The 113,211-nt window shown below is 53.8% G+C and overlaps 8 protein-coding genes across 8 annotated transcripts; 5 read left to right on the top strand and 3 right to left on the bottom strand.

Annotated features, from left to right (window-relative positions):
• Nucleotides 1-1,246: 1,246 nt before the first annotated feature.
• Nucleotides 1,247-12,356, top strand: ENTPD1 (ectonucleoside triphosphate diphosphohydrolase 1; the record flags this gene model as incomplete). The annotated part of the gene is made up of 10 exons (XM_082486425.1): nt 1,247-1,277; nt 5,532-5,665; nt 6,071-6,188; nt 7,419-7,569; nt 8,460-8,619; nt 9,272-9,508; nt 10,041-10,301; nt 11,383-11,502; nt 11,690-11,827; nt 11,947-12,356. 10 exons carry the CDS (start codon nt 1,247-1,249, stop codon nt 12,151-12,153), a joined length of 1,557 nt encoding a protein of 518 aa, XP_082342551.1. The 3' UTR covers nt 12,154-12,356.
• Nucleotides 12,357-20,689: 8,333 nt separating this feature from the next.
• CPN1 (carboxypeptidase N subunit 1) lies at nt 20,690-32,445 on the top strand (the record flags this gene model as incomplete). The annotated part of the gene is made up of 9 exons (XM_082486674.1): nt 20,690-20,912; nt 23,896-24,092; nt 24,746-24,901; nt 25,220-25,402; nt 26,938-27,049; nt 27,770-27,909; nt 28,227-28,326; nt 30,246-30,364; nt 32,273-32,445. 9 exons carry the CDS (start codon nt 20,690-20,692, stop codon nt 32,402-32,404), a joined length of 1,362 nt encoding a protein of 453 aa, XP_082342800.1. The 3' UTR covers nt 32,405-32,445.
• Nucleotides 32,446-45,651: 13,206 nt separating this feature from the next.
• On the top strand, nt 45,652-72,862 carry DNMBP (dynamin binding protein). Its single transcript, XM_082486236.1, has 16 exons — nt 45,652-45,802; nt 48,172-48,294; nt 48,841-50,769; nt 63,714-63,901; nt 64,514-64,613; nt 65,140-65,287; nt 65,798-65,815; nt 66,489-66,688; nt 68,153-68,283; nt 68,519-68,623; nt 68,831-68,959; nt 69,435-69,767; nt 70,231-70,413; nt 70,492-70,690; nt 70,788-71,242; nt 71,617-72,862. Exons 1-16 carry the CDS (start codon nt 45,658-45,660, stop codon nt 71,800-71,802), a joined length of 4,572 nt encoding a protein of 1,523 aa, XP_082342362.1. The 5' UTR covers nt 45,652-45,657; the 3' UTR covers nt 71,803-72,862.
• A 1,281-nt stretch (nt 72,863-74,143) lies between these two features.
• ABCC2 (ATP binding cassette subfamily C member 2) lies at nt 74,144-91,824 on the bottom strand (the record flags this gene model as incomplete). Its single annotated transcript, XM_082486748.1, has 32 exons — nt 74,144-74,273; nt 74,704-74,898; nt 75,260-75,426; nt 75,665-75,823; nt 76,100-76,243; nt 76,338-76,439; nt 76,837-76,963; nt 77,593-77,792; nt 77,895-78,050; nt 79,036-79,190; nt 79,666-79,885; nt 80,139-80,244; nt 80,684-80,816; nt 81,683-81,869; nt 82,170-82,337; nt 82,441-82,617; nt 82,758-82,884; nt 83,081-83,143; nt 83,234-83,322; nt 83,627-83,773; nt 84,118-84,255; nt 84,707-84,772; nt 85,257-85,511; nt 85,993-86,170; nt 86,723-86,904; nt 87,535-87,766; nt 88,006-88,061; nt 88,374-88,496; nt 88,907-89,041; nt 90,469-90,594; nt 91,062-91,235; nt 91,783-91,824. 32 exons carry the CDS (start codon nt 91,822-91,824, stop codon nt 74,144-74,146), a joined length of 4,659 nt encoding a protein of 1,552 aa, XP_082342874.1.
• A 3,371-nt stretch (nt 91,825-95,195) lies between these two features.
• Nucleotides 95,196-100,358, bottom strand: CUTC (cutC copper transporter). The gene is made up of 9 exons (XM_082486617.1): nt 100,337-100,358; nt 99,953-100,024; nt 99,812-99,871; nt 99,198-99,407; nt 97,881-97,916; nt 97,339-97,472; nt 96,720-96,747; nt 96,220-96,325; nt 95,196-95,624 (listed from the first exon to the last, which is right to left on the bottom strand). The coding sequence occupies exons 2-9, from the start codon at nt 100,020-100,022 to the stop codon at nt 95,513-95,515; spliced, it is 756 nt and encodes a 251-aa protein (XP_082342743.1). The 5' UTR covers nt 100,023-100,024; nt 100,337-100,358; the 3' UTR covers nt 95,196-95,512.
• A 112-nt stretch (nt 100,359-100,470) lies between these two features.
• COX15 (cytochrome c oxidase assembly homolog COX15) lies at nt 100,471-104,754 on the top strand (the record flags this gene model as incomplete). The annotated part of the gene is made up of 8 exons (XM_082486521.1): nt 100,471-100,751; nt 101,166-101,288; nt 101,516-101,702; nt 101,923-102,090; nt 102,623-102,704; nt 103,033-103,187; nt 104,090-104,203; nt 104,490-104,754. The coding sequence occupies 8 exons, from the start codon at nt 100,471-100,473 to the stop codon at nt 104,619-104,621; spliced, it is 1,242 nt and encodes a 413-aa protein (XP_082342647.1). The 3' UTR covers nt 104,622-104,754.
• Nucleotides 104,755-105,102: 348 nt separating this feature from the next.
• Nucleotides 105,103-106,118, top strand: ATP6V0E2 (ATPase H+ transporting V0 subunit e2; the record flags this gene model as incomplete). Its single annotated transcript, XM_082486522.1, has 4 exons — nt 105,103-105,206; nt 105,288-105,335; nt 105,594-105,744; nt 106,009-106,118. 3 exons carry the CDS (start codon nt 105,103-105,105, stop codon nt 105,685-105,687), a joined length of 246 nt encoding a protein of 81 aa, XP_082342648.1. The 3' UTR covers nt 105,688-105,744; nt 106,009-106,118.
• Nucleotides 106,119-107,447: 1,329 nt separating this feature from the next.
• Nucleotides 107,448-112,785, bottom strand: ENTPD7 (ectonucleoside triphosphate diphosphohydrolase 7; the record flags this gene model as incomplete). The annotated part of the gene is made up of 12 exons (XM_082486423.1): nt 107,448-108,721; nt 108,874-109,035; nt 109,122-109,207; nt 109,312-109,636; nt 110,401-110,567; nt 110,651-110,799; nt 111,178-111,234; nt 111,308-111,411; nt 111,799-111,952; nt 112,050-112,255; nt 112,347-112,462; nt 112,603-112,785. 12 exons carry the CDS (start codon nt 112,783-112,785, stop codon nt 108,493-108,495), a joined length of 1,938 nt encoding a protein of 645 aa, XP_082342549.1. The 3' UTR covers nt 107,448-108,492.
• Nucleotides 112,786-113,211: the final 426 nt, after the last annotated feature.

Below are 113,211 nucleotides of genomic sequence, written 5' to 3'. Positions count from 1 at the left end.
CAGCAGTTCTCTGTCCTTCTTGAATGAGGGAGCCCAGAACTGGACACAGTGCTCCAGATGCAGCCTCACCAGGGCAGAGTGGAGGTGGAGGACAACCTCCCTTGAGCTGCTTGCCACACTCTTTGTGATGCAACCCAGGATGCCATTGGCCTTCTTGTCCACAAGGGCACGTTGCTGGCTCATGGCTGTCCTGTTGTCCACCAGGTGCCATTCCACAGAACTGCTTTCCAGCAGGTCAGATGTTTGGTTGTGGTGAGTCTGAAGACAGGAGTGCCTCTTAGGTAGTGTGCCTCAAAACCTGATGCAAGTTTAGCAACCTCCCCGAGTGTGCAATTCAGCCTGACAAACTTCATCACTACCAAAAATCTCGTTTTCCTTCAGTGGGAGGTTAATGTGCGTCCCCCCTATCCACCTTGAACAGCAGCACTGACTGCTGCTCCCATCCCCTTTCCCTGCAATCACTGCTGGCAGAGCTTCATAGACACGACTTCTTGCAGTGAACAAATGTGCACAGGCTGCATTGCCAGAGCCTCTGTCTACCGTGCTCTCTGCTGACGTGGATGATGTTCACCTGCAAGCACTTGCCCCGAGGGACGCTCCTTCTGCCCACGCTGCCCACCCTGTGCCACAGAGCCGCTCACAGGCGCTGGATGCATTCAGACTGCTGAGGGACTCAGGCACCCTTTAGCCGTGGGCTCCTGCGCTCTTTCAGCTGGCAGGCAGGCAAGTCATTGCTCCTTGCTTTAAAAATACGGTGGCATCTGACTCATTTCAATCCATACTGTTCCCAGTTTCTCAGTCTTCAAGTATGCCTGTTTCCCTTTGTGATGGGGCTTAATTCAGTGGCTTCTCAGCACTGCGCTCCATCTCTCTGATGTGTTTAGGTTCAGGAGCTCCACAGACTGTATTTCCATTTGCTAGGGTACATGATTGCACGAGCATCCAGCAGCCCTCCCCCAAAGACTGGACATGTGCTTAGGAAACTAGTTATTGGAGAGACTCCCAACAGACTGCAGCAGCAACGTGGGTGATGAGCAGCAGAGGTAGCTGCCAGCTGATGGGCAGGATTCGTAAGGCGCTGTCTTATTCTCTGTCGTCACTCCAAGCCTCGTAGGCAGCAGGCAATGTGTCTTGGAACTCCCTTTGCTTACAGCATGCCGCAGGGCTAGTTTAATTAAATGTGATCAAATGCGGGTTTGCTGGGATTGTGTAGGAGAGGCGCTGGGTTGACTTAGCACTGGCCGTGATGGTCGAGGATCGTGCGTCTGAAGTGGTACGTGAGGTTGAGTGATGGCCTTGCAGAGCAGCCTCTTGTGATCCCTCTGTAACAGGCTGAGAGTGAGCATCCAAAGGAAAGAGCAAACAGCAACTTTAGCTGTTGTGCTAAGCCAAAGCTCAAAACAGTATTTCTATTTATTGGAGATGATGGGTCACAGTGATTTGAACTGAGCATGGCTTTGGACTATGTACAGCATCTCTCCTCTTCTACTTGACAATCCTAATTTCAGTCCTTAAGCCAGCCTTAGCCTCTCCTTATTGCATCTCTAAAAGCAGCTGGTTGCCTGATTCCTTTTAACGTTTGTTGCTAAGTCTTGTTTGGCGAGAAGGGAGTTGGGAGGTGGGCAGCCCTGGCTATGAGTGACATCTCCTGGCATGCAGAGCTGCCAGTGATTTAGTGTGATGTCGGCTGGAGGAGCAGTTTCCTATTTGTCTGGAGGCTCTGGAAGACACTGGGGACAATCCTGCTTCCTTGCCTTCACACAGAGCTGCCTCCCACGCTGGTGTGGTCCTTCCTGGGTTATTCACCGAGAGCAACAGGGTTTCTGCAGCAAAGCGGCTGTTAGCTGGAGTGGCTGCCAACGTCATTCTCAGTTGATAGCTAACTCAGAGAAAGAAAGGATGTTAGATCTGTTTATGTTCTGGGACCTCCACCAATCACTGGATGGAACTAGTGGTAGCCCCTACAAAAAAAAAAAAACAAACCAAAAAAACAAAGAGACCAAAATTAGAAACAGAGAGAGATGCCTGAGCAGCCGGGCTGTGCTCCAGCATCTGGAGAGTGCTTAATGCCTGCGCAGCCAGGCAGGGCTCCAGCACCACGCCGCACTGAGCTTTGAGTGGGGAAGAAGAAAAGCAGCGTCATTTCTATGCCTACTTACGGCCTTACCTGATATTTCTATCACGGCTTACAGTGGCAAGTTTGGGAGAAAGAGCAGAGATCTGTATCTGTTTGGGATCTGGCTGGGCACAGACACAGAAGATCATGCCTGCTTAATATTTAGGTGAGGAAAACTGCTAGTGGAAGAAAAGTCCTGGGGCCCGGCAATCAGAGACAGTAGGTGTCAAGTACTGCCCCGCTTGGTGGAGGCTGAAGAGTGTTTGCGCGGCATTCAGCGACGTGAACATGGGGTGCAAAGGAGCTGGAGGAGTCTAGGGAATAAGTTAAATCTTTAGCCACTGCAGGACCTGCAATTATGCCTAGAGCTGACAGAAGTAACCAAGTGTGCGGAAAAGGGAACTTGTTCACATACCTCACCTTTCTGAGCAAATGGCAGGTGAGTTTTATTTTCATTACATTGAATTATTTATTTGTGGATTTGCAATGTTGTGGTTTAGGTTTGGGTTTTTTTTTTTTTAAATAATCAAGTATTCAAGTCTGTACGCTTTGAGTGCTATTTGGAAGGTTACTGCTTTGCTAGGCTACCTTCTGGATTATGCTTATCAGTTTGTACCTTTTCTTGTATGAAAAATTCAACAAAATGCTGCTTGGTAGCATTAGAATTCACACAGATGGATACTCTGGTATGGGATACAGCAATGAAATCACATATCTGCAAGGCCCAGAGTCCTGAAAAGTGCGCATGATACTGAGCTAAAATTTGGGCTAAAGTCATGTTCAAGGTTAAGGAAATAATGTGCCTTGGAAAAAAATTACTCATCTCAGGTTGCAGGTGGGATGCAGACAATTATCGTTATGCCTCTGCCTACAGACAAGGGATTTCTACAGCTGTTTATTGGTATGGCCCATTACAGTGAGAAAATCGTTCCTGCTTTGCTGCTAATGCTGCTACTTTCAGAGTGTGGCTGCTGACAAGATACAGCAGACCGACAACACCCATCGTAACAGGAAGTTTGAAAGTCTTAGAAATGATGCAAAGTCACCCATCCTTCGTTCCTGTGGCAGTAAACACCCAACAAAACCATTTAGTGGCAAGATCTCAGAGTGCAGGTGGCGATAATTACGTGGATGTGCTGTGCAACTGTCAGCAGCAGTTTCAGTTTTCAAGCATGCTAGCTTCATACCTATACTGTGCAGCTGTTTTTACATTGTAGTATCTGGTTCTATTCCTTTTTCTAGTGTTAAAATAATTTTTGTTCAGCAGACATGCTCAGTGCTACCATAGCCTGAGCGAACTGCTCTCTCCAATAAGAAGAAGAGTCTCCCAGCTCTCATGCTCTGCTCTTTCTAATCACTTCAGGCCATGAGTTCTGGGGCCTTTTTGAATAAAGCTGTATAAAATGCATTCTTACCTCCTACTGTCTGGTATGTGCACTAGACTATTTTTTTAAGCTGCATTCTTGGAGATATTGGCAAGCATGCTGTGCCTCTAACAGGCACTCACAAAATGCGAGCATAACAAGCTTCCAAATTTCACAGTTAGCCTCAGCAGATTTACACATGAGCGCGATGAGAGGGAGCACAGAGCTCCAGGTCAGCGCAAGGCTTCCAATGGACCTGCCTGCAGGGAGATCTTCAAAACAAGTTGTCTCGGCACATTTAGGTTCCATTATCTCTAGGTAAGTGGGAGGACGTTATTTGTCTACAGTTAGAGGTTTCCAGAGGTGCGTTGCTTCTTTTCACTTGGGCTAACTTCTGAAAATAACTCCAGGATTTGAGGTAATTTGTAAAGTTGGGTAGCACTTTATATAGTTCTGGCACCTGGGACCACCTTTCATGTGAAACCAGAATGGTTAGAAGATGACCCTGTTCAGAACTTGAATGCTTTTCATATTTGCACACATGACGTGGGATGCCAGGATGGATTTGGAGTGTTGACCCTGTATGACCTGAGGGCTGGGGAATGACCTCTGGAACTCCAGTTCTGTCATGCAGATGCAGAGTAGGTTCAGTCACCTCACCTTCTCAGAGCGTGAAGATAGCCCATGTGGTTGTCTGCACAGGGGTTACTCTGGATGACCCGTAATGTACTTCTAAATATCTCCTAGAGTATTTGTGCATAAGGAGGAGAAAAATTAGTACCTGTGTGAGCAGTCAGACAATCAGTGCTTTTGGATATGGAGCATCTGTGTGGGTAGAAATGGACTTCATGTCGTAGTGGGAGCAGGTGTGTCTCCTAGAGTGCCAAAGCTATGTGTTAGTTGTAAGTGTTGAGTTTACAGCTAGATTATAAATCTGGGAAAATATTTTTGCTGATACCCTTTCTAGAGCTTCATACTGTAAGATGGTATTTTGTTAAAAAATACCAAAACTGGCTGAGCCTAAGTTGGGAATTCAGATTTCTACCATGGGCTATATGCAGGAGAATCCAAAGAAGGAAAATATAAAATAGCATCATGCTAACCACTAACAAATGCAGGTATATGTATATTGGTTCTGAAAGCTCAAATGCCATATTCGTTGTGAATTATTTCTGTCAGCCGTAAGTGGCTTTTTTTACAGAATTCTACTGCTAACCATGTATTTCAAGCCACAAGAATCTTAATTTCTTAGATGGGTCACACCAAATATATCAGTAACGGTTAAGGAATCAGATTGGTGCAAGTTTTGCAAAGTGTGTGATTTTCAACCATATTATGCCAATTCTGCAAATACAGGCTAATCATAATTTACTGGTCTTGGCATCAAAAATCTCTATGGATTTCCTAAATACCCTGTGGAGTGCAGATGATATTTTCTAGATAGCATTGCCAAGGTGCAGGACAGCATTGCTTGAACTGACTGCCACATACTGAAATGTTAGTGTTAGACTTCCTAGATGCGTTACCAGTGAGGAGGATGTCGTAAATGGTTATAAACATTGTAAAAAAACTGAAGCACAAAGTATACTAGGACAAAATGTGCCAGGGGTTAAAGCTTTGGGTTCCACAAGGTTACGCTGTTTATATATTAGCAGTCCATTCTTTCAGCTTCTCAGGGATTATTAAGCCAAATGCAGACTTATAGAAGAAGTTGGTGTTTGCCCCATACAGATGCTTTTGCTCAGTCACCTGCAGGTATCTCAAGGACAGGCTAACTACAAGCTGCGTCTTGAAGTCCTCCTTCATCACCACCTGGCACAGGGCAGCCCACGGAGACATGGCATGGCCCATGACAGCAGAACTGCAGGACACCAGGGCTGAGCTCTGCCTCTAAGAAATGCCGCATGAGGACATTGAGCAGGAGATGGGAACAGTGATGGGCAAAGGCAGATGCTTCACAGTGGAAAGGGATTGCAGGAATGTGCCTGAAGACCTTTGGGGTGTGAGGTAAGATGGGCTACTGGCATACTAACATCCTTTTTCTGCTCTAGTCACAGGTACCAAACCAAAGATGTCCCGGACAAGACAGATTCTACTCATCCTGGGTTTCCTCTTTACTTTGGCTGTAATTGCTTTAATTGCTGTAGCAGTGACCCAAAACCAGCCACTTCCGAAGAATATTAAGGTATTATGAGCTGGGACTCTTATAGGAAAACAAGCCAAGCTGGGGGCGTAGGCGTGCATAGTCCTCCAGGACACGTTGCTGCCCTTGCTGGGTCTGGTTAACCTCTCTTTCTGGCTCCATGCACCTCAGCATCTCGATTTACATCTTCACGGTAAAAACAGATACGGCTTCACAGGGGACCACCTCCTATAAGTAATCAGTCCCAATTTTGCTGCTTCTCTGCTTTTGTATCCTTTGATGGAAACTTTGCACTGAAGCACTACTGAGAAGAAGAGTAGTGACACAGCACGTCCCCACAGCTGCCAGACAGGCTGTTCGTTTCTGGTCCCCCCGCATGTGGAGACCAGCGCACGCTGTGTCTGGTTCGGTGCCTCAGGTGCAATGACGGCTCTGTTTTGCCCACAGTATGGGATTGTGCTGGATGCGGGGTCGTCCCACACTAACCTGTATGTGTACGAGTGGCCAGCAGAGAAGGAGAACGACACTGGGGTGGTGCAGCAGGTGGAGGTGTGTAAAGTCGAAGGTAAGAGGAGAAAAGGGAGCGGTGGAAGGGGCACGGGATGAAGAAGAGATAATGCAACCGAAGGGTGGGGGAGGAGAAACCTGGAGGAAGAGGCCAATAGTGAAAACAGTGTTACATCTGTGAGCTAATGTATATCCCACCGCTTCCCCCGGGGAGCTGTATGTGCCTGACCTTCCTGGGAGGAAAGCTGGATCCGCTTTTTCCTTTGTTTTTAGGATGCTTGGAAGTAAGTACTTTCTGGAAAGAACTACACCAAAGAATGTACTTAAATAAATAAAACGTCTGCACGCACCCTCGCTGAAGTGCCGATGAATGTCAGGCAGCGAGAGGGGAGGGCACGGTTTGCTCTTTTTCAAGGTTTCTGTGCAAGCTGGGCACTGGCCTTGCAGGCCAGGGTTGTTCAGCTTATACATGTCACGGTTTATTTTTCATTCTGTTTAATCGCTGTGTAGATATTGTATGGTTTAGGGAAGGCACAAATGAAGCCCGAGCATGCACATGACAAGGAACAGAGTAGACCACTGTGGATTGCGGCACTCTGTGGGGAGGAGAGGTGTTGGCAGCGCCTGCCTGGGGTGTTTTCAGGCCCATCTGCAGCGCAGGGGAGAGCCACGCTGTTATCGAGCTGCTGCGATGGCTGCTCGGCGCTGCAGCGTGCCGTGCCAGGAGCAGCACGCTGAGCATGCGGCAACCTGGAGCAAACCTGGAGCAGGCTTCACTGCTGCCCGCGCGGGCGCTGGTCCTGGGGCAGTCCGTTCACCAGGGGACAATGGATTTTTCTTTGGGTTAGTACGAAAGGGGATAGCTGCAAAAGACTCAGTGCCGTAGGGTGAGCGTACAATACACAAACAAATGACAGCATCTTCCCCTGGAGGACCCAGCATAGTAAAGGATTTTCAGGTGCAGATCCAGGGTGCCCCTAGGCAGAAGCAGAGATGAGTCTGCAGATGTTCAGGACATACTAAGCAAATGATCTGTCCCACTGCATCCCTCAGCAGTAGTTCATAACCTGCTTTGCAGAGAGCGGGTGGCAGATGCTGGGCACTGTGGCCATCCCTGCGTGCATCAGGCCTAGTTGGTGCTGGAGGATTTCTAAAACTCCTTAGGAATGGGGTGGTTGAATCTGATGTTGCTGCCTGTGATAGTGATACGATTTAACAGGACTGCTCATGACAGCACTCTGGTGTTATGCTTGGAGTTCGAGCAATGAAGTGTCCCTATCTCTTGCAGGCCCTGGGATCTCAGGTTACTCCCATGACACGGAGAAGGCAGGTCCCTCTCTGGCACAGTGCCTAGAACAAGCTAAAGAGGCGATTCCCTCAAAGCAGCACCAAGAGACACCCGTCTACCTCGGAGCAACCGCCGGCATGCGGCTTCTCAGGTACTGCAGGGCTTGTCCCCTTGTCCTGCACCACTGCTCCTGGGACCACCATGGGTGCTCACTGGGGGCCTCTTGTGCCAAGTCTTTGGAAATGCTGCCAGTTCACACTGCCCAGATACCCTCTCCTGCCACTGGCCTCTCTGAGCCCTGAGTCTCCTGCTTGCCCAGCAGGTCCATTTCCACTCACTCCAACCTTCCATCATCTCCAGCACCCACATGCAGCACAGAGGCACCAGGAGGGTAGCAGTGGCCAAGCTGGTGCTCAGGGGATGCTCAGACATCCCCCATACCAAGGGGATGCTCAGACATTCCCCACAGTCTGGTATTAAGCCTGACCCAGGATTTTTGAACCCAACCATGTTGCGACTCCCCACATACCTTGACTCAGCCCGACACCATCAGAGCTAAGGTAACTTTATAATCGTACCCTCCTATAATTCCAATTTGTGATTTTCATGGGGGTGCCCCAGACCTCTTGCCTGGCTGGGACAGGGAGCTGATCTTATGTATGTATTGCCTGGGAAATCTCCCTGGAGATACCAGAGAGCATCGATTTCTTCTGTAATGGTGATGGCGAAGAGTGAGAGGAATCTCTACGGTGCAATCCCTACCAGGGCATGTGCTTCAGGAGAACAAGAGAACTCTGGTCTCTGCTTCAGGTCCCACTCTCAGCTGCAGGGTCTGTAAGTGTCAGAGCTGGTGGCAGCTGTGCTGTCAAGGTGTGACGGAGAGGGACATGGCCAGTTAGAGCTGGATGTACCCATATGAATGACTGTTCTATTATAGTTAATGCTTGGAGGGGAGTCGCAGCCTGCCTACGCAGAATAAAGCCCATAGGCTGTAGAGAGCTGTCAGCCAGAGTCACTCCATTCTTTCTTCCATTCATCTAGCTTGGAGAATAAAAATGCAGCTGACAAAGTCTTGTCCTCAGTAGAGAAGACGCTACGCTCAGCTCCCTTCAACTTCCAGGGTGCCAGAATCATCAGTGGACAGGAAGAAGGAGCCTATGGATGGATCACCATTAACTACCTGCTGGGTAATTTCAAGCAGGTACTGTATCAATGTCAAGTCCATATTTGAATCACCGGCTTGCAGCTCTTTGTAAATCATGCCTTGCAGGAGGGTGTCACAGGCACTATCTTCCCTCGTAAGCCATTTACCGGAGATCAGGAAGCTGCACATCTTGCCTCAGCAATTACTATGAGTACATCCTGATACCAATAAGTATCAGCGTGTACCACTGCAGTCAGGCTTAAAGCATTGAAATAAAACGCCACCATCTTCAATAACTTTGCTTCTTGGGTACAGCATCGTCCTCACTTCCTGATCTAAAATATTTCTGTGCCTGCAAAGTTTGACAGTGATTCTTTACTATTGAGCTTATAAGTCAGCTGGGAGCTGAAACAGTAAGTTGACTGTTTTTTCTCATAACAATTGTAATAGATTTTGTATTCTTAGTCCTCCTGCAAACACTCAGGCATGATCCATCTTCTGCTTTTCCAAGCCTGCATCTTTCTTATGTCTTGTTCCAGCTCTCATCTCGTGCCCCGCTCCAGGTCTTCCTGCCTTTCCTGTGTTCTGTGCTTCTGCTTCTCTCCTCACAGCTCTTTCTCTTTTTGTTTTTTGTTTTTTGTTTTTTTCCTCTCAAATAAATCTTCTCCGTGCCTGATGTATCTATTTTACTTTGAATTATTTTTTAAAGTCTGGATGGACAAAATTTCTACATTCCCTGAAATCCCTGAGTGAGACATCAGGAGCACTAGACCTCGGAGGAGCCTCAACACAGATTACCTTTGTGCCAAATGAACCCTCTCCAGAGTCCCCAGAGAACCTGCTCCACTTCCGTCTTTATGGCAAGAATTACCTAGTGTACACACACAGCTTTCTCTGCTATGGGAAGGACCAGGCTCTGCAACAGAAACTGGCCGGGGACCTACAGGCGAGTACATCTGTAATTGCAGGTGGAGATCCTGGACCCTACCAGCTTTGACATACTGGTGCTGTAAAAGTTGCTGTGTCCCAGCTAAATGTCTCATCCCTTAGTCTGAGTTTGGGAAATGTCATTATCCTCCATAAAGACTGGGCAGATGCCCAAAGAGATGACAGTCAACATTTTCAAAAGTGCTACCAATTTGAGGTGCCTTGGGAATGGGATAGCAGGCGTGCTGTGCTAAACTGAAGTACTGGGGGGAGGAGGGGGGAGGAGGTGGTGATGATGTTTCACTACCTCTAAGAATCCCAAATCAACAGCAGCTTCACAAAATGTGGCTGAAAGTAATTTGCTCAGAGTCCTACAGGGAGGCTGTTGCGGTACCCACATCTCTCAAATCACACCCAATGCCTTAAACCATCCTCATCACTTTGTGATGTCACTTTGTGACAAGTGCCTTGTGGTCACCCTTCTTTGTGGCTCTTTCCCAGGGTGTTACTCGAGAGTGAAGCGTAACAGCTTGCATTGATTTTACTTTCAGACCGTGGAGAACAGCAGCCTTCTTGATCCGTGCTTTCACCAGGGGTATCAGAGGACTATAAATATAAGTGACCTCTTCAAAAACCCTTGTACGTCAGCCAAGAAAAAGCAATTCCCTTTCAGCCAGCTGTACATACAGGGAGAGGGAGATTATCAAAAGTGCCGAAGAAGCATCCAGCAACTCTTTAACAAAACCAATTGTCCTTACTCCAGTTGCTCCTTCAATGGGATATACCTACCTCCATTACAAGGGGATTTTGGGGTAAGTCCTCACATTCTTCAACTCTCTATAAACCAGGATATTGGAAGAGCGGAAAATCAGAGTAATGCTCGAGTATATTCTCCACGGTTGGGGCAGGAGATCATTTACAAATGGCTTTATGGACACGTAACTACAAAAGTAGTGCTGCACTTGCTGTGAGGAAAGTACACGGAAGAGCTGCTGCAGTAAATACGGACCTACCAGTACTGCACTGTTCCCATTCTAACCCGTGTCCTGGAGGCATCTCCTTGGGGTGCTCCATTTACTGATTCATTTTTTTTAAGCAGTCCTTCCTGATGGCCAGCACTAGAGGTAGGAGAACCTGCTGCAGGCCGCGCATGATACGCTGCTCCCACAAACCTTGTCTCCTGTGGTCAGTGGCGGTGCCAGGTCTGAAATTCATCCAGAAGTGTGTGAACACTACTGAAACCAATCAGTCAGGTCACCTGTCTGCTTCCTAGACGTGATGAGGAGACAGTGCACGTTCTGAACACACGTCATGTGTGACACCACACTGAACATCAGTCCTAGACCTGCAAGACTCCAGTAGCTGTGAGGTTCTCTGAGGGAACTGTTAATACTCCTTTGCCCTGTTCATAAACTTCTCCCTACCTACCAGCAATTGCCTATGGTCAAAGATGGGCTGTCTGGACTTTGGATTATGTGCTGGGGCTCTGTACAGTCCTTGCAGACCATCACCTCTGCTGATTGTGGTGATATTGGATGCACCTTCATCTCATTCATTTGCCAAAACGAGATCACAGATGTGATGGCACCCAGCGAACTCTGCTTGCCATCTCTGGCACCAGTGCGGAGAGGAGAGGGATTTACTGAAGTTCTTCAGGGTACCATGGTCAGTGAAGCTTCTACCTCCACATTCCTTTTGAGGTCATTAGTCCTCATCAGCTCTGAGGGGTGTGTCTCAAAACAACATCGCTTTTGAAAATATACCTACTTTTGTGTGTGTGGTGTTGCTTTTTATATTTCTCCATCTGTAAATAAAAGCATTTTCTTTTGTGGGATTTCCACTGTCCTGCTTGTGCAGAGGCCCAGTTGGGTTAAAATATTCTTTCTCCTTCAGGCTTTTTCTGCTTTCTACTTTGTGATGAACTTTTTGAACCTGACTGGTGAACAAAGCCCCGTTGCCCTGGACAAAGTGACCAGCGCCATTGAGAGCTTCTGTGCCCGGCCTTGGCATGAGGTGAGCAGTGGGCCTGGGGCTGCTGGGTGGCAAGAGCTGCTGGTATTTTTCTGTAGGATAAATGGTTGGGGGTAACTTCCAAGGCAAGTGGGAGAAGATCTCTCCGGCAACTGCAGTGGATGCTCAGGCACAGGCTGGAGCAGCGGGAAGCTGTGTTTAACAGCCTGGTGCCTTCCTCCTCCCCTAGGTGAAGCCAGCGTATCACCAAATAAAAGAAAAGTACCTGAGCGAATATTGCTTCTCTGGAGCCTACATCCTCTCTCTCCTGGAAAATGGCTACGAATTCACTGAAAAGAACTGGCAAAGGATCCACTTCCTTGGAAAGGTATGTTTTTCATGGTGGAGAGGGCTCTGCCTAGGTAACTAATTGCAACCTCTGCTGTGCAGCCTGACCCTTTGTGCCGGTACCTCCCAGCGTTAAATTCTGGTCCTCTCCCGTTTCAGATTGGCAGCAGCGATGCGGGCTGGACCCTGGGCTACATGCTGAACCTGACCAACATGATCCCTGCAGAGGAGCCCGCTGTGCCCCCTCTCTCCCACGGCAGCTACGTGGGGCTGATGGTGCTGTGCTCCCTCGTGCTGGGGGCCGTGCTCCTGTTTGCCTGGCTTCTCTTCCACAAGCCCAAGTGCCTGCAGAAGGGGATTGTTTAGGAAGAGCCTTGTGGGGAGAGAGGCCGTGTCGCCCCGGCCGCTCAGGGCTGGGAGACCTGTACTGCAGAGCGCCTCTCGCTGAAGCTACTGACTGTGTACAACAAGGGCATTTATTTCTTCTGACTCACACTTGCACTGACAGACGTTGGGACATCAGGCTCGCCACCCCTCTCTGCCAAGGACAGACAAGCGGGTGTCCCCTCCTTGAATGGGTCGTACTTTCATTCAGTGAAACTTTGCTGCTTGTTGGGGTTTTTTGCCTTGTGCACAGCATTATAAAGAGAAAAGCGGCAGCAATCTTTGGGAGCCGGTGCTCCTGCAAGGGTAATCTCAGGGTCACGCATCCCACTGAGCTCTTGGGAGCGATCGCGCACAGGGTGATCCTGCTCCTCCTCCGCTGAAGCCGTTCCCAAGAGCCCTTCCCGCACCAGCGCACCTCCGCTTGCCTCCCCGCGCCCTGAGCCCTCGCAGCCCTGCAGCCGGCTACGGCCACCTGCACCTGGCTGGCCCCCGAAGGCTGGCCGGGCTCCCAAATGCCACTCTGGGAAAAGAAGGGATGAGGATGAAGAAACTGAGCGCGCGGGTGGTCATCAGCCCTTAGCTGGGCTCCGGTGGCTGCCTGCTCCTTTCGCAGGTGGCCAGAAGCCTCTTTCCCACGTCTTCCTGATGTTGTTGCTGGACCAAAGCTGGCTCACTCTTACACTGAGCCATTCCTGTGTCCCTAGGGTACGTAAAGACACGAGTTCCCAGCCAGGAATTGCTGATTTTTGTAGGAACAGTTCATACTGGCTGAGGATCCTTGACCAGTAGCGAGTGGTTATGCCTACAGGGACTCTGGTGTGATATACACCCACTAAAGCAATCCAGTGTCACTGTGCTGATCATACAGCAGCCTCCAATCTAGGGAAAATGTTTATTAGGTCATGTTCCTTTATAAATAGACAGCTGGCAGCAGTTAACCAGCATGAGCATGCACAGATTAAACCACTCTTTCCACCAGCAAAATCAGTGAAAATTTCCCTTTCCTTTCCTCATGGCTTAGGCTTATCCCGTGGCCATAAGACCCAGGGCTTGCGAGTGCGTGTACTGCAGCTCATCTTCTAGCACACAGCTAGGGCAATGCCACTCATCAGGTTTATGAATCACTTTCTTCCGTTTTCCGGTTCTTGGTCCAAAAAAAAGAGAGAGGTAAGTCAGAAATCCAATTTTATAGAAACACTCGGAAACCACTGGTGCCTGTCTACCTCCCACCAAATCTCAGAAATCTCTTCTCCTAACAACCTGTAAGTGCTGGAGGCCCAAAGAAAGTAGATACTGTGGACAGAAAGGCATGGCAAACACACAGCTTCACCTGAGCAAAGCTGTAGAAGGCACGGAGGGGATCAGGACGTGCAAACCCAATAAAGCCTTCTCCTTTAGGCAAGCACAGACACAGAGCTCGAGGTTTTCATGTTCTCCCAGCCTGTCCCTCTGCACAGTGCAGGCTGGAAAATGTCCCCCAGTTATATCTGCTTCATGCCTGGAAGTAGGAGCCGTGACATATTGAAGGACCGAGAGGTAAGGGAAAAATCTGCCCCATCTTGTGGTAAGATCTTTGGGCAGTTTGTTGTTCTTCCAAAAAATCTGTGTCTTATTTTTGCTCTGAATTAGCTGGCTTCAGCTTCTGTTGGATCTTGTTCTGCCCATTTCAGAAAGACTGAGTAACACTTTGCTATCAAAATCCCTTTTTCCTTGTTGGTGCTTGCAAGTCGTCATTGTATCATATTAAATAGATTGATCTTCAATCTGTAAAGTGCTCTGTGCTGACATCACTTGTAGCTCTTGACTCCACTTCTTTGAAAATTTTTACATCTTTCTGAAATTTGGACACCAAAGTTTTCAGTGGCGAGTGATAGTAGAGTCACTAATAGTGTATATAAATGTAATACCCTCTGGTTTTGATCTATGCTCTATGTTCCCCGTTCATATATCTCGGGGCCAGGTCTGCTCACTGAAGAGAAAGTTTTGGGGTTGTTTTGTCCAGTTGGGCTAGTGCAACTTGGCTTTTTTTTTCCAGTCATTGCATTCCAGAATGGCCGCTGTCTCACACTGTACATCACTGTCTCTTAACAAGAGCTGCTTTGCCTTCCATATGACTCCACTGAAACATGTACTATTCAAGGAATATTCCCCCAAGTAGGTGATCCAGATCAACCCACAGATGACACTTCCCTGTGCTCTTTGTCCATTGGCCAGTTTTTATTTTATCTGCAAATACATTGAGATGTTGGAATTCATCTAGAGATGGAGTCTTCCTTCTGTTGTTTTCAGCAAAGATAGGTAGATGAGAGATTAACAGTAGTTTTTGGCCACGGCTGGAAGGCAGGCAGGAGGAGTGTGTGATCAGAGCTGCTTCAGCTCCCCAAATGGCCCCACTCACAACACACCCCACTGTGTGCCACCTCCATTGCATATGGAGCCTTCGTAACAGAGCCGGTGCCCTGGAGAAGCTCCCTGCATGAGCTGGTGCATCCTTCCTCCCCATGAACAGTGTGGAAACATGGAGAATGGTAATTCCTCTTCTGAGACTTACTCAGGGATCTGGCAGCTGCTTTGTTGCGTCCGTGGTGCTGGAATTGGCAGATCCATTTGGGACATTTCAGAAATTGATGGAGAAACTCCATGTGGAAGCTGGTGTGGAGAGAAAGCCTGTGCCGGTCTGCTCTTCTGGTCCCTGCTAAGGGTTTATGCCAAAGGAAAAGGTCAAATGCAGAACCTGGAAGAAGAGCTTTAGCAATGTTTTCTGTCTTTATTTCTAGTCCCATAGTATTAGCGTTATTAGCTCTTGATTCTGGTGTAAGGTGCTCAGCTGGTGTCTTTGCTTACTCCCTCCTGCCTTCCTTCTCTTGTTTTTTGGTTTGGGTTTTGTGTTTTTTAAAGCTGTAAATGTGACTTGAGTGCAACCTAAAGGCCCCAAACTAAGATAAATACAAAATAAGTTACATTATTTTTAAACCTTATGACTTTTAGACCACATTTATAAGTCAGTCTCTCCAGAACTAGAATTTCGAAGGTGACCCCAGATGTGCCATTTAAAAAATTACTTGAGCGGGCTGAGGCTCCAGGAATTGGGTTGACTGAAGGCATGCTATCAGGATGAGACGCTTGCATATCACTGGTTGTACTTGAACCTTCCCAGAAAAGCTTATGATTTTTTGTCCCCATTTCTCCTGTTATTGCAAGACTTTAGCCATGGAGGCTACTCAAAATCCTTGGTCAAAGAGTTCAAGTTTAATGAACATTCATTTCTTTGCTTCCACTCTGACCCAGCAGTATTCAGCTCAAATGTGTGTTCCAGGGCCACCCGATGTGTGCGTGAAGACCGTTAACGATAGTGGGGGGAATTCCCAAATATGCCAGTAGTAATATGGTATCACTTCTCTTGTTAATGCAGTTGATCTGCCTCATTGATAACTACCTGTGCCTTACTTCTAATTTGATAGCTTCTGGCTTTAATTTCCAGCCACTGGCTCCTGTACAGTTTTGCTCTTCTGGGTTAAAGCATCTTTTAACACCACAGGTTCTTGTCTTGCAAATACTTATTCACTGGTCAGCTCTGCTGGGCTGCCAAGACTTCAGACCTTGGTCCCTCCCATTTTGCCACAGGAGGCCCTGAGATGTGCTGCAGCAATGGGGAATGTGTGTCTCTGGTTTGGGTTCAAGTGTTGAGCGGTCCATTTTCGGGAAGGTTCCTTGCAGGGGGAGCGATAGCTTTGCAGTGTGCAGGCGCAGTCTGGTCTCTCTGGTACTGATGACTTCCACGAGCTCTCTTGTGTTCACCCAAGTGTCAGGTCTGAGGCAAAACTGTCAGCGAGGCTGAGATTTTCGGGGGTCAGAAGAGAAAGCCTGGGTGCCTTGCAGCACGCTCACCTCCTGCAGAAAACCAGTCCCCACCACAGGCTCTAAGTACCCTTCGTTCTCCTCCCCGCTACAGCCAGCTCTCCTCTGGGTGGGGGCTGCAGCTGGTTTCCCTGGCCCTACAGCAAAGCACAGTGTAGCCTCCACTTGGAAGAAAGCTCTCAGAAGTGGGGCCATCACCTCTGCGGTGAGAGGCCGATTTGCAATGTTGGTGCTGGCCGGGGCTCCCCAGCTTCTCCAAGAGCAGCTTTCAGCCGGATGCGTGCCTCCTCATCCGTCCCAATTCTTCCCATGCTCTGTGCGAGGGGGGGACATGCAGGCTCTGCGGGGCTGCCGGCTGCATCACGGGGCTCAACAGCCTGTCCAGGAGGGGCTGGGGGACACACACCAAGGACAACAGTCCCTGCTGCCTCAGCCATACGCTTTCTTTTTGCGGTTCAGCCCTGATGAAATGGATCTTTGTTTTGATGCACGCACAAATCTCTGTATGCTTATCACAATAAAGACTTCTGAACTGATGCCAGAAAAGTTTTCGCACTGTGTTCCAGAAGATGGGAACTCGCCAATTGTGGAATCGAGCTTCTGGCACTACACATGGAAAAGTCTCAAGATGGGATTTCCTCTCTTGCCAGTTCCCTGCTGTTCTCCTTGGTCAGATCCGAAGTTCCCAGTGAATGGGCAGCATCCCCTCCTGGCAAGGAAAGGCACTGTGGTCCTTCCCAGGCTCCAGGCACCTCAGACGGGTGGCCTAGTTCCCGGGAAGGCTGCTGGTGCCCAAACCCCATCTTTCCTTGCTTTAGCTTCACCCTGACCTCCCCAAAATATCTTGTTCTCCCCCGCCGCCCACTGGATGGCTGCAGTCCTCTGTCCTCGTTTTCCTTTTCCCTCCCCAAGGCAGCACCACTGGCATCATGCTGGTGCTACAACTCCCCCCCCCCCCCGCTCCCCCAAAAACAGGTGAAGTACAGGGGAACCTGTGCCCCTCGTTTTCAGGGCCACGCGGCTGTGTGCCTCTGCGTGCAGCCACAGCTGTAGCTCCGCCAAGGCAAACATGCTTGTCACAGTTCATCATTTTTCTTCCAGCACGCACTCTTCCTAGTTTGCTCATTCTTATGGCTCTTAGCTTAAACTTTCCTCAAATTTTCCAATCTTCCACTGGTAACAATATGGCCAGAATTAAAACAAATGCACCAGGTGGAATCTTTCCACGCCCGGCTCTGGAGGGATCGGCTCCTTGCTGCCTGTGACCCTCAGCCACGGAGCGATGGAGGGGGGGGGACGGGGCTCCCATTCGCATTCCTCTCACTCTCGCTGCTGTGGCACGCCACGTTCCTGCTCGCCCTCTTTCCCCCACTGCCTCAAGGTCTCTCCATCTTTGAACATCTGGGGGGAAATGGTGGATGATCCATCCCAGATGTATTAGCTGCATTTTCCAAATTAAGTCTTTGTTTACTTCCTGCACTGTTTCTAAGAGCTGTGTCCTCTATTGTTTGTTTCTGCTTTCATCAGTGTTTTTTAGCATGTCCTAACTTATTATTGGCTTAAAGCTTCATTAGCATGTTGTTTTCCTAGAATGTAATAAGAGCCATGCTCGGTCAGATCAGGCAGGCAGCACATTGGCACTCGGCTCCAGCCGAGCAGTGGGTAAGGATTTCGATGGACAGTCAGGGAAAGGGCATGATCCTTCTCTTCTAGCCGTCGGGGGCATAGGAAATCTGTGATCAAGTGATTGCTCTGGATCTGCATAATTAATAGCTGTAGATGCCCCTGTGCTCTATGAATTCATCCTATCCTCTTTTGGACCCATTTAACTTTCAGCTTTGCTGAGGCAGTTTCATTGTGCCTTGAGTGCAAAACTATTTCCTTTTGTTTGATTTAAACCTGCTGCCTGATAACGGACTGCCTCCGTCCCTATGCTACAGATAACACTGACTAATTCTCCAGACCTCATAGTGCGTGAGATGCGTTCTCCACCCACCCCGGATTTTGCTTATGGCTCCTTTTTAGGATCTAACGATCTGGCATTTTATTTTTTTTTTCTGTTGTTTCTCACATCAGTGTTGCTTGTCTCCATAGGAAAGTGAGTGCTTTACTTATGCGTCCCTTGGCAGCACTGCAGCTCCAATTCTGCCTCTGCGGTCGCAGGCCACTGGGAACAGCCTGGGAAGGGAAAGGGTAGGGGGGGGACAGACCAAACATGGGGTTTGTGCTATTTTACTATAGCCCTGCCTAGCGCTCTCTGGCTGCCAAGTGACACCGGCTAGCGCTGGAAACCTGCCCACCTCCTTCACATCGCCTTGGTTGCTGAAAGCTGGGGAGAGAGCAGCTCCACAGGAACCCAGCAGCCCTGGGAGCGGTGATGTGAAGGAGGCGAGGGCATTTCCCACCGCTGTGTGAGCCGCCAGCTCCACAAAATATCACCAGACATGGCTTGCTGTAGGGACTCGAGCTGCCCTGCCATACCTATGCTCACCATGCCCATGCTCATCATGCCCTGCCACTGCCTCAGCTACTTTTCCTTGGTTTCCTTCAAGTGCTGGTTGAAGCTGGCACCTCCAGCACTGTTTCTTGTTACCTGATTAAAGATGGGCGCAATGCCATTCCCACTCCTGAATGTGTGTTGCTCTGACACTGACTGACAAGCGGGGATGTGGTGGGATGGAGCTTAACTGGGAGAAGGTATTCATGTGGTTACTGCTGTCTGTATATAATTTTTTTTTCTGGTCATGTCTTCTAAAGATATTTGTTCAAAAACAGGACTTTTACAACCCTTTTTTTCTTTTTTTTTTTTTTTAAAGGGCCATAATTGAGAGGAGGACTCTGTGCAGATGGGGCAGGAGATCAAGAAGACCCAGGGACAAGGAGAGAAAGGACGGGTATGGTGGGGCTGGAGCAGAAAAAAGTTGGAAGTAGGAAAGTCTGAGTAAGCCAACCCAGGAGCAGACAGGCTGCGTGCTTTGCCCACCAGCCTGCATTTTGTGTTAGAGGCTATAGACAGAGGCTCCTTCATTTTACCACTGCTCTTCCTGTGAAACTGAGGCAGAAAGGCAGTCAGCAACCCAAATGGATGTGGAGGACAGGTAGGAAAGCAGTGGTGCTGGGCAGCACAGGTAGAGGATGCTTTGCTGGGGGAAGAGGCAGCTAGAGCAGCCCTTGTGACGGGTTAGAGCAATGCAGCGTGGATCCACCTCAAGGTTGAAGGGGAGGGAGATGGTCAGCATGGCTCTGAGTGTCCCAAGAAGCTGATGGCAGGAGTAGCTCCTTTCCAGGGTGGCCTGGACAGAGGAGTATAGCACACTTGTTAGCAAAGGGAGACTTTCTCCTGACATGTCCAGGTGTGATGGTAAATCTTTTGGCTGTTTGTTACTCATGTTTGGGCTCTGTGTCAGGGATGTCCTAATAAAGAATCTCTGTCAGAGCCATGAAGCTGCTGGAGTTTTAGCCCCACGGTGTAAGGCTACAAAGCAAGGCTGCCTCCCACAACTGTGCCCGTCCGTGGGCAGAGCACGGGGACCCTGAAGTGACTGCTGCCCACTGGGGCAAAGGGGTGTGTGGCAGAGGGGTGAAGAGGAACCAGCTTCCCCCAAATCCAGAAACGCTTTGCAGCTGTTTATTAGCAGACAGCAAGGCATCTCCATCTGCCTTTAGGCTGTCGAGCTCTCTTCTGCTGCCAGTTGCCCGGTGCCTGTTGGAGATGATTATCGTGCCCACTTCCAGCGCACAGCAGGGTGACACCAGACCTCCAGACAGAGCTCTCCTTGCTGGTACCTGCTCAGCAGACAACCCCTACATCAGACTCCACGTTGCCCTCGTCCTCTCCCGGCGACTTCCCAGCGGGGGAAGGCAGCTGTGGGGAAGGCGATGCGGTCCCTCTCTCCGTTTATCCCGGGAGCAGCGGGGCCGCCGGGTGAGCATGGGCCGGGGAAGAGGGGCCGGCAGTCCCGCAGAGCCTGCGGCCGCGTCTCCCTCTGCTTCCCCAGGAGATGGGGCCGGAGAGCAGCCGCGGCTCCGAGCTGGCGGCCGGGACCCGGGGGCGGGGGCGGGGGGACGGGACCGGCGGGAGCTGCCCGTGCCGGGCGGGCAGGGGTCGGGCAGGGCTGCGGCAGCCGTGCGGGCACCGGGGTCCGCCGCGGCGCAATCCCCCCGCCCCGCTCGGCCCTTGCCTCAACGGAAGGGCTCGGCCGACGGGCATCCCCCCCCCCTTCCTCGCCCGCCGCCCCCCTCTCCTCTCCCCCGCCCCGCCGCTCGCCGTGCGCTTTGGCAGCCCCGACGCCCTCCGCAGCCAGTTTTCCAGCCCTGCGCTTCTTCTGCAGTGACAGCCCGTGGCTGCGGGGGCCTGTTTACTGTCCGGTTAATAAGTGAGCTGAAGTGGAGGGGGGGGGACAAACTTCGACGGCGGAGAGCGGGCTCGCCGGCGGCCGCGGCGGGCGGGCGGGGGGAGCATTCCTGCGCCGCGGGGGCCCCCCGACGCGCCCCGCTCCCGCCGGCCCCCCCGCCTCCCCGCCGCCCCCCGCCCGCAGGTGCCGGGGGCTGGCACTCGGAAACTGGAAAGAGCTGGTTGGAGTTTGCACTTTAAGCTCCCGACGGGGAGGGAGCCGGGGGCTCGGAGTCGGTGTGGGCGCCCCAGCGCCGCGGGAGGATGGCCGGGTGGCTGCGGTCCCTCGTGGGAGCCCTGCTCCTGCTCGACGTGGCGGCCGCCCTCAGCTTTCTCCACCATCGCTACGAGGAGATGGTGCAGGCCCTGTTCCGCGTGCAGAGCCAGTGCCCCTACGTCACCCGCATCTACAGCATCGGCCGCAGCGTCGAGGGCCGACACCTCTACGTGCTGGAGTTCAGCGACTACCCGGGCATCCACGAGCCCCGTAAGTATGGGGGAACGGGGATGGCAGTTCGGAGAGGATGGGCTTCGTTGCTGCGCTCCCTGCCATGCAGCACCATCAGGGCACAGGGCAGGGTATCTCCCTTTCCAGGCAGGACTCCCGGCGATGCCTGGGTGTCAGGTGGTGGCCGGCTCCAGCTTGGACCCCTCAGCCAACCCAGGGACGTGCACGCAAAACCCGCGTGTGTGCACTGTGCTTGCGTGGGCTGCAGCGTGGCCCAGGCGCGTACTTTGGACGGAGCTCTGATTTTTCAGCATGGGCTAACACAAGAACCCCGGGCGAGTCCATCCCAGCACCCCACCTGCCCTGCCACCCTCTCCCTCCCAAAACACAGCATTGCGCTGGCAGGGAGAGGCTGAGCCCACCCTCCACCCTTTGCTGCTGGATAGCGGCAGGAGGGAAGAGTTCAGCCTTTCTTTCTCCAGACCCCAAAGCAAGGGGGACAGCCAGCGAGGGACTCCAGCAGAGCAGGCGTTGGGCTTCCACAGCCCCACCGGTGCCACAGGCTGTGCAGCCCCTGTGACAGGCAGGTCTCAGGGATCTCTACCTGCTGCCACGTGGCCCTGCAGAGCCTTGGCAGCAATGGCCCCTTGAGCTGCTGCCTGTGCGGCATGGAGAGGCCGCTGAGCCAGACTTTGCTGGCAGCCAGGTGCCCCTGGGGGGATGAGGGGACCAGACGGCTCTCCGGATGGGGGTGTGCACGCAGAGCTCCCTCGCTTCCCTGCCTTGTGCTTCTGGGCCACAGATGCGGACAGGGCTCTGCCTACTTTTTGCAGGTTCTTTTTGCCTTTTCAAATCCTGGCTTGCTCGCTGGTGTGGTTAAACGCAGGGGCTGACAAGTCCAGGCAGCCCGGTTATGTGGCAAACTGCCAGCAGCGCTGCAGGGGTGAGCGGGACCCATACCTGCACGCACACCCCCCAAGCAGAGCAGCCCCCCAAACCCCACTGTACCCACTGCTCCCCTCCTGCGGCCCAGAGCATCGCCTTCAAAGGTGCGGGGAGACGGGACGGGAGGCTTCCCACCTTGACCTCCTATATGCCAACCCCATTTGGTACAGGGAAACCTGCCCAGTGCTGAGGACACCTCAGGCACCTCCGCAGCACATCGGGGGCTGATTCAAAGAAAGGAGCGAGCAAAGGGCACTGGCAATGCGCCAGTGGATTTTTTACCTGCAAAACTACAGGAGAGCAGCTGGAAGGGCCACAGGAGGTGACTGAGATCTCACCTGCCCCAGGCTGGCAGAGTGGACCTGTGGCCCTGCTTGTAGCATAGGCCACCCTCAGGCTGCCACTTTCAGCGTGTAGCACGAGGGCTTTGGGAATCTGTGGGCCCCGTTGAAGGCCATGGACAATAACTCCAAAAAGCAAGCCTAGAGTTAGTGGGCTTACGTGCGGTAATTAGGGCTTGTGTGGCCACGTGGATAATGTTTAGGGGTCTGCATATTGAAAAAGGCTGACAAGTCCTGCCGCAGACTCGAACAAAGCAGAGAAGGAGAACCCCTGCTGAGGCCTTATTTTTTTAAATAAAGGCTGCATCTATCCCCAGGTCATTCTTATAGTTTTTATAACCTAATTAAATCAGTTCTCATGTCTCCTGAAATCTAACCAGGTCAAAACACATTGCCCACCTGTGTGGCACATTGTGTCCTGTGCGGAGGCACAGCAATCAAAAGATTTGGAAAAGCAAAATCTTTGCCAAAATTTGATATTTTTTTTTTTTTTTAGAATCTGTCTTCAGCATGTCCAGAAACGGTGTATCCTCCCCATGCAGTAAAAGTGCGGGGGATTTTGGAAGCAGCAGATGTCAGGTGCATGGGGCTGCAGTGCCTTTGCCCCAGGGATCCTGACAGACACCGTGCACGGCAGCGGGGCTGCACGCTGCCACTGGGAGTCTCACCACTGCTGGTGGCTGGAAAACTCATGGAGCAATGGGATTCTCAAGCTCTTGCCAGCCAACGTTTGTAATGACACCCTGTTTTTCCCTGACACTTTTGTGTGAGTCAGCCTTCCTTTTTAACCCAATTTCCCTGGTATTCCTCATCCTACCAGTGCTGACTCCAGCTTGCAAGAAGACATTAATTTTTCCACAAGTACCTGCTTTAAAAGCCTCTCTGGGAAAGCGTAACCCATCCCTCACATGTGCTGCCTCTCCTTCAGCAAACCAAGTCCTGCTCTGGGCACTGTCTGCCTGCAGTCCCTAAATCTGTATTTTGAGACCTCATTTTAGAAAAGTCAGTGGCAAGAGACCTTTCTGCTCGTAACGAAGCTGCTCAAGGGACAGTTTGATCTGTATTCAATTCAGTCACTGAGGGTTTCTCTAGGCTCTTGTTCCTGTCCCTTGAGGACGAGGAAGCCACTAAACCTTTTCCTTGGAGGCAGGTGAAGGGGAGGGAGAGGAGAAACTGCTGATGCCTCCCACCAGCACAGGAGTCAGGGGCTGACAGGCAGCAGCCAGAGGCGACTGTGTCCCTCCAGTGAAAAAGCACAGCTCGCCCCAAATCAGGGATTGATTTTATCATGCAGAATAGTGAAAAGCTCCTTAAAGCGTGCAGAGCCAGGAATGTGCCATGCTGGTGAGAGACACTGAGAGCAAACTGTGAAGGGCAGAGGTGGGAGAAACTCCCACTGCAGAGCTGGGAGGCCCCGGCACCCTGGGATTCAGGGCGGCAGCAATCCTGCCGGTGCTCCCTGGTCCCTCTGTGCTGCCTCTCCCCAGCCTGAGACCAAACCACCTGCAAATATATCTTGTGCGCTCCAAATGCAAGCAGCAACCGGGTGGAGAGCCCGAGCTGCTGCCAGGGATACTGTGGCAAAACAGAGGGGAGCCCGTTTTCCAAGGGAAGTGGCCATTTCAGACCATTTACTGGGGGTCCTTTGCACTTGCCTGGGCTCCCTGCAATAGGAATTGGCTCTTCCCCCTGTCCCAGACCTGGCTGATGGTGTCGCTCTCTGTTGCTCTTTCCAGTGGAGCCGGAGTTCAAGTATGTCGGGAACATGCACGGCAACGAGGTGCTGGGCCGTGAGCTGCTGCTGCAGCTCTCCGAGTTCCTGTGTGAGGAGTACCGCCGGGGCAACGAACGGATCACCCGCCTCATCCACGACACGCGCATCCACATCATGCCCTCCATGAACCCCGACGGGTACGAAGTGGCTGCCAAGCAGGTACCAGGCAGCGATCGCCTCCTCCAGCCGGGTAGGGGCAGAAAGCCCTTCGAATCCCTGCGGGATCCCCTTCACTGCACCTATGGGGAGGGGACATCCTTTCTCTCCATTCCCTGCCAAACCCAGTCCCCTCAACTGGCATGATTGCTCCTCACCTCCTGTGCCAAGGACTCGTGCTGTGTGTCCTGCCCCAGGTGGCTCTGGCAGGTGATGGAGAAAGCTTCCTACACCTGCCTTGCCCTCCCAAGAAGTTGTTTGTCATGAAAGGGTCACTGCAAACCTCCTGCCCCAGGCTGGGGAAGTGGCAGCTGAATGCTACTGTCATGAGCAGACAGGGACATGAGAGATGGGGCAGAGGGAAGCCCTCTGGTCGCCCCCCAAACCTCACCCATTCCTTTGTACCACTAGATCTCGGGGAGATATTTTATTGATGGCTCTTTCAGTTGAGGCAAATTGTTTATTTGGCTTGTGCCTTTCTCTGTGACCCTGGAAAATGAAGATATTGTTACTGACTTTCCCTGTCAGTACCAATACTCCTTATTCTCCTGCCAGCAATAACACACGTGTTGCAACGGCCGGTCCCTGCCACCCCGACACCCAGCCTGCCTGCGCCCACCCTGTACTCACCCCCGTGATGCACCTTTGCCCCACAGGGCCCAGACGGCAACGGGTACTTGACGGGGAGGAACAACGCCAATGGAGTGGACTTGAACCGCAACTTCCCTGACCTCAACACATTCATGTATTACAGCGGGGAAATCAGTGGGCCAAATCACCACATCCCACTGCCCGACAACTGGAAAAGCCAGGTACTGGTCTGGGATGCTGTGAGGGCTACAGCATCCTCTAAGTGGGTCCCAGCACCCAAGCAAATGTGCTGTCCTTTGGCTTGCATGGTGCTTGTCTCCTTCCCTGTGCCTCCTGCATGCTGAGAAACGATGTTGTCCTGCCCTGTATCACAGCTTGCACCTCCGCCAGGAGAGGCCAGCATCCTGCAAGGGCTGAAGCAGGCACACTGCGGGGCAGGGTCTGAGGTGACTGATCACACCACAGCCTGGCATGGAGCAGCAGCCGACCCAGAGGTGGCTGAGCTCTTCTCCTTGTCCCCATCCCTCATCACCTCACAGGTGGAACCGGAGACGTTGGCTGTGATCCAGTGGCTCAGCAGCTACAACTTTGTGCTCTCGGCCAATCTGCACGGTGGAGCAGTGGTGGCAAATTACCCCTATGACAAGTCCCAGGACCAGCGGTTCAGGAGCCACCGGCGCACGGTCAACACACCTACCCCTGACGATAAGTTGTTTCAGAAGGTGAGTATGGCCCCGGTGGGCGAGGGCATTCCCGCAGCCCTGGCAAGGCGCAGCGTGCGAGAGCTGGCTGGGAGTCTCTGGGTCACTGCCTCACGCAGGAGCCGAGCCAAGAAACGTGTTGGAAATAACTGTTAGCAGACTACGGCATTTCTGCCAATCACCGGCTCGTGAGCCACGTCAGAGCAGTCCCACTGCGAGCCAGTCCCACCAAACGGACAGGCCAGTCTTAACCCTCAGGAGCCTCTTCCTCATCCGTGCCTTGCTTGGGTTCCCCATAACCCCAGTACCACCAGTGTCTTCAGTAAGACCCTGCTTTTCCAAAGCTGGAGCCTGGCCACCAGCTTTGCTGCACCATCGTAGCATGTATATGGTTTTTTTTCCTAGAGAGGTGGCAGGGTCTGACTGGGGGTCTGGTGAGAGCAGGATAAGGGAGGCGGGTGCCCAGCAGGGGCTTGCGGATGGCAAAGAATAAGGAATACAATGAAAAGAGCACCAGAAGCATAGGCAGACATTGGGGAATATATCAGTATGTGCTGCTGATCCTGCTAGCACTAGCTGAAGCCTGTGGTTTTTTCCCCATTGTTAAAATGTCCCAGAAAACAGTGCCTTCAGTCACTGCTTCCATTAGAAAATAGCCGGCAAAAGAAAAAGCAAGGCTGTGTTAGAACAGTTAATGAGAAAAATAAGTCTGAGCTGGAGTTCAGCCTTCTCTGGAAGCAGAGGCTGTGCAGGGGCTTGCCAGGACCTGCTGGGATTAGGGCTGCGCTCGGACCCAGATGTAGAGAGGCTGCAGTCTGGGGCGTGGGCTAATGATACCCACATAGCCTCAGAAGTCAGAAATGCAGTGAAGTAACTGTTTTCCTGCTGACAGAATAAGATTACGCCAGCATCTGAACCATAATACAAGTGTATAGAGTTTGCATTAGAAAATGCAAACAATGGTCTCTCTTAAACTGTCTTACACAAAGGCTTTGGATGCTGTGTCCCAGTTTCAGCCCTGCCTTCATGTCTAAAAATAAAGCGGTGATCTTAATAAGGGCAATAAACAAGCCGTTGCCAGAACCAGAAGTTGCCCAAACTCTCTCCTAATACAAATTTCCCTGATATATATGGTATTTACATCAGGACTGATACTGGTTGCTTTTCTTCGCATGTCTGCTCCCCCTGTTAGTGCCATTTGCCATGTGGGGACCAGCACCGATGGGGCTGGGTGCCCCTGCGTGGGCCCGCTGCCCTCCGCTCCCCCTCATCTCAGCGGGAGCAGGGAAGGAGCTGCCTGTGCCATCAGCGAGCCTCCAGCTTGCCAGATTTCTGCTCTTCCTCCTCCGCCTTTATCTGCCTACGTTTCGTAGAGGTCCTGGCCACCTCGTGTTGTATTTCATGGCAGTAAAATGCAGGAGCTGTCTCCTGTCTGACTTCCCTCCCACGCTCCCCAGCCAAGCCTGTGCAGGAGGGGGATGTGTTGCCCAAAGCCGGGCAGGGTCCCCAGCCGCGCCATGCTGGAGCGGTGACTGATGGCTGCTCGCTCTCTCTAGCTGGCCAAGACCTACTCATACGCCCACGGCTGGATGCACCGTGGCTGGAACTGTGGAGATTACTTTGCCGATGGCATCACGAATGGGGCGTCCTGGTACTCACTCAGCAAAGGTAAGGGCTGGGCAGGTGAGCACCACCTGCAGCAAGGTGTTGAGCTGAAGAGATGTAAAGGGATAGACAAGAAACCTCAGGACAGGATGGGCTGGGGGAGGGCTGTGGCAATAGCACTGTTACTAGACATCATTCTGGTGTCTGCAACTCAGACTGGGAAGTGGCTTGGGAAGACTGGATGTGGTTTGGGAAAGAGCCACAGAAGTAGCTGAGGTCTGCAGAGACCTGCTGTGTGCTGCTGGACGAAGGAAGCATTAATCTGTTAGTGTATTTGAAAATCCTACGGCATAACCCCATCAAGACTCAAAACTGTGACCAAAGGGAAGACGTTTCTTACAGCTGGTGGCTCCTGAAAAATCTGATTTAAAAAGGCATAATGAAGAAACTGAAAATCAGCAAATTAGGCTAGAAAAAAGACTGGAGAACAACTGGAAAGGGACGTACATCCCCTGTGGTACCAAACCTTCCTGACTTTCTGAAGGCAGAGTGGTGAATGATCTGTCTGAAGGAGGGAGTCAGGCAGCCACAAGGGGAAGGGGCTGTACGGGGGAGAAGGCTCTAGTCATGCTGTCATGGAGGGGGGAGAACGCACCTGCAGAGCAAGGAGGGAGAGCAGGACAGTTGTGGTAGAAGATAGGCACGGGCCAGGATGCCTGAGACATAGGAGTGGGGAGGGAAAGGGGCCTCACATTCCCCTGGTCATGGGCTCTTCTCTTCCAGGCATGCAGGACTTCAATTACCTCTACACCAACTGCTTTGAAATCACTCTGGAGTTGAGTTGCAATAAGTTCCCCCCGGAGGAGGACCTGGAACGGCAGTGGATGGCCAACCGGGAGGCCCTTGTTGCTTTCATTGAAGAAGTAAGGAGGAAGTCCTGGGACCTACACTCTTCTCCTGCAGGCCCCCATGGGCCCCAGCCCTAGTGGTAGGGGACCAACAGGACCTGGGAGCACGGGGATGGAAAGGAGGTGTTCATGGAGTTCGCTGGGTGCTCTAGTTGGTAAGCTTTGGGAAGGCTGTTGTGTCCTAAACTGGCTCTGCTGGGGAGAACCAGGAAATCCAAAGGTATGGAGAAAGATGGGGTTGTCCCCAGAGCTCTGCCCTCCTCCAGTGCTCAGCAGTACCCTCTTGAGCAAAGGAGGGTCCTTGACCCAGCAGTCTATCTCCCTCCCTGCAGGTTCACCAGGGCATCAAAGGGATGGTGTCAGACGAGAACAACAACGGCATTGCAGGAGCAGTGATTTCTGTCCAGGGAATCAGCCATGACATCACCTCTGGTGAGTTGCTGGTCCCTTTGCACGCTGTCCCTTTTGGATACAGCCCCTCAGAGGCTATCTGAATATGTGGGAGGAGGTTAGCAGGTGAGACTATAATATGTGTGGCCAGCATGGTTTGCTTCCAAAAAACACTAGCTGTGAGAAATGTGCCTGTGCGTGCTGGACCAGGGAGGGCTTAAGAAAGCTTAGGAAAGAAAGAGGCAAGAACTGGAACGCAAACCTTATTGTGAAGGACTTCAGAAAGTCATCTCTGATTTTATCTGAGAGAAAGGAGAAAATGCATTAGTGTATAACCAAAGAGAAGATTGAGGGAATAATCTATTCAAGGATCTAAGTATCTACACAGAGCTGAAAAAGTTGATAGTGAAGGACACAATGGCAGAAGCAGATGAAAGGCTGAAAGTTCAAGCCAGACAAATTTAGACTGAGAAAGAAGTGCCACTTTAGTTTATCCAAGTTGTGGTGGTTTCTCCTTTGCTGGCCAATTTTAACCTTCTTTTGATAAACACCCTTCTCCAACTGGACCAGACGTTACAGACTGGCTGCAGAAAATAGCCAATATTCCCGTTCTCCAGAGGTTGGACTATGAAATCATCAAAATTCCTTCTGGCTGTAGGTCTGCGACTCAGTGACACTCTAATATTTGGCACTTATTACGTCAACCTGCATAGGAAAGGGGAGCGTGCAAGAGATCACGGAGTCATGGAGCTGCTGGCTGCAAGAACCTCCTGCTTTTACCAGGATTGTCCCCAACATTGGCTCTGATCAGCCATCGCTCCCTCCAGCCAATTCTCACTGACCCCCAAGGATGGAGATTTTACAGCCTCTCTGCTGTCCTGTGCCAGGGCTGCATCACCTTCACGGTGAAGCTGTCCTCCCTGATCCACCCTGAAGCTCCCAAACAGCCCTCTGTGACCACTGCCCCTGGTTGTATTGCCTGGCACTGCTCAGAGGAGTTTGGCTCCATCACCATTGTAGCTGCCCTTCAAGTCACTGCCGGCTGTCAGCACATCCCCCTCCACCTCCTCCCAGCCAGGCTGAGCCTGCCCAACTCCCCCAGCTCTCTGTTTGGGACCTGAGCTCTTCAGGTGGTTCTCTGACATCCCTCGTGACCTGGGGGCACCGAAACTGGGCACAGTATCCAAGTGCAGCCTCCCTGGGACTGAATAGAGACAGATAATCCCCTTTGACCTACCAGCCACCCTCCCTCTTTTCCCTTGGAAGCCCCTGACTCATGTGTGTCTCACTCATACCAATTAACCCCACTTGAGCCAAAGTGACACAGGTTGCCTGTAACGATTACTCAAATTTGCAATATCCATCCAGTTCCATGGATGAGAATACGCTCAAATTGTCTAAGTAATCCATAATGTGCTGCTGCCTCACTGCTGGCCATCCCCTGTCCCTAACCACACCAGTACACAGTCCATCAAAGTGCTCCTGGGGTTTCCTTCAGGGAGAATCAGGCAGGGGAGCAGCTGAGCTGATGAGCAATTAAAACCCTGCTGATAACCCAAACATGGCAAAATTGTATATGACAGTAATCAGATTGTGTTATGCATAAGGAGTCAGACTGGAGCTGTGATTGCCCTTAGGTCTGCTGTCATCTGACTGGTGTGCGCTCAGATTTGTAGCCTCCCTGCACAGGCACAGCCAACTCTGCTGTACCGTCCCCTTTCGTTTGATGTTTACTTGAAGACTGACCTCTGCTCTGTGGCACTAATGAGACATCACATGCAGTCTGCCAGGGTGAATCCAGCCTCACAGTTGCCAGCAGATCTGGAAGGAAGGCCAAAAACTGTCTGGGTTTTGAAGGCTACACATTCTGGAGGAAGTACACTCAGCAAGAGCTACTGGAATAGCTTTTGCTCTGCTCCCTGTGCATTCTGAGTGCTTTCTCTTCCCATCTTGTGTTCCAGGTGATATGGGGGATTATTTCCGGCTGCTGCTGCCTGGCACTTACACTGTCACAGCCTCTGCAGAAGGGTACCAGCCCCAGACGGTGACAACAACAGTGGGCCCAGCTGCACCTTCATTGGTGAGTCAGGCTGCATAGTCACCAGGGTGTCTCGAAATGTCTTCACCCCAGAGAGAATGAAATGCAGCGGGGGATGTCTAGTGAGCAGTAGAGAAAGGAGATGGGACACAGAGCATTGCCAGTGGCTACAGGCTGTCTGCTTTGGCAGACATGGGACTCCCCACAGCTCACAGAGAGGAACAGGGTGAAGGCAGTGCCATGTGCCTTTCGATTCCTTACTGAGGGCTTGCAGCTGCACTGGGCTGCCGTGCCAGCTCCTGTGTGTCCCTCTGCCTCTTGGCCATGGGCAGAGCCCCTGGCTGGCTGGGGCTGCTGCTCTTTAGCTCTCCATCCTCCCCACTCTGCAGGATGTGATAATGCAGACGCAGCATCTGTTCCCTGAGGCTCCGTTATCCCTCTGGCTGTGTGGCTTTCAGTGCTATGCTATCATCTCCATCCTGCATGGAACCAAACACATTATCAAACTCATAGCAAGAGGCTGAGGTCTGCCCTTCCTTCTGCCAAGAGCACCCAAGACAGATGGGGACTGGGTGCCAGCAAAGAACAGGCAAGCACCTTTGGGAAATGAAGTTAAACCAGGTGCTCTTGACAGCACTGTGGCCCCTTACAGTGCCCTTCCGGGGGCAGGGTGGACAACTAGAAATTGGTTATAAAAACAGTGGGTGGTGATCCCTGCCCCTGCTGTCGCCTTGTGAACATAGTAGTACTGCAGATGCAGCCTACTCTGAGGACTGGCAAGAACTCCCCGGCTGTGGCATCCTGGCACATAATTTGTTTCACTGCCTATACGCTGGTCAGGCTCTGCTGTAAATACACTGCGGTGGTTCTCCCACCCTCTGTCTCTTCATCCCACCCTAGCCAGCCTCTGAAGTTCTTCCAGAGCTGCCCTTTTCTCAGGATTAGAAACCTTCTAATTTTCATCCTAAATTTATTTATGGTCAGTTTATCCCTATTTGTTCTTATGCCAACATTGTGCTTTAAATAGCCCCTCTTCTTCCCTGGTATTTATTCCCTGATGTATTTATAGACAGCTGTCAAGCCCAGTCCTGGCCTTTGTTTTGCTACGTTAAGCACCCAGCTCTTTGGCTTTCCTTTCTAAAATAGATTTTTCTTTTACCACGTTACCGTAGAAGACTGATTTTCTTCCCTTATGGCCTGATTTTTGCAGATGTCCCCTCACAGCAGCCCTCCTGCCACTATTTCCCTCCGCCCCTGCAGCACCTCCCCTGCCCACCATTCACCCCATTCCTCCCCAAGGAAGCCCACACAGCCCCATTCCAGTGTCACCTTTCTGTATGGCCTCCCCATTCCCTGTTTATCTGCTGCTGGGTCCTGCATGCTCCTTGTCCCCTTCTCCCTCTCGTAACTGCTTGCATGGCTGTAATGGATGGAGGTTTCTTTCCTGGAATTTTTTTGCCTGGGTCTACTAGAGGCACTAATTGCTGAAAGACTGATTAAGCAAGATTCAGCTAATGAGATGCAATTGAAAAAGGACTGCCTGTCCTAAAGTATTCTGTGTATTAAATATTAACAGAGATGCAAAGCAATACTATTTCTCTACTCTCTGGTAAGAAAAGATGAAGAAAGAGCAGTTTAGTCCCCTGCCTTTCCCAGCTCATCTTCCCAACCATCCTAGGACATCGCATTGCCACAGGAGCAACTCCCTGCGTAAGATATGTAGCTGATTGTTGGTACAACATTTTCCGCAGGGGAAAAAAAAAAAATAGTGTTTCTGGTTGATTTAAGCATTGAGTTCCCATTGTGTCGTAACACTGGCTGAGGCCCCTTATTGCTTGTCTTGGCCCAAGAGTTGGCGTCGAAGGCTGGTGGCAGAGGCAGGTCCTGCAGACCCCTGAGCCAGCAGAGCACGCACACGGTGTTACACAGTTATTTCTGTTCTTTCTCCAGGTGCATTTCCAGCTCAAACAAGATGTGGTGAGGAAGCCCCCGGAGCGGAAAGCCTCAGGCACACGCGCAAACAACAAAGGCCTTCAGAAGAAGGTAGTGCCAAGAGCCACCCGCCGGGGGACCCAAAGATGAGGACAGCTCACTTGGCTGAGAGCTGGGGGAAGCCGTTTATACAAGGCCTGGCTGATAACTCCAGCCAGTGAACTTTCCAACAGTCCAGCATGAAACTAGCCCAAATTATTAGGTTATTAAACAAGGAAGTATTTAATCCCTGAGCAAATCCTGAAGTCATTCACAACAAAATGTGCCTGAGCTGCCGTTCCCCAGGCTGCTGAGCTCTTCTGCACTCCATCCCAGAGAGCTCTGCTCCCTTTACTCCTGGACTCGGTTCCTCCAGCCCACGTGAGATGCCCAGACACTGGTGCATAGCAGGGAGAATGAATCCAGCCCCTGGTCTTTGACTGCTGCACTCACAAGCTGGGCACGTGAATCCTGGCACTAGTCCTCTGAGTGCGAGTGCCGTGCTTCTCTCTCAGGTAAGGATGGTTGCTGCCTGTAGACCCTGAAGTTAGGGGGAGGTCAGTTTTAACGCTGCCAGTGATGTGACCAGCTGTGAACACAGTTTGTCCCACATGTAACACAGCTGTCGCTGGTTTGGCAGCACCACAAATAGGAATGCAGCACTGGGAGGTGGTGGTCCAGGGTCGTCATCTGGCTAGTGATGTCACATTTATCTTGCTGTGCAGATGGGAGCTGGTTTGGATTATTTGTAGTCAGACAGGCTGAAGCGATACACACTGGCAAAAGCAAAGGATTATCCTGTCTCCTTATGTCTTCAGATCCAAACCAGATGGCTCACCAAAGGGTTTGCTCTAGCCAACACAAACTATTAGTCTGAGCAGAGGAGCAACTACATGTGGGCTGACAACCGGTGATGCGTAGGAGTGCAAGACAGGTGATTTGATATTCCTTTGAGACAAATTCCCTGAACCTTGGTCCTGTCAATCTGCAAGAGGGAAGCGGGGATGCTTGATGCCAGCAGCGTGCTGTGCAGATACAGCATGAGCCACGTGAGTTGTAATTGGGTTAGAGAAGACATGATCCATAGTTCAGTGAGGTGGGGTAGTCCAGGCTGAGCCTTAAAATGCTGCTTAGGCTGTCTGGGCAGGTTTGGAGTGGAAGTAAGAAACAAAGCTGGTTATTCCCGTGGTAAAAATGTCTTAGGCTGGCAAAACATTTCTAGCGTTCTTCATAAAAAATAAGTAGCTCCCGAGGAATAAACAGTCCCATCCATGTGCCCCAGCGCATGGTGGGGCTGGTTATCCCAGCCTCCCCCACAGAGCCCTCTGTTGCACTGGCTCTCTCCATGTCTCAAGCCTGTCTAAAAAGTGTCCCCCAGACATCCCCTTGCTCCTCTTTTGCAAACATTTCTTCGTCTCTTGTGAGCAACCTCTACCACCCTACTGCATAGGCAATATTCTTCACTTCATCCATCACCGTCACCTCCTCCTCTGTCTCTCCTACAAGATGCTAGTGGCATTTTCAGCCCTAGCAGCACACACACTCTTGTAGCTCTGCCTGCTAACAGAAGCTGTTTGTCTGTCGTGCCTGTTCCTGGAAAAGCAGAGCAAACTGTCCCTCAGAGGGTATCTATTCAGGCTATTGCAAAAATGTGCAGAAATTGTACTGCATTTAACCATGGCTGTGATTTCATTACAGTGATTTCTGTCTGCAGTCTGGTGTGAGCTGGAGACACTGACCAGTTCCACATTCACAACCAAAGCTGAATTCACATTCTCTATTTTTTTTATCTTTTGGTGGTATAAAGAAGTGAAAAAGGATGGTGAGGTTAAGCAAGATGTTCAAACTCCTGTGCGGTTTAACATCTCTTCCCCTGGCCAAGCCCAGTAGCATTACTCCAGACGCTGGACCCTCCTGTTTGAAGCCATGTGTCGGTGCACATTCACCCAAAAGATTTTCTGGTGGACGTGCAGGCAGGATGAAGGAGGCCAGCCTGCATCCCACAGCCTGGCCCCATGTAGCATACAGAGGGGTCAGCTGTCACCACGTCTGACCCATGTGCTGGAAGATACTGCTGCCCCCGACCACAGCACTATCTCAGCTGGCTGAGGATATGTATGAAGCTGAGAGCAAGGGAAGGGCTCCCAAGGAGCAGCCTTCAGTCGGTCCCTGGACAGGGTGATGCTCAGCCTGCACCGAGCTGCCCAACACCACCCACACCCCAGCAGCGTCACGGGTCGCCTTGCTGAGCTTTGCTGGCTGCAGGGTGCTCTCATGTTGCCCTCTTGTGGTCCTAGAAAATGTAGGATCATCTCAATTCCTCTTACTTTCCAGGGCAGAGTCAGAGGAGAGGGATTTCTCCTCTGGAACAGGACGGCCCAGGAGGCCACATCACTCACCCTCGCAGGCTGCTGTGGGGTTGGCAGCGCAGCAGCAAAATTAGAGTTTCGGTCGCAAGCTTTTTCCCCCACAAGAGGGCTCCTATGAGATACAACCCTCTGGAGGACTCTCTCTGGGCTGGGATTTGTCCAGCTCATTCTCCTCCCAGCTCTGAATATTTTTGTGTTGAACAGTTTGGTAAAGCTCCACTTGGCCATGGCCGAGGTCTCCACGTGAAAACATGGTTACAAAATGTTTCCGAGGCAGCACTCTCTTAAGCACGCCTCTCAAAGGCTTGCCATGAACTTAGCCCCCAGTGTTGCAAGAAGCGTGGGCTAAAAACGGCACTAAACCTTTGAACATAACATCTGCAGCGCAGTGGTTTCATGTTCTTTTGAGGATCCAGTCAAGACAAAAGCAGTTGACAGGTTTGTGTCAGAAGACAGAGACAACAGTCGATCCCCCCCATCCTCTCTGGGCCACTCATGATTTTGTAGACTTCTTCCTCCACCCCATGTCTTTCTTCCAACCTGGAGAGTCCCAGCCTACATGGTTGCTCACTGAACAGTCTGTTCCCATACCTCTGAGCATCCTTATTGCCTGCCTCCAAACCTTCTTCCATTCTCATTTACCTGTTCTGAGATGAGGGGACCAGAACTGTATGCAGACACTGGAGAAACATGTAAACAAAGTGGAAGCCAGGCCCAGAAGAATGAACCAAAACTCTTACAAGCAAGACTGTAAGGATCTTGGGATAAGCAGGAACCCCAATGGGGAGGGCGGATGAGACTCTGTGCATGCGATGCATGCTGGTTTCTGTGGCTGGCATGAAGGAGGTAGAAAAAGGGAAAATACAAATAGCTGAACTCAAAGAAGAGTGGAGGAGCTTTGCTGGGGATGTCAGCAGAGGTGGGTTGGTCATGGCGGTGACCTGAAAGGCTACAGGAGGGATCTGAATGATGAAAAAAGCTCAAAACCTGTCTCGGCAGGCAAGAACAGCAGAACTTTTGGGCTTGGAGGACAACATCTAAAACCCTGTGGCAGGGGCGAGCACCCATTCTTCAGCTCCAGCAATGGCATACAAGCAACCATACCTGCAGGGAAGAGAGCCCCCAGCTCCCTGTGCAGCTTCAGGCCCTCTGCCAATGGCACAGTGCCGTGCCGGCAGTGGGGGTCCCCCCCTCGGGAGAGCAGATGAGGAGTCAGCACCCAGCCTGTGCCCATACCAACACGATTGCAACAGCGGTGTGTGCGATGCACTCTGCACACCCCGCTCCTGGCTGGTGGCAAGCCAAGCTGGGATCTGGGTGGTTGCTATGGAGAAGTGTAGTTAAATGCACAAAACAAGTGCCAAAGAGCCATAACTGCTCTGGGGGCAGAGAGACTCAGGGCTTTACAGCATGTTGCTGAGGGATGGTATCCCTTGGGGCATGGAGGCTTTTTTTGGCCTGCTGGGAAAACCAGTGCGGGACCTACTGCGCTTGGCGTGCTGGACCCCTACGTGATGCACGAACTGGCCCTCCCTGTCACGTGGGGTGTTTTTAATTTGTTTTTCTCCATCTTGATGCTCTGGCATGATCCCATGGTGCATCTAAGCAGCCAAAGCCAGCTCCCAGCAGCAAAAGTGAGATCGCACCAGATGGACAGTGTAGACCCACTCGTCAGCTGCTGCCAAAGCTGAGGCCCGCCAGGCAGTGAGAGACTCCCGGGAGAAGGCAACAGCGGGGAAGGGGAGCCCCGGCACTGCTCGTGTCTGTGAGGCAGCAGCGCTTTGCAAGGAAGAAGTCAAAGCGGGTTCGCACAGGCAGCCCCACGCCGGGCTGCGGGGTGCCCTGCACGGCACCCCGCTGCTGTGCCCAGCCTGGCGGCCACGGGGATGGCTGCACCCCACATCCCCCCGCCTGGCGCCCCGTGTTGGGAGTCCCCGTGTGCCGCCGTGGGGGACTGCCTCGCAGTCTGGGGCCGAGCGGTGCTGCCACGAGGGTCCCCAGGCTGCGGGCCAGGCCCCGCGCAGCAGCGCCGGCCCGTCCCGCCGGCCCTGGCCGCGGCCTCCCGGCGGCACCACGCCGGGCTGTGCGGCGGGGCGGGCCGCGGGGCCGGGCGGGGCCCTGCGAGGCCGGGCGGGCGCTGGGGGCCGGGCCGGCCGGGGCCCGGGCGGGGCCGGGCGGCCGCAGGGGGGCGGAGGCGGGAGCGGGACCCGCAGGGCCGGAGCGGCCGCGGCGCCCGGAGCGGGGCCGGGAGAAGGTAGGGACCCGCCGGAGCGGCCGGGGGGGGAGCCGGGCGCTCCCTGCCCGCCGCCGCTCGGCCTAACCGCTGCCCCGCCGCCCGCCTCCCCCCCGCCCTGCGCGCCTCCGCGGCCGCCCGGCCCGCGCCTCCGCTGGGCCCCCGGCGCGGCCCGGGCCCCCGCCTCTGCCGCGGCCCCCGCCTCAGCCCGCCGCCTCCCGCCCCGCCCGGCGCCTCCTGCCCTCGCACCCCGTACCCGCACCCTCTTCCCCGCGTCGCCCCGCCGAGGCCAAGGCCCGGCCTGCCCCAGGGGCTGCCCTGGGCCGCGCTGGCCGGCGCGGGTGCCCCTGGCTGGGGATGGTGCTAGCGGGGGTGGGTGCTGCTAGCTCGGGGGGTGCGCTCCCCTCGCACCAGCAGCCGGGCTGCAGCAGCGTGTGTCCATTCAGGGGCTCGCTGTGCCCCAGGCAGCTCCATCCCACCGTGCCCCAGGAGCACTTCGGGCACCTTGGCAGTGTGGAGCAACTGTGGGGTACAGCAGAAAGCACCCGTCTACTCCCCGCATTGCGTCTGTTGGGATTTTGGTCTCTTAAGCCGTGTCTGTGCAGCCCATGGTAACTCGGGGTGGTGACCCACCAGGCAGGTGTGCAGCTGGTGGTGGCTGGAGTTGCCTGGACAGCTTGTTGCTGGCCCTGTAGAAACAGTGCGGGCATCCCAGACCTGGAGTGGTTTGTCACTGAGAGCCTGGAGCAGTGACATTGGTGAAGAGTGGCACAGGTGGTTGCACGCAGAGAGCAGAAGCTCTGGGCTGCAGTGGTGTGCCTTCCCAGGGTGCTCCTCTGAGAGCATCCTCATGGCTTATGCCAGCCTGAGAAGAGAAACTTCTGTTTTCCCTCCTGTTCTCACTCCGGCGAACATAGATCTCTCTGCGTCATTGCCAGCCTGATGCTTTTGCCTTATACTTTAACAGATATGAACTGGAGTTGCCTCCTCCAGTAGCCTTGCCAGGGCATGGAGGCTTGGCTCACCCTCAACACCTCCTGAGAGGCAGCTGCTGCTCCTGTGCTGACCCTGAGCTGTGCCTCAGCTGATCCCGTCCTTGACACAGTTTGGCCTCTGAGTTCAAATCTCTGCTGCCGTTCCTGGCATTTGAAACACCCCCCCCACCTCCATCCTTTCGTGTCTCGTTCTTGCCATAGTACCTAGGAAGTACCCAGGAAGCCTCTAGTTGCATCATAAGCGTTAACATGTTTTGAGGTTTGTCGTGTTTCCATGTCTTTCAGTTTCTTCTGGAAAGGCTCTCTCTCCCCTTGCCTCTGCCATTCTGTCCTTTGCTTCCATTGCGATTCTGTATTTTCCTCCTCAAAAGGCCTGAAAGAGTTTGTGGATACAGAATTTGCAGTTTTGCAGATAACTTTGCCAAATACAGCCTCTGTACCGTGCTATGAGACGTCACCATCATCCCCCTCATTTTGACTCACTCCTCTGGCTGCAAGTCGTGCTGGGCATTGTGTCTAAATGTGTCCCGCTTGTTTGCGAGGCCATCCGTAGTGCCGATAGTGCCCACATCTCTGAGCTGTCTTCTGCTGCTGCTCTGTTCTTGAAATCCTCTGCTCTGGCAAGGCCAAAGGTTTCAGTTCTCTCTCTAGCTGCCCCACTTGGGATTAGCAGTGACATGTAATGATTTTAGAGAAATGTTAACTTGGCGGTGGGACAGGAGGAACTGAGCAGTAGGGGAGGGGAAAGGAGTGACACTCGGAGCCTTGCAGAGCACCGGCTCAGCTAGCCGTTGTGGGAAGCATGGCTGTGTGATGTCTCAGAGTTCAGCGTGCAGTTGAGGTGTCCCTGCAGTGGGTGACTATTCAGATGGACTTTGTGATGGTGGTGGTGTGGGCTTGGGTGGGACTGCGTGAGCTGTGCTTACCTTAGTACTTCACTACCTTAACTGATAATTTCCTCTCGACCTCCAGCAACAGTATTTTTCTAATCACATTCTAAGGATTGCTCAACCCCACTTCTGCGCTTTCACTTTGTATTATTTTTAGAACCTTTCTGTTAGGAAATAAAATATATTGCTTCCTTCTCAGGAGCACCTAGGGGCTCTGCAAGGAAGAGGTCCACATGATGCCATGGATCAGCAGAGTCCCTGCTGGGGATTTAGGTTCTTTGGAGATAATGAGCAGCGCAGAATAGGAGCAAAGGCGGGCAAAGAGCAGAGCTTCCAACTCAAACTCAAGCAATTTCCAGATTTCTGGACTCCCTGCCCAGCAAGCCATGCATTGTAATGGGCTTCTGTCCAAAAGCTATCTTGAAAAACAGTGTTCAGGGTGCAAAGTCAAGTGCTTCATTGTTAAGGAATGTCCTTATAGCTCTAGTTCAACCTGTTTTGGATATGTACTCAAGGTATAATGACTAATTTTGTGATTTTATACTACTTACCCCCAGTAGCCCAGCCACGGGTACCGCACAGCAGAAGTGGTTCTGCTCTTGGGTTGGTTTTTTTTTGTTCTTTGTTCTAAGTTGTATCATTTTAGTCTGTCTGCAAAAATGGCAAGAGAGACGACTGCGTGCCTCGGAGTGGAAGAAGACAGGACTCAGTAATGGGGTCTGTGAGGTGTGTGGAGCCACTCCGTAAAGAATTTGGGAAACTCTTGTCTCCTAAGCTTATGTTCTGGCCATTGTGCGCTTGGGTCCCCAGTGCCAGAGATCAAATATCCATCACAGTCTCCTTGCTTACATGTTGCGGCACGGTATTCTGCTTTGCATTAAAAATTGATGCTGTGCTCTAGTTTCCAGATGACTTTCCTTTGCTCGCCGTCTGGCCCAGCACGAGCTTCTTTTCCGTCCTCCCCAAGCTACGCTTACCCCACAGAAATGCCACCAGCCTGCCCTCAGCCACGTTCTGCAGGTGAGAATACTGTGACAGCCAGGGCCCAGCTGGAGAGAAGAAGTAGTGGTTTGAATGTGGTACGTGGCAGAGCTCCTGTAGCAAATAGCCCACACTGTCACACATGTAGTGGGAGGCCAGAGCTTGCTTAAGTGGCCCTTGTCCTTTGCAGTCCTGGTTCTGCAAGGCTTGATGATCCAACCTAAATGTATTCATTTCAATGATTTTTGGTATATCAGGTCACAGACAAAGCAAAAGAAACTATTTTTTTTAAAGTGAGGAGATTCTTCTCCCTCCTGAGAGCCATATGGAGGTGGAGTGCAGAAGAGATCTGGTGTTTCCTGCTGTGTGAAGCTTAGCGGGGGAGCTCTTTGGTATCTGCTGAGACAAGCAGCGCATCCTAACGAGAGGCTGCAGTGGTCAGCATTTCCATGGTGGGAGAAGGCTCCTCTCCTCCACACCATTAGTCAGGTTTTTGCCCTGCTTGCTGTGTTGTCTGTTCTGTCGGGACTCATAGGGTCAGCTCTGCAGTTTGTCGAAGCCGCCATCCCTGCATTGGCACTATCTCCAGCCAGGGCCCAGGCAGCCTGGCTCAACGGGGTATTGTTTATCCCACCCAGGAATGTGCCAGCGAGTGAGGACCTCCGGGAGCTTACAGAGCAACATGTTCTGCTCTGAGCAGCGGGAGTGACTGCGGGTGGCTGTGGCTCTGAAGGCTGGCATGAGCGATCGGGTCATGCTGGTGTGCAGACAATATCCTACCCTTAAAGTGTGGATGAGGACTGTGCAGGCTGTGCAGATGCAGTGGGGTAAGGAGGAGGGAAGGAGTGTTGTCCAGATTTGGAGACCACAGGGAGGAACAGAGGAAAAGGGTAGGAATGCCTTGGCATGTAGCTGCTAAGCTCCTGTTCTTGACACCATGGTTTGAGAAGCCAAGTATCACTCCTGGTTTCCTCCCGCTGCATGTTAGGTACCGATCCTGCAGCCTAGAGTGCAGCGAGAGCTGCAGCAGATCTCTTGTCGAAGCCAGACCCAGCAGCTGGAGGGTGCACTGAACGGGGCTGCGGAGCATCTCCATCTCTGGGGGTGGATTGTGTTTTCAGTGAACAGGCATTAAGCTATAATCGGTAGAAGGAGGCACGAAAAGACCTAGGTAAGATGCATTGCGTTTTTCAATTTAAAAAAAGATCACTGGCAATATTTGTTTAATATTTTTAATATTAATTCTTTAATCATTCTGCAACAAACTTGGCTTTTGTATATTTCTGGGTATCTGACTCCTTCCTGGTCTACTGCTGAGACAGTCTGTAAGATGCTCATAGAGACTGAGACATCTGCTGCACAAGAATCCACTTGTCCCTTCTGTGCAAACCAAATGTGCCTGTGGAAGCCTGCACCACATTTTTTGGTCCATTTGGTGAAATGTTAGTTTTTCAGTTACGGTGCTGTCATGCTGACCGTAGCCAGTTCTAACAGCGCAGCTTCTTGGGTGAGAAGCTGAAAAGTATTATTTAGAGGGAAACAAGCGGTGATTGTGCCTGGGAAGTTTGGTTTTCTTGCTGCTAAATTTGTGGCATCCATCCATTACTGCTTTTTATCTCATGATCTGATCAACGCCTTGGGTATACCACCAGATTAGCTGTCTGCAAACCCTTTGGGTCTCTCCTTTTACTGTGGCTGCTAATACTTTTTGTAATCAGCCTAGAATGGTCTCTTCATGTTGCTGCCTTCTCTCTCAAGTGCTTGAAATCCTTGCTTCAGCATCTTTCAGCAAAAACAGGGAAGACAGAACTTCCATTTCTAAGGTACGGAAACTCATCAGAGACTCATTTGCTCACCTTTACCATCAAAAAGATGCAAAAAGGGCAATTAAGTCACCATCTTCGGTGGGTCTGCTTCCGTCTATGTGATGGCACTTTGAGCAAGTGCCTGACAATTATTTGTGGTGCTGGTGAGTCCGTTATTTGAGACTTCTTACCCTGCCCGATTTCAGCTGCAAAAAGAGAGGAGGGATACAAGAAGTTGTCAGTCAGGGTGTGTATGCCTTCTCTTGGCTGCTGTGGCTTCATCCAGTCTGTGCTGAAGGTCTCAAAACAGTATTGTAACAGAGTTAATAGCCGTCATTTCATTCTGGTCCCTCCTTTCGTCAGCCCACGCTAGACCAGACACGCTCCAGAGCTAATGGCGAAATGAAATAGGCAGTCTTCCATGGAGGTAATGTTAATGTGTGCTGAGCATGCATGCAGGCGGGCTGGGGGGAGTGATTAATGCCCTGGGAATCCACTCTCTGCCTTGCTGCACAATGCTGTTGTGTCAGGCCTGGAGCTTGGCACCGGGCGGGCTGCGGTCGGGCGCCAGGAACACGTTACCTAGTTTGTGCAGGATCAGGCAGCGAGACAGAGACAGCGTGTTCTCAGTGGGGCGAGTTCGCTGCTATGCTGCAGCTTCATACTTGCACAGTGAGGCTCTTTTTGGATGTGGGTCTGCTGCTAGGCGGGGGCAGGAGTCCTGCAATTTGCAGCCCTGACCTCCGCCAGCATGAAGTCCCAGTGTTTGCTCAGTTGCGGAGGAGCCCTCCCTCCTTCTCCCTGGCAGGCAGGGATCACCCATCCTTGAGGTGAGAGGGGATGGTCCTTGGCAAGCTCTCAGGAGCCGTGACTCACTGGGGATCACAGGCGGAGCCCAGCTCTCCCTGCAGTCTGCTTTTCCTGCTGGAGCCTCTGAGCGAGCTGCTGCTGGATGTTTGTTTTCACCAGATCTAGGGTGGATCTGGGAGAAACTCGGGTCCACCATTAAGCCTGAAGGGTTGGACTCAGTAAGTTTCCAGTCTGGAAGATGCTGGGAGGCTTCCTTCTCTAGGTGCGGGTTTAGAGAAAACTTTGCAGGCAGCACTCCATGGAGCAAGACAAGGCCAAGGTCCTGGAAAACATAATATTTTGTGTTCAGTTCATGTTATGGAGCAAGCAAACCCCACAAGACTGATTCACTGCTTTTGAATGCCGGGGCATGCTGTCTAGACTCAGATGGAGTCAGGGAGTGATCCTGCTCTTGTTGGTACTGCTGAGGGAACATGAACTTGTTGGGATTCTTTTTTTGGCAGTTTCAGAAGTTGCTTCACACTTTCTTACCTCATGGGCTGGCTCTCAGGGAATGCTTTTCACATGAATATGTTAGTATTTTATTGTAACTGCAATTAATATATACATGGCGGAACAATTGCAATCTTGCCTGCCCATCTCGATCTTCTGTCTCATTGGAAAATCTTGTACAGTTTAATGAATGAGTCCCCAGAGCTGCAGGTGAGTTAAGGAAGTGACACTGCTGTTTTCAGGGGCAGGGTCTGAGCCCTGGGCAGTGGGAGGGCCGTATCCCCAGCCCCAGTGACAGCAGCAAAGCCAGGGTTTGGGTGTGCAGCACATGTGCTGTAATCTTGGCACTCCTCAGCCCACTCTTACACTTTTGACAGAAGAAATCTCACTGTACCGCTCCTGGAGAGACTACCCTGAGGCAGCAATTATGCCTGCAGTATTTTTCCCCCCTTTGTCCAGTGCGGCTGTGAAGTTTGCATATTCAGAGGATTTAAGGATTCCTTGGACCCTGAGCTTGGTTGGCAGCCTGTCCGTGGGGTGGAGGGAAGCCCCAGGTGCCTGTAAGGGGCTGCTACTGCTGCGCCTGTCGCTGCTCTCCTCTTCCCATCAGAGCATGCGGCAGCATGTCCCAGCCACCCCACCTCAAACAGCACAAGGTTCCTTCCTTGTCTGTAGTATTTCCGAGCTAATTCATGGCTCTCCCATCTTTTTCCCTGCTCCACATGGTCATGTTTTTAATACTGTTACTCCTTCTGCCTCAGTAGGTTCCTGCTACCCTGAACTGCAGCTCTTTGTGCTCCTGATTCACTCCAGTCCATTCATCTCTTTCTGGTGGCAAAGTGCTGTCGGCTGCTGGATATTGGGCTCTTTGTTTGTGCAGCCAGCACAACGCTGGTGACAAAGGGACAGCCTGTGCCCCAAGGAGCCCACGTGCTACAGGGAAGGCAGTGGAGAGCAATAGGAGTGACGGACGGGACGGCAGAGGTGAGGGTGGCAGGGGCGCAGGGTGCTGGCTGCAGCAGGGGCATGGCTGGGGGGGGGGGGGGACGTGCTGAGGAAGCTGTTCCTGCCGAGTACAAACCCGCTTTGTTCCCAGGAGGTGTGTCGGACTGGATAAACAGAGCAGTCCGGTCAGCAGAAAGCCTTTCCCTGGCTGGATCCCCCGCTGGCGCTCTCGCTGGAAGCTGGCTGCACCTCGTCAGCAGGGAGGTTTTTCTCCTCCCTGTGTTAGCGTCCCCTCTTGCTGACTCTCCGGAGCTCAGGTGGGCTGTGTGCGGCTGTATGGAGAAATGGGGGACCTGGGAGTCCCGTGTGTTTGCTGTGGGTGGTGGTGTGTGTTGTCACTGAGCTCTTTCTGCTGTTAGCTAGGCGGGACTGTTTGACAAGCCATGCTGAGTACAGGACAGGTATTGCCGGCTGGGCAGCGCTTGGAGGGTGACTGTTCACCGTGCACGTAGAAGCGCTTTGGGAGGGGCAGAGGTTGGGTCCCACTGCAGGGAAGTTGTGTCTGACCGGACAGAGCAGGGACTCTGCTTGTGACGTGAGAGGAAAGCAGCCTGTGTCGGTGGGGGCTCATGGGGAGGATGCCGGTGTCCCGGCATCGCAGAGGGCAGGGCTCTGAAAGTACCTCGGAGAGTTGTCAGCAGTGCCGTGCTCCACTCGTAATCGCAGTGGGGCAGGAAGATGAAGGGAAGCACTCACCAGTCAGAGGTGCAGATGTTGAGGAATAATTTTAGGATTCCTGGTTGCCTTGGACGGATGCACCTTTAAGTTTCTCTTCTGAGAAATCTGGGAAGAGGGGAAGAAGCAGCTGAAGCTGCAGAACTGCTTCTGCCTTGATGCCGCGAAGTGACTTGATGGTGAGGTTGCTTGGTACAAAGCAGATGATACAGAAAAGTATCCCAGCTCAGCAGCCACTTCCAGAGGAAGGGGGAATCCAGGACGTAGCCCTTGATGAGGACATCTTTGCTTGCCTTCAGGCCCCCTGCCAGGGCAGATTTCAGCCTTGGCTCCCAGAGCCTTGGACAGGGTCTGCACCCTCATCTCAGCCTGGGTCCTGCCAGGAGCCATTGTGAGGCCTCCCAGGGGATGGCTGAGCCTGGTACCTGAAAGGCAGAAGTGGCATTTTCTGCCAGGTCTGACGATGCCCAGGCTGGATCAGCCCAGGCAGAGGCGGGAGCAGCTCCGCTCACGGGTGTGGAGAAGGGGATGGTGGGGTGAGGTCGCTTGGGCAGACTGTGCCTCTTCTCTCGCTGGGGAGAAGGGCGACGCCGCTCCAGCATGCAGTTCCTGGGGCCCCGAGTGGTGGTGTGGGGAGGGGGTTCCCTGTGCCCATCCCACCAGAACATGCGTGGTGGGATCATGCAAGTGAGTGGTGCTGTCGGCCCACCCAGCCCTGGCAGGCGCAGGGCCCTACCCTGCATGTCAGGGAAGTGCTGAGCTTCCTCCCCTCCTCTTGCTTCCTTCCCGACGGGAATTCACTTCCAGTTTTCTTGCTGCTTCTCCCCCCTTTGCAGTACAAACACATGTCTCCACAGAGATAGCCAGGGAGGCTGGACAAGGCAGGTTAGACCATTGCTGGAGACCTTTGGCTCCTGCAGCGTTCTTCACATGGTAAGGGGTTTCAGGGAGCTCAGGACAGGACCCCATCACACTATTCCTGTCTCTCGTGCTCTGGAAGGGTTTTACTTTCTGAGTGTATGTGTGATAATTGCAGGTGTTTCTGGCTGCTAACAAACTTCCCACTGTGTCTCAGCCTTAGGTACTGATCCACCCTCAGACCCTGCGCAATGGAGGCTGGCTCCGTGGTACGAGCAGTCTTTGATTTCTGTCCCAGCGTCTCTGAAGAGTTGCCCCTCTTTGTGGGAGATGTCATCGAGGTGCGGTCCGTGGTGGACGAGTTCTGGCTCCTTGGCAAGAAGGAAGGTGTCACAGGTAAGAGCTGGGAATGCCTGCACCTGGATCCATAGATGTGCCAGCTAAACGTCCACTCGGTGAGCACACCTTCCCTTGGCCAGCACTGTGCAGAACCAGATTTGATTCACTAAATCTTTCACGAGACTTTGCTTGGGACTGAGGGTGCAGGTCTGCTGCCAGCTTTGTCTCAACTCTTCAGACAGCTCGTTTGTTATTTTTTGAGAGAGGTTAGTGGAGGTTCAGTTCTCGAGGAGATGAGAGCTTCACAAAGCTAGTTGCCCTGTCCTCTGTGGTGAGACAGCCCATTTCCTGGCTAGTTTATGCACTGACCCGCTGTGGCAGTAGAAGAGGAGAGAGGAAACAGATGCACTGAGAGTGGAAATGCATCCACATCCAAGTGACCTTGTCAGGTCAAGTCAGTAGGAGACGCAGCGACAGAGTCCGTGTGTCGCTCCAAGCCCTCTGACTCAGCCCCACTTCCTCCTCTCTGCTTTAAAGCATTTTCCTACACAAGCTGCCATCAATATCTGGGTGCCTGAAGTAGTGTGCAAGTCTCAAACTTTTGGGGTGTGTGTGAGAAACTTCTGAAGCAGCAAAATGCTCCTAGTGAAACACTTAGAGTCTCTGTTTAAGTCCCTGTTTAAGCAGCTCTTTCTCATCTTAATACTGATGTTGAGAGGATGTTTGAGCTCTCAGGGAGATGAAAACCAGGCCACTTCAAAGCGTAAGCCTGACTGTCTTCGGCATGAGAGTGGGACTGGAGTTTCATCCCTGGCCGTGGAGATGAGGCTGCTATTGCAGCAGCAGTCTGGGCATTGCTAACAGCCACAAGCTGTCTCCTGGCTAAAACAAAGACGGACAGGAGCAAAGGTGGAGAGGAGGACTTCTCTCCTGTGCTCCATGTAGCTGATAAATGGTATTGAATGAATGCGTGTCTGATGCTGCTGCTGAAGTAGCTGGGAAGAAATTACTTCTGAAGAAATCACCAGTATCTACTTCACCACAGTTTTGTGGTCCAGCATAACTGATGTGCTTGTTCACAAGAAGGTGAAGCTATTAAGGAATAATAAACAGATGTGTGTCATAGCTCAAATATAAAGAAACATGCTGAAGTCAAACCAAATGGGTTTTAACGACCTTTAACTCAAAACCCACTTGCATTCCTGCTTTCCCCTGGAACAGCTGTTGTAGTTTTCAGCCCAGTTTTCTAAGCTAAAGTTGTAGGGAATTGAAAAAGTGCTTCTGAATAGAAACTGTGGAGGTGCTGCAGCCTACCAATAGTCATACTCAGTACTCTGTGGGGAATAATTAATGTAACGCCATGACTTCCTTTCTAACAGCATCATGTTGTTTCCATGTACAGAGCAGGAAACTAAGACATGGAAAAAGAGGTAGAGCTGGTTAAAACTGTGAAGTAAGCCACTGAGGCTAGCAGCCTGTGGGCTTCTGGTTGCACCTCAGGTTAATAACAGCAGATGCCAAACTGCCTAAACCCAATGCAAAGTGTCTAGGATGTGGTGTCTCCAATTTTTATTGGAGAATGTGGATGCCGTATTGGGTCTTCAAGAGCGAATGCTGGAAGTACTACTAGTCCATACTCCGTCATAACTCCCTGCCACAAATTCTAAAAGATAGGAGTGACATTTTTAGTGGCATTTGCAGTGGGCTCTACCTTGTCCTGTGCTCCCGGGACTGAAACTAGTAGCTGAGTGGTATCTTGTGGTGGCCCACAAGTTTGCATTGCCCTGTCTGGCTGTGGCCTGTTCAGAATAGCTGGGCATCCAGCAATGGGTGCCATGGTGAAATAGGCGCACAGCAGGGATGAAGTGGGAAAGGTCCCTGGAGCCTCAGCAGCGCTGAAGATGTGACAGCCTGTAGGTCACAGACATGGCCATCCATAGTGTGGTGGCCTGACTTCTGTGCTGAGGCCGTGCTGGGGCCAAGCCTTACAGAGTGAGGAGCACCAGGTGGATGTGCCCAGTCACAAGACACTGGTCTAGTGGTCTAGCACTACTGGATCTCTCAGTCCTCATCCTGGCTCTGAATTGGGAAGCAAGCAATGAATGCAGAGAAAACTTAGTATGACTGTTCCCAGAAACTCCATGCTGATGGCACAGTCCCAGTAATGAACACAGACTGTTGGTTGCCTGGAGTGAGCCAAGGGCACAAAGCTTTTTGTTCTTTGTTAGCTCTTAAGCATTTAAAACCTCAGGAATTCCTGACTCCCAAACTTGTTCCTCTTCCACCATGCTATTGAAGCAGCCTGGCTAGCTGGTTATTTTCCTTTAAGCAATCGATGAATAGATCCCAAAGTCTGGAAGGAGGGCGGAGGGAGTTGTGGTGGGCTACAGGAAAGACTCATCACTGACAACCGCTTCTCATTTTAGGGCAGTTTCCTAGCAGTTTTGTGGAACCTGTGGATATTCCCCTTTTGAAGCAGGGAGAAAAACTGTTTGTTTGTACCAGTGACTTCACATCTCAAGAGCCAGGGAGTTTGTCATTGCAAAGAGGTAATCTCCATTCCCTTCCTTTTCTTTGCATCTCATAGCCCTCACCTGTCCTTCCAGAAGCATGTCCTTGCACAGCATCCTGCCTAAGGTGGCAGGAGAGACAGGAAATTTCCTAATACCTCATGACATGGGTCATGTCAAATCCACCATGAATCTTTGGGCTTCTGCCACTCATACCAGTTTCTCGTGATCTATTATTACTCTTGAAACTCCAAATATTGGAGTCATATGATCACAGTAAAATTACAGCTGCCTTTTAACAGCCCTCCAATCCTCAAATCTTAGACTTGCATTTGGGAGAGAAATCAAAGCTTTGGTGCACCTTAGCAGCCAAAACTGTGTATCTTAGATATGTGCACGCATGAGGCTGCCAGTGCTTCATGCCTTACCTCCATTCTGTGCTCTTGTGCATCGCCAGCACGCACTGCACTCTGTGCAGATTGTCAGGCCTTACCCACAGCCAGGAAGGACACGGGGAGGCAGGAATAAGAAGTAGGAAGCAATCGTAAGGGCAGGTTTTGAACTGGCATGTCTCATTCCCTGCAGGAGACCTGGTGATCCTGGAGGGGTCCCTGGCTTCCAGCTGGCTCCAGGGCCGAAGCAGCTGGGGTTCCAAGGGTTTTTTTCCCTCATCATGTGTACGGGAGCTCTGCCTTTCAGTTCGGAGCCGTCAGCTGTCCCAGAGTGCTCTACTGGAGGTGCCTGCCTACTCACTGGGCCAAGCCCGAGCCCTGATGGACCTGTCTGCTCAGTTGGAGGAGGAATTGGACTTCAGGGAAGGGGATGTGATCAACATTGTTGGTGTCCCAGAGCCTGGCTGGTTCGAAGGCGAGCTCAGAGGCCGCAGGGGCATCTTCCCAGAGGGTTTTGTGGAACTGCTTACTCCTCTGCGAGCACCAGGAACCTCAGTGGATCCAGAGCCCACAGGGACTTGTGACACCAATGGGACAGTGGAGATGCCCCCCAAGGAGGAGGAGGAGCCAGGGACCACCTATGGTGTGGCCCTCTATCAGTTTCAAGCCCTGGAGTCAAAGGAACTGGATTTTGATGTGGGTGACAAGATTCGGATCATAGGCATTCTGGAGGATGGCTGGCTGGAGGGAGAGCTGAGGGGGAGACGTGGCATCTTTCCACACAGATTTGTGAGGCTGGAAGCTTCTGAGCCTTGCAGGGAAAAGGCAAGTGCTGGGGATCCCCAAGGTGGAGGCAGCTGTGGAGTCACCATTCATCCAGACCCAGAAAGCACCTGCTCTGAAGCTCTTCCTTTGCCAGGGGAAGATGGCAGGGAAAAGGAGGATCACTTGGCTGCACACCCTGGACCTGACACCGTTTTGTCTCACACAGCGGGCAGAACAGAGGGTCATCTTGGCACAGATTTGAAACAGCATCAGGCCTTTCCTGGCACAGGGCACCAAGGGCCACGTCCCAAAGGCAGAGCGGACTCCCTCCCCTTTGACCACACAAAGACAGTCAATGGCCTTCTCCCTGCTGCTCAGCTGCCTCCCCAACGGGGCAACAGGCCTGGTCAAGCAATTGAGCTGGAGCCTGAAGAAACCGTTTCAGCCTCCCCAGGAAACTCAGAGACTCACACCCTGCCTGAGCATGATGGAGACAGTGCCACTGTGCCCCCACACACTCCCTGTTCCCCCCCAGATCCTTGCAGGAGCCAGGCGATTTCTTCTCCTAACAGCTGGGCATTATCCGAGCCCCAGGAGAGCCAAAGCAGCACCCAGGACATGGACGATTGGGTGGACAGTCAGCAGGAGAAGCCCAAACCCTATTCCTTGGGAGGTGCCCAGGACACATGGGCTGGGAGCTGGGGGGAATGTTGCCCACCCACAGTGCAGGGGGACGGCTGCACAGACCTTGACTCCAAACTGACAGAGCAGCTGGCACAGTTTGAGAAGAGTCTGTCAAGTACTGGTGCTGAGCAGGACAAGGTCTCCCGCCACTTCTCTATCTTGGACTACAGCTCTGAGAGGGACATTGTCCGTGGGTCTCCTGAGTGTGCCTCCCACACCAGGCAGCCAGAGAGGAGGAAAGCCCTCAGGCCACCCCCTCCTCGGCCCAGCAGCCTTGCGACAACCCCTGTGCACACGCTGGGTGGCCAGGTGCCCAAAAGCAGGTCTCTGTCCTTCTCGGTCAAGCCCTCCCGGCCTGCACCCCGGCCTCCATCAAGCAACCAGCGGAAAATCATGGCCCCTGCACAGCTTCAGGCCAGCACCCAGGAGCAGCGGATGGAAGAGGGACGTGAGGATTTGACACGGGCAGGATCAGCTTCCCCCCACTCTATTCTGCTGATGAGGATCGGAGAGGTGGAACGAGACCTGGAGGCTTACAGCAAGACACGCACTGAGCTAAGCCTGATGCTGGAGGAGCAGCAGGATGAGCTGGTGAGAGCAGAGACCCTGGAAAACCTTGATTTCTGTGACTCCAACATCGAGACCCTCAGCATGGAGCTGCAGGAGCTGAGAGGTGAGTCTGCGGTGGCATGGGATGGGGGTCCTTCAGGGAGACAGCTCGCCCCTGCTGCGTACAGGCACTGTTGGTGCCAGTCTTTTATTTCCTTTAATTCCTGATTTTGGTCATTTTGTAAGTGTTGTTGCAGTACAAATCATCATGATTTTGCCTCAGAGAACCACAGTGTCATTCTCTGGACATCCCTTAGCCCTGGCCTTCCCCAACCTCTTTTCCTTCCAACTCTTCCATCTCTTCTTCCAGCCCCACTGTACATCCAGAGCCCTCATCTGATCCACTCCCGGTGTGTCCATGCTCTAAAGCAAAGACACAGCTGCTGCAGGTTCAACCTCCCTGCCTCGTGCCCTCTTAGCTGTAGGGGAGTGAGCAGCATCTTCAGAGTGGCTTTGCTGGTGGTGCTGCAGTTGAGATTTGAGTTGATGTCTGTGGCATGACTGCCCTCAACCTGTCAGGGCACTGGTTTTCCTGCGGTTTCTGCTCTGGTGGTGATACAGACCTTTGGGGACTTGTCACTCAAATCAGAGAGGATGCACAGAAGGGTGTTGAACCTGGCCTGGGAGTGGGGAGGGTTAGTCGGCAAAAAATACAGCCTTCCCCTGTGCTCCTGCTGCCCATGGAGTCCGGAATTCCAGGACAGGAAAACGATGCTGGACTGTCAGTAACAGCAACAAACAGCTTTAAATTGCAGCATGTCTGTAGCCAAAAAGAGGCTTTTGTCCTTACAGCCCAGAAAAATTACTCAGGGAAGAGAAATTTGCCCTGTCTATATCAGCACATTTGGGCTGTGGAACCCAAAGATAAGTATAAAGATCAGTGCTGTTAATTATGTTATACTTGATATTACAGTAGACAAAGTGGAAATATGGGACCACATACATCTCCCACAGTCCCTTCCCCAGCTTCTCCCAGGAGCTCTGACACTCCAGTTCTGTTATTGAAACCCACGATGTGCAGGAAATGTGGGCACTGCATGCGGGAGGTGGAGTGAAATGCCAACTCCTGCCTGGGGATTACTCACTCTGACTTCATTACTCACTCTGACTTCATTGCCTCCATCCTCCCACTGCTTAATCAGCGCTGGGGAGCCCAGGCACTTTGCTGCAGGATCGCGTCTGATGCAGAGCACATGGGAGTGAAGGCTGATATGGGTGCACCAGGGAAACGGGGTGACAAACAGCCTCCACGTCCGTGGCATGTAAGAGGGATGCTTGGAAGGAGGCTTAGAGAATTTGAAGCTAGATTAAATAATTTTAAGGTAGGAAGATGAAAATCTAGGCTGGATCAAGGGAAATTTTCTTACAGGATAGATATGGCTGGGAAATATCTCCTACTGTCCCAGTGCTTCCTGACAGAGGACGGGTCCTGCAGACCCTGTGTCCTGTCAATTACTGGAACGGAAGTTTGGGGCAGGATCTAACACACTATCCTGAAACATCCTACCTGTCAACTTACCTGTCAACCCCCTTAGTAGTCTTAGGGGATTTTTTACCACTTAGAGAAACCTGAGAATTTATAAGTAGTGGCTCTGGTCCTGTGATAAAGATGTGCCCTACCCAAGTTCTGTTGCATCCTTCCTTTCACATCTGAGTGTGTGCAGAGAGCATGTCTCAGGCTTGCTAGCCCAGCTTCAGTGCAGCAGGCAAGATCAGTAATGTAGTGTTGTGTTGGCTCAGCAAAACGTGTTTGCACCGTGCCTCAGGCGTGCTCTCTGCCTTGCCGCCATTAGGGGAGCATGGAGGCACACAGGAGGGAGAAAAGCTTTCCCTAAGCATTGACCAGCAACCAAAGCAGGGCTGGCATAGTCTTGGGGGAACCTAGCCCCTTGGTGTGTCCTTTGGGGAGCCAAAGGAAGAGCAGAAAGTATGTGGTTTTCTGAAATACGTGTTTGAAATCTGCAGGTTGCTTCTTTGCTGCGTCATATGTGTACACTGAGGGTTTCGCTGATCACCAGTCTTGGTCAGGATTACTGCTTGCCCTCCTGCAGTTGGAGTAGGAGGGTCCATTGGTTTTATTTTTGTCTTCTACCAGCTGGGAGCATTGGCTTGTGCATACCTTACAAGTGTTGCAAGAACCTGAGACGTGGATGACATCCATGGACTCTCCCACTTTCTGTCTAGGGCATGTTGTGGTCGTCTCTTGGTTTCTTATAGGAGCTCCTGCGTTTGGCATGGAAAACTGGAATATATTGTGCCTTGCAGTGAGAGGCGTTACTGGAGTACAAGTTTCTATAGCTTGCTGGAAACTTATATTGTGTGTTGGCACTGGACTCCGTAACCCAGATAGTCCCTTCAAGCCTGTTCCTATCAGCAGGGGGACCAGCGGTTTGCCCTGCAGCAGGGAGGGAATCAGGCAGCTGTGGCTGCATGGCACTGCATAGGCACTGCTCAGGGATGCTCTGTCACTCAGGGAGCTGCTCCTCTCCTGCTTTTCCCAGGACCTGTGGATGAGGGCTGAGAAAAGGATGCGCTCAGCATCACATTTGAGCCAGGGGAGCCTGAAGGCCTCAGTGTCCCCCAGTGAGGTGGGGAGCAGAGCCCAGCCTCTGCTAGACTACATCATTTAGCCTCCATGCAGAGCGTGAAGGCGGGGGGAAGGAGATCTGGTATCCCATCTCTGGTCTGTGGCTTCCCACAGTCTCACACACCGCCTGTTTCCCTTCCCCGAGGACGCTGGTCTTGGGGCAGGGCCTCCGCATGCTCCAGTGCCTTGCCTTTTCCCTGCGGACAGGCTTTGGCAAAGCCGTGGAGCCGGTTTGGGCGGTGAGCGCCTGCCCAGCCCCAGCCTCCCTGCTCGGGGCTGGTTACTGATTACTTTGGGCAGCAGGTGGAGGAGGCCAGGGCTGGCAGCGATTGGGCCGGCACCTCCTCGTACCCTTGCTGGCTGGTTTCAGGAAGCGATGCCTGTGTTTCGCTTGGGACGAGAGCGCTGGAGCTGAACGGAGAAGCGGCGTCAGCCTGGGCTTGGGCTCGGGGAGCAGGTAGCAAAGGGAGGCAGCACCTGCACCACAGCCTGGCAGGACTATGTGCACTTATCCCGGGACGAAACACGGCATGGAGGATCCGAGGCAGGAGCCTTGACTCCTCAGCTGGGAATACAAGGACTGCTGTGCCCTGCGGAGAGAGGACGTGGCTGGGGTGGCCGTGCTGCGTGGTGAGGCTCGCTGGAGTGACAGACCCAGGGTGAGCAGGCAGCACCCAGGCTGGCAGAGAGCAGACAGCGTCTCAGACAGTTACGGGAGAGGGGAAGGCATCTCCATGGACCGATGGAGCATGAATGGAGACTGTGGAGGTTTTGGGAAGGAAGCTATCAAGTACACAGACTGCAGGAGAGCAGATGGTGCTTGGGAAGGCAAAAGCCAGGATACAGAGGGTAGAAACTATAGAGTGTGTGAAAGGGAGGGTGTTCAATACAGAGACTGCAGTTCTGAGATAAGAGAAGGGCGGTACAGAGAGGACAGAGTACCTGGGCAGTATAGGGAGGGGGGAAGGCAGTATGGAGAGGATAGAGGCCCTGGAGACTATAGGGAGGGGGGAGGGTGGTATAAGGAGGACAGAGTTCGTAGGGACTACCGTGAGGATGAAAGACGTTATGGGGAAAAGGAAAGGCGGTATAGGCAGGAGAGGGACACTGGGGAGTATAGGGAGTGGAGAAGGCAGTATAGAGAGGGTGGAGGCAATCAAGTATATAGGGAAGGGGAAAAGTGGTATAGAGAAGATGGAGGCTCTGGGACATATAGACAGCAGGAAAGGCTCTATGTAGGTATCAGGGACCAAGAAGACGTTAAGCGGCACAGGCAGCCCAAAGGCCATAACATGGACCACAGCAGTCTGGACAGAGGTTGTGAAGCTCCTGCATTTGCAGTCAGGTCCTCAGGAGACAATGATGTGAGCCTGGGGTCAGGCACCTGCTACACACAGTCTAAGACGTGGGACGTGGACTACGACAGCCATGGGGAGCTGGAAGGAGCAACCCCAGGGCCCGGGATGCCAGCCAGGAGCAGCAGCGGAGCAGAGCGCTCGAGGGTACGCACGGGACGGCCAGACTGGAGCCAGGTCTGGGAGCTGGAGGCTGAGGAAGCAAACAGGGCGGGCTCCGTGCTGCAGCGAAACAGCTTCTACAGACGGACGGCTCCCAGTGCCCTGCGGCACTCGGGGTTTGTGCAGACCAGGAAGGAGAAGCGAGGTACGCAGGGAAATGCTGGGCAGTTGCTTTCGGTATGCCTTCACCCTGCCCTGGCACCAGGGCAGCCCTGTGACTCTGGCACAGGCGGGTGGCTGGCACAGCCAGGCTCTCTTGGGAAACCCTGGAGTCTGCTGAAATGGGCATCGTCATCATTACCTTTCTGTGCAGTGTGCAGTCACCTACATGTCCTGCAAGGGCTCTTGCCCTCATTTTGCAGAGGCCCGGGTGGGAGAGAAGCCTAGGTGGCACAGGTCCACGGCTCACTGTTGTCCTTTCAGTCACTTTTCCATCTGTGCCCCAAGTGTTTTGGGTACACCCTAAAATCTGTGGCCCTGCTTTGTCTGCTCTCTCAGGGCTCCAGGCAGGTTCCTCATGGGGGAAAGGATGAGGTGCTGGGGTTATTCCCACTGCCTGTTTTACTTTTATAACCATTGTGAACAGATTATGTGTGTAGAAACCAAATTCTGATCCTGCAAGAGGGTGAGTGTGGCAGCTGTTCACAGGCAGCACAAAGCAGCAAATAGGGGAAATTGTTGTAGCACTCAGATGGACACGGAGGGCAAGTACTTGTAGTTGTGTGATTACACATGGGCAGGACACCAGGGCATCTACACGCTGGGGGGGCTGTTGCAAGTGGGAACGGTACCTCCTGCATCGCCAACCCTCTGTATCACAGTAATCCCTTGCCCGTGCTACAGCAGTTGTGGGTCCTGGGTCCCCGAGCCATCTCCGGCTCTCCAGTCCTACCAACCAGCACCCTGGAGCTGGAGAGATACCAAAGTTGGAGGGGTCAGGCTGTCTTGGCATGGGCAGAATCGTCCCATTGACACCGTGGCTGGGACACAGTTGGCTGCAGACAGCTTTGTGGGGCTTGGCTCATTGTTGCAAGGATATTAGTGTGTGTTGGGGAGGTGGCAGCAAAGTTGTAGGGTCTGGGCAGAGGGAGTGAAAGAGCACCTCTTGGTGGACTGGCCTCCCCATTGGGCAGCCATGTGCCTGGAAACCTGTTTGCTTCTGCACCTTTTCTGCCAGCGTGTTTTGGGCACGTGTGTGAACTCTAAGAGGTGTTGAAACGCAGAGGAAAACAGCACCACAGTGCAGCAGCCAAAGCGGTGGCAGAGCTAGAGGCTGTGGCTGCCTGTCAGCTTAAACAGCATGAAATCTGTCCTCTGGAGGTATTTGATTAAGCGGGCTCTGCCAGCTGCATTTCTGCACTGTCTGCCTCCCTGGCAGGGTGGGACTTTGCTCAGCTGTGTCCCCAGGGCGAGGGAAGGGAGAGGCTTTGCAGTGCCAGGACGTCCAAAGGGCAGTGGGGGAGCCAGGAGGAACCGGGAGCAGAGTGGGGAGGGAAACGGTCCCACAAAGCCTTAGGAGGCTGGAGCAGTGCTGGCCTGGCCAGCTTTTGCAAGAGGAGGGGGAACAGAGTGCGATGCTGGGCGAGACCCTTTGCTCCTCTGATATTAAATGAGAGGCTGTGTACACCCACGCTTGCACTGGGAGGGGATGTTGGATTTCGTCCCTGCTGTGGCAGGCTCAGGGGCGCAGGAGTGGCTGTGGGACATGTGGGGCAGGGTGCCCTCGCCATCAGGGCCGGTGTCCCACAGCAGGAAAGGAGGGAGGAAGGCTCCAGGTGTTTTGAAACACTGGCCATCCTGTGGCCCGTTTCTGGGTGCAATTCCATGTTATGTTCCTCCTCCTGCCCTGCTGGGGCACAGTGCTGCACCAGCAACAGCCCTCCTTGGCATATATGCTTTGCTGCTGTAGCTGCCTCACTGTAAGACCTCGCCAGCTCCTCCCCGAAAGCCCTAGCAGTGCGCTTCCAGCAGACACCCTCCTGCTCAGCTGGTAGGAAAAAGTCAGCTCTGTTTTTCCCTCTGTGTGTACTCCAGGTGCTTTTTCTAATGCTGTCTACTTCTCTCCCTGGTTCCTCCTCCTGTCCACAGAGTAACAGAATGTAGGACTTGAAAGCCCCTGTAGAGATGACATGGCCTGATCTTTTCCATAAGCAGGGTTATTACATTTCTCACAGATTTCTCTGCAGTGCAGCCCACTGATGGCTACTTGGTTAGAGCATCTCTTCAGGGATGAGACTCAGATGTGTCTGCTTGCCCCATCAACAGAAGGAGAACCCGCTTGTCATAGCTTTGCTGCTTAGTCACCATCACTCTCAAAGGTTTTGCATGCTAATGTGTTGCATTTCAGCTTTGAACCCAAATCTTTTTCTACTAAATTAGAGCTTTTTAGTTGCTGGATTTTCTTCTCAGGCAGGTACTGTAATTAAGTAATTTTTCAGTCTTCAGTTTTTTGTAGTGAATAGTCTTAAAATACTCATGGCAAAGACTCACAGGAAGACCTTGCAGTGTTTATTCTTCTTGATGCTTGCTCATTTTTCAGTTCAGACTCTTTTAAGGACTTCAGGGCTGTGTGAGGCATTCTGGGTGGGTGTCAGCACTTGCTTGCACAGAGATTTACCTTGCTGCGCTCATGTGCCCTTGTCCAAGGACCCCAATCTGCCTCTGCAGCACCCGGAGAACTCCTGCTGAGTTTTGGCCAACCAAGCAGAAGCATTACTCCCTAGAATACATGTGGCTGCATTTCTTGTTCCCATTAATACATTAATGCATTTGTCTGCATTAAACCTGCTTGGTTTGAGTAATTCCATCTTATTCATGATACCTTGCGTTACTCAGTGACTCATATGCCTCATCTTTATTTGTGATCCTGTTGAATTGATGTTCAGTTGTCTACATGAGGGCAGTGATTTTCCATTTACTTTGAAAATATTATGTAGGATCAATCCCAAATACAGTCCCTAGAGAACCTGATTAGGAATGCCCACTTTACTGGATATTCTCCGCTGGCAGTAGGTTTTTGAGGTGCCAGTTAGCAAGATCTTATTTTTGCTTTTTAGATGGAAAGAAACAGAATATTTATTGTATAATTCTGCCTTCTTGCTGAACTTACCAAGAATTTTACAATCTCTTCTTTCCTGTGGGATTGTGTCATTGAAAGGGTTTATTTTGTCCTGGATGGAATTAAGTCTATTATAAAGTAGCATTTTATTTCCTCATGTAAAAAATGAAAACTGAATTCTCAATTCTACCATCCATGGATTTTTCTTGATATCTTTCTTTTCCCTTTTTTCTGTTCTTAAGAGTTCCTGGTGTGTCTGTTGTCTATTACCTGGTTTTCTGTATTCATTCATTTATTTATATTTGCTGTCTTTATTGAAGCACAGGCCCAGGACAGATTTTTCATCAATATTGTTCTCTTTCTCGATCATATAACCATGTTTTTTGGATTATCTATTTAAAACGTGCTTTTAAAGAACTCCCACCTTTCATTCTTTTTTCCATCAGTGTTTTTGCTCACAATCTCTTTGTTGATACTTTGTCTCAGCTTTGGAAAGTTAACTCTTTGCAGACCATCGTATTACTTCACTTATTTCTGTATCACTGCTTGGGACCATCCCATGTTCAGGCTAAATGTGGTGGGGCTGTGTTGGGATGATGGTTGTGATCTTAGCTGGCCTAGAGACTTTCCCACCAAGCAGGCTCTGTGCGAGACATCTTTGAGAAGTCAAGCCATTCCGGTGACCCTGGAGAAGTGTCCCCAGTCTGTTCCTGTTCAGCTCATTTTTGTTGTTTGTCTGGATTTATCTCCTGCTCTTTGGTCTCAGGACTCTGCCAAGGCAAGTGGCTGAATTCACTTCCGTAGACTGAAGTCTGCTTTCGCCATGGCATCTCTCTGCTGCACCCCCTGCTTCTTCTTAAGGAGCAATGAGACACTGAATATATCCAGTCTGTTGCTTTCGGAGCAGTGGATATATTCTGTTACAGGCTTATTACCAAGGTCCAGAGTGAGAGTTTTGACCCTGGCCAGATTCTGCTCCTGGCAGTGAGTTTAGCCTTTCCCTCAGATTAATTATTCCCTGCCCTAGTTTCATCCCTTCTCTTCTCATGGTAGGCAGTGACTCCTCCCCTCCTGGCGTCCACATACTTCGAATATTTGCAGCTGGTTTGTTTTGTCCTGAGTCACTGCTTGACTGCTGAGCTGTGAGCCTGGGGCTGGGCTCACCTCACGGGTGGCTGCAGCTCCCAAAGATTTGTGCTTACCGAGCCGGTGCAAGGTGTTGTCCTCAGCGCTGATGGGCAGCACGTCCCTCTTCAGATCACAGTAGCAGCCTAGGCGCCCTGCGAGGCTGCGCTGTGCCACGGGGGATGCTGGCAGGTGAGCCCCGACGAGGAGTTGTTGGGGGGGCAATGCAGCCCTTTGGGTGAGCCCCCCAGCCCGTGCATGATGGGCATGCATCCTGTTGGATCTGGTCTTCATGGGTCAACTCTGTGGGCAGGGAGAAAACCTCTAGTTGTGTGTGTGGTCCCGCTAGGAGGTTGAGTAATAAGAATTAGAAGTTTTCGTTAATTGGAAGAAAGTCAGTGAAAGTTGGATTTCTGAGACAAGCAGGATGAGCCATGTGATTGCAATATTAAATCGTGGCCTCCACAGGAAGGGCAGAGGTGGGAATGTGCTCCATCTTGACACTGCGCTGCCAGGGGCTGGGTTACAAGTCGGTGTTGAATCTCCCATGTGTCAGCGGGTGAACTAGCAAAGCTCAAAAGGAGGCTGTCGCAGACCATCAAGCCAATCCAGAGAGCCAAGGACTTGTCACAAATACGCCAAAGGGGATAGAGAAAACAAAAGTTGATAAAAGTTTTAATTTAGAGAGCATATTGCAGAGCTCGTGCAACTTACAAGAGAACAAATTTTGAGTCTTTGAAAATGGTGATTGAGAATATTGTTTTTGGAAATGTATTTCTGAATGCCCATTTGGCATCCGTGTCATGGGTAAACACTAATTTGTCACTGGATTGGAATTTGGTGGCTTCATTAAAAATACCAGTTGCATTCCTGCGGGCTAACGGAGCCCGTTCCAGCTGTGGTGTATGTCTTTTGCCTCCAAAGTTGATGGGCATGATGACTCAGATTGAAAGGTAACATTTAAATAGAAAATCTGTGAAGTAAAGTGGAGATTTGTTTAAAAAGCATTTACTAGATGACCAAAACCCACAGCTGTGAAATGGATAGGTTTAGTTAAATGCTTAATAAGCCTCGTTTGGCGAAAGCTGCTATTAGACATACAAGAATGTGTGACAAACAGGAAAAAAGATGGCAATCAACAGAGATGGTATGAAATACAAAAAGATTAGGGTTTTTAAGTGTGACAGAGACAAATGCTAAGCATTATGCATATTGATCAGATAGAAGAGCCAAATATTAAAAACAATTTCTGTATTTGAATTATTTGAACTGCAGTTGTTTGGAAAGAGGACGACTTTTGAGTTCATTGCTGAGGGAGGATGCTGGACTTGTGATAAACAGCAAGAGTCCTAAGAGACTTGGCTGCAGCATAGCCTGTTTTTTAAACGAATCTTGAAATATTCAGAAAGAGCAAGAAGGCCAGAGGAGAATTAATTTGTATGAGTTTTCAAAATAATGCAAATACTGATATGGTGTAAGTGGGTAGAACTGGTGGCGAGCATCGTGCCAGGTCAAGCAAGCTGAGCTGATGACTACTGTGAGCTTAAAACCCGTGTAAGGAAGGTTTTAATTTTCCTCCCACAGGCGGGGATTTGAGACTTGCAGAGGAAGAGTGTCATGGAGCTGGCAATCGCATGAGTGTCAATCGAATCCTCGCTGCAGGGTGCTCTCTGAAAGGGCCTGACCTAGATTTCCTTGCCTGGGGTTTGCGTGGTGGAGCGTGGGGAGCTGCTGCGTTCTCTGGTGGTGCTGGGCATGCCTGGCTCTGTTTTGGTGAGCTGAAGCCAGACACATCACGTGTCTGCAGTTTAGCTATGGCTACACCTGAGAGCACAGCAGGTTGTTCAGTGGTACAGTAGACTCCTGAGATATCCTGTCCAAAGCTTCATCTGGTGGTATTTTGCCAGGGGATAAATGCAAAATCCTAATCTTTGACCAAGGCAATTGTACTCCTTTCCATTTGTCTTCCCAAATGCTGCTGCATGGGTCATTTCTGGCCATTGTTCTGGCTGATCTTCATTTTTGAGATTCTTCCCAGTATCAGCTCACCCACCCACCTCCTCTGGGTTTCACACACCTGTTTGCATTGCAAATTAACACCTTCCTGCTTCTTCCAGGGTGCCTTCCCACTTGAGCAAAATAAATGCCATTCCTTACAAAAAATATATATCCTTCTTTAAAATAACTCATTTGTTGTTACTTTCATAACTCTTTGAGCTGTAGATACCTGCTGGCTGTATTATCTTGGTGTTTCTTTGTCCCTCCTGTACATTTTCCAGTCTCGTGTCCTGTTCAGACTCCAAGTGCTGTGTCTCGGGCAGGATATCCCTGTTGGGTGTTTGTAGAGGACCTTGCATGGCAGGGCCTGGTTTGCTGCTGGGGCTTTGCAGATGCTGTGGAAATGCAAACAGCAAATGTTAAACCCAGCGGCTGCTCCCAGGCCCTCCTTGTGGACTCCCGCTGTGTTTGATTTGATCATCATTTGGGACTTACCTCATGGGGAGCCAAGACAGCCATTGATTTAGCTGAAATCGTTTTTCCCTTAGGCAGGGTGGTTGTAATGGGGGTAATTCTAAGGATACTTGACAGTAGGAATCAGTGAAGCCTGCTCTTCCCAATAATTGCTTACTAAGTGTAGTGCTGGTTGTGCCGCTAAATCCTCCTCCACAGAGCTGGCCCTTTCGGCTTTGCCAGGCTCGATTTCAAGGCAGGGCAGCAGAGGCATCTGCTTAGAGAGACGGGTATCTTCCCTCTTGTGTCAAGGGCATCTTCTGAGGAGGGTTTCAGCTGGGTTTCCCATTTGCTGCAGTTGAGCGGGTGCCTGGGACTGATTTTTATGTTGCTCTTTCTTGCAAGAGGCACAGTGGTTCGTCCTCAGCCCAGGTAGCTGCAAGAAGTTGCTGTTTGACGCCAATGCTGCTGGTTTCTGTTTGTCGCTGCTCCTCTGCAAGGGGAAGGGCTGGCATGGTTTCAGCTAGTTATGGGTGTCTCATCTCAGCCGTGTTTCTTTTCTTTTCTGGGTTGTTTCAGCACCAAAACCCCCCAGCCTGGCAGAGCCGCGGGCAGGATGCTTAGGCTGAGGTAGCAGTTTCCCATCCCGGGTTTCATTGCTGCCACTGGCGACTGCCATCACCCGGCAGGGCAAGGCTGGGGACTGCCCAGCGCCTGGGCAGGGGCGGCTGGGGCACGGGGGTCTCCTGGGGCTGTGGATGGTGGGTGCCGGGGTACCAGGGTCAGCCCCAAGCCCTGCTGGGTGTCCCTGGGAGTTCCCCAGGCTGAGCCGCTGTTACCTGCGGAGAGGTCAGGGAGGTGTAGACCTGGAAGTGGCTGTCCTGCAAAAATATTTTTACAAATGCCTGAGCTGGGGCATGTCCGCAACTCTGATAAAACCCCATTGAGAGAGAGCATCCGGGGATCCCTGGGAGATGGCTGGAGCGGACGGGCCGTTGTCACATCAGCGATTGGCCTTAAACGGGGTACGACGTGAGGCGGGCTGGGGTGCTGCAAGGGGCTCGGGGGGCCGTGGGCCTCGGTTCTGCAAAGCAGCCATAAAACGGGGGAGACCTGAGTGTTTCTGGGCCAGACCCTGCCGCAGGAGGGGTGTCCCAGGGAGGTGCTGGAGAGGGGCTCTCCTGAATTTGGAGGGGGGGCGGGTAGTGTTGCTGTGGTTTTGGCCAGAGGGCACATGCTTTCAAAAGCAGGTAGGTGGGGTAGAAAGCGGCTGAGGCCCCGGCATCTACTGGGGGATAAAATGTCTCCATGAAAACCGGAGGGGGCTGGGCCAGCCTGGGAGCGGCAGGTGGGACAGAAAACCAGGAGGATAACCCGTTGCCCGGGGCAGGGGAAGAGGAGGGTGGCCAGCAGCCTGCTCGCCCCCCTCTCCGGGCCCCGGCCCCCGGGCCCTGCGGGCAGGGCATCCAGGCTGCCTGTGCCGAGCGCCCCGGCATCCTGAGGGGGTAGGGCCGGCAGGCTGCTGCGAGAGGGGGGACGACGAACGAAGCGGGTCCCTGGGCTGTGCTGAGGGTCTCCCCGCCCCGTGGCCGCCCGCCACAGCAGCGTGGCCGCCCACGGAGCTCATCCGGCCATCCCGGGCCTCCGGGTGCCCGCCTCCGGGTGCCCACCCCCGGCCGCCGCCGTCCGGGCCTGCCTTCCCGGCCCTGTGCGGCCTTCCCGGCGCTGCTGGCGCTGGTCCAGCTCCGGGCTTTGCCGCCGGCAGCCCCATTGTGGGTGCACGAGGCCTTTTCGGCCATTCAGATGGAAATGCCCCGGGGCTGGATAATGGAGACCCTGTTCGCAGCCTGAGGGGAGGGGGCGGCCGCCATTGCTGTGGCCGGGAAGACGGTGAGGAGGGGAGTGGGACTCTGCTCAGCCCCACGGAGTTTCCTGGAGTGGCACAGAGGGGGTCTGGACCCGGCTGGCATCAGGGGGGACAGTCTGGAGCAGGTTTGTGCTGCTCGGTGCCTGCTGCCCCGATGCCAGTGGCATTGCAGCGTTACTGGTGCTGGGAAGGCAGGCGGTAGGAGCAAACTGGGGCTCCCTGCTGTCCCGGGCCTGGGAGTGCTGGGGATGGCCTCTCTGGAAAGATCCTTGGATAGACAGTCTCACTCTTTAACAGTCGTGTTTGGCAGTCTCAGGTTGTGTGTGGCACGGTTCAGGTGCTGCTTGTCTGCTGTCCTTGCATCCTTGCTGGAGGATGCTGATCTTGCTTGTCTGTCTTGCAGAGATGACTCTCCTGTCCTCCCAGACACCATCCCTGGAGACATCCTCAGCTGCCACTGAGAGCCCAGAGCAAAGGATGCTAGAGAAGAGGTCCAAAGTTATTGAGGAACTGCTCCAGACAGAGCGGGACTATATCAGAGACCTGGAGATGTGCGTGGAGAGGATCATGGTGCCCCTGCAGCAGGCACAGGTAGGAGCCGGGAGGCAAGCTATAGTGCAGCACTGGTAGGATGGGGTGAGGATACTGAGTCCACTTTGTTCTCGGAGGTGGCCAAGCAGCAGCATGTGAGCTCACAGAGGAAATTCAGCTATGCTGAGGGGAGCAGGATGGTTCTCACTGCTTCCTACACTCATAGCAATAGCTTGTCTGTTTGGGCTCTTATCCTGCTGAGCTCTCATCATTGCTGAGAGCAAGAGACCTGGCAGCAAGTGTCACAGATTCATTTCCTGGGGCAGGAAATGTTCCTCTTCATTTGGCTTGTGGGTTAAATTCATTGTCAGGAAAAAGAAAATATGGGGTCTTGGCGTGGGGACAGAGTTGGTGGAAGGGAAGGGAGAACAGAGGCATGGATGAAATTGCTGGGAAAGAGGAGGACACTGTGGTAGAACACATAAGGAGTGAGAGTTTCAGTGCATTGGAGGACGAGGGAGTGAGTACAGAAATCACTGTGATGGCAGGAGGTCACACCAGGTGGCTGCTGTGAAGCTGAGGATTGATGGGTTGCAGAAGGGCAAGCGGGGGCTGTTGGGTCTGACTGGGACATGTTCCCCCATCCACAACATCTCTCTTTCCATTCCCCAGATGCAGAACATAGACTTTGAGGGTCTTTTTGGAAACATCCACATGGTAATTAGCTTCTCCAAGCAGCTGCTGTCCACCTTGGAGGCTTCAGATGCCATCGGTATGAATTCTGCGGTTAACTTTTCTCAGTAGGCTGGGATGGGCTTTGCTAGTGGTGTGGCAGGACGGTTGAATGGTGGGAGAGGATCGCTGGGGCTGGGCTTCCTCCCTGCTCATCCCTGTTGCTGCTCATCAATCCAGCAGCAAAGCCAAGGAGATCTGTGTTGCCCCATGGGTCACTATGTTGAGCAAACACGGTGCCTGTGGCCCCTTGCCCTGAAGTGAGCTCCACTCCTCACTCCTGTGCTGCCAGCTTTTCCCACTCAGGCTTTGGGCAGCCTGTCCCTTCAGTCTCTGTGTGGCTTCAGTGACCAGTGTCCCCACTTCGCACCCCTGGGAGACCTGGATCAATTGATCTCTCTGTGCTAGTGGGTGATGAAGAGGCATCCTGGGTGCTCTGGTAGCACTGTCTTCTCGAGCAGTATGGGAACAGGGACACTGGGCATCTCACCATGAGACACACCAGCATTCTTGGAGGCAGCTGGGGACCAGGAGACACTGAAGTCCTGCTTTGCTGCTGTCTGCAGGGCCAGTGTTCCTGACACAGCGGGCAGAGTTGGAGAGTGTCTACAGGGTGTATTGCCAGAACCATGATGAGGCCATCGCACTGCTGGAAACCTATGAGAAGGATGAGAAGATGCAGAAACTACTCCTGGACCTGCTGGATAGCCTCAGGTTGGAGCCTCTGGCTGTGGCAGCCACCAGGCTGGGGTAGAGAGGGTCAGTCTCCAACATCCCTGCCCCTCTGCCAGCAGTACAGATGGTGACTGGAGAGGGGCTGACTATGTAACTGCATAGTTGACCAGTCTCTGGGTTTAAATGGCCCCCTGCCCCAATGCACAAGTGCTGGGGACACCTGTAGGCCCCCTTAAGCTTTGAGCAGAAGCCACCAAGGTACAGAGAAGGGGGCATGTCCTGGATTGAGGGCTTCTGTTCTCCAAGCTCTGCCCCACCATGGCCGGTGAGGAAGGAGCTGCTTTGCGTGGCTTAGCAACTGCCAGAGCTCCAGTTTGTGGAGGTTAATGCCCTGGCAGTGCTGACTGCTGCTCTGGGGGGACAGGGCTGCCCACTGCCCTGGCAGCATCATTGTGGGATAGGGTGAAGGCACTGGCTGTGGGATTGCACACCTGCCACCCCATTAACCCATTGCTTTTCTTTGCTTTTTGGCACTCTCTGGGCCGGCAGGAGCCTATACAGTGAGTGGTAAGTGCATCCTTCCTGTTAGTCCCCACCTGTCTGTCTGTCTTGCCCTGGCTGCTCCCTTGTAACTAACCTCCTGCCACCAGCTGGGTGCATGTTGAGGGGCCCTAACAGTGCCTTGTGGAGGCATATCTGGGAGGAGTGGGGTGTCTGTGGCATGGTCACAGCAGAGGCAATGGGTGGGCTGCGCAGGCAGGCAGCACAGGTGATGAGGTGAGGGGAGGTCTTGGGCAGGAAACAGGTTTTGGGAGCTGTCAGCCCCAAGGAGCCAGGAGAGCCCTGCACTGACTGCGGTCCTGAGCACAATCAGTCTATCCTGCACTGGGGGACGGATCTGGGCAGTTGAGTGGTAGGACAGAGTCTGAAGCAGATGGCACTCTGGTAAGTGTGAGGCTGTGCCTGTGTGGGATTTCACAGTGGGTCTGGTGATGGAGAGGATCCTGGCTGGGACTGGTCACCTGGTGTGAGTGAGGTCTTGAAACCCGGGATTGATCTGAGAGCACATTGAGTTCAAGAGTGCACTGAGTTTGGAGATGAAGGTAGCATGACTTAGGGAGTACAGTGGATTTAGAGGCATTGGTGTCCTGGGTCTGGTGGGCATTGGTTTGAGGCGGCAGAATTTGTGTGGCAGAGCTGGATTGAAACCTGGTGTATCTCCTTTGTCCCGACTTCCCAGGGGCTGCACAAACTACATTAACCTGGGCTCCTTCCTCATCAAGCCAGTGCAAAGGGTGATGCGGTACCCACTGCTGCTGATGGAGCTGCTGAACACCACCCCTGAGGCTCACCCTGACAAGGCACCACTCACAGCTGCTGTCCTTGCAGTCAAAGAAATCAACGTCAACATCAACGAATACAAGCGCCGGAAGGACCTGGGTGAGTAGCTGGGGAGCAAGGGACTGGAGTGGGTGTGTTGAAGTTGGTGTCTGTCCTGAGCATTAACTGGCAAACACAGTCATGGAGGGAATCTGCCCCAAATAGACTATGCCCTCGCAGCAGGGCAGTAGAAGAGCTGCATTTAAAAATCTGAGCATGAGATACAATACATAAAGTAATGCAGTACAAATCTGACTTTAGCTATTTCTTGTGATACAGAGATAATGAAATGCATGCAGTTGCTGACCACGTGGCTATTAAATGAAAACAAAAATAATGATAAGACAGAAGAATATATACTTAAAGTTAAAAAATGCAGTTTTAAACAACACAAGTAGTGAATTAATCTGCTAGGGCAGTCTTTGTCTTACTGAGATTTGGAGACTAAGCTTGAAGGTATATCTGTAGACAGGACAGAATCGCAGAGGTGCTGGCTGCAAGAGCACTCTGGGATCTCCTGTCCAACCTCCTGCTTGGACCAGGACTGTCCCCAGCATTGGCTCTGATCAGCCATCGCTCTCTCCAGCCAATTCTCACTGACCCCCAAGGATGGAGATTTTACAGCCTCTCTGCTGTCCTGTGCCAGGGCTGCACCATCTTCACAGTGAAGCTGTCCTCCCTGATCCACCCTGAAGCTCCCAAGCAGCCCTCTGTGACCACTGCCCCTGGTTGTATTGACTGGCACTGCTAAGAGTTTGGCTCCATCACCATTGTAGCTGCCCTTCAAGTGGCTGCCGGCTGTGAACAAATCCCTCTCCACCTCCTCCCAGCCAGGCTGAGCCTGCCCAACTCCCCCAGCTCTCGCTGTGGGACCTGAGCTCTCCAGGTGTTTTTCTGAAATCCCTCTTGACCTGGGGGCACTGAAACTGGGCACAGTATCCAAGTGCAGCCTCTCTGGGACTGAATAGAGACAGATAATCCCCTTTGACCTGCCAGTCACCGTCCCTGTTTTGCCTTGGAAGCCCTGACTCATGCAAGTCTTACACTTTACTCTTATCACATAGCCTTATTGAAGCTGAGGTGACATAGGCCGCCTGTAATGATTGCTCATATTTGCTAAAGAAGCAATATAAATACCTACCTTCTATATGTCCAGTGATTATTATACACCATCTCCTACGTCATCTTATGCTAATGCTATTCATAATCCTATGGAAGAGTTTGAATGGTGGGTCTACAAACTGTAGGGCCTATTGAGAGCCAAGTAGGGAAATACAGATGGCACAGTGCTGGATTTCAAAATGATCTATGGTATGAGAGATTATATGGTCAGAGATACGATACGATACGATACGATACGATACGATACGATACGATACGATACGATACAATACGATACGAGGGGCACTTGGGACTGCAGAGGGTTAGGGAAGGGAAGAGCCAGCAAAGCAATTTTTGATGAGGCACTGTAAGACATGGGCATTGTGCTGACAAGGTTTCTGATTTCTACATCAATCTCTTTAGTGCTCAAGTACCGGAAAGGGGATGAGGATAGCCTCATGGAGAAGATCTCCAAGCTCAACATCCACTCTATCATCAAGAAATCCAACCGTGTGAGCAGCCACCTCAAGCATCTCACAGGCTTTGCGCCCCAGGTAATGTGCATCAGCTGACAGGTGCATTTACATCCTGTGGTGCTTGAGGAGGTGGTGGTATCTGCTGTCCCTCACACCCCTTCCCCTATGAGTAGCTCTGATCCAGGCCAGCAAGGCAGAATGAGCTTAGGATCTGAACCACCCATCTCTGCTGTCCAGCTTGTGGGCAGGAGGCTCCACGTCCTGCCCACTGGGAGGTGCTGCATTGCCTCCCTTGAGACGTTTTTTCCCGCAGCTGAAGGATGAAGCCTTTGAAGAGACAGAGAAAAATTTCCGGATGCAGGAGCGGCTGATCAAGTCCTTCATCCGGGACCTTTCCCTCTACCTGCAGCATGTCCGGGTGAGTCAGTCTGGGTGTGATGCCTAACCCATGGGGCTCGCCATGCACTTTCCGCCCTGTCTGCATGGTGTGTACCTGCAGTGCCTCTGGCCAGTGCTCCTGCCCGCAGCCCTGCTGGGGGTGGCCTCTGGGGGTATAGGCTGCCCTGGGACACCTCTTCTCCTGGGCAGCAAGTGTGGCTGTGCTGACTGTGTGTCCCTGGTGCAGGAGTCGGCCTGCATGAAGGCGCTGGCAGCAGTGAGCATGTGGGACCTGTGCACGGAGAAGGGCAGTGGGGACTTGGACCAGTTCCAGAAAGTGAATCGGCTCATCAGCGACCAGCTCTTCTCCAGCTTTGTGAGTGAGGCTGTCCTCTTGTGTGCTTGGGGCACCCCTCTAGGGCCCTCCCTGGGAGTTTGCTGCACATGGGCAGCCCCTGGGAGGCTGCAGGGAGGGTGACACAGCCTGGGAGAGGTGTGAGCACCCCTGTTCAGCTCTTCCTTCCTGAGAGCTTTGATGCCTGCTGATTTATGAGGTGTATTGAGCATGCCTGTTAGAGACACATTTTTTTCAGCCCTACCTGAGATGTTACAGCCCTCTGTGTGAGTGGTTCAGGGGCTTCCCATAGCATTGCCCATGCTGGCACATTTACGTAAGGTTATAGAGTAGTTCCTGTTGGAAGGGACGTCTGGAGCTCTGGTGGGTGCCAGTGGGAAGATGGACCCTATGCTGTCCTGGGGAAGTTGTGTGCTGGAGGGTGAGTTGCTGGTGTTCACCGCATGGTGTCAGAAAGCACCTCATCTCACTTGCTCCCTGCATCTCTACCTACCAGAAAGAGCGGACAGAGCGGCTGGTGAGCTCACCCCTGAACCAGCTGCTGAGCATGTTTGCTGGGCCCCACAAGCTGGTGCAGAAACGCTTTGACAAGCTCCTCGACTTCCACAACTGCACAGAGCGAGCGGAGAAACTGAAGGACAAGCGAACGCTGGAGGAGCTGCAGTCAGCCCGCAACAACTACGAGGCCCTCAATGCCCAGCTGCTGGATGAGCTGCCCAAGTTCCTGCGCTTCGCCAAGGAGCTGTTTGCCAGCTGCGTGCGGGGCTATGCCGAGGCGCACTGTGACTTTGTGCGCCTGGCCCTGGAGGAGCTGAGACCCCTGTTGTCGGTGAGTTCCCGGAGCACAGCTAGCTCTCTGGGCTCAGTGCAGCACTAATCTCCATGCTGGGCTTGTCCCCGAGCCTCTCTGGGACCCTTTCCCATTGCAGGTGCAGCTGCTGCTCCAGTTGCAGGCCCTAAGTGTCTTGGGGAGGGTTCCTGTAGGATGCTGTCAGGTTAGGGATTGTGGGATCATGATGCAATTTTCCGTAGAGATGGTGGAGGCAGTAGCTGCTCCTGGAGCAGTGGCAGGAGAGCATTTGCCTGGGAGAATCACAGGTCATGAGTTTGGGAACTACTCAAAGCTGGGTCCGGACAGGACTCAAAGCAGGACACTGAGCCTAATGCAAGTCACTGGCAGGGCTCAGAGCCCCACTTGGACTGGGAGCTGGCGTGGTTTCTGCTGTAGTTCTTGGCAACTTTTCCCAGTAGCTGTCACCTAACCATGACCCCCAACCCTGCTGTGGTTCCAGTTGCTGAAGGTGTCCGGCAAGGAGGGGAACCTCATTGCCATCTTCCAGGATGAGCACAGTCGAGTCCTTCAGCAGCTCCAGGCCTTCACCTTCTTCCCAGAGCCCCAGGCAGCTCCCAAGAAGCCTTTTGAAAGGAAGACCGTGGAGCGGCAGTCTGCCCGGCGACAGCCCCTTGTAGGCTTGGTGAGTTCCCTCTGCCCCATGTCAGGGCTTGTAGGGAAGCCCAAAACAACTGCTCACATGTGTCTTGTTCCTCTGCAGCCCAGCTACCTCCTGCAGTCAGATGACATCCGAGCTGCTCTCCTGGCCCGCTATCCCCCAGACAGTCTATTCCAGGCAGACCGCAATTTCAATGCTGCCCAAGACTTGGATGTCTCACTGCTGGAAGGAGACCTTGTGGGTGTCATCAAGAAGAAGGACCCCATGGGCAGCCAGAATCGCTGGCTTATAGACAATGGGGGTAGGTGGCTGCTCTCTGCCTTCAGCACCTGCTGTGACTGCCCTCCTCTGGTCCCCCTGGTCTCCAACCTGAGCTCCTTTCCTCTTTCTCTCTGCAGTGACCAAGGGCTTTGTGTACAGCTCCTTTCTGAAGCCCTACAACCCACGCCGCAGCCAGTCGGACGTCTCTGTGGGCAGCCACTCTTCCAATGAGTCAGAGCACAGCAGCTCCTCTCCCCACAGCAACACCACACTGACCTTCAGCCCCAGCGGGGCAGCTGTCACCTTCACTCAGAAATCCCTACAGGACTCTGCCTCCCCGGCAGACCTGTACCAGTCCCCACAGCCCTTCTCGGAGACAGACTCCCCCTCTCTGCCGCAGCTTGGCTCTGGTGACAGGACGACCCCGCTGGAGGGTGGTACAGTTCCGTCTCAGCGCCGCTACAGCCGCCCCGAGCTGGGCTGCAGCCCCGGCTCTCGCAACGGGCACCCCACCAAAGCACATCTCAGGCCCACACCCTCGGTGGAGGACAGAGACTCTGGGCTGGAGAGCAGCGAGTCAGAGGGCAACCAGGTGAGCCCTCAGCTGCCTCAGGGGGCTGGGGATGCCAAGGGATGACCCCCTCAACTGAGTGAGGGCTGAATCATCCTTCTCCCTGGCAGTGACCAGGGAGAAGCGGGGAGGTGGAGGCTGCTTTGTCCTAAATGGCTGAGGTTGTCCTAAATGGCACCTTTTCTTGCAGTGGCAGAGGTACAGAGGCAGAGAACTAGTCTGCAAATGGGGATGGATGGGCAGGTGGGGGCAACTCTGGCAGAGGCCAGGATGGGGATGGGGCTGTCACTGTTAGGGGAGGGAGCAAAAGTCCACACATCCTGTGCGATGCAACAGCAAGGCTGTGTGGCATGACCATCCAGCTGACATTCTCCCTCTGTCCCTCTGTCTGGCAGGTCTACTATGCTCTCTACACCTTCAAAGGCCGAAACAGCAACGAGCTGAGCGTGTCAGCTAACCAGAGACTCAGGATCCTGCAGTTTGAGGACACCATGGGCAATCGTGAGTGGTGGCTGGCCGAGGCACACGGGAAGCAGGGCTACGTGCCCTCCAGTTACATCCGGAAGACGGAGTACACGTGAGGCGGTGGGCAGGAGCCTGCACCCTGTGCCTTTTCCTGCCGGGACTGCCAGGGGCCTTGGGGAGGCCAGCCAGCCCTGCAGCCCCCACTGCTCACCCTGAGGCTGTCCTTCACAGCTGTGCAGTGCTTCTGGGCCCCACCATGCTGGCTGCCACCTCCCCTTCTGGGGAGGAAGAAGGGTGGGCTGGCAGGGCAGGCAAGAGCAGGCTGCTTGTGTGAGGGCAGGGGTGAATTGTCTTCACCCTGTGCTGTTTGAACCTCTCGTGTCAAGGCAGGAGCAGGGGAGCAAAGCGTGGGGCCATGACCTGGGAGGGAACAGCTTGGCAGAGGCTGAGAACCTGCTGTGGGTTTAAATTGTGGAAGGCTACTGCTGACTTTCCAGAGTTCATCTTTAGCCAAATAGTGTTAAAAGCAACCTGGGCCCTGTGAACATGCTCCCTGTGCTACAGCAACAGGAGCCTGGTCTCACCTGTCTGTGCAGGACCTCAGGGTGGGATGTCTACATGCTGCCTGGGGAAGTGGCTCTGAGGTTCGCTGGGAGTAGTTGAACTCCAGGGCTGGGATGGGCCCAGCCTCTGAAAACCCCCACAGCAGAGGCCTCAGCGGATGCTTTGTCCCTGTGCTTGATCTCTCAGGGGCTGGGGCCTCTCCAAGCTCTGCTGCTAGCAGCAGCTATTGGGTTCTTGTCTCCCAAGTGAGCCAGAGCTCCAAAACACCACCTTCCCTTGTCGGTGCAGTGTCTCCAGTGCCCAAGACCCATCTTTGTGCTGAAATGCCCGCCTGGCTGCTCTGGGCTGGGGCAGGGCAGAAGACAAAGCACAGGCTGTCCTCCAGCCTGGTTTTCTGGGGGAGCTCTGACCAGGACTGCCTCACCTGTGCTTTTCTGCGGGGCGCTGGAGACTGCTGATATTCTGGGAGGGCAAGGCCTTCTCTGGGAGGGATGTGGTGCCCTTTGCTGGGGTGGTGTGTCTTAACCGCTGCTGCTGTGCCCTGAAGGAGGGATTCTCCCTTCTCCTTGGGGTGATGTTTGTGTCCCCTGTACTGCTGCTCTGTAAATAAAGATTTGCCTTTGTGTATAGGAGGTGCCTGTGCAAGTGTTGGGAGAGCTGGGAGGAGTGCCCAGCCAGTGCTGGACTGGCGAGCAAAGCCACGGGCTTCATGCAGACCCTGCAGGGCCAGGAACACCGTTTGCCTTTCAGTGGGGTCCAGCATGCTTCTGCCTTGGCGTTTGTGCCAGCTGCAGCTCAGGTACTAGGAAACCCTCACAGGAAAGGTCTTCATTAAGATGAAATGATTGCACTGCCCTCTCTGCCCTGATGTGTGTTACATGACTGGGCTGGGGCTGCTGGTGGCTTCTGTCGCTCCTGCCACCAGCCGGGGTGAAGGGGTTTACTCTGCTGTAAGTGGGTAGGCAGCAGCAGCGTGCACATGAGCATGCCAGCAGCCGATGTCAGCGCTGCAGCTCCCAGCTTTCATGCCCAAGAACAAAGAAGGGTCAAGAGTTTGTCACCACTAACCACCGTGTTTTGTGTGTACTACATGTGTGCATGTCAGCGTAGCATGCACACGTGCCTGCACCTCTCCAGCTTGTCTCCGCCACAATTAGGTTTGTAGGCTGGAGCCACAGCTCCAAATCAGCCATGCCAGTGGTTACAATAGCCCCAGGGACTGACGCATTTATTTGCACTACAATCAAAGGGAACTGTAGCCGTGGGGAAGGCTGGCAGGCCCTGGCTTCACCTCTGCTGCCGGAGAGCAGTGTTCATGCCTGGGTAGAGCTGTGCTGCTGGATTAGGACTCCCCACCCACATGTGTCTGTATAACCTGTATTACCAACTGCCCCCAAACACTAGCCAGGTTTGAAGGTAAACCGAGGCTTATTTAGCGTGCCTTAAAGTCAAACTTTTAGTTGGAAGACTAGAAACAGTTACAAAAAGTAAATAAATTATAACATTCAATCTTAGATTAAACTAAATTTCATTCCATAGTGCTACAGCATCTCTCAGCTACGTTCCCCTGGCATGGTGAAGTACAAAAACTAAGACCCCCAGGGGGCCATGGTCTCCGGCCGGACAGATAAATTTTCCCCTCTATACCAAAATAAATTATGCAGCTCCAGACCCTCGTGTGCACAGCAGGCAGGCTGTGGTAGCAAGGTTAGCAGCTCATTCAAGTCCAGATCCGCTCTTCCTGACAGCCAGAGAAGCCACCCTCTCCGCTTCCCAGCTGCAGAGAGACACATTCCTGGGCAGCCCAGCTGCAGCGAGACGCCGGTGCCTGCTTGGTGGGTGCCAGCGGGCAGGAGTTGCCCACACATTCCCCTGCACGCTGCTCCGCTCCACCTACAGCATGGTGCTTTCTGTACTCGTGATGCCGGCGTCCTTTGCCATGGCGGAGAAGATGCCCTGCTTCTTGAGCAGCTCCTCAGGGCTGTCGTATTCCACAATCCTCCCGGCCTGCAGCACCATCACCCTGGCAGCAGGGAACAAGAAGGCCTGAGGTCCCGGGATCTGAGCCCATAGCACTGCTGGCACCAGCACTACAGCACCACCAACCATCACTCCTCCTACAGCCGTGTGATGTAGTTCACACGTGTGACATGCAGAGGTGAGGGCACAGCTCTCCTCCCTGTACTGACAGGGTGACACCCTTTGTGTGTCAACAACTCCTCTATGGCCTGTTGGTGTCAAGAAGGATCCCAAAAAATGTGTCTCCCCACAAAGGCATTACTGCATGGCCATCCTTCCCATCCCTCTATTCTGCTCTCCTAGAAGCTCTGTATATTGCTGTCCCAGGCACTGCATCCACCCCTGCCCCTCTGGCTGCATCCTTGCTTTTGCTGCTGGCCACCTCTCGCCCCACCCTAGGAGCCCAGAGCCCCATTCCCCTTGCCCCACAGTACCTGTTGCTGTCCATGATGGTGTGGAGGCGGTGGGCAATGGTAAGGACAGTGCAGGCAGCAAACTCGCTCCGGATTGTTGTCTGGATTAAATGATCAGTTTCCAGATCTACGGCTGCTGTTGCTTCGTCAAGGATGAGGATCTTGGCTTTGCGGAGAAGGGCCCGGGCCAGGCACACGAGCTGCCGCTGCCCAACGCTGGGATGAGGTGGAGAACATGAGTTGCTAGGTAGACACCAGCATGGCTTCTGCAAGCCTGCTGCCACACACTGCCCAGACCCCAACATCATGCCTGCCTGGCCCCTGCTGGCCTTGCCCCAGCTGATCATCTGCCACCCTGAGCCCCATGTTCTCAGCATCTTGCTCTCTGGGCCACCATAGAAGGGTTGGCTCAGGCTGGGTCCCTGAAAGCACTGACTCCTGGATCATTTTCTCCCACCTTCACTCCCAGAAGCTTATGTGCCTTCATCCCTGGACAGCCACTCTGCTGGAGGCTGCTGTTCAGGGCTGTTCCCTGGGACCAGGGGAAGGGAGAGGACTTGGGTATGCCTCCACTCACCTCAGGTTCTCTCCTCCCTCACTCACAAGATGCAGCAGCCCCTCGGGCAGGGCTTGTACGTATGTCTTCAGGTGGGCCAGCTCCAGGGCCTTCCACACCTCCTCATCTGTGTACTGGTCAAAGGGGTCCAGGTTCATCCGCAGTGTGCCAGTAAAGAGCACGGGGTCCTGCCAGGGACAGCACCGTTTTCAGACATGCCACAGCCATTCAACAGGCGTGATGGCTCCACGCCCCCAGGTGTGGCTACATCCTGCCCACCCCACTGCCTGCAGCTGGGCAGGGGAGGTGACGATTGCATGCTCACAGGCCCTGGGACTCCCTGCAGCTCCCAGGGATGCACTAAGGGCAATACATCACCCAGGGGACAGAGCCTGGGGAGGTCATGGGAAGGTGGGGTCAGCTCACCTGGGGAATGATGGTGAGGTTCTGGCGCAGGTCATGGAGGCCAATTGTCGCTATATCCACCCCATCGATGATGATTGTCCCTCCAGCAGCCTCCAGCACCCGGAAGAGGCAGTTGGTGAGGGAGGATTTTCCAGCTCCTGTCCGGCCCACAACCCCAACCTGTGGAAGCAGCTATTTAGACCAGCTGGCAGGGTTGAAGAAAACAGGGCAGATGCTCTCTGTCTTGGTCTGGTGGGCCTTTCTGCCCTGCATCTGCAATCACCATCTCCCAGACTGTCTCCTTTGGTCCCTGCCCCACCGCTCAAGACCCCAGGAGCAGCATCCCACCACCATCCCTCCCCAGACCACAGACTGAAGCTACGAGGACAGAAATAACTTTAACACCATGTCACTACGGAAAGCGTGTAGTGAGGGCAGAGGCAGAGAGGTCCTCACCTTCTCGGTGCTCCCAATATTGCAGGTGATCCCCTGAAGAACCAGCTCCAGTTCAGGTCGGTAACGAACTTTGTAGTCAACGAACTGGATCTCGCCTTTGCTGGGCCAGCCACGGGGTGGACGCTTTTCTGTCACCCATGGAGCCTGGGGGCACAGGAGCATTAGGGGTTTGCACCCTGCGATGCTGGCTAGCACCAGGCTGTGCAGCAGGTGTTTGCCTGGACCCTGGTCTCCTCACCTCGTTCTTCACCTTCGTGTACTCATGTACCCGCTCCACAGCCACAATGTTGGTCTCCAGCTCTGACGAGGTCCGCACCAGCCAGTTCAGTGTCTGGGTCACCTGTGGGACAGAGCCCAGAGGATGCAGAGCTCAGTGGGACCCAGGAACAACCACCTCCCACCTCAGCTCAAAGTCTCATCCTGGGCACGAGCATCCCTGGCCTGACTCCTAACTCTCCACTCCCCAGCCGCAACCCCCTCTCCCCAGTCCTTCAAAAGCTTTGCTGCAGCATCTCTGGTCCACAACAGGAACGTGCTCCTCCCCACGGCAGCAAGTATCCCCCTCACACTGGGATGTGTGCTTCCCTGGCTCCATAGCAGCTCCCCAGGTGAGGGGACACCCCAGCTAATCCCCTCTCCATGGATCAGAGCTGGAGGCAGGGCAGCATCCTGCAGCCAGCCCAGAGCTCCCAGGAACAGCCCTGGCCTGGAATAAGAAAAAGCTTTCATTGACTCACATTGAGGGCAGAGGAGACAGAAAGACCCACGATGCCGCCCTCTAAAGTGCCCTTTGATATCACTGCTAGAAGTGCAGAGAAGAAGACCACCAGGCTCCCAACGAACTCCAGACGGATGGCCAGCCACCTGTACCAGGAGAGGACAGCTGAGGAGTGATGGGAAAGGCACCTACCTGTGCCCAACACAGGGGCCACCAGTAAGACCAGCAGCCCACCGGCATCCCAGCGCACCCAGCCCTGAGCCCAGCACTCTACCCATGGTACCTGCACCTGCACAGCATGTGATTTGTGGCCAATTCTGCAAGCGGGTTCACTGTACCCATCAGTCCCTGGGTCTTACATGTAACCCCCTGTGCTGGTAATACCATGTATCAGAGGAGCCCCAGCTGTACCACCCTCACACCCCCAAAGCACCTATCAGTAACACATCAACACCAGACAGCACTCCCATCACATTCCCACCTGGCCTAGAGCATCAGCCTCTTCCCAGAACGCACCAAGAGCATCTCCGCCCTTGGCAGCCCAGCTCACCCTGCCCACACTCTAGGTGCTTTGTAGGAGGCCACACTCTGGCTTTTAAAATCACCCTAAAATATCTCCTTCCCACAGACGGTGTCCCTGTCCCAAGCTGCCTCGGTTCCTACACAGACCCTCAGTTCCGAGATCAAGAGGGAGGACTGTAGCATCTCAGGGACCTCCCTCAGGACGCAGGTGCCCCTGGGCAGGCTGTGCTGTGGCATAGGCAGTAAAACTCACCTATTTGAGATTATCCAGGAGTAAACAGTTTTCTGATTGATGTCCATGGTGCTCTCATTTTGCTGCAGGAACCGCTCTTGGTGTCCATAGGCCCGGATCACAGAAAGGCCTGACACTGTCTCACCAAAGTGGGAGTAGATGGGAGACCTAGTTACAGAGTCCAGACGCCGTAGCTGGCGTGATGTGGAGACATAGAAGCGCTGAAATGAGGAGCACAGCTTGGTTACCGACACAAAGCCCAGCAGCAACAAAGATACTGCTCTAATCAGAGCAGGAGCTTCTTTCAAGCTCCGCTTACTCACCAGCACAAAATAGTAGAAGATGCTCAGAGGAATGATAACAACAGCGAAGAATGGGGTGGCCAGGGAGATCATGAGCAATGTGCTAATGATGGCCATGAAACAGGAGAGCCAGCTGCGGAAGGACATGGGAATGGTCTCATCTATCGTGAAGATGTCCTGGAGCATACAAAGAAGTCGGGAGAAGCATTTAGTGATTTCAGAGAGAGGGAGAAGCCCAAAGACCCCCACATATAGGGTTCCTACACACTCATGTGGTAACACAGTGCCAGACACTTGCAAAAACATTGTATGACACTGAATTGGTGTTAGCGTCACAACCCCATTTAAGGCCACAGCTCTTAGTTTGGGAACAGCTGATTTAACAGAGAAGCTTTCTATAACATTCTCCTGTAGCACAGACCGGCTTTGAGAACTGCATCTTAATCTGGACCCAGGATGCAGGGGGAGGAATTGAGGCAGAAAGAGGGACAGGGCTAACCCCAGGTCCATGCAGGTGCACCCAGGTCTCCAGCTGGTCGTCATCCCTCTCCTAGCTGGGCACCACATACTCCTTCATCTCAGGGAAAACCCAGCAGGCTCATAGGCTTGATCTCAAGAGAGATTTCTATTCCCCAAAATCAAGAGATGTCAGCAAAGGAAGAAGTGGAGCTGCCGCACACTTGAAAATACCTGTCTGTATTCTCCCTCCTTTTCTCTTTTTCTCTTTGTTTTATGAGCCTCATTTAAATAGCAAAGACTGTATATTTTGCTGAGACTCCACAAGCAGAACAACTCATTATGGGACATGAGCTCTGGGCTCCCGCCTCTCTTGCTAATGTACTCTGGACCTTCTTCAGTTTCTCCACATCCCTCTTGACCAGGTGGCCCCAAAACAGGACAGAGTTTCCAGGTGTGGCTTCCCTAGCACTAAAAAGATGAGATAACTTGCTGTGATCTGTTGGCCGCCCTCCTCCCAGTATAGCCCAGGATGTGGTTTGCCTCACAGGCAGCCTCACAATCCACCATGCCCTTCTGGTCCCTTCCAGGCCCTGATTTGGCTTCATCTGTGCAGCGCTGAACAGCAACAGGGTTGTGCCACCACCCAACGCTCTCCAGACCTGCAGGAACAAACACCTTCTCCATATTGGAGCTGTTCTCTTACCTTGGCAAACCTATTCACAATGCGGCCAGTTGGGGTCGTGTCAAAAAAGCTCATGGGCACACGCAGGATATTGCTGAGCAGTTGCTGATGCATAAGCCGGGAGGCTCGCATGGCACCAAGAGCACACAGGATGGTTGCAAAGAGCAGGAAGAGAGCTGCAAGGAGAGCACAGGGTGGTCATCACCAGCTCATGTGTGACATTGGCTCCAGGCACCCCTTGCATCAAGGGAGACATCAAGCAGCTCCAAGCCAGCAGCTCTGCAGCAAGCCACAGTGATAGTCCTGCATCCCACCTTCTTGGGATGCCCCAGTAACTTCGTCCCACCACAGGGAAAGAACATTAACCCTTTTGGAAAGCCTTGGGCCCTGGCACTATCTCCAGGCTGGTTAAGGACAGTGATCTTTAACCTAAGGGAGCAATACAGACTTCTTGGGGCAATTTATGCTGGCTTCATACTGATATCTTTCCCCAGATGAGGCAGGAGCCAGAAGGAAGGCAGCAGCTGGCAGATGGACACAGTGCTGGACGCCCTGCTCCTTGCTGCACTGCCGGTTGCGGGTCTTGCAACCCATATCCCTTCTGGACCACATAGCTGAGGTGAGCAGGATCCCCTGTGCTCCCACGCTCACCTTGTGACACCCCCAGTGCCCCAAAGACACCAATCCGCAGATCTCGCTGCTCCGCGGGATAGGTCTGGTTCAGGTAGTTCTGTGCATCATCAGTCCAGGCACTGAGCCACAGGTTGGTCCCCACAAAGGCGACGTACTGTCCGACGTAGCCCATGGCAACCCAAAAAGAATACCACAAGCCAACAGCACGCAGGTACCGCACATACATGGAGAACTTCACCTGTGGACCAATTCAGCCCATCACTGCTGCCCAGCAAACCATGCCCAATGACACCCAGCGCAGCCTTGGGACTCCCGCCTTGCTGCCCGCAGTGCTCCCCACCACCACCTTGCCCACCAGCCGCTGGTGGCAGCTCTGCCTCTTGGCTGCAATGGCACCACAGAATGCCGGCACTGGCTCCTCTGAGCCACAGTCAGGGTCTTGTAGCACTGAGCCAGGGCAGCACAGTGCCCACTCCATCCACCCTCCTCACCTTGCCAGTTTCCACGGTTTCTTTCTCAATCAGTTGCTGGCCCTTCGGTTTCTTGGGGGGCTGCTCCTGGGCCTTCTCCCAGGACTTGGTGCTGCTTTTACTAAGGCTGCAGGGACGTGATGGGCAGTGTTAGTCATGGAGTGCTGGTGGGTCCTTCTCTCCTGGGGGTCCATCCCCATGCTGCACTGGGACTCCAGTACTGGAGCCCTCTGGGAAATAATGTCCTAACTGGGGCAGCTTTGAATGAGTCCTGTGGAAGCCCTAGGCATTGGCAGCCATGAAATCATAGCCCTTGTCCCCAAAAGCAGAAACAGGCAGTGGCAGGAGTTTCAGGGAGGACCACAGAGTAAAGCTGTGACACACTAATGTGAGTAAAGGCAAGCTCAGATGCTCCTGACCCAGCCCAGCTGATGGTAGGAGCAGGAAGGGAGGGTCCCAGCCCCTTCCCTGCAGGAATCCCCCCAGTGAAGCCCCCAGATGTCCAGCTCCGAGGGAGCAGTGCAGGGGCCCAGGGAGAGAGCTGAGAGTTCAGGTCAAGTCCCCACCTGCGGCTGAAATCTCTCTGATGGATGCTGGCCTCTCGCTTCAGGGTCATGGTCACCACATCACCAGGGCCCTCCTCCACACAAGGCTCAATGTCTTCATCACCCTGCTCTTCATCCCCAGCTAAAGCGACAGCTACAAGCACAGGGATGAGGGGAGGTAGGGTCAGGCACTGGGAAGAGAGCAGATCCCATGCACCACACACCTCTGCTGCACTCAGCTCCACCCTGCACCCCAGGCCCAGGCAGTGTCCTCCCACCACACAGCACACCTTCTCCAACCCTGCTCCATGCCCAGTACAGCAGCAGGAGGAAGAAATCCATTGTGCTGGAGGGAGAACTGACAGGGGATGTAGGGCTGAAGGCCTGCGTGGAGGCAAGCCCCTGCTGCTGACTTATCCCAGTACCACTGGTGGGACCTCAAACAGACATTTGTGCTACTTTAGTAGGTGCAAGATCTGGTAGGTCATGACACTCCGGTTCAGGAGCACCTCTTTGAGCAGGTGGAGATGGGTCCTATGGGGCTGGACTGAGAATAGCCAGGCTCCAGCTGGACAACTGGGCTGAGCCCAGGCAGGCTGAGCATCCACCTGACCTGACACCACTCCTCCACATAGCACTGAGGGACATGATAGAGATGAAATGCTATTCAACAACATGTCTGGAATATACCAAAGGATCTTTTTCGCCCCAGGATCCCTAAGGTGTAGAGCCTGTTGCCACATAAGATTATGGGACCCATAAACACAAATGAACTGAAAAAGGAGTGAAAAAATCAGGTCCTTTGCTGGCTGTTCAACACAATGCCCAGGTGCAAATCTTAGGCAGAAAGTCCTCATGCTGCTGATTGCCAGAAGCTGGGAAGGATTCACAGCAGCCACCACCGGGGCCTGGGTTGGGTAGAGCCAGGGCAGACTGTCGGATCAGGTATTGTGGCTTTCATAACCCCAAGACACAAGCACAGCCCCTCTAACTGCCGCAGCCCTGTTGTGTTCCCAGTACCTGTGGTATTTTTCTCCGAAGCATCCTCCTCCTTGTTGCCATACAAGCTCAGGAACTGGGCAAAGGCCCCCCTGTTTGCAAGCAGGGTGCTGTAGGAGCCGTGCTCAGACACTGCTCCTGCCACCAGCACCACGATGTTATCGACCTGGGGCAGGAAACTGATACTGTGCGTCACCAAGATCCGTGTCTGCAACAAAGTGGTTGCAGGGTAGTGAGCATCAGAGCACCTGTCACCCCCCAGCCATGCGCCTGCAGGTTCTCCATCCCCTGCTTGAGGTCCTCTCTGCTTATCACTGCCTGGTTATGGGGACACAGGGCACCCCTCGGGGACCCATGAGGCCTCTCCTGCCTGCTTCAGCCCCATGTGAAAGCCGCAAGACCCCCCTCTGTCCCAAGCAAGCAACCTCAGACTTCCCTGGATGGTCAACGCCATGCCAGTGCCGTTCCTGCCTGGCCGGGTGGTAGGGAGGAGGGCACGAGTGCTCACCTTCTTTTGCAGCAGCCCTTTTGGCCCCAGCACGTGATCGAAGAGGTACTTGCCGACGTGAGCATCCACGGCAGACAACGGGTCATCCAGGACGTAGATGTCCGCATTGCTGTACACTGCCCGGGCCAGGCTGACTCGCTGCTTCTGGCCCCCGCTCAGGTTAATGCCCTGGAAGGGAAGGAACATCTCTGAGCTCCGGGCTGGCACAAGGCAACAGCTCTGTCCTCTGCTGCAGGTGCTATGGGAAACCCGCAGTGCCTGGGGCTGTTACCTTCTCTCCAATCTCTGTCTGGTCACCCGCAGGCAGCAGTTCCAGGTCTGGCAGGAGGGCACAGGCCTTGATGACCTGCTGATACCTGGCTTCATCCAGTTCTGATCCAAAAAGGATGTTGTCTTTCAGTGTGGCATTCTGGATCCATGCCTGCTGGGGGACGTAGGCTAGCGAGCCCTGGAAAGAGAAACACAAAAACACTGCCTGCAGCCTGTCCTTGCCCTGAGCCACCACTCCAGGACTGGTCCTGCCCTGCTGCCTCCCCGCTGAGCTCCCAGGCAGCCCCACAGCCTCCTGCCCCAGCTGGTTCCTCTCACCTGGATGTTGATGTGTCCTTTGATATTCTCCATCTCCCCCAGCATGGCTGACACCAGCGAAGATTTGCCTGAGCCCACAGCCCCCACCACGGCCACCAGACTCCCAGGCGTGATGTCCAGGGTGACACTGCAAAGGCAGGAGGGATGAGGAAGCAGCAGTGCCAGGTCACCCACCAGCTCCTGCACAGGGCCAGCACAGAGCAGTGTCCCTGGGGCACTCGCCTCCAGCAGCGCTGTGAGAGGTGACCCCCATCCCCAACTCACAACACAGAAAGACTCCCTCTCCCCACCCATCTGCCCCCAACATGGCCCAGAGTACTCACTCTCTTATCGCAGCGTTGCCATCCTTCTCCCAGGCAAACGTGGCCTCCGAGAAACGCACAGCGCTGCCTGTCAGCAGAGAGCCATCCCTCAGGGCTGGGAAAGCCTCAGGTTGAGCCGGACCGTGACTCACAGGGACTAACCTTCAGCTTCACCTACCTGCAATGGGGTTGTGGTGGATAGCGGAGGTGTCCAGGTCTTCTCCGCCCAGGTAGCGCTCCAGCCTTGCAGTCGACACATTGGTCTGCCATGGCAGAAAGAGGATGACATGTGAGCATGGGGCACAGCTGGGTGGGCTGACAGAAGCCCCATAAGCAGAGCACCCCATACACGCAGCCCCCACCCAAGCACCAGCCCCAACCTCTGAGCCCCAAGCCTGTGTCACGTATGCAAGTGCTGTCCCACCCCACTGCCAGCAGAGTCCTGTGCACTGACTCCTGCCTGGGTGTCCAAGACCCAGGTCCATCACACACCTGAGCCCCATGTGCTGGTTTGGGCAGAGGTATCATGAGATCCCCCTGCACCCTCTGCACTATGTGAGGGCTGACCTGCACCAGGGAAGAGAGGACCAAGGGCAGCATGGCCATGGGGAAGCGCAGCACATTGAAAAGAGAGATGGAAGTGAAGGCCTTCTGTGCATCCAGGATGTTGTTCTCATCCACCAGCACATAGACAGCAAAGCTGGCCAAGGAGACCTAGGACAGACAGCGGAGAAAGCCACCATCAGTGTGATTGTGTGCAGCCCAGCCCGTCATGCTCCCCTAAGGCCTCAGCAGTGCCTTGCTGCTGGGGACCTGTTCCTCTCCTGCTTCCCTTCTCCTTTGGTCCCCGTCTCACCACTCTGTTGGGACCCCTTTCCACCACAGCTCTTCTTCGAGCAGCCAGGAACATACTCTGCATCCCAGGCTTCTGTCAGCCAGACCCTTCCACGCTGCAGAAGCACTCCAGCCTAGGTTCCCAATCTTTCCCATCCCCTTGGACACAGCCCAACCCCAGCTCTCAGAAAGGTGCAGTCCTCCCCAGACCCACTGGCACTCACCAGGAAGGGAGCACATGTGAACACAAAGATAGAGATTGACTGGAGGTAACTGAAGTTCACCAAGTTCTTGAGCTCACGTGCCCGGATCTCATTGACTCGCTTCTCAAATGAGGGCTCCCAGGCAAAAAGCTTCAGGATCTGTGGTATGACCAGGGTGAGAGGGTGCTGGCCTCATGGTAATGTCCATCTCCATGCTCAGCTTGCTGGTGGCCAACACCTCCATCACCAGCTCGTCTTGCATCTGCCATCTCCTGTCCTGCCCCAAGGCTCAGAGCACTTCCCCACAGCATTCCCACTCCCTCATCCTCGGCTTACAGGTCACTGCCAGCCCCTCTGCCACCATGGCAGCCTGCTCACCACCACAGCCATCCAGGAATCCCCCAGAAAACCCTCTCTTGTATCCCAAGCCAACCTTTCAAAAGGTGAGGATGCCAACAGAATTGCAGAGGCCGAAGCTTGGCTATCCCAGACACAGGCACCCCAAGCTGTACTATAACACTGGTGCTGTACAGGTGTGCTGCCTCCAGGTGCAGTGCACCAAGAAGAGGGGTGCACCAGCTGCCCAGGGGGTCTCTACTCCACTGCTCACCTTAATTCCGTTGAGGATTTCACTCATCATTTTCATGCGTTCATCCTTGTTCTTCATGTTCTTCACCTACAAACAGAAGAGCCAGAAGTCACCTAAACCAGACAGCAGCTCACCCTTGGAAATACATCTGGGCTGTCACAAGGAAAGGAAGGGTAGGTTCCAGAGCCCAAAGAAGTCATCCCATAAAGCTGGACCTTGGCTCCCTGGGGTTCTGGAGAACCTGGGAAAAACAGCACCCTGGTGTCAGGTAGAAGCTAGAGCTTTATTTTATGGTTGGCAATATCTCCTCTCAGTCCTCAAGGCTGCACTCAGCCCTGTTCAATTTCAGCTGTGATGGTAGAACTGGTCTCACCTGCCTCCTGTTTGTTGCAGCTGATCAGCTCCCAGCTCAGGCTAAAGACACCCCCAGCCCAAATCAGATTAACTTCCTAGGCTGGGAAAGATCTCCAGCATAACAGTGAAGGGTAGGGGAATGTGGAAAACAAGTGAGGGGAGCAACAGTGGGCCTCAGGAGTGGGAGGCCAGGGAGGATCTTGCACCCACCACTGACCTGGATGGTTTTGGCCTTGGCGACCAGGAACCCATTTATGGGGATGAGAAGCACCATGACCGCAATGCCAGCCAGGACAGAGGGACCCAGCTCTCCCCAGAGGAAGACAATGGACAGGATAATTTGCAAGGGGGATGACCACAGCTGGTGAATGAAGTTGGACGTGTCCATGAACCTCTGCGCATCAGCTGACATCAGATTCACAGTCTCTCCCACCGTGGACTCCTTGCGGGTAGCACTGGACATGGTGAGTGCCTGGAGAGAGAAAGCAGGGTCACCGCAAGCTGCTCTGGGGGCAGCCTGGCTGCCAGCAGCATGGCACAGAGCAGGGAATGGGCAAGCCAGGCTGAAACTGCTCCTCGGTTTGCTCCTGGTGCCTCTCTGCTGGCCACAGGTGCTGTCATCACTGCCTGCACACTGGGAGCCACTGTATGCTGGGGGCAAAGGAACACATGCCTGGGCAGGAATCCCAGCGGCAGCTGCCTTACGTGTTGCACTGCTCTGAAGGGAAACCTCCCTCGGCCCCCGGTAGCTGTCAAACAAATGGCTGCAGCCCTTAGGTCCCAGGCAGAACCAGCACCCCCAGTGCCCCCAGTGCTGTGTGGATGTCCCACAAGCCAAGCTCTCCCTGTGCTTTCCTGGGAAGTAAAGAGCGCACACCCCAGTCATGCTAGGTTGATGAGGCAGGGGATGGATGCCGTTATCCCCAGCACAGCTTGGAGGAAGCCATACCAACCTTCTTGTAGATGGCAGCAATGAGACTGGCACGCACATTTGTGCCGAGCTGGAAGCATAAGCTGAAGTACTGCTGCAGGCAGAGGGACTGTATCAGCGCCGTCAGGAAGAGCAGGATGGCGTACAGGTAGCCTTGCCAGGCAAAGGACTCCTCATCTGACACAAAGGCGATCAGCAGCCTGGAGGGCAGAGCGGCCCATGAGACCCCCACCCACTGAAACAGACCCAGGCAGGATGCTCCAAACCAATGTAGGGAGAGCATCCTCACAAGAGTAGTGACAGACACTGCCCAGACAGCTGGCTCAACGCTCAGCAAGCTGCGGACCCCCACCCCGGAGACACTGTATTTCACATACAGCAGCGGGTCACTTGTGTCAGATCATCCACAGAGACTGTGCGGCTCTGCAAAACAAATCGGGCACATCCTGCTGGGCTGAGCTGGACTGATTCATGAAGGGCCCCAAAGAAGAGCCGGGAGTGTCTCCAGGAGGGGAGCAGGACTGTGTAACAGAGGATGTAGGGAGCAGGGAGCAAGATATCACCCATAAGAGCTGGCAGCCAGCTCAGATCAGTTCTTCATTAAACTGTAACCCGACACATTCTCACACCTTTGCTGAGGACACAAAAATTCCCCAAGGTGTGGGGCTGGGAGAAGTACACAGTGCACATAGGGAGGTGGTGCAGTTGGGTGCAAAGCAGGGACAGGACAGGGACAGAGAGAAAGGACTCACTTCAGCAGCTGGGGGCTGACAAACACAAGTCCATCATGCACCAGCTTGAAAGCCACCGATAGCAGGAGGTTCTGCCAGAAGGTCTTGCACAGGGTTTTCACCAACCAGCCCCTGGAGAAATCCTTGCGAGGGCCAGAGTCACCTTTGTTCCCCTTCTTCTTCCTCTTTGGCTGCTTTTCCTCCTAGAGAGGAGCCCACACAGAAGTAAAGGAGCTGGTTGTGCAGGCTCCTTGCACCTGGAAGGATGCTTCCAGGGCAGTGCCACAGCCCCCAGATCAGGTATCCTGAATGAAACCTTAGCTTTACCTCCTGACATATTACCCCTCACTGATCTCTGCTCATGTCATACACCCCCAATACTAACTAACACCCCTCTTGTGCAGACACGCTAAGGACAGCTGTCGCAAACCGCAGACCAGCCTGAACCCCTCAGGCCAAAAATCACGCACCCCAGGAAGAATCTGAGGCCAGGGGTGATCATAGAGTGATGCTCACTCTGACCTTGTTGCTAGTAGGTAACAGGGTTAGGGAAAGACAGAGATAAGGGAGCTGCTTGTACTGCAAACTTGAGGGTGGTTCCTGTCCTGTAGGGCAGAAGGATGGAGACTTTCTTGGTCTCTCAAAACACGGGGATCTGCTGAGGACAGTGAAGACGTTGTCATGGGTTCCCCCATCCTTGCCTATGGCCGTGCAGAATCAAAGGGGGGAAAACTCAACAAAGGGGGCTGCAGGGATGTGAGGTGACCCTACTCCCCAAGGCTGGACCTGGATCTCTCAGTCCCATACAAGGCCAGGAGTGGGAAGGGATTTACCAGCACCAGGACGTCTTGGCTCTGGGCTTTGCTCATGTTGTTCCCATGTTCTGGGTCACCTTCCCGGCGTCTTTTCATGCGTTTCCGTTTTTCCAGTTCTGCTTGGGCCTTCCTCACCGCAGTCTTCATGTTCTTCTCCAAAACAGCGTAAATAGCCTGCGTCTTGTCTTTACCTTTCAATTCCCAGACATCCTCTATCTCCAAGGGCTTGCGATAGCCCTTGAAAACTGTGCTGTGGAGCAGAGAAATCTCCCCTCAGCAAGTCTCCAACACTACATCTGAGGGACAGTCCTTGCTGCAAATGCAGAACCTTCACACTCAGCTTGGCCCTGAGTCAGCCTGCACCAAGTGTGATGCCTCTTATGACTAACTCCGAGCAGCCTGTGCTGCAGGCTCCCCAAAACAGCACTGACCCAAGCCTAATGTACCCCCACATTCCACCAGCCCAACCTCCCGCAGAGCCCAGCTCACCTGGTGTACCATTCAAAGGTGATGGAGCTCAGGAAAGAGGCTGTCACCTCTGGGTTCTAGGGTACAAAGCAAAGTGAGTACCAAGAGATCGTTGATGCTGTGGGGTGGTATTGACAAGAGTTGACTCAGCACTCCCAGCCATTAAGGAACCCCAGAGGTTTCAGACCATGCCAGCTCCTGCCCCAGGAGCCCCATCTCACAGCCAGAAGCAGCCTTCCCTTGGACACACATGCAGATGCCCCAGGCTGCAGGCTCCAGCTCTCGCTGAGCCCTTTGCTGACGTCCCCCAACCTGCCCTCCCAACAGGGACCAGGAGGAGTCTCTGCATGGAGCCCATCCTGCCCCACACAACGGCATAGACCTCGCACCTTCTTTGTGATTTCCTTTGTTTCTGGGGCGATGTCTGAGAAGCCCGAGACAAGGAAGAGCAGCAGCTGGAGCCCGTAGGAGATGAAGAAAAGGACAAACCGTGGCACATCAGAAATTGGTGCCTGCAGGAATGGAGAGGCCAGGGTGACTGTTGGGGCTTGTCTCAAGGCCACTTGGCCCTCAGACACAAGATCCATCCCCAGGACAGTGAACATGGTTGAGCCCAACCAGGCAGTGCAAAACTCGCTCTGGCTCAGCTTTCCTTTGCCACCCCCCCTGCTTCTCCCTGACCTCCTCCCATAAGTCCATAAGGGGAGAAATTGGTCCTGCAGAGCTTATGCCTACCCAAAGAGAAAGGATGAATTCAAAGAGCAATTTCTTCTCAGGTCTCTCCTGGTTCCCCAAGGTCCCTAGGGTAGCTGGGACCTCAGTGATACCACTGAGAGCTTGTCAAGAGATGAAGTCTGAAGGGACTTTCTTTGGGGACAGAACAAGATCACAGGGAAGCACAGAGCTTCCTGCCAAATCCAACCTGTAGGGCTCTCCGGAGCAGTGACTGGAACGGCAATATCCCACAGAGCAGGGACAACGTCCAGAAGCAGAAAAGTATCCCTGAGTCTCTGCGCAAACAGAAGCGTCGCGCATCATGGATCAGCAGGACCAAGAGCTGGGGGAAAGAAAACCAGTCACAAGTTCGGGTAAGGCTGCAGGACTAGGTCTGGGCTCTAAACATGCCTTTGGAGCATGTGTCCCGGGATGCTGGCACACATGATCTTCTGGGATTCTCTGCCTCGAGGACACTGAACTCCCAGTGCCTGAGGTCGCTGCCAACCCTACATAGGCTTCGGCATTAATTGCACAGGGCAAAGGTTTATTTCAGGAAGATGTAAGGCTCCTCATAGGAAAAGCAGCCTTATAGCAGCCTTCCAGTACCAAAAGGAGGACTACAAGAAAGCTGGAGAAGGGCTTTTTACAAGGGCATGTAGTGATAGGACGATGGGTAACAGTTTTAAATCTACCCTCTTCCAGTTTAAATTAGATATTAGGAAGAAATTCTTTACTGTGAGAGTGGTGAGGCACTGGAACAGGTTGTCCAGAGAAGTTGCAGATGCCCCATTCCTGGCAGCGTTCAAGGCCAGGCTGGATGGGGCTTTGAGCAACCTGGTCTAGTGGAAGGTGTCCCTGGCCACGGCAGGGGGGTTGGAACTAGATGATCTTTAAGGTCCCTTCCAACCCAAACCATTCTATGACTCTATGACTCTAAAGCAAGGTCTGAAGACACCCTAACATTACAGCAGGGCACTATTTCTCTTTTTAGCTGTTCTCAGCCCAGATTCTCAGCTATGCCCAGCTGTGAGGAGTCACACCCTGACTCCTGCATATTGCCTCCAGACCTGAAATTAAAGCCAGACCAGAGACCCAGCAGTGCAGTCGCTCTGGGCAGTCCCTTTGGCTTATAACCTCCCATGAACTCTGCACATGAAACTAAATCATGTGACAAAATACAAAGGATAGCAAACAGCAGTATTACTTTTGCTTTTAAGTTTAGCTCCCGAGCATTATGGCTTTGATAAGACTGCTAGAATATCCCATGTCTCATACAAGATATCTACAACTTCCATCAGGCTAATAGCCCCTGTCTTCAGCTTTCTCCTCTGCCTGGGTACCCTGTGGCACTTCTCAACTCTTCGCACAAAACTGAGCAGCAACCCATGGGAAGCTGTGAGACAGCAGAGCAGCAAGCCACGGTCTGATGTTCACACTGTGCGATCAGTCCTGTGAAACTCACACTGCTGCTACGGAGCCTTCTGCCAGAAAGCTCAGCTACACTCACAGGCACAGTACCTACCCCAGCTTTAAGGATGAAAGGACGGAGCACCGTACAACCAGACACCTGCCCTCAACCTACTGCCCTTGTGCACCACCCACACATGTTCAGGGCTCGTCCCTACCCATCTTCCAGGCTACGCTTCCCTCGTGGACACGGCTTCCAGCTGATCTCTGTGCTATGGGAAGTTTTCTGCGGCTTGAGCCCCCGGTCTCACGCCCTGTCTCTTTGGTGTCACACAGCACATTTACCGGCTGACCCCTTACCCAGGTAGCGATGTACAGGCTGGGGTTTGTGTACCAGACAGCTGGCAGGGGGTCCTGCTCCGTGTCCTCTACAAACGCCAGGGCCAACTCCGCCACTGCCGTCAGCACCAGCAAGGTAGCCAGCACCTGTAGGGAGAGGGGACCAGCCATGAGCTGCCATCATAAGCACTGGGAACCGCTGGGAGACAACACAGTCAGGCATAAAAGCGGTGTCCCATACAAAGTTACACCCTTTCCATCCCAGCCCTGGCCTGGAAGAACTTTCTAGGGCCCTGTGAAGCTGCAGTACTTCCACAGGAGCACTGCCATCATTCTAAGCTTGGAGGATAACAGCCCACAAGATGAGAGGCCCCAGTACACCCCTCAGCCTTCCCACCCAGTGCATCCCAGCCCTGCTATCCCCTCTGGCCCAGATATGCCTCATTCTGCCCCCCCCTGTATATTTTGGTCCCAGATGGTGCCCTAGCCCATTGCTCTTTCTCTCTTACACTTCCCATCTCTCCATCCCACACCTGACTCCAGCTTTCCACTCACCACCTCTTCATCCCAGGCTGCCCCAGCCCACCCTCCGTGCCCCCTCAGTCCCACTCTACCTGTTTGATAACGTAGAGTTTGGTCACAGATGATTTCTTGGCTCTGGATTTGCACATGGGCAGGAGCTGCCATGGAGCCAAAACCCAGAAGAAGCCAAGGGGGACCCAGACCAGCACGGTCTGCTGGAAGCACACAGGCAGATCGGCATCTGGACGGGTGAGGTAGGAGGCATTCTGGGGACAGCAAGGACAGACAGCCAAATCACTTGGGATGGCTCTATCCTGAGAGCCAGCGCTCCTATAGCTCCTGCCCACCCCATCGCATCCCCCTCCTCAACACCCACCTTCCTGGCTGACGATTTCAGCGCTCATCCGAGGTCCCAGGTGACGTCCTCCTACCCATCTATCTGCCTGAACTTGGGACGGATTCCCCCACAACCACCCCTTGCTGGAGCCAAGCCAGTTGCAGTGGCTGGATCCAAATGGTTCCCCGAGAGGTTCATGCAGGGTTGTCCTGTGTTCCCAGCTGGGCTGCGAGGCTAAAACAGTACAGGGCTTGCTCGGGGAACTGCCATTTGCATCGTTGTCTCATGGATACCGCCCAGGCGGTACACAGCGCTCAGTGCCACGGCAGCCCTGGACAAATACCAGAACCTCGGCTGACCACTGGCAGTTGGGTCCCACTGACCAAACACGCTGTAAGCCTTGGGATCTACCGCTTTTCCCTTCCACTGAGCATCCTACCCCAAGAACAGGTGATGGATGTGTTGCAGCCACTCACCCAAAAGACGGAGCCGCAGAACTCATCCAGGGCTGCAGACATGGCTCAGGCGAGACGAGATGGCAGCTCCGTCCCCTCGCTCTGCCTGGTTGTGAGAATCCTGGGTGGATGCTTGGGACAAAAGTCCCCACACACCCTCAAGCGGTGTTGGGACAAAATCCTTGATGACACGCAGTTAATTGTTAACTTGGTCCTATTGCACAACATCACAGACCAAAGCAGTGACCAAAAGGGCTTTGTAAACTGCATGGGCTCTGGGGAAGGGAGGGGAGGAAGGCCCAAAAAAGAGATGAAAGGGGAGATGCAGGGAAGCCGCTGTCACACTCACTGCAGGACACCACAGCCATCGCTCAGAAACCACAGCCTTCATCAGCACACACCAACCGAGACAAGCTTGTATGGACCCACTATAGACAACCTGGAACAGGCTGCCCAGGGAGGTTGTGGAGTCTCCTTCTCTGGAGACATTCAAAACTCGCCTGGACGCCTTCCTGTGCAACCTCATCTAGGTTTTCCTGCTCCGACAGGGGGATTGGACTAGATGATCTTTTGAGGTCCCTTCCAATCCCTAGCATACTGTGATACTGTGATACTGTGAACCTGCATTGGTGCAACAGACCTTTTCTGCCAGAACGAGCCTGCTGGATGCTGCCAGAGTCCAGCAAAGGCTGGTCCATCAGGACCCCAAGCAGACAGTACCCTTTTTCTCATGTACCACCCAGCAAGGAGGCCCTGGACACCAGCAAGTGCTCCAGACCTGGGAACCCGCAGCATCTGGCAGCTGAGCTTACCGCACGCTGCAGTGGTCTTTCCGAGTCCCCGGGATCCAGGTTACTCTTACCAACTACTTCTGGCCTGCAAAGCCCAGAGACTTTCCCAGCTCTTCCATTTCCTTCTCCCTTTCCCACATCTCTATGTTGTCTGCATGTTACAGCAGCTGACTGACCCCAAAACCCAAAAGAGACTATGAATCTTCATTCTAAGGCAACTCCCAATACCTGAGCCAGCCAGAGGACCATTCCCAAGGAGGATGACTGCCGCTAAATCATCACCTGGCTGCTTAGAAAGGTGGAGGTGTGGGGGCAGGAAGAGATGGTGCTATTCAAGGCTGGAACTGAATTTGCTTTATCATGCATGCTTGTAGAGAGCAGCAGGTAAAAGGGGAGGGTGACTGCCAGGATTTTGCTGTCTCATTGTTCATGGAGTTAGTAGATAACTCATAAGTCAAGGGTGACAAAATGAGTAATTGCTCAGGAACAACCCCCTCACCATTAATAGCAGAGGAAGGTTCAACGTCCAACTCATTGGTTAATTATTATTGGCTTGTCTGATTAAATCCACTTGTTTTTGTAAACAAAGCTACCCCTAGTGCGAGGTCCTCCAGGCCAGAACCAATACACTGCCGATGAGAGCAGCAATCCGATGCAATGGATAAGAAATAAGTGAATGGAGCAGTCATTCCCCTAGCCCTTCTCCATCCAGAGTGCTGACGTGATTCTTCTTTCTACTCGCTGGCACAGGTGTCCTCTGGCCTGGCTCGTACCCACCCAGAACACTGCAGCCAAGGGCAGCACTTGCTCGTGACACCTTCCTATTTAATACTTTGTCCCATCGCTTGTCTTGGTTTTCAGTCCATGTCACAGCCCACTCTCACCCTGTCTTTGGTGACACATTCAGAGCTGAAGTGGTCTGCTCACCACAGGCTGCCAGCTCTTCAATGTTCAAAGCCCACCACTTTCTCTACCCCCATACCTGGGACACGCTCCTCCTACAAACCCACAAAGCCACCTCGCTGCCCTTCAGCTCCTTCCATAAAGTTTCAGAAAATGTTCACTGGGACCAAGCTAATCAAAGTTCTAAGATCTCTTTGGCCAAAAATACCACGCCATTTCCTTCTGCTCCTCTGCCTTTACCCCTCTGTTGTCCACCATCTCATAACCTAAGTTTTCAAAATTAGGCGTTGCTTCATGCCCATCTTACACAGGGTCTGGTCCAGGACAGAGGCTTCTGCAATGCAATCTACAAATTAGTCCAGCCCTCACTGCTCATCTCTGCTTCTGAAGGGTTTGTTTCTCTGCTTTGTTATGCTGTAACTCCATGTGAGTTCAAAAGCCTTTCTTTCTTACCCTTTCTTTTTTTTTTTTTTTTTTAAACTTTACACAGAAGGCAAGAACCAAACTCTGTGTTTATGGTGCTGGGAAAGCTGTGTCAGCAGAACATTCACATTAATTTTTCTACCTATATCTTAATTATCACCGTGATTCATAAAATCTCACAACATAAGCCATGAACTCTTAAATAAGGTATTCTGAACTATATTGACTATAACCATAAACTTAATTTCTTCTTCTGAGTTGGGATCCTTCCTACTGCCCATGCATCTGTCAGTGCTGAAGCTGGCTCCAATGCCAGCACTAAGCAGCCATTCCCTTCTAAGGTCCTACATCGAGAACTACCACGTACATTCCTGAGGTGTGTTTTGGGAGACACTGATGCCTCTCATGGATCCATGTGAAAAGATGGATGTACTCCTTGAGCTGAAGATACATAGCTAGTCTTGGTTATAGGTTTTCAGTGACCCAATTCTGTTTAAGGCAACCAAAGGTGCTGTCACCTTGTCAAATATTACATTTTCCCATACATCCTCACAGGCTGTATGCTATTGCCAAGATGGACAGACAAATCCGAACCCTGTTTTTTGCTTCCAAAGAAGGTCTGCGATCTCTGCTGTCAGGGGAATCTCTTCAGCTTTGTGGATCTTTTAAAGAAGTGCAGGCAGCAAGAATAAAGGTGTTTTATCTCTGGGTCTCTACTCTTTTAATGGACCGCTCTGACACCGTTCAGATCTTTCGTTGGGTATTCCGCAGGGTAACTGAAATGAGTCTAAGGCTTCAATTCTGACTAGGCAGCAATAACCCAGCTGGCACATTGCCCCAAGCACTGTCTGGAGAACAAGCAGACGGTTTGTGCTTCATGTTAGGAAAAGGACCTGGAAACTCCCAATGAAAAAGCACCATGTCCTCCCCAGGGAATCTCACCATATGCCACCCATCCCACCTCAAGCACTCACAGGCCCAGGATGCCTCACAACTACCTCACCTCATCAGTCAGGTAGTTAGAAGTTCCTTCCTGTTAGAACTTAATGTGTTCATCACCCCTGTGTACCAATAAGAAGTTTATATGTACTTCTCTCTACCTAGCAGCTGGTGCATTTCTAATTCCCAGCTATCCTACTGGCTGACCACAGCAAGCCTTGTTTCCCAGCTGTGACTATGACGTTTCCTTCCCTGGCATCCTGGACGTGATTGTTTTCTCCTTTGGTGCAGTAAGGGTCTGACAGGCTATGCAACACATCACAGTCTTACCTGTAAAATAAAAATAAATTTAAAAAAAAAGCACAGCAAGAGTGGGGCAGCTGCAGTGTTTATTTGACAATCACATGCAGTGCTACACAATTCGGTTCCCCTACTTGCTCAGCTCCCTTCCTCCCAAATACTGCCGAACAGCTTGTTGCCACAACATCTGGGAATGAGTCCTTTTATTTAAAATGGCCAACGTAAGTTTCCAGGCCAGGGACCGGTGATTCAGGGGAAGCCAAGGGAAGAGACGTCAGGCTTCGTCACCTAGTTCACATCCTCTGCAGCCTGAGGACGGAAGCAGTACCCATCTGCCCATGTGGCAGGGAAGACCCTTGAGTCTCAACGCTCTTGTCCCAGCACGGTGCCTTCCACTACAGAATGTTCTTTGCGATTGCGTTCAGGGTCCTCACTTTGGCCACATCTGCCACCTTTATGGAGTATTCAGGGGCAGAGAAGGACGCTCCCATGGCAACATTCGGATTTCTGTCAAGAAAAGGACTGGTTACCATGTGCAGGTGATACAGATGAGGAAGACACACTAAGGAAAACCCACTCTCTCCCCTAGTCTCAGCAGTGGCCAGAGAACCTGCTGGTGCCACCCAGGCCAAAGATGAGGCAGCAATAGAAAGAATAATCCAAAGGCAAGAAACAGCAGCATAAACAAAACCCCAGTGTAGACCTGCAAATTTAAGCCATTCCTCACTCATTCCTCAGAGGCACATCCCACTGGCCTCCCAGACCCTACACACTCCAGTGTTAAAGGTTTAAGGCAACTACACCAAAACCTGCCTTCCTAGGTGCCACACAAGTGCACTCACAAGCCCTAGGCCAGCAGTAGCAGAATGCCCCAAGGACCCCGCCAAGCATGGAGCTCGTATCCAGATGATGAGCACCACTGGATTGGTACGCTGGAGAGTACAGAGCCAGGCATCATGATCCCAACCATGAGAGCACAATTAGCACCCAGAAAGCTGTTTGAAATTTATGCCTGTTCTACAAACTCATGTTCACATTAATCCAGCTTTTCCCTTTTATGGTTTTCCTGAAAAATAAATAAATAAATAAATAAATAAATTACCTGAACTTCATTCCTGAGTCCCGGGCTGAACGAGCAGAGCAATGAAACTCAGAAGCAGTGGAGCCTTCCAGAATCCTCTGCAGGTTGCGCTCTGTGATGCCACCCCCTGGTGGGAAGAATCCCTGTGTCATATACAGTGCAGATGGCACTGTCCCAGACCTGACATCACCCCGGGACCTACCCCCTAGGGGACAAACGCCATCTACACAGAGAGGAAAAGACATCCCTTGGGACAACAGAGACGTAGGCATGCGAAAAGAGATGGGAGAAGTCCTCCCACAGATCTAGAGCTGTTCCCAAACCCTCTGGTGAGCAGCAGCTGCAGGGCTCTGCCATCCACAGCTGGCTGCGTGGCCTTTATTCGCAGCAGGGCAGCAACTCCTCCTCCTCCTGGGGATGTGGCTCAAAATGCCAGATCAGACAGCGCATCCCAGGGCAAGAGACTAAGAAGCAGGGGCTAGGGACTACGGGATCTGTTACAGATGACAAAAAACCATTACCTGGCACCACCACAATTCTGCCCTTCGCCTGCAAGAAGAAGAACGCGTTAGTGATATTGCTCAGCACTACACCCGCACGTCCAGCTGTGGAGCAGCAAAGAAACCTTCCATGCAGCACCTTCAGTAAGCTCATGGATGTCACCATGGCTTATGATTTGTGTACTCTCACCCATCTTTTCTGTACTATTCATGCTTTATAAGGAAAAGTGGAAAAGACTGCAGTTACAACTAAGACAACTTGTCACCACTTCCTCCTACTTCTCTATCCCACCTCTCAGGTACATCTGTTGCATTTTCCTAACGGGAACTGTGAGACTCCAGCAGGGACCTCACTTTGCTGTTTATGTGGGCTAATCACATCAGCTGCTGAAACCAACGCTTAACCGCCCTCCTCCCAGGCTGCGAGCAAGAACAACGCAACCAGTCTTTGCTGTAGGAGACTTCGAGATCCAGCCCACGTGCACTTGGGAAAACAGATTAAGGCCAAGCCAGACAAGAAGAGCAAGCACTCCTGGACAGAAGTGCCCTTACAGAAACAAGGGCTACCATAAAGGAGCTGCCTCCTGGCAATGCCCACGAAGCAGCCACAGTAACTCAGGGGAGCACAGGGATCACTCACCTGTTCCGCAAGCCTCTTAATTAAGGACAATCCTTCCAGCGCTGAGCTGTCACAGCCACTCGTCAACACCCGCTCAAATCCCAGAGAAATCAGGGTCTCCAATGCCACCACAGGGTCGTGTACCATGTCGAAGGCTGAGAGATCAACAGAACAGCTCAGAAATCACTCAGCTAATCGCCCTCAAGCCCTGTCCCACAGCCAGCTCAGAAGCCCAGGAAACAATGACAGGAAGTATTGTTCTCACAGCTGGCCGCCCCCACGGGGAGCCACAACTGCTGACTATAATGTCCCCCTCGCAGCAGTGGCAGGGCCACTGTGCTCAGGTCCTCAGATACCTCCTCCACACACAGGGCAGCGACACAGCCCCCAAGCCTGGACCCCCTGGACCTTTCATCTCCTGGGAGAACAGCACAGCCACAGCCTGCTCTGGCACAGCATGCAAAACTTTCTGCCCTCCAAAGAACGACCACAGTGCACCAAGCTCAGCTCCCTCCCAGCCCCACCTTCTGCTGGCAGTAGGGTCCCTGTACCAGGCAACTCACCTCGGTGAAACGTGACTGGCAGGGGACGGCACACAGCTGCAATAAGAAGACATATGGTCAGTGCTGGCACAGAGTTCCTTGTGCTAGAACCAGAAACACACACGAGATGAAAGAGGGCAAAGTCTTCTCGGGCCATTCCTGGGGAGCTCGCTTCCGAGCTCCCAGTACTTGCAGGGAACAACGCAGCTGCTGCTCTTTGGCCAGGCTCTTTAATGGAGAAGAGTTCTTCTACCCTTTGAGGAAGCAACAAACCTTTGTTTTTATGAGTAACACCAAAGTGCCCCATCTCATCTAGATCATGCAGAACCCTCATCCCCACCACAGATGTCTTTCTCTGCAGGAAGGAAACAGGGAAGTTGTTTCCTCTACCTGGGAAGGGACAGGACCAGTGCTCTGTGGTCCTGGAGAAGACCAAAGGACCTAAAAGCAGGAGAGCTGATTTTTGTGATTTCTTTCACTACCTACAACTTCTGCTCTCAGACCACAGCAAACTTCACCAGTGGTGCTCTATCTACTGGGTAAAGCTTATTTATTTCTATGAAAATAAATTCAACTGCCTCCTGCCCTGAAAACACTGGTTCCAGCGGAACACCTTATTGCTCTAGTGGAGGCAAAGCCTGGCAAGACTCCTCTTTTGCTGCACTCCCTACAGCACATTTACCTTCACAGGGGAACCTCAGTACCACATCACCAGGCAAAGGCTCAGCCCTCTTTAGCTTTGGCTGCAGCTCACAGAAAAGATGTGGAAGCAAATTCTCTTTCTCTATAGGTGTTAGGGGCCTGGACTAACAATTTCCCACTACACTTCACTAGCCTTTTATATGTTTCCACCGCTCTTTCTCATTATCTTTTCTCACTGGGTGTGTTACAGGAAAAAATAAAGATGAATTGCCAGCTACCCACAAGGCCAAAGTCCAGGAGAAACATATCCTAGATACCTGTAGCAGGGATGTAAGGAAAAGAACAAAGGCAAAGAAAATGGAGAAAGGCGAGAATGCAACAGTTTAATACTCTGGTGCCCCCAAAGCAGCTCCAGCTCACCTATGCCTCTCTCCTTCTCAGACCCTGCTTAGACCTGGTCTCAAACTCTATGTTAACTGCTTAGGGCAGTGGCCCTTGGTGTGTAAAGCTTCTTACCTATTTAGTGTGTCGCAGCTGGAGAAAGATGGCAAGGCCACAGGCAAGAGATGCAAACCAAAACCACCATGCAGTTCTTTCTACAGCACAGGACACAGCAGCACTGAACTCCCAGCCCCAGTCACAGCACAGATATTGCACAGAGCTCAGCACTGCACTTCTGACTGGAGACACCCTTACCCAACAGCGCTGTGCAGAGCTCTGTATCAATGCGCCCATCCTCAGTGAGGGCCCCAAACACCAGACCATCGGCCCCATGCAGTTTGGCAAGGCGGATATCAGCTTTCATCACTTCCACCTCACGGTCCGAGTAGAGGAAATCGCCGCCGCGAGGTCGGATCATCACGAACACGGGGACTCTCACGCACTGCTTCACCACCTGCAGGAGTCCTGGGTGGGGAGGGAGAGAGGCAGCTCAGCACCCAGCCACGGCAGCTCTAGCCACCGGGGGGAGGCAAGGCAAGACTGGGACCCGGGAACTCGGTCTTGGCAGTGTTAGGTTAACGGTTGGGCTTTATGATCTTAAAGATCCCTTCCAACCTAGACGATTCCATGATTCTATGGCAAGCAGGAGACTTACTGGAGGATCAGCAGGGCCTCTGCCCCCATCTCCTCTGGGGCCTCAGGCAGAAATTCGAGCACTGGGGAGGGGAACAAGGGACGGGGGGAAGCCACAGGCGGAGGAGAGAGGGAAGGAAGGCGCTCGGCAGGGTGCGCTGGGAGGGCTGACTCCCGCCCCCCGCCAGGAAGGGGGACCCAGCCCAGGGGAGGGGGAGGACCCGAGCCCGGCTCACCCATGCTGGGGGTGGTCCCTCCTTCCACGAGGCCCGCGCACAGCTCGATCCGGCCGGCACCTAAGGAAAGGCACGTCAGAACCAGCCCCGCTCAGGGCCCGCCCCACCGCCGCCCCCTCCCCCGAGACTCCCGGGCCTTACCTCCGCGCTCCGCGTTGACGGCGGACTCCACCGAGTCCACGCACACCTCCATGAGGAAGCCATCGTCCATACCTGGGGCACAGCGCTGCCGTCAGCCCCATGGCGGCCGCCGGGCTCCGCACCGCCGCCGGCCGTGGCCCCGCCCCCACCCCACTTCCGCCGCAGGCCCCGCCCCCTCGCTCCCGCTTCCGGCCTCGCCCCCTCGCGGCCCGGGCCCGCGCCACCCGCGGGCGCGAGGGCGGGCGCGGGAGGGTGGAGGCGGAGGGGGGGGGTGGGAGCCGGCGCGCTTCGCTCGCGCGCGGCGGCGGAAGCCCCGCCCCCCGACGTGGCGGCCCCGCCCCTGCCACCGCCCGGGCTCCGCCCCCGCCTCGCACGCGCCCTCACCTGCGCTGGCAGCGCGCGGGGGTCGCTGCTGGCTCTCGGTCACGTGCCGGGGATTGTCATGGTGACGCCCAGGTGTGTCCGGAAGTGCTCGCCCCGCTTCCGGGCGGCGCGCGCCACTTCCGGGGTCACTCGGGATGCTGCGTGTGGCGCGCGGTGGCGTCCGCGTCCGCTTTCTCTTGCCCGCGCGGGGCGGTGGTGGCGGCTGTGGCGGCGCTGAGGGGTGGGGGGGGCCGGCACCGGGCCTGGCCCTTGCCCCGCCGTTCCCCCTCCGCCTCCCCCCGCAGCGGTGCCTCCAGCGGCGGCTCCTGCAGCAGGCGCCCCCCCCTGCCGCCGCCGTCCCGCCCGCTGTGGGGCGATGGCTCCTGGTGTGCAGCGGCGCCGTGGCCGGTGCCGTGGTGCTGGGCGGCGTCACCAGGTGAGCGCGGCGCAGCGGTTGGAGGGGCGCAGAGTCGAGGCCGCCGCCCTCCGGTGACCCGCTTTGCGGCCCGCGGCTGCCTCCCGCGCCCGGGAGCCACCCCGAGCGCGCCTGTGGGAGCCCCTCTCGTGTCTTTCCTCCCCCCTGGTTGCAAGGGGACATCGCGGGGTAGGGCTAGAAGTACCAGAGAGACACTGCCTGCCGTGTGCTGGTGCCAGCCGGAAACAACTTTTTCTGACACATTTTTGGTAATTTTAGGCCTGTTGATCGCTCACAGACTTCCTGATCTCCATCCTATTTCTAGCTGTGAGTTTGAGGGCTGTCCGGTGCAACGAGAGCTCTCGCTGCGGTTTGGTAGATCTGCATACCATCAGGGAGTGAGTTGTGCCCGCTGGTGTCTCCGTCTGCCCCCAGGCTGACAGAATCGGGCCTTTCTATGGTGGACTGGCACCTGGTGAAAGAGATGAAACCCCCGAGGACGCAGCAGGAGTGGGAAGCCGAGTTCCAAAAGTACCAGCAGTTCCCAGAGTTTAAAATGTGAGTGCGCAAAAGTGGAAGGAGGGTGGGTTGAGCCACTCAAGGAACTCTTGTGAGAATGGAAATATAATTTCTAACATCGTTAGCCAGGCACACGAAGTCTGTCTGGTGGTGTCTCCTACGTTGCCACTTCCTTTCTCTGAGGAAGGTGATCCCTTGTTGTGGGATTTATGGCATAGGACTGCTGCATCACATGAAACGGTTCTTTGTTTTACTGTCTTTAACAGCCTGAATCATGACATGACACTGACAGAGTTCAAGTTCATTTGGTACATGGAGTATTCGCACCGTATGTGGGGCCGCGTTGTGGGTTTGGCCTACATTCTGCCTGCTGCCTACTTCTGGCGAAAGGGCTGGCTCAGCCGCCCCATGAAGGGCTGCGTGCTTGCGCTCTGCGGGCTGGTCTGCTTCCAGGTGAGCGAGCTCTGTAGCCACAGGGATTAGCGGCAGTATCTCCTGTGAATGTCTTCTGATCGAGTGTAGCTGAGACTGGGATTTGTGAAAGCTTGGAGGGATGTCAGTGCTGGTAGCTGGTTGAAGATGGAGGAAACAAGTTCCTTTGCCCATAATGTTTATCTGGTCTTACCAGCCGCTGCTACCCTGTCTGGCTCTAACCCCTCTCCTGTTTCATCAGGGTCTGCTGGGATGGTACATGGTGAAGAGCGGGCTGGAAGAGAAGCCAGATTCTTATGACATTCCTCGGGTCAGTCAGTACCGTCTCGCAGCACATCTCGGCTCTGCACTGGTTCTCTACTCTGCTAGCCTGTGGACGGGGCTGTCTCTGCTGCTTCCGCGACACAAGGTGTGTCAGGAGTCAAAAGCACAGGGTCATGTCAATTCAGAAGGTTGGGGATATGATGTGAAGGGTGAGGAAAGGGTGTGAAGGACGACTGTGCTTCTGGTTTGATCTCCATTCCTGACTCTGATCTAATACTGTGTTACAAATTACCCTCTCTGTAAACTCAGTTAGGGGCACTTCCTTTGACTTGTGCTGTTCCACTCAAAAGTGATTAACCTCAGAGTTCATGCAGGCTCAGGCAGGGGTGTGCCTGGCCGGGCTAAATGATTTGTGCCAGTAACTGTCCAGTGGCCACTTCAGTTTCTGCACAGTGTTGGACTCAATTAGCTGTGGTTTTGAGGAACCACTGAAGTGTGACTGTACTGCATGGTGGTCTCTAGATTTCTCCTGTAAAAAACACCAAACAACCCCTTGGCTTGTATATGCAGTGAAGGCTTTTCTTACCTGCTGCAAACAGCGCTGGAAATGCTTTGCCTTGATTATTTTCTTTTTTCTTCTTTTTTTTTTTTTTAATTTTTTTCTTTTTATTTTACAGTTACCTGAGACCCATCAGCTCCTTCGCTTGAGACAATTTGCTCATGGCACTACAGCTCTCATTTTTCTTACTGCTCTTTCAGGTAAGAGCGTTTCTTACTGCTGTCCCATCTGCAGCTCATTCCTCTCTGCCTCGTTTTTCTTCTGGTCTGGCAGGGGCTGTGAGCAACTCCATCATGTTCTCTGGGAAACCTTTATTGCTGTAAGGGACCTGACAGTCGAGAACTTCCCTTACTGGTCTTTCCTGAGCAGGTGGAGATGCGCTTTCTAGCCTGCCTATTGCTGTGTGGTCTCTGTATATATTTCTGAAAGAAATTCAGGATCAAGCTGAGCCCTTGAGTCAAAGCTGTGCGACCTGGAGTGCCACCTGTGCCTACTCTGGTAGTCTGATTTTCTGCTCTGGAATTGCAGGTGCCTTTGTGGCAGGGCTGGATGCTGGCCTTGTATACAATTCCTTCCCCAAAATGGGGGAGCGCTGGATCCCGGATGATCTCCTTGCCTTCTCCCCCGTGCTGAGAAATATCTTTGAGAATCCTACAACTGTACAGTTTGATCACAGGATCTTGGTAAGTACCGTCTTCCTGCTGTGTCTGTGCTGCTTCTCAGTTACCTCCTGCAGCCAAGCTGTCCTCTTTGGGCTGTGGTTCTGTCAGCTTGAGTGATACTCAGGGCGACTGAAGGTCCTGAGAACGTGTTACCAATTTGCTTCTGCAGAAAGAGGAAGTTTAGCACTTTTATTTATTTTCAGTGTGGTCTCCTTCCTTAAGGATGTCTTCCTCTCGCGGAAGTTACAGACTTTATTTCTTTGTTTCCTTTTCCATAACGTGAGCATGAGACCAGGGTAGCCCTCGCTACTGAAATGTCTGGGAAAGTTGTGTAAAATAAAACTTGGAAATCCCGATACTGAATGCTTCCTCCAGCATTGCTGAACTTGCTTTACACCAGTAACACCCTGTAAAAATATCTCAGCCAGTTAGAGCAATCCAGGCATTAATACCACTGCCGGCACTGCTGTGGATTAAGCCATCACTAAGACTAAAAAGAGATGAAGTGACATAGAGGAATCACCTGGGGTGACCTGCACAGCAAGATTATACAGCTGAGGGGTGAACATGAGATTCGTTTTCCAGATGACATCTTCCACATTTGATTGTCAAGGTGATAGATGAGGGCAGAAGAGGGGAAAAAAAAAATCCCTAATGACTTGAAGAAATGAGGAAAAGCTACTGGAAAGTAAAGCATTAATTGGGAGAAAAATGGAACTCTCTATAAGTTCAGTTAAATTTCAGAGTTGTTAACCTTGTGGCAATGGGAGCTCCAGGATTCAGTCATGGCCGTTAACACTTTTCTGCAGTTGAACACTGCTCGCAGAATTTCTTTTACTGCATGGAAGGTGCAGCCAAAGGCTGCTGGGCCCATTTCCTTTGAACTTTTCTTGAAGGGTGGTTGTTTCTCTTCCCTTCTGAAGGGAATTACCTCGGTCACAGCTGTCACAGCACTGTATCTCTTCTCACGGAAGATCCCACTGCCTCGCAGGACCAGGATGGCACTGACTTCCTTATTGGCTGTGGCTTGCATGCAGGTACTGGTTTGGTTTTTTTTTTTTTTCTATTTTTTTTCTCCCTCTAGTCCTTTGTAGCATGTTGGCAAGACAGACCTGTCCCCAGTTTGGTTCTGGGCTGGCCCCAAGAGCCTGCAGCTGAGAGGTGGAGCTGCCTAGAACCCGGGGCCTCGCCATACCACATGAACAGGCTGAATTGGAGGGTGGGAAGTCTGGCTGTGGCCATGGGCTTTTCCACACCATACTCTGCTGGGGATGTGTCTCAATGCTGCATCTACAACTGTTCTTACTCCTTCTCCCTTGGCAGGTGGGCCTGGGCGTCAGCACCCTGCTGCTGTATGTCCCCACCCCTCTGGCTGCCACGCACCAGTCAGGCTCTCTGGCACTGCTCAGCACGGCACTCTGGCTCATGAGCGAGCTCCGGCGGGTTCCCAAGTAACCCACCGGAGGGAGAACCCTCCCGGGGAAGCTGCACTGCTGAGCCTGGAGGCGCCAGAGACACCCCCCACCCCGGGTGCGCGGGGCCGGGGGGGGGATGCACACCTATCTGGGCTGTGCGCAGGGAGGAGGCGGCGGGTGTGAGCGCGAACTTTGTAACATAAAGGAGTTTTTACGGAGCGGCTGGTGTCTGGCTGGGTGTTTCCTTTCCGCAGCGAGGTGAGGAGGGATGCGGTGAGCCCCGGCGGGAGGGGGTTGGGGGCAAGCCGCGGCGGGGCGGGGAGGGCGGGTGGGCGAGCGGGCTGCTTTTGGCGCCCCCTGGCGTCGCTTCGGCATACGCGCGGCCTCGCGTCTCCGCCAATGGGAGGCTGAGGTGGTGGGAGCGCGCCGCGCTCCGCCCGCGGATTGGCCGCCGCGCACGGCAGTGGGCGGAGCGACATCCGGTGCGGCGGCGGCGGCCGGTCTGTCGGTGCGGAGCGGCCATGACGGCGCACAGCTTCGCGCTGCCGCTTGTCTTCTTCTCCGCCTTCTGGGGCCTCGTGGGCATCGCCGCCCCCTGGTTCGTGCCCAAGGGGCCAAACCGCGGGTAAGTAGGGGGCCCGGGGGCATAGCGGGGGCGGAGAGTCCGGGACCGGGCCTCACCGTCCTAACACCGGTGTCTCCGCAGGGTGATCATCACGATGCTGGTCACCACCGCCGTGTGCTGCTACCTCTTGTGAGTACCGTGAACCGGGCCCCTATACCGCCCCTCTCCCATCCCCCGTGTGGCTTCACCGGGCCCGGTGGCTGCTGCCCAGCCTCCGGCCCGGGGATGAACCGGGCAGCCCCCGGGCTGCGGCCTGCCACTCTCCCGGGCACTTCGCTTCCCGGGGCAGCAGTCAGTCTGCCAAACCCCTTGAGGCAGCAGCATCCCGGGGTCCTGGTCCCTGTCCCCGTGCTGCTGGGGCTGATGGCAGGTTGGGTCCCTTTTCAGCTGGCTCATCGCCATCCTGGCCCAGGCCAACCCCCTCTTCGGGCCGCAGCTGAAGAACGAGACCATCTGGTATGTGCGCTTCCTCTGGGAGTGAGAAGTCCCTGGAGCCGGCGCCTGGAGACACACACCGCACCCCCCCAAAATCATCACCGTGAGTGGGCAGAGGGCTGGGGTGGCAGAGATGTCCCCACTTGTCTGGATGGGGAGGGAGCTGCAGCCTGGCCCTTACTGGGTGGGAGATGCTTTGGCTCCTGTGCATTGTGGCAGTGGTGAACTGATCTCAGCATGGGGCTGCTGCCTCAGCACTGGGACTGAGCAAGCCAAACGCTCCCCCTAAGCCCATGGTTCCCTAGGTTTGTGGGGGCTCCATCATGGGTGCAGTTTGGTGCTAACTTCTCCTTTCTCCCTCCCCCAGCTCTTGCTGCTGTTCCAGCCTCTACCCTCTCATACCAGACAGCCCCCAGAGGTGCTGGGACAGAGGCTGGACCCGCTGCCCCAGCGCGCCCTGGGCACTGCAACCTGGACCAATGACGGCTGGACCCCTGAGTATGGCAGGTGGCACTCCTGCCTGGGATGAGGGCCTGGTAATCCTGGCCCTGGGATCAGTCACACTACCAGGGAGAGATCCCCTCAGCTGGCTGAGTGCTGCAGTCACTGACACTGAGCACCGTCCTAGGAGAGATCTGTGTGTAGTGCCAGCGGATCCTGTCCCTGCAGTGCTTGCCCTGCTCCCTCCAGCACACTCAGCCGTAGACCCCCCAAGTGAAACCCCTGCTCATAGCCCAGGCTGCCCAGCTAGTTACCATATCCCTGGTCATTTCAGGCACCAGCTACCCCTCTGTGTGAGAAGGCAGGAGCCCGTTGCATCCTCTGTTGCATGCTCAGTCCTCTGCAGTGAGGGTGGTCCTTGCTAAGACAGATTCTGGCTGTGGGAGTGAGAAGGGAGGGCTGACCCTGGGGGAGTGGGTGTGATGAGGGAGGTGCAGGGCAAGGGGGTTCTGCCGCTTGGCAGCCTGCTGGAAGGGGTTAAAGTGGTGCTGTGTCTCCTCCCGCCTCAGCAGTAAGGGTGCTGCAATAGTGTTTAGGTACCACCACCCCCCCAACCTGTGTCCAGGTTCTGAGAACTGAGTAGGACATTGTGTTTTACATTTCCCCTTATCTATCAGATAATTTATCTGTATTTATTTATTTGTCTGTGTTTGTTAAATTTGTGTTGTGGAAATAAATCCTTTTTCTAGTAAGTGATGCTGGAGGCAGAGTCACTTGCTGCTTTGAGGCTGAGGAACAGTCTTGGCTTTATTCAGACTTCTTTCCTTCGCCCTAAGCCTGCTCTTGCACTGTGAGAACAAGGCTGGGATCTTCAGCTGTTGAGCAGGAGAGTGGTGTGCATGGAAAGTTTTATCCTTGATGCCACCTGTACACTTGTCCTGTGGGAACAGGGTCACAGGTAGGCAACAGCATGTGCTAGAGGGAGAATTGGGTACCTGCCCGGCCTCCCTGGTGGTAGGCAACTGTGCTGGGCCCATCCCTGTGGCTGTGCAGCAGCTGGAGAAGCTTAGTGGCCTCTTTCCCAGGCTGGGATGGGGAATAAGTAAAAAGCAGGGAGGAACACCTTCCAAGGGCTCTGAGTGGGCAGGTTCAACTTCCTTGTCTTAGGAGAAGGGCAGCAAATGATGCTGTCTGCAAGGATCACAACAGTTCTCTTTGGGTCAGCGCTTCCCTTGTTGCTACCTGCTCAAGGAGGTGAGCTCAGCTGTCCTGCTGAAATCACAGAGAACATCTACTGGCAAGAAAACAACTCCATCATCCCACCACGGCAGCATGAAGCAACGCTGTGCAGATGCGTGCTGCCCCCCAGTCATGCTGCCAGCCCAGAGCTGTCACTGCTGGGGTGGTGTCTGCTAGAAAATGAGACCAGTGCTGGATGGCTCAAGGGGTTTCTTTATTGCTACAGGAATGGGAACAGCCGAGTTCAAGTAAAAAGTGACGGGCTCCAGCCCCAGGGGAGGAAGGCTTGTGCCTGTGCCCAGAGCTACAGCCCAGATCTGCCCTGGGGCAGTCAGCTGGGCTGGAGTGAGGTGGTTGCCCCATGGGCAGGCCCAGCCTGCGCTCACAGGGGAAGAGAACCACTGCTCCTGGCACTAGTGCCTGATTAACTTGTGGGACATCATGGGGCAGATGTGCCCGGGAAGGAATGTATGAAAGGAAATGCAGCCCACTTTGGTGGTGCCTTAGGAAGCAATCACTGCGCCCTCAGTGCTGAGCCTGGGGCGTTGGCTAGGACCACGGGAGGATTGTCCCAGGAGGGGAAGATGTGGCCAAGAGCAGGATGCCTCTTAAGGAATGCTCTGAGAGGGGCTGGGCTGGGCAGAGCAGCTCAGTGGAGCTTGTGGCTCACCTGGTTCCTGCAGTAACTTCACTGGTGACGGCTGTTTTCCAGCCCATAGACTTGTAACGGACTGCAGAAAGGCCACCCCGGGTGATGAGCTACAGCACCTCACCAGCTTGCTCTGCAAACCAGTGGCTGAGTCATGGGGTGGCCTGGTGCTTCAGGCCACAGCCCTGGGTTGGCCGCCTCAGCAATAGTGTCCTGCTTATCTGAGGGACCTGCCAGGGCTGCAGCCTTGAACCTGCTGGCAGCAGAGGACTTTGCTCTACACCACGTAGTGAGGCGAAGGCTGGAGGCCAAGGAATGCAAAGATTAGGACTGGGGTGAGGCAGAGAGGAAAGCTCTGGTGTCTGTAGCTGCCTCGGCCCACAGGTTTTGGTTCTGACATTGGAGATGATGGAGTGCAGAGTTGAGATGGGCTTCAAGAAAGAGTCCAAGCCCTCGGAGTCCAGGCTGTCAGCCAGTCCTGGTTCTGCTGGTGCAACGGAACGGTGGGTACCACCAGTGGTGTCAAGGCCCATTTCCCTGGCTTGGCGGCACCACCACCTTGTCCAGCCAGAGCAGGGTGAGCTGGGCCAAGCGCAGCTGCCGGCGGTGGATGCGGCGCAGCCGCAGGAGGTAGAGTACTATGGCCAGCACTACGACCAGGATGCAGGCAAAGAAGAGATAGTGGTTGTAGACAAAAGAGAGGCGCAGCCAGGAGGTGTGTGCTTGCCGGATGCTCTCCTGCCGGAGATCCCTGCAGAGAAGAGTCAGGACTGGCCATGAGAGACTGTGGGATGCTACCAGGGTCCTGTACCACCGGGCAGCAGAGCCCTCGCCCGGTGTGGTAACTCCCACTCCTCCTCAACCATCTTTCCCTGAGCGATGCTATCAGTGAGCCAATGGTACCTGAGTGGCAGAAACCGTGTCTTGTAGAGGATGGCTCCCAGCGTCCACTGCACCTCCCGGTCGTACACCAGCTGGGCCGTGCGCAGGCTGGGGTAGTCCAGGGGGAAGTGGAAGCCCTGGTGAAGAACCTGGTACATCCAGGCTGACTTGAAGCACTGATACCTGCAGGCACAGCACACAGGAGCATCACCTGCACCACAGTCCCTCACCCCAGCAAAAGCGCCCCCCAGGAGGTCCAAGCTGCTTACTTCAACCGGTGCTGGTCAGCATGTGCTGAGTAGAGGCCGCCACGGAAGCGCTGGGTCAGGACCTCCCATCGCTGGCTGCAGTACTCCTGGGGAATGGAGAAATTGGGGCTCAGAGCAGAGAATCGGCCCCCGCTCCCTCCCAGCCCCAGGAACAGCAGCTCCCTGGCCCCTAAGCTGGAGCAGCACCCACCTGGGCGGCAGAGGTGAAGGTGGGGGCACTGTAGCGGCCCCCCAGGCGCAGCACATCCTCCGTGCAATAGAAAAACTCAGAGAAGCCATAAAACTCGCTGTTGCCGAAGTCAATGGGTGCTTTGTAAGTCCCCACCAGGGAGGCCTGGCTGCTGTTGGGCCCCCCCAGGAGGGGCTGCAGCTGCTCCGCGCAGGCCGGCCAGTCCCCTCGCCCCCGCACGTACAGGGTTTGGCCACCCCTGGCCACCGTGTCCTCCAGCCCCACGGGCAGACAGGGGTCCAAGAAGGGCGTCTCAGGGCTCAGCCCTGTCTGCTGGCTGTGCAGGCTGGAAAACAGGCCAGGAAGGAAAGGCAATTGCGTGGGGGGGTCTTGTACCACCCCCAAAAGCCTAGTTTAGCACTGCCCCATATCTGGATAGCCCCCCACACAAGACCAGGCTGTGGCCCCTTGTACCCCGTGGTGCTGGCACCCGCCCTGCCACCTCCTGCTGAAGCCAAACTCGCCAGATCTGTCACGTTGACTTGCGGCCATGTGCCCCAAGCACCTGCGGGGTGCAACAAGGCATGGCCACCCCACCCAGCTCGCGGGGATCCGTGCCCCTGCGCAGCCCCCAGGGATCTGGAGGCAGGTTTTGCTCCTGGCACAGGAGTACCTGGGCACCAAGCCTCTCCACCTCTGGTGACAGCTTCACGTAGCGCTCTGGGAAGGGAAGGAGAGACAGGAGAAAGAGCTTGAGGTGGGGATGCGATGGAAGGATGTGCTGAGTGAATCGGTGCTGGAGACAGAGGGAAAAATCAAAGCAAGAAAAGCCAAAAGCCACCAGAGGGGCCTCCCTGCAGCCTGCCACGAAGGAAGGAAGAGGAAGGCAGGGAGTTACGGTACTGATAACGCCTGCCAGGCTCGGAGAAGGGCAGCGCCCGTGCACTGTGCGCCAGCCCCGGCATCTACTGCTGCCAGCGTGGCTGTGGGAGCTGTTATCACCACTGGCGGCTCTTGGGGCAAACCCACAGGGGAGAGGGCAGTGCGAAGAAACCAGAACCCCATTTTGCAATGCCCCAGCAGGGGCACCGCTAGGCGAGGCAGCAATACCGGTTCTGCACATAGGTCTGGTTCAGCACAAGATCCTCGTAGCGCTGCCGGGCAAAATTGCCCCCAAAGCCCAGAAAGGTGTTGACGTAGACACGGTACACGTGGCCAGTGTGCTGCACATCACAGCCCAGGTTGAATTCTGCCAGCAAGCTCTTAGCAGCCTCCTCCTGGGGACGCAGAGAGGTCCATGATCATCAGTGACCCAGGGAAGGCAGGGGCTGCTCTCGGGGCCAGCTGGCCAGATACACACCTGCTGTGGGGAGGAGAAGGCTCCGGAGTCAGGTACTTCGTAGGCGATTTGTAGGGAAGCGCCCCCCATGTCTAGGATCCCAACTGTTCGTTTCCGAACCAGGGACTCTCCCTGGTCTCCCAGCGCTACAGTGACCACCGCATCCTCCTCTGCAACCCACAGCAGCATGTCAGCAAGGGGCAGGGCCTGAGGTGGCATCTCCTCCCTTCCACTGTTACCCCCCAGAGCAGCCTCATGGGGCTCCTCCATCCCTGCAAGCAGCCCCCGAGGATCACTTGCAGGGCAGTGGGTCCCAGCACTCGGAGCTGGCCAACCCCCAGCTTTGGCCCCCCTCACACAGGGACTTGTTTCTGTGACGGGGGCACATGCCCCTCCAAGTCCCAGGTCCAGGAGAGTTTCACATGCATGGCTGGAGTCAGGCATTGCCTGGCCAGAGGGCCAGACGCTGCCCCCTCCAGAGCTTGCTCTTAGCTCTAGCAGGGCTCTGCTCAGACCCTCCTATCTGCTCTACAAGCAGCAAGACTCACCATCCTCATGATCAAACCGGCCCAGGACAAAGTTGATGCCAATCCAAGCATAGACACCTGCAGGAGACAGAAAGTGTCATTACAGCAATATACTAAAGGGAACCAAGCAGTGCTTTGCGGCAGCTCCTACCTTCCTGTTTCCCTGAGATGACTTCTGCATGTGATTTGGAGAAGAGGAAATCAAACTCCAGGGGCACGTTTCTCACCAAGTCCTCCAGGATTGCAGCTTGCTGCCTGCAAGACCGCAGGAGAAGAACAGATGCTGAGGGACCTTCACCAGTGATGTTCCTTTGTGGAAGCGCAAGAGACAGGGGGAATCCTGCTGCAATACACCCCACATCTGGCCCCACGAGCCCTGCTGCTGCACCCAGCGTGCTTTAGAGACCAGAAACTAGATTTATGTGTTTTAGACCTCAGTAAAAAGTGTCTCCTCCCAGCTCCCTCCCAGGGTGCTGAAACCCTCCGTCTGCAGCCCTCACCGCTTGCTTCTCTCCCAAATCCACCCCCAGGATTCCCAATTCTCCCATGAGGTGCAAGACAAGCTAGCTGCCTTCCCCCTTCTCGCAGCTGAGGGCTCCCAGCAGGTCCCTGGCTCCCCCCGAGGAGGGCTGACGCACCCACCTCTCGGGCAGCAGCCGCATGCCCGCCGTGCACAGGATGTACAGCGGAGTCTCCTTGTGTTTCTGAGCGGGGACGTGGGCCGCCGCGAACTGAAGCAGAGGGCGCAGGTAGGGCGTAGCTCGCTCCGGGGCTGCCGCCGCCGCCGCCGAGATGCCTGCCCGGGGAAGGGAGCTGTGAACCAGCCCGGCCCGGTGGTGGGCAGCGGCCGTACCCGTTCCGCGGGGCCGGGAGCGGAGAGGGGTGTCACCCACCTGGTTTAATTTTCTTGACGACGGGGCGGCTGCTCCGGTCCCTCATCTGCTTGATGTCCAGCAGGTCGTGGGGGTTCCCGTTGTGCGGGGGCCAGAAGTAGACGAAGACCCGGGACCCGCTGCTCCCGCAGTCGATGACCACCCCGTAACTGAGGGCCGAGTCCTCCGTGTCGGTGGCCGTCAGCTCCTCCACCCGCGCCAGGTACCTGCGGCCCGGGGAGGGACGGGGACAGGGCGCCTCAGCACCGGCGGGCAACGGCGAGCTCCGGGCCCCCGGCAAGCCCCGTCCCTGCTCACCTCTCGTCGCGCCGGGCGGCGCGGGACGGCGCGGCCCAGCGGCGGGGGGTGGCGGCGGCCAGCAGCAGCAGCAGCAGCAGCCCCAAGGCGAGGGCCAGTCCCAGCACCGCCGGGCGCTGTCGCGGACACGGACACGGACACGGGCACGGTCCCGCCGAGCGCCACGACGGGTAGGAAACGCCGATCCTGCGGGCAGAAGCCACAGCTCAGCACCGGGCCCGGGCCGGTCCCCGACACCCGGGCCGGTCCCGCTTACCTGGCCATGTGCACCCGCCGCCGCCCGGCCGCGCATCGCCCCGCTGCCGGCACCCGCCGCCGGTACCGGCGGCCACGTCACCAGGCGCCCCCCGGCGCGGCCAATAGGGGCCCCCGCAGCCGAACCCCGCCGGCCGACGCTCCGCCCCCCGCCGCCGCGGAGCCCAATCGGCCTCATCGCCATCCCCCCGCCGGAGCCACGCCCACGCGGCCCGGCGACCAATCGGAGCGGGGCGGGGCGGCGCCCCCAGGCGGCCGAGGCACCGCGCCTGGCTTCGCCCTTGCTGCTGCGTCCGACCTTCGCCGGGCGACGTCACCCAGAGACGTCCTCCCGCGCGCCCTATCGCCGCGTCGCCTCCAGCGCCCAGCCAATCCGAGGCGCCCAAATAAACAACACGCGCCGAGAGCCGGAGTGGCGGGCGAGGCGACCAATAGGGGCTCTCTGGCCCCGCGGAGAGGAATAGCGGGCGGGCCAAAGGTCGCGGGCTCGCCGCCCAATGGGCTGCGCGGCGGGGCGGGGCGCGAAGTTGAGGCACCCAATGGGCTGCGCGGGACGGCAGGGCGGGGATTCCCGGCGACCAACGGGCAGCGCGCCCGAGCGCGCCGGAGG

Source organism: Vanellus vanellus, assembly GCF_965231255.1.
Source record: "Vanellus vanellus genome assembly, chromosome: 7".
NCBI classification, from domain to species: domain Eukaryota; kingdom Metazoa; phylum Chordata; class Aves; order Charadriiformes; family Charadriidae; genus Vanellus; species Vanellus vanellus.
The sequence above is the reverse complement of the archived record's forward strand: the minus strand, read 5'-3'. Positions and strand labels throughout refer to the sequence as shown.

Bases quoted from the DNA above. Each gene is read 5' to 3' on its own strand.
- DNMBP (XM_082486236.1), top strand. From the start codon at position 45,658: ATGGAGGCTGGCTCCGTGGTACGAGCAGTCTTTGATTTCTGTCCCAGC. The intron at 68,624-68,830 runs GTGAGTCAGTCT...TCCCTGGTGCAG, and splicing joins TCTACCTGCAGCATGTCCGG to GAGTCGGCCTGCATGAAGGC. The intron at 70,414-70,491 runs GTGAGTTCCCTC...GTTCCTCTGCAG, and splicing joins GACAGCCCCTTGTAGGCTTG to CCCAGCTACCTCCTGCAGTC.
- CUTC (XM_082486617.1), bottom strand. From the start codon at position 100,022: ATGGACGATGGCTTCCTCATGGAGGTGTGCGTGGACTCGGTGGAGTCC. The intron at 99,408-99,811 runs GTGAGCCGGGCT...CTCCCCACCCAG, and splicing joins AGGGACCACCCCCAGCATGG to GACTCCTGCAGGTGGTGAAG. The intron at 97,473-97,880 runs GTGAGTTGCCTG...TTGATCTCTCAG, and splicing joins GCCAGTCACGTTTCACCGAG to CCTTCGACATGGTACACGAC.